At 42.0% G+C, this 144,179-nt stretch overlaps 3 protein-coding genes across 10 annotated transcripts; 1 reads left to right on the top strand and 2 right to left on the bottom strand.

The window, feature by feature from the left end:
* Positions 1–51,744: 51,744 nt before the first annotated feature.
* On the top strand, positions 51,745–84,458 carry fndc5a (fibronectin type III domain containing 5a). Of its 5 annotated transcripts, XR_003987155.1 has the most exons (7): positions 51,936–52,824; positions 69,190–69,305; positions 71,202–71,400; positions 79,147–79,236; positions 79,392–79,525; positions 79,955–80,466; positions 80,653–84,458. XR_003987155.1 is itself a non-coding variant. In XM_030444039.1 (6 exons), the coding sequence occupies exons 1-6, from the start codon at positions 51,802–51,804 to the stop codon at positions 80,012–80,014; spliced, it is 639 nt and encodes a 212-aa protein (XP_030299899.1). In that variant the 5' UTR covers positions 51,745–51,801; the 3' UTR covers positions 80,015–84,458. The 5 variants fall into 5 exon arrangements, 2 of the variants coding, with proteins under 2 accessions (XP_030299899.1, XP_030299898.1); XM_030444039.1 differs by lacking the exon at positions 51,936–52,824 and adding an exon at positions 51,745–51,841 and having other exon boundaries at positions 79,955–84,458; XM_030444038.1 differs by having other exon boundaries at positions 79,955–84,458.
* A 50-nt stretch (positions 84,459–84,508) lies between these two features.
* kop (askopos) lies at positions 84,509–94,453 on the bottom strand. Its single transcript, XM_030444037.1, has 7 exons — positions 94,296–94,453; positions 93,334–93,390; positions 91,283–92,172; positions 91,019–91,158; positions 90,645–90,745; positions 86,843–86,942; positions 84,509–86,722 (listed from the first exon to the last, which is right to left on the bottom strand). The coding sequence occupies exons 2-7, from the start codon at positions 93,350–93,352 to the stop codon at positions 86,593–86,595; spliced, it is 1,380 nt and encodes a 459-aa protein (XP_030299897.1). The 5' UTR covers positions 93,353–93,390; positions 94,296–94,453; the 3' UTR covers positions 84,509–86,592.
* A 14,021-nt stretch (positions 94,454–108,474) lies between these two features.
* On the bottom strand, positions 108,475–142,768 carry ldlrap1b (low density lipoprotein receptor adaptor protein 1b). Of its 4 annotated transcripts, none has more exons than XM_030391685.1 (10): positions 142,379–142,768; positions 126,216–126,358; positions 125,198–125,310; positions 122,193–122,307; positions 120,904–120,976; positions 116,888–116,983; positions 114,356–114,450; positions 113,896–113,930; positions 111,416–111,447; positions 109,892–110,163 (listed from the first exon to the last, which is right to left on the bottom strand). In XM_030391685.1, exons 1-10 carry the CDS (start codon positions 142,461–142,463, stop codon positions 110,117–110,119), a joined length of 834 nt encoding a protein of 277 aa, XP_030247545.1. In that variant the 5' UTR covers positions 142,464–142,768; the 3' UTR covers positions 109,892–110,116. The 4 variants fall into 4 exon arrangements, with proteins under 4 accessions (XP_030247543.1, XP_030247542.1, XP_030247545.1 ...); XM_030391684.1 differs by having other exon boundaries at positions 114,317–114,450; positions 142,379–142,767; XM_030391683.1 differs by lacking the exon at positions 111,416–111,447 and having other exon boundaries at positions 108,475–110,163; positions 142,379–142,764.
* Positions 142,769–144,179: the final 1,411 nt, after the last annotated feature.

The raw sequence follows: 144,179 nt of genomic DNA, 5'->3' as shown, positions 1-144,179 counted from the left end.
TTGTTTTCTCCAAAAAAGTGTCATAAAAAACTCTCCTTAATTGGTGCTCCATAAAATTAGCATCTCTAAGCTGATTAGATTTCCTCTCTCCTCAGCGACTATTGTGTCTCTCAGTGACCCCATCCCTGCCATTCACTTTCAGCCCTTTCACAACTTTATTGGGCATCAGAGAAAGAGGAAACCCATGTAAGATTGTGCCCTTTGCCCTCCGCTTCTCCTCCTCCAATTCAAGTTAACAAAGTTGGTCCCTTTGGAACAATCTCCTTCTTCTCCCCCTGAAAAGTCAACTCATGATAATACATTGAATGCTGTTATGTTAAACTGGCCGGAGGTGATGCCTTCACTTTCTGGCATAGAATGTGTGCAACACACTAAGTGAAAGCTATTGTGGGTTTGTTTTATTTATGGTGTAAGACACATGCCTTTTTGTATTCCGCTCAGCCTGACTACAGCAGGACTATCAGGAGCATGTAGGCCAGAGTGAGCAATTGGAAATGTGTCTGAAACAGATCAGCCACACTTCCTGAGCGTGGAGCCATCGCTTGCAAAAAAAAATCTAGATTCCGGAAAAAAGTTTTTTTTTCACTCAGCAAATAGACATGTCAGAGCAGCATAGACTGAAATATAATCCCATTAACTCTGAATGGCAAGTCTATCACTGTGTTGCATAATGTGTCTCACACTGCATGGATAATTGCCATCTCAGTGGAAATGGTGGTGAGATAAAGGGATTTGTGATGCCCTGACATCTTTATGGATGGAGTGATACGGTTGGTGGGACCGTACGTTCCCCTAGAAAAGAGTTTGTGACATCGACTCTCAAGGATGGATCGAATTTTACATTTTGTTTAATATGAAAATAAGGTATAAATTCAAAAGAACATTATTGACTGATTTTTTTTATGAATAGGCAAACTAAATAAACAAGCTGTCTTTGTGCTCGTGACTGAAGAAACAACCTGTCCTTCAAGGACAACACAATTTAATTTTGTTTTACTTTGTTCATAATTTGGCAGACCCTGCCACCTTTCTAGCTTCAAACAGTGTTCTGGGGACCTTATTTTATTAAAAAAATATTTCCAAGATTGTATCATTACCTCTTTTCAATTCACAGTGCAGCTTCAAGGCAGGAAATTTGATGATCAGCAGTCAGTTCATATCTTATTGAAGGATTGCTTAAAAACGCAGTATTTGGTCAATGTTAAGGATGAGTTATATTACTGGTGGTTTCATTTCTGACATCACAATAACCCAGAAAAAGTATTTTGATTTTAAGGAGATTTCAGATTTGTTGCGAACTCTGAAACATAGTCAATAATTAAATTATATATTTTTTATTTTATATGAATAGTTTCTTTTCTGGATTTCATCAATCATAGGAAACACCCGTGGGTTTATCAAGGTCAGATTTCATTGCCAAAATGAATTCTATTACAAGAGTCAGGTAGCTCAGAGTGTGAGCAGTGGGAAACACACATGGGGCTATTAGAGAGGGAGGCGGGGCGTCATTGATATGTGCATATCGCGGGGAAAGTGAGGGCTAAAGAGTGGGAACGTACCCCAACATTGTGATGCAAAGGGCACGGGAGGGTTAAACCAGGTTCTGCTCGGCCCCCTGACCCGCCATCCCTTTGATGCCACAGCCTCCAGGACATGGGCCTCCAAGGGGGCTCAGTGTGGCGCAGCCCTAGGACCGGACCAAAGCCCCGGAGCCAGCGGGATTCGGGGACTGGCCTTTGTCCCCAGAGAAAATGTACGTGGCTTTGGGTGGGGCTGGGGGAAAGGTCACATACAGGGAGCATGGGGAGAGAGGGGTGAGATAAAAACAAACAGACTGGGGGAGACACATAAGATCACTTTGTCAGACACACCGCTTGGTTACATGACGCATGAACATTTACTTGCCCTAAGGCAGGGGTTCTTAACCTTTTCGACCTTAAGGCCCAATTTTTTCAGTGCAGAGTGGCCCGGGGCCCATTAAATATTAACACTGTATATGCAGTGGGGAAGCTAGTTTGCAAGCGTAGCATGTAAAACTACATGTAGTTCAGCCTGGCTGTAGTTTTAACAAAGTGCATTTCTACTCCTGGAGAAATGTGGTTTGTAAAACTACTGCTAAAAAAAGTAGCTTTAGCAACTACTTATACTCATTATACTAATTTAAATCAGCGTTAAATAAATCAACATATGATGTATATGAAACAAAATATGATAGCCTACAAAAAATTCACATACAAATATGCCTCTCAACTCAAGTTTTATTTTTTAAAGAACAAAAGCTGACATTTTTGGTCACACAGGAACTTCAGAGGCACTAACACTGAGGCACTAGAACTAGATGTCACATGAGCAGTCTCTCAAAGTTTTTATCAGACAGCCAGATCCATTTGGCACACAAAATTACCCAAAAAGTAGTTGAATTACTTGACGCAGCACAAAATATGAATGTAGTTTAACTACCAGCAAGTTACAGCAAATTGTAGTTAAGCTGTGTAGTTCAACTACATGTAGTTTAAGTCTCCCCAACACTGCATATAGGTTTAATTGATCTCACTCTTGGTTTGATTTGTATTCAATAATAAGTCAAATCCACTTACAGTTTAACATGGTAATACGTTAATAAAGGTGAATAAATAATACAGTTACGTGATTATACGTGATAACCACAAAGATTTTTTATGAACTTCTGTCAACATATTGTGGGCATGGGCAGAAGAAAGTTTCACAGAACAGTTTCTTAATTTTAAAAAGGGTCCTGAATCGTCAACGCAGTAACATACAGTGACCACAGTTTAACTCACCAGTTTACCAGTTTAAGGCTGGTATGTAACACTGTTACTGTGATGATAAATGACTTAAATATTGAATCTGTGTCTATAATAACCACACCCTGACATGTAAATGTGACATCTGTCTTGATTCATTTAATTTAACTTAAAATATGGACAACTGACTGCATAATATATGAATCAGAAACAGAAATGATTTACAGCAGCTCCCATTCAAAGTCAAGAATATGCAGAAAAATAGTAGTAGTAGTCATAATAATAATAATAATAAACTATATATGCTGCATATTTATAATAGAAGCCTACTGCAACTGTACTTTTTTTCACCGTTTAACATTATTTTATACATTATCATTTTTTATAATGTTCTGTCATGGAGTACATCACTTCACTGCTAACATGTCAGGATGTGGTTATTATAGACATATTCAATATTTAACTGTCATGTATCATCACAGTAACAGCGTTACATACATTAGCAGCTGTAAACACATAAAAACATTATAAAACACATCATGTGGTCCCCTTTAAACGCTGGGTGGAGGTGTATATTTGGGTAAATAACCGCCAATGCAGAGCCTAATTTATTTTGAAAAAACATCAAGGAAGAAGACGTGACCACTGACACTGCACGTTTTTCGTCTTCGCCTTTTTCACGTGTTGTGCCCAGAAGGATGCCAGAGAATTCACAGAGAAGCTGGCCAAGTTTGTGACATTTTCATCCCGGAGTTTTGTGAGGAGGGAATTAAACGCCTGTCCCAAATAAACGCCTGGTCTGTTAAGTGGTTGAAACAAATAAACGGGCTATTAATTGGTATTTTACGTTTGTTCCCGCATCATCAGCACGAGCTGAACAATAAATCTAACCCAGCAAGAAAGGCGGGACTTAAGGCAGAACAGCCAATCATCAGCCAGTCAGTCCCAAAGCCGGTGTCATGTTTGAAGCAGCAACAGGAGAGGGAGGAGAGAGGAGGCAGCTGCAGCGAGCGCAGATACAGAGCGGCCAGAGAAACTGAGCGACTGTAGTGAGGCGTTTGTGCAAAACTGCGGATAAACGGCAGAAAAAGTGAGGGTGTTGAACCCTCTCACCGGGAAAAGTGTGGGTGTTGAAACACCGACACCTCCCACGGGTGCGAGTCGCACCGTGCGACGCCCCTGGCTACAGGTGAGCAGCAAGCTGAATGTCTTCTGTTCTTCTGTGAGCTTCTTAAACAACTTACTGACGCATTACCGCCACCGTGTGGTCGGAAGCTGCATTGTAACTGAGCGTCTCGTGGATAACAGCTTTTCTCTGGTGTTTTCAGTTGATAACCTATGCAGTCCCGCGGCCCTCGCGGCCCACAGGTGCAAAACTGAAAGTTTTTGGCGGCCCTCTAGGTGGCGCTTGCGGCCCAAGCTTGGGCCGCGGCCCTATGGTTAAGAATCACTGCCCTAAGGGATTTCTTATTGATCATCTAACATGGCAGTTGGTAGGCTGCAGCAGCATCGTAACATCGCATAGGGACACACTCTGAAGAACAGCGTCTTGTTTTACAAGAATGTATCTGCAGAAGATTAAAAAAAAATGAAGGATGCTCGCTCAGGATGGATAAACTGTTTCAAGCGTTCTGCTGCTGATCCACTCCCGTACATCTGCAGCCACAGACGGATGGTAACCACATCGGGTCAAAACCCAAGAGACACATGATGGATCAAAACTCAAGATCAGTACTGGCAGATGTGTTGGAGTTGGTACTCAAGCTCACACGCTGAGGCTTCACAGCAGCGAAGAGAAGGTGCATTTTTACTGAGATTAACTGGTTCAGACTAGAGACTGCACATTTGCACTTTCTCTTACCGACAACTTGTCTTTATTTGGAATTCTGTTAAGTCTTAACCATTCACTTATGAGGCATACATTTCCTTGAATGTAGACTGCTGCCGCTCATTTTCATCTGGGTCTGCCTGCAAACAAAATATATAATTTTATTTTAGCTTTTTAGAAAATAATGTTGATCATCTAGAAACGCGAAATGTTGAAACTGGGATATTTCACAGCAGGTAACACAACAACTGATAGATTGCATGGGTCTCAGCCCAGAATAGACCCCGTTAACGTTTGGTTTCTCAGGGGATATTAGTGATCATTAACTCCTCAGGAGGTTGTGCACGTTTGCAGGAGTTAATGTGCCCTCTAGCGGTTACACCCAAACACGTCACAGAGCAGGACCCTCCCCATACATACCCCCACAGCACGTTACAGTATCTGAGTCTTTAGTGCACCAACAGTGAGACAACATAGAGTCAGATGAAGAGGCTGAAAATATGGTTCATCTCGTTTTGATTTGCTATTCTTGATGAGCATCTTCTTGAAGACTTCATGCTGCACACGTCAGTCATTTTCTCTTGCATAATAATAACAACACAAAATCCACTGAACTTTCATGCCTTGATCAACTTTTGTGAATTAAATGCATTTTCCCAATTTGACCAAACACACACACACGTGCTCACACACACTCCCAGCCCAGACCTCTCTGCGCTCTTCCAAAGGCTCACTCCATCTATCTTAAATGAACATCTTATCATTTAAGATAGATGGAGTGTATTCGAGGCGCTCATTTCCACTCTCCACATGAATAATGCAGTGACGAGGCACATTTGGTTGTCATGTTGAGAGGCAGGCGCACAGTTACATAAGAGTGCCGTGGCGGAAGATGTCTGACAAGCCAGCCTTTGAAGACAGTACCTCCACATCACCTCCGCCTCCTGCTGGGATCCATCGCTGTCCTCGGAAGGTCTGAGCTCAACACCTTTGGCTGGCTCTGTCGCTGTGGAGGATGCACAGTAATGATGAAAGAAAGCAGCAATTTAAACATCATTCAGAGGCTAAATTATCCCAGGAGGCTTCTTTTGATTGAATATTAATATGGTTGAAACAGAGGTCTGCGTTTGACTTGATTGTCTTTGCTTTCATCTTAAGTCACCGCAGCTGTTTAAGCTGCAGCTTTTGATTCAGCGATAGGATCAGATGGTTATTTATAGGTTGATAAAGGCAGACATTCTAAGACATTCTTTTTTTTCCCCCTGAGAACTCTCACACTTGACATTTACATCGTGTTCATCCAAACGTTACCCACTTCCTCTCATATCCATACAGTGTGTATGGGCCTTTCTTTAATATTTGATAGCATCAGTGTGTTTCGAAAAGAAGCTCAGACCGAGGTCAACACGTGCCTCTTCAATCATTTATGAGAGTTAATGCCAGGAGCAAGGACGGGCAGCAGAAACCCGCCGCCCCAGGAGACCTTCAGGCTCAGGCAAATTAGAAGTCAGCTGCACCGTAAAGCTCGCAGCCAGCAGGGAAGAGCTGTAGGCCTCTGTGGCGTTCAACCTAAGAGGCTGTTTCCTTTGTGCATTATTAAGAGAAATGCTGATAAACCCTGAAAGACTGAACCGTCTGTGCGTGCGCTAACAGCCCCGCAGCAAGCTTTTCAGGTGCGCGTTACGTAATGTCAAACTTTCAGTCGCTTTTATTTATGCAGGAAACAGATGTCACGTGTCAAAACAGCAAGCAAACCTGTAGTGTTCACAAAGTCGTGAAGGACATGAAGATCATCCACTCAACTTCAGCTAATTCCTCCCCACATTTGAATAGCACATCCCTGAAAAATCGCCCCATTCTTCCTGGTTGAGGCCCGCGGTGGATTATGGCATCCCACTCATATTTGGCAGATAAATTGTCATATTATCGCCTCCCATTTCTCTCTAAATCTAACACACTAAAGCTCCTCTACTTCGGGAGGAAGAGACAGCGATGATATCCTGAGGCAGAGGGAACCTCTTTTTCTCCTCTTCTCACTCCATGAAAAGTAATTTAATTCCGCTGCCAGTTTATCCTGCGCATAAAAGAGATGAAGAGGAGGAGAGGAAGGGCTTGAGGGGCGCACGGTTGTGTTAACTTCGTCCTTCCTTTTACCGCCTTTCATGCTGAATTACAAAAGCCGTGAGATGACAAGGATGTCGTGATCACAGCCGCTGGATAGTGGTTGTGAAACATACGAATCCCATGTAGCACTGACGTTGTAGCTCAGGGGCATCCAAATGTCACCTCAGGTACACAGGGCCAGAGAACGGAAATGTATCGCAAAGTTTTTTAGATTTACACCTGAGCGTGACAAAATAAAAAAAAGGAGGGCATACGGTTTCGACAAGGGCAAGGAGGGTAAAACAGAGACTTTTTCACATTCTAGTATCAGCCATCACACCCTGACCTTAGCCAGCATCTGTCTGGGGCGGCCCCAACCGCAGCCTGAGAGAAAAGCTAAGCTCCTGATTAATGATGTTTCTCAGCGGTGGAATATTCATTTGTGTACAATCTAGTGTCACCATCAGCACTGTCGGCCCCGCCTCGGCAATGTCACTGCGACTTTGCAGAAACTGTCCCATATTTTATGGTGTCTATTTGACGGTGCGTTTACAGGCGGACAACCATTACGCACCGTTTCAGTGACCTCAGGGGAGACAGAGAGAGCTGGAGTCCAGAGAGGAGGGAGGTGAGCTGAGTTTATTGGACTCCACAAGAGCAACCTGTGTGTGTGTGTGTATGTGATTTTGTTTTGCTTAACATACTGGCTTTTTCAAGGAGTGAACGCGGTAAAGCGCACCACAACACAGTAGGACAGCTCTCGTGCCGCTTTCAAATCTCAATCTTGTCATACTCTCAGATGCTGACAGGGGGAGCTGTGGATCTCCTTTTCTCATCCAGTTTCGCCATAACATATGAGAGGAGATGGAGCTGTCAGCACACCCACAACAACTAAAGACGTGGCACAATATGTGGAAATCATTTATTAGCAAATATCAGAAATAACAAGGAAAGAAAAAAAAATGTCTTTAGTAACAACACAAATAGAGCATTTACTGGATAATCTGATATCTAAAAATATTCAAATAAATTACAGATAACAGATTGGACCATGGATATAGATTTAGGTGAGAAGATCAGTACCACACTCATGTTTGTACATTATGCAGTGTCAGGCTGTTCATGATTAATGAACAGTTTTGACCATGTCAATAAATGGAGGTCAGGCTTTTAGAGTTGTGTCACACCAACCCAGAGGAAGCCTCTACATTCTTGGATTCAAAGATTCCCAGGACATGGACTGCTGACCGTCCCCCCCCCCCCTTACCCCAACATCTCAGCTGCTGAAGCTTTTAAACTCCTCTTCACAGTAGTCATAGGTGTCTTGGTGGCCTCCCTCACTAGTCTCCATCTTGCAGGGTCACTCAGTCTGTGAGGACGGCCTGCTCTAGGCTGATTTACACATGTGCCATATTTCTTCCATTTCTTGAATGTTGTTTTAACAGAACTAAACAGAATATTCACTGACATGTTTTTGTATCCATTGCCAGTTGTCCTTTTCAGTAACCTCTCCACAGAGTTGCCTTGAGTGTTCTTTTGTCTTACGGCGTAATTGTAGCCAGGAATACTAATTAACCCGTGACTGGACCTTCAGACACAGGTGTCTTTGTACTACAATCACTTGAGACACATTCACTGCACTGCACGGCTAGTCTTTTGTTGAATAGGGTCAGCTGCTTTAAAGGCGGTGAATACTTATGCAGTCACTTACTTTACATTGTGTATTTTTTATTAATTGAAATTATTTTGTATAAATGATAAATGATTCATTGTATAAAAGCAATAAGAGGGGAAAACAATTAAGGGGTGAATACTTTTTATAGGCACTGTAAACATATCAATTCATTTGACACGATGACCCAGAGAGTGTTTAATCATAAATTGAGGGTCGTGAATGAAATAAATGTTGTGAAGTGCAGCAAGTCTTTGGAGCAGCCAAACATCACCAAGAGACTGTCGGGAATCAATTGTCTGTTATATGTGAAGCTGTTCAAATGAGGGATGTCAACCCAAAAAGCTTGTGAGCTTAGGGCAGGACCAGAAAACATGCCCAGGACTCCTGACAGCTGACTTACATGTATCACAGAACCAGACGGGAAAATTCTATTCAGTTTAGTCTTGGAAATGACTGAAGTGTAGTGTTGATGGAGGATGCTTTTATCCTTTCTAGCCTTTTCACACATAACTCATCAGAGATTACTTCATCAGTGTCCTTGATCCACACTTGTTTAATGTGGAGAGAGAGGGTTGCCAGAGAAAACAGGTCAGCAAACAGAGATATCATATGTTTGGAGTTGGGGGCTTTGGTCATGATGTTAGAGGAGACACGTTGTTCTGGTATCATGTCAAAGCGAGGAAAAACTTGCCTAACAAATTTCCTTGTTTTCAAATAACGAAAAAATTGACCCGAAGGAAGATCACATGTCACCTGAAGCTGAGCAAAAGATGCAAAACAATTATCGATGTGATGATCCTTGATAGTAGACAAACCCTATCTGATCAGTGTCATCAGACCTGGCAGAAGAGGCCACCACTGGAAATCTGAGTCTCATTATTAATTTACTGTACAAATAAACAAATAGTCCCTAATGTTAGATATCACAAAGAAGCATATCATGCATGTACAGCCCAGTAGGGAAGAGGGTACACTAGCAAAGGGGGCACGGCATTCATTAGGGGGACCATAGCCCCCCCTTGGGGGCAACAACCTTCTCTCTTACACATTTTCCAGAGACTTCATCTTAACAGGGCCAGCCAGCCTGGTCAGTTTGTTGATCCCGTTGGTGTCTCTCAGCCTGCTGACAAGAAAGCAAAGAAGAAGAAAGTGACCAGTACCGAATCGAGAATATCTGCAGCATGATATTGCACACATTGAATGACCGGAACCTCCTCATCTACTCCTAACTCCTAATTTGCTTTGGGCATTATTAAAGCCAGGCCTCCTACATGTCCCTGAGCAGCATGGGAGCTCAAGCACCATTGTAAAGGTTAAGTTAAGAAGGGTAATATTTCTCAGGGGAGGAGCTCATGAGCTTACAGTAATGTGTCCCAGGAGAATGTCGCTTGAATTGCTATTTGTCACAATGTGCAGTTCATGTGATACGTTGCAGCTGAGTATTGTAGCAGAATGTTATTTTATAAACGTTGTAGTTTGATTGAGGATTACTGAAGATTATTAAGAAATACTTGGATTTGTTGTACATACGGAGCAAAGAAACACCTTTTGGTCTTTGCTAATTTAATTGAAGACGTTTCATTTCAGGGTCATTTCAGCTTTTAGAAGCAGTAAGCTGTTTAGTTCAGATGGGAGGCAGCTCAAAGTGCTTTAAACATGTCTCTGGCATGAAACTCCACCTCTTTAACATACATTACTTTAGGGTATGTAAAGGCACACAAGCATATTAAACTGGGAAAATGTATACTGTTACAGGCAGAGGAGCAGAGGAGTGGGAGGAAGTGAGAAACCCTATGGAGAAATCATACATAGATAAACAACATAATATCCCACAACAGACTGGGTTAATTGAATAACTCAGCCTTGCAGCCAGTGTTGTCTACTAGTGTAACAAAGAAACCTTGAAGTTTTGTTTCTGTAAAAGGAGGTCACATGTCCCAACCAAGCCTCAGAGGAGCAATCCAGAGAAAGATTGTATTACATTTAAATGTATTTTATATTTTTCAGTTATAAAGTGAAACATTTCGATTAGAAATGGAGAAAAGTTGCCAGTGTGGTCTAAAAAATATAACAAAAACAAGTTTCAAAGCTTAAATTATCATCAAATGGCTACATTTACAGAACATTACCAGCTAGAGAGATGATAAAAAAAACGATTGTCCCTTTTCCAAAATAAATTAACAAGCTAAATGACATCATTAATGCAGGTGATAATAATGCAGTGTTATTGGTGGATTCATGCTCAGAACTGATGTCTGCTGGGAGCAAACTGCTCACTGGGTCTCCACGGTGATGAGAGAGAGTGTTGAGGTATCCATGGGAGACAGTGGGCGTGATGGGATCCCAAGGGAGCCTTGTGGAGGAGGTGAAGGAGAGCATAACGTCTCCACTGTGAGAGAGGGGTGGGGGGGACATCATTCTTGTCATAGAATGTTTTGCAGTATTTTGCAGGGTGAAAATACCTGTCAAGATGTCATTAACACCATTGGAAACCATTGGTGAAAACCATTAAATGCTACAATGATCCCTTATTGTCGTGTATGGGAGTTGTCCTGAACCATCCATTTGTGTTAACAGGTTTTTATTCCAGTGCCAATCACAATTTCTGGATTGGGTAGTGTTACAGTGTTGATTATTAAAGCTCTAAATACATTTTTGGTTACTCTGGATTTGTGTTAAAAGCTGTAAACACAACATTGACATGCAATATAGCTAACATGTTGGCAAACAGTTGTGTCATCCAAAACACATGTAACACAGCAGACACAACATTTGCATTTGTTAGGAATTGTCTTTAAGCCCACTTATGTAAGTCAGACACTTACTCTCATTTTAGCTCTGTTTTGCTCCCCTGAGGAAAGTTTCTGGTTCTTTAGCTGTTTGATGTTTGAATATGTTCACAACAGTACAATGGGGGTTTTTTGTTTCTTATTGCATGAATGTCATCCAAGTATGTGTTCTGCTGCTGTTTTCTAGGTTGCAAGTAGTGTAAACATAGGGAATCAGGAAAAATGTTATAGTTTCACCACTTCCCAATGGATGAGCAACTGATTTATATTTCATGGTAATACAACATATTTGATAGCCATTAGCTAATGTTAGCATTCATCCACTTGCTATCATTACTGTGTTACACAATACGACAGAAGAGGCCTGAATTAAGCTAATTCTAAAATACCTACACACATCTTGGACACATTTATTTTAGCCTGGACTGAAACACAATGCATATAATCAAACAATAATGTTATTTAGGAAGGGATTGAATGCTAACATTAGCTGAGTAATCAATTGTCTTGTTGGACCTCGAAATATAGCAACATATGCCTCCAAATATTCACTATGCATCATCTTTTCAGTTGATGATCAATTGGGAAGTGGTAAAATGATAAAGATTTGTCTGATTACTTATGTTTATACGACAACCCATAAGCTAATGTTAGCATTCAACCACTTGACAGTGTTGTATGATGAAATCCAGTGTGTTTCACTTCTAAGCTTAAATAAATCAATGTATGTTGATATCTTAGAATAAACTGATGCCTTGCTGTATTGTGAAACACTCATAAAATAACATTAGCTTTGAAGTGGTTGAATGCTAGCATTAGCAGTTGTCTAATGGAAGCTAATGGTTATCACATGTGTTGTTTTAACTTGAGATAAGCACAATGTCCTACTCTGAGTGTAATGTGGCTGCCAGGTGAATATGGTCTAATGGTCTAGTTTGTAAAAAGAAAAATCTCACACTTGGGATTTAGAACACCCATACGAAGCTCAATTCTGAGGTTTTTCAACCTCCTTTACAGTTACAGATAATCTAGTTGGTTGAAAGGGTTAAAGTGCGATCGCTCACTCTTACTGATAATTCTCAGTAGGTTTGTTACAAGAAGCTTACACATATAGTTGTTCAATCGATAGTAAATGTGAAATTATTGACCAGTGCAGCTTTAAATTAACACTGCCATTTCATATCTTGCCTGCAACTCACACCAACACCATCCCACCTCCTAGCACACGCTCATCGGTGGCTCTGTCAACTGCTCCCTTGGAATCTTGTGTGCCTTGGTTGCGGGTCGGGTCTAATTGGCTGCAGTGTGTGTGGCTGCCTACACTCTCTGGAGCCCAGAGAGGTCAGCGGAGTCGGGGTTCATTAGCAGCTTATCCGCTGCCATATTCCCTCAAGTATCTGTAGGTCCTTCTACATTTCTTCATTTACACCTCACCAGCCACTTACAGATCATGCAGGCAGAGAGCAACACACCAAGACGGAAGACAAATCTCTGGTTGGATTCTGAAAAAAATGTAAGGATTTATAAGAATGTGTGTCAGCATTCTGTTTAGACCCTGAACTTTGACCTACCTCAGTAAACCTCATCTAATCTCTCAGACACACTGTACCTGGCTCCAACAGGAGAGAATCAGTGATCACTATGATACCTTCTGCGATAATGCCCAGCCCTGTCCTATTATTAGTTTTCTCATTTTCGGAGATTGGGATGGAGGGGATCCCAGAGGCCCCTCATTTTTCCCACCGTCTCTCACTGATGAGCTTCTAGTGATGGATGGGGTGAGCCCAGTCCAGAAGCAGGGAGAACAAAGCTTTCATTAGGCAATGTTACCAAGCCCTTATGAGCCATCTACAGAGAGCCACTCTCCCTGCACCCAAACAACCGTGCCTTTAAGGTGGAATCAGTGTGTTGTTCTCTTGCAGCCAGCCCTGCACTTTCACAAACTGAAGCTTTGAGACAATTTCCAGGACTGTCTGACTGCGAGAGGGAAGGACTGTTTAGCTTCAGTAGCTGTTTCTACTGTGATTGAGGCCTTTAAAGGTGCAATATGGAATCTTTGGCCACCTGTCCAATTCATACTTAGCATGAACAGGGTGCAGCATATAACCAGTTAGCTAGTTAGCTCAGTTATACGTGAAGCCAAACTGGGAGCTCAGGGAGCAGGTGTTGCGCAGGAGCTTTGAACCAGGACAAGAACTAGATCCCACGTGACCTTTACGTCAAAATGTCAAAACCTTTTCTTCGCATTGGCATTTCAGGTCAGTTAGTTTACCCAGTCATGAAAACTAAGAGAGTGTGTTTGTTTAGTTTGTTAAGGCGTAAACAAATGACTCAATAAAGATCTTTCTCTTCTGGTTAACATTTTTAGAGTAGAGTGCAGAGGCTGGGGTACATAACTGGCTCTATAATCTATGATTATTGATGTTAGGGACAAGATGTCCTTCGGGAATACAATCAATAGAAATCAGAGAGTAGGCGAGGTGTTTACCTCCAAAGCACTCATGGTCCTCCCTTCCCATCTGTGATCAGTTTGGGGTCATGTTTCATCGCAGCACAAAAATGAATGTAATGCAATTTTTTTTCTCTACAGCCTTGTGGAAAAGTTCCTTGAGTCTCTACGCCAGGCATCTGTAAGTGCAACACGAGTTCAAGGAGAAGGAAGTGTTTGGCAATACTTTCTAAGAAGTGGAAGAAAAAGGCTTGTATCTCAATATCCTGTTTGCCTCTTGCTATGTTTCGGAGAAGAGAAGAGAAGAGAAGAGAAGAGAAGAGAAGAGAAGAGAAGTGAAGAGACTGTAATGTCTCTGGACATGAAAATGATATTATTGTTTAATTGCTACAGCTGTAATAAAATATTCAGCATATTATAAAAAGGTTCAAACCACATTTGGAGAATGCTTTTACTATTCTATCTCTTCCCCCCTCATTCAGACAGCCAATAAGTGCTACTTAAATATTGATGGTAATTTCCTGCGATTTGCTGGGTTTATAAATACCTTTGATCTTCTCTCATTTGCCCTCATACATATTTCTCCTCTTGAGGCAGCTCATGATGCAATATTGTGGCTCTACAGCAGCATCTCACTCATGTATGAAAAGTCAACTAACCCGTAGGTCATGTTGACATTTTGCACATCCACTCTCAAGTGCTTATATGGTATTGCTGTAAACTACAGACTCATGTGTGAGAGTGTACGGGGGGGTTAGGTGGTTGAATTATGGTGGTTGTTGCAGGAGCAATGAGGCAGCGTGGACCTTCTGGCTCTTTACAGGTCAATCCCGTCGCTGGGGACACATTTCAATCAGAAACGTTTGATCGGTGAAACGCTCACAACCGTGGGTGGACTCTGCCTGTCAAACACAGGGTTTCATGTAATGACCTGATCATAGACAAGACACCTCGCACAACCATCGATAACGAACACGGGTGCCAGACATGCGGTCTTTACTCCAGGGCCATAAATAATGACTAATAAACTTTAGAGATACACACACTGCGATGATGAGAGTGTCATAAAACACTCCCTCAATGAAGACTGCATTTAGTAAACATGTAATAAATCTTTGGTAGTGCGTAGAACTACTCGCTTGTATACTATGTGGATGTAATAAAGTGTTTTATTTATGTTATAGAACAAACTATAGGTCACCTCTCCGGACACTAACACATTAATGCATCCATTTTAGTAATTGCTTGAGGAAAAATATAAGAGACACTTGCTGTAATAAAACATATCTACCGATGAATCAATAAATTGCTGCACATGTATTTATAGAACAACCTCTCTGTCCTCATCATTGTCTCTCTTTTGGACCAGGTTGCAACAAAGAGTTAATGTATTGCAAAGTTTGTGTGTAAAGGCCTTCTACAGTGACCGACAACTAGCTAGCTTCACACTCATAATTCCTTCATCGGGTTGCACTGTTAAAAACTTCTGAAATGTCTTCATCTAGTTAAGACTTTAGTTTTGTTTGAATTGATTGCTAGAGAAAAGTCTCAAGGTGTTGTCAAATAAAAGCATAGAGCTTGTTATAGAAGAAGTCACTGTGCACCAATTCCACTTCTGAAGATGAATGTTTTATGTTGCCAAGCAGTTAAAAGTAAACCATATATACTATACATAACAAAATCATATACAATAAAATAAACAACATAACATTAAACATATAAGATGAGAAGCTTACAATAAAAAGGAATCAGATAAAAATGTATTCTTATTTTGATGATGATAATAATTTAACTACAAATGATAATGTGGAAACAGTGTGACAAATGTGAAAGGAGTTACTCCTAGCGATAAACCTACAGTAATTATTATCAGTATCTGCAGCTCCCCTCACTGTTTAGCTGTCCTTTCACAAATGTACAGTTTTTGGGCCACCCTCAACTTTCTCATTGCATCATTTCCAGCCACAGCAGGCAGCTATTTGAGTAGACAAGTTTTAAAAACCCCACCATGCACTGTCTGCCCAGCACCAAACATCAGACAGACACTAGCTGTGGAACATATGGAGCGTTTAGCAGCTAAAGAGATTAATATTTCCCTCAGCAGCTGGTAGAGACCAAAACCAGATCTAAGAGAGAGGGAGCGCTAGATTTAAATTAATCAGTTAGACAGAAACATGACTACAGTAACTGATGATGGCGCTCCATTAATGCTGGATGCTTCTATTAGCAATGTTGTGTTCACAACTTGTTTCAGCTGCCTGCAAGTGGCTAAAAAATCAATTACTCCACTTCATTTTCTTTAGCAACAGCGGAAAATATTTTATGATGCTAGCATAACTAACGGTAAACATTTGATTTGATGTTGTTAATGCTGTATTGGTGACATTTTGTTCGATAGATAGATAAGCTTTATTTTCAGACTCAAGGTCCATACAAAATATTTTAGTAAAATATCATTTTACATCTTACAAGTTTATTTCTTTGTCAAACTGAATGAGTTTCAAGTCCGATGTGTCAGCTGTATTTAATATGACCTCTTTCAGTCTTTAGTTATGTAATACTCAGTATGTGCATGAGTATTACTTTACCACTTACTTAATGTATCCACTGAACAGTTACATCTGGTGGTCCCTGAATTATTTAGCACCAATCTCTACCTAAGAAGTAATCAGTGTGGTTTAAATTTGTGTAATATATGATACATCTAAATTTAGTAAACTGTCACTTTTATTAGGCTAAGATTAAAAAGATGGTGCAGCCTGCTGAATACTTTAATTCTCTGTGTGGGCGTGATTTACGAAAGGTGAGCCATGAACTGTTTGTTAGCAGTTTTCATGGTGCAATATGTTGCCCAGCTCTGTCTTTTCTTTCTAGTGTCTGAACTCTGGTGGTTGTTAGATGCGAGCAGCTGGTGGAGTGTTGGACTGATGAAAGAGGGATGACAGCGGGATGGAGGGATGGAGGGATGGGAGATGAGCGTGGGGGGAGGTGTATCAAACGCTAGCCTAATGAGCCATCTGTAGTGGCAGTCTGACCTGCTCACTTCAGAAACTGTTAGCCACCTTCCTGCCGCCACATGTATGTAATTCTTGGGTTTCAGCGCATAATGTTGGGCTAGTATTATCATTTTAAAACATCAGTCGATGTCAGCATATTTGTCCATGCAGTGAATTTTATTATCTATATTATTATTTGAACTTTTATCTGCAAGTTACAAATCATGGCCTCTGCGCTGTGTGTTTATGGCGCTGTCCATGGCGCTGAGGTAGCAGACGGGTTTGGGTTACATACCTTTCTCCTGCTCTCAGTTCTGTCTTTCGGTCAGTTTCAACTTAGATCTAAAATATTCTCTGCCTGCAGAATTCCTACGATATTCCTGTGAGATTTCTATGATTATTCAGTGGGATGTGTGCTGACCCCCAAAACCAAGAAACCTCTGCAACAAAATATTTAGGGGGAGACATGACTTCAGATAGAGTTTTTATCATAGGTTGACTGTAGATTGAGGCAAACTGCAGATTTTTGCCCTGTGTCGATTCTCCTCCCCTGTCCACTCCCTCATGCAGCCCTACATGCAGTATATCCATCAGCCTAAGTGAAGCAGGTTAACAACCCACTGCCAAAGGATCATTTCTCCATTAAGGTCTTAATAATCCCCCTCTAGGACATTGATCTGACAGAACGTGATATAGAAGGCGAGACAGTTGGTTCTCGATACACATAAGAGGCTCTTGTTCCTCGTCAATCACAGCAGCACGGGCATAACTTCAGGGACTGATGTGCATGTAGGTGACTGAGTTGATGGGTGAGGTCAGTGGGTCAACTTTAGACACGAGTGAGCGTATAAACGTCAGAAGCTGACTACGTTTTAGTAGAAGTTTGTGGTAGTACACAGCCCCGTGGACCAATGATGCATCTCCATAAATATCAACGGTATCTATGGTTATCAGCCATCCCTGCTGTGCATGTGCACAGAGGCAGAACTAAGCATCTTCTCCCAGGAAAGCACAATGAATAGGAGGAAGCTGAGGAAGCAAATGCCGGGCTCTATGCTGATGCGGAGCTGAACGCTTAATGGAATTATTGTGCTTGACACCCTCCAAGAACAGCCAGCAACTACATTATCAATGCTTAGGTTGAACAACCCGGTGCTATATTCCGTCCAACGGCTGAATACCCCAAAGGTATGGAAATGGGGGTGGGGGGGAGAGATTACACACAATGTGGCACAAAAGGATGCTGAGTCTTTTCTACTTTCATCTCGAGCCTGAAATACAGAGAGAGGGAGGAACGGGTGAGCTGGAGGCTAAGGAGTCGATTAGTCAATTGGAGCACTGAATGGACGCCTCATCGATTGAGGAATTGTGATGATTACAGGCTCCGCTGCTGTGTGCTAATGCAATAGGCACAGCCATCGCGGCCTCTACCGTTGCAGGCCGAATGATTTAGATGCCGCCCCGTTAATGACAGCCATCCATTCTGTTCAAATGGCTGGGAATTTATTAACATGACTCACACATGAATAAACAAGAATGCACGCACGCACACACACACACACACACACACACATCCTTAGAGAAGGTATGAGGGGGGATGTATGTTTTGTGAGTGCTGACGCTGCTTCTTGCATCCAAAAAGGCAATCCAAGAAGTCGCCATCGCCCCGCAGTTTTAAATGATAATAGGCACTGAGGGGAATTTACAGCAGGCTCAGGCCGTGGCTGAACATCCACAGTGGAGCGGCTCTGCCTCTGGCACCGTTTTATCAGGGTCAGTAGGAGCTCCGAGTTGGTTTAAGAATACGATGAACGATGATTCCGAGCAGCCCAACCTTTCACACTTTAACATGATTAAACACACACCCATTTGTTAAACAGCCCCCTCACAAATAAATTACCCCGACCGCCAAACAGCGCAAGCACTCCCTAAAGAATGACGAAAGAGAAAGCAGAGTGGAGGGCGTTAAAAAAAAATGACATGTCTGCGGTGCTGCTGTTCACGGTTTACGCCCCGGCCATTAATTATGCTCCAGAGCAGCACTCAAAAAACGAGCCTGTGTGAAGAGCTTCTCTATGTTTGACAAAAAAAATAAAAAATGAGTCCTTTTGCAGGATAAAAGCATCGACTCACCACAGTCCACAAAGTAATTAAGGCTCAGACATTAATAACTGTGGCGAGGGGAAGAAATTAAATGAAACACAGAGAGGATTTATTTCCTCATTCTAGAGTGAATCTTATTTAATCTCTTTCGCACCCGTGTCCATTGGAGAAATTGCTCTCTCTCCTCTCTGTTGCTCACTTCCTCTCTCACTCTGTATTGCCTTTAAGGCACAAACACTCCTGATCAATAACGTGCCAGTGGATAAAAATTATTTATTCTTTCTTTTTCTGTTTTTTGCTTTTACTTGCAGTTTGCTCAGATCGATAGAATTCAATTGCAGAGGCGAGCCATCTCTGTCTGGGGCTGTAACACTCCCACAGTCGGGGCAGAAACACTGGACTACAGTGGTGTTCATCTGGATAAATGACCACGAGGATGATATACAGCTCCATATGTACTGTACTGCCCTGGGTCAGAGTAGAATAAGAGAGTGGTTAATAGTTTTGTCCCGAGGGTTAATTTACTCACCATCAACACAAAACTCCCCTCCCAGCTGAAGCACCTTTATTACTGCTGCTGTAATAAGTGTATAGTGAGAATAATGCCGGTGGCGATGCTCTTCTGTTGCTGCCAGGAAACGTGGGGAGTCGGTTATTATTTTGGGGAGCTGTCAGCTTGGAGTCCTCCCATCGCAGGGCACTGTTAGTATTCCTGATGCTGGCAGTGATTATAGGTGGAGTGAGAGGGTGGCCCGGGAAAATGCAGGGGCAGCCCAGAGAGTTAATAGGTGTTGATTTACAGCCAATGATGAAGGAATTACAACATTAGCTGACAGAGGGTCCGGGACAGATTCCAGCTTGATTGGATCAGGTACACACATTCGGCTTCTTTAAACAACCGGTGCAGATGATGACTGAGGAAGGTTTGTTTACAATTCTGCATCTCACAAATTAAGTCCAAAGCCATCGTTCAGTTACGATGCAGGTAGTGACATGGCCTGTAGTGGGACAGAAAGTACAGGTGAGAATAAGTGTAGCACTTCAGATTTTCAGGCAGGAGACTGGAGTTAATCAAAGACTTGTTATTAGAGTTTCCTTTTATATCCACTCAAGTAACTAAGAACAGTCTAGAGGTACTTGTGCTTTACTTGAGCATTTTCATTTTCGGGACTGACATTCATCAGATGACAAAAACAAGATTCTAGTTGTCTGCTGGATAATAGGACCCCATTTGTTATATCAGATAAAAACGTTATAATATGTCAATGCTACTCTTTTTAACGCAGTTAATGCAGACTTTAAATCTGTTTTCTATCCAGAAGAAAGTGACTGGGAAATCATTTTAAAGCCCGTTTGCACCTCAGACTTTGATTCTGGCGTCTCATGTGTTCAGCCTGAGGGTAAATGTGTGAGTGGGATAACACAGTGTTGCTAATAATCTCTATCATTCCTCTCCAAGAATCATGTAGTGTGGATAAACAGCCATGCAAATAAAAACTATTTTTTTAAATCCATCCTTTGAGGGAAGTGAAGTGAGTTAGCTCAGTTAGTTAAGTTCAAGGAAAGACACAATGAAATAGGATCAAAATTCTTGAGCGAACAGATAATGTCATGGTTATGGACTCCATTTATTATTCACTTGGTATTAGTCATATTCTGTGTCATTTTGGCTGAGTGTCTGTGTCTGTTCTGAGTCTCCTGCTGTGGCTGGACGTGGCGTCTTTGATTGGCGGGAGCTCCTGCGGCTCATCTCCTCATCGGCGCCAGCTCAAAAGAGCCGGTCTTCTCTTCCCTGGCTGCCAGAGCGTTAATCTCTCTACGTAGTGGTATTGATGGCTTCACTCTTCAAGTAACCTCTAGCAGCCTTCTTGAGATTTATTTTGTTCTTTCTGAGACTTACCTGTACCTTTCCTCTCAGCTCCTGGAGTTTGTCACCACGAGCTCCAGTGCATCAGTAACCAGCAAAGCCACCACAGGGATCCTCGCCACACGCTCAGCTGAGCCACCACCAGAGCCACCTGCTGAGCCACCACATGGATCCCCAGCTAAGTCAGCAGCCCAGCCACACGCCAGCCTCTGCTCCTACTACTTGATTTGTTTTTTTTTTACAACAAAATCATTTAAACATTTCCCCTGCCTTGGTTTTCGCTTTTAGGATCCAACCATCACCTACTGTAACAGATAACATACCGTAGCACTGTAAAATCCCACCAAGTTAAAAAATACTACAAGATCAAAAAAATGTATGTAGAGTTGTTTTTGATGTGCCTCCTGTAATGCCACCTGGGTGTAATTCTATTTCCATTACGCTGTACTATCCTAAAGATATGTCCCACTTGATATATCTGTTAGTGCACATCATAAAATGAAACTTCTCAACATAAATAGCCATGTGCATGCACATGCAGGCACGTGTTTATGAGTATATCAGTCAAACATGAACTATAGTCGCACTGAAGTGTGCACATAAGCAGATGCTCACCCTGAGAGAGCCGTAATTTACTGAAATAGCATGGCAAAAGGTAAACTCCATCACTGGGTTGCAATACAGAAAATGCAAACACACCTACACATTATATATCAACAACAGACATGGTCAATACCATCATATTTCCCCACTGGTTCATAAAATTGCACCAATGATCACAGCTGCTGCTGTTTAAATCATGTTAAAAATTCTATGAGGTGCCTAGGACACAGAACAGCTTCAAGTCTAACAGAATCCTCTGAAGCACAGTGTTAAACACTCACCTCTCAATGTTTAGCAGTGACGTTACTAGTTACTATTGTGTAAATTACATTTTTGAAATTCATGTTACAACATTCTGGAACATCCTAGATACATCATCATTCACTATTGTACTAATGAGAAGATGTAAACTACCCTATTACTACACAGCGAGAGGCGGTCACCTAACACAAAACGTCAATAAGCTCGTAATGAGCTCCTTTCATTTCCACAGTTCCATTGTTCGTCTGAAATAAAGACAATTCAACAACTTTTAGGTCATTCATTGTCAAGACAAATCTGCCCCTTATTTTAAAACAAAAAGAAATCTAAACAAAAATCCTGCTTGGACACAGAATAATCCAATTTAAGAAGTTCCACCGCCTCCATTTATTTATCGGTTATCACTGTGAACAAATACAGTTGACACGCCGGCACCCTGCCTGTATGATTGCCATCAGCAGCAGCATTTTCTTTCAGGCAGTGCCCACAGCACAACCTTCCTCTGGACTGCAATTACACAAAGCCAGGCAGAGCTGCGGGCCTGATGGAATCATTAAACCTGCTCTCTTCTAATTGCTAATACGCCATTAGGCTTTTGCCAGCTAAATGCACAGCTGGCTTTGACACAGCTGGCACATGAGTATGTGGAAAAGGAAAAATGTGCACGTAACTCATTCAGATATGTATGCACGTCGTGTGGGTACAGGTGGGTGCCACTTGTTTGTAGTCAAAGCCATGGCAAATTCACAGCTGAACTCCTTTTCCTCTCAATCGATCCTTTCCCCTGGTGTGTGGAGTCCATCAATAAGAAACCACCCGTCAGGTCTCCATCTGGCCTAGTGGCCTTTTGAGTGGCAAGGAAGAGGCTCCTCCATCACTGACAACCGCCTCACTGTCAGCTGCCGCTCCTCGGCTGAAACCAGCAGGTGGACTGCTGTGGAGGCATGTCCATGGATAAATGAATTTATGATTCGACTGTCCAGGCAGATATCTGTCCACTAATAGGGCCACTTCGCTCCTAGCTAACAGCAGCGATGATAGCTACAGCAAAAAGGTGAGCAGTGGTAAGAAGTTATTCTGCCCCCTGTGTTTTTAAATCTACCTCAGAATTCTGTTGTCAAAGGGCAGAAGTGACTGTTTTAAGTATTTTATATCCTTGTTTTTATTTGTATCAGTTTGTTTTATTGCTACTAATTGGTTTGTCTGCACTTGTCACTACTTGATGTCTGCGCTCCCCCTAGCTTCACTTGATTGCTTGATAACCTGCACCTGGAGACCTGCTTGATCTTGTTAGAGGCACTGGCAACCACATAAAGTCCCATCTTTGGACTGTGGTCCTAAAGGGATAGTTCAGGGTTTTTTGAAGTGGGGTCATATAAAGTACATATCTATAGTACGTTCTATGGAGAAAATTCACACCGCTTTACATCGCCGTCAGACCGCCCTTTCTGTTGGCACTACATTTTCTCAACCGTAGAACCTCCATATAACGTACACTTGAACTGATATAGATTTCTTTAGGTGAGCTTTGTTTTAGGTGGTTAAAATTCACTTTGCATCTGGATTCCGTTCACTGCAGTACAAAGCTCAGCGGCTCTCTGCTTCTCCAAATTGAGGCTGCGCGGATTGGCAATTACAGTAAGGAACAGACCGACTATAGATATGTACTTTGTATGACACCACTTCAAAAAACCCGAACTATCCCTTTAAACAACTTAAACAAATTATCCACAGGCTTGTACAGGCAACCGAGAGACAGGGAAGGTTTCAATGTTGGCATCACGTTACAGTCTGTTTACATATGGCCAATAAACATTTATTAATAGGCAACAAATTATTACATAGAGTCATTTTAACAATGCAACTTTTAGCATCATGGCATGCTAATATTAGCATTTAGCAAGAGGCAGTGGAGATTTAGACACATCCCATGTGAGACAAACCTATAGGAAGCTGGACTGCAATGGTGGTCAGTGACCATCAACAAGTATGGAAATACTAATGCAAATATAACAGTTCTCTTTATATGTTATTTCAGATATTATGATATAAATGACTTTTCAATGTGTGATTACCGTACACAGTAATGCTTATTGTACCTTCTGGACTCCACACACGCTTCACACAACTGTCACTCAAGCCAACCTCATTTTCAACTTCCTTCTCATTCCCAAGACACTCTGCCACGTGCCTTCTCCGCTGACTCTCCCTATTCCAGGCTTTTCCCTCCCATAAATCATTTTAAGCGTGAGAGAAAAGTCTCATCTGCCTCGCAGACAGATATAGTCTATGCCGCCCCCTCCATGTAATCCCCTCAGTGAACAGAAAGACACTAATCCTGCTATTGTGTCACATGAACTGCATAGGGAATAGTCCATACCATCACATGTTCAGCCCTGTTTCCTGTCTTATACGGTTGATTTGGGTGAAACTGTGTCAAGGCAGTTATATAAATGTATTTGCATTAAGTGCCTGTTGCTTCAGGGGAATTCAGCTCAAAAAAGTTCTTTGTTGATCTTTATCAGGCACATTTGAGGATGTCTTCTAGTAAGTGTTGGAGGAAAAAAAATTGCCTTTGTCATTCATGTGGATCATCACATTCTTCTGAAAATACCACAGCTTACAGATGTTACACATGTCAAATCTCCCTTCTAGCATTACAGACATGTTAATACCCTCCTGCGATACATACGTTAAAAAGTTAAGAGGCTAGAGAGGGGGAAGAATGACAGTCAGGCCAAAATGGTTTGTTTTGTTTGAGAAACAATTTCACTGAGTTGTATTCCTCCCCTCATGGCTGATTTATACTGCAACTTCAGGATGAAAACAGCAAAAAAAAAAAACTGGCAGTGCTTCTGAATATGGCCTTCAGATTGCAGTGGCTTTGCTTTGTATATGGTATGGGCTGAGACATCATATTCGACGAGCACAAAAATGCCTAATTTGCAAGTGAAAAAACACAGAAGGAGGCAAGTTTTCGTCCTGCAGAGTGTGTCATTAACACTGCCAGGGTTAGTGGCTCGCCTCTTACTGGGAGCAATCACACTAAAAATGCATGAGTTATGGGTTCTCTAATGTCGTAGCGTAAGCCACATTATAATGACACTAAAACATTCCCAGTTGCTGTTCCCTTGGTTTAAAAACAGCAACCCAGAAAATGGATGTTGCTCCCTCTGCACTTGCACTGATGCAACTTCTGACAAAGACTGTCAAAGTGAGGCATCATGCATTAAAAAGTAAGATTGTGGTTTTCATTCCGTTACAGTTGCCGTCTTCCTACCTCATTGGACAAATGTTGTTGTTTTTTGACAGGCAGGGGTGCCCCTGGCTTAAAAAAATTGCTTTTGTTGCGTTTAATCATAATTTTCCAGTTAAGTTGGACCTACTTTTACATAATAGTTAGAAGAAAAGTTGAGTTTGATGCCTAATAAAGAACAAAAGCTGAAAAAGACTTAACAGCACAACACATTGATTATCGTGGATTGGACATCGTGCCATGCATTAAAATAATCTAGACACATAGCCGTGTGGATTCCAGGCTGTTTGTCTAATATGTTACGTGTTCAAAACACTGTGTGCATGTCGAGCTGCATGTGCTCCACTGTACTAGTAGTTAGTATGAGCTCTGTGTTGTACTGAGCACAGTACAGTTTGTGCTGCTTGGGGCTACCAGATGGAGAAGGCAGCACAGCAGTCTCCCCGCTCATGAGTGCAAAGTAGCCAGGAGACACCAGCAGATGCTAGATTCCGAAAAGCATTTTTTTAAGGATGCTCTGGGTTACCCCCTCTCACAGCCAGACAACGCTGTCAAGCCTCGTTTCACAGAGCTCTGCTTACGTATGTAAGTCAACCAGAACCGCTGTGATCTCGAAAGTTTTTGCAAAACTTTTTTCTTCCCGGTTCGGAGTATGCCTCAAGAAAAACATGTATTATTGTTGCAGATTTTGTACAGAGCGTATGCAGTGCTGTGCAAGATCACATTTCACAAGCGCTTGCTCCAAGTTCAGTTTACACAGATTAAGAGGAACTAGATGCAGTGCGCGGTTGCCTTGCAGCAAGAAGGTCCTGAGTTTGAGGAGCTAGCTGTGAGTTTGGATGTTCTTCTCTACGGGTACACAATCCAAAGACATGCAAATGAGGTTTACCGGTCCCTCTAAATTGTTCATAGGTGAGAAGATGAGTCTGAGCGGTTGTTTGTCCCCTGTGATAAACTGGTGACTTGCTATAAAAACAGAAAATGAGCTTCTCCCTTAATTTGACAGTGGTGTTTTTATTCATCTGTTACTAATTAAATAATCAATTAATCAATCACTTTTTTGGAACACTAACGGTGTGCGTATTTAATGACACACATGAAACAAACTACCATAGCACTCAGTAGAGTGCATACCTCTACAAAGGACCAACAGTCCTCTTTAATTCAGTCGAGCCTGACCCAATATCAAACTTGATGGCCCTGTATCACTCTAAAATTGAAATCAACCATAACTGCTTCACCATAATTTAAGCCCACACTATAAATCAATGTTGAAGAAAGAGAGAAAAGATTCCTGGATCCATCCCTTTATCCAGATACATCCACGTTTTCTGGAAATCTGCTCGGTAGTTTTTGTACAATCCTGCTGACAACGGTCGAAAAGATAACCTCTTAGGCAGATGTAATGTCAGATTGATATGAAAAATATTGATTAGAGGTTGTACAACTGTAACAGAATCAGATATTCAGCATCACAAAAATTCACCAGACGCCCCTGCAAAGGAGGAAGCGGTCACAGATGATGAATGAATGAATGGCTACACACCCAGCAGGCCGTCCTCCTCAGTTATCACCTCTGTAGATTTCAATCTGTGATGCATCCCACTGCCATGTTAAAGTGTTCATACTCAACACACAAAACCTTTTTACATCACATACTGTTCTCATCTCCTTTCACTATCTGCAATTTGCCAAACTGCCCTCTTACCTCCTTCAGACTGAAGTCAGCGGGTTCCCCCTCCCTCTGCGAGATTAGATTTAGCCTGGCATGTCACTCCCGCTCATAAATCATTCGCTTTATCATTTCTACCGCCTCAATAAAACTCCTTTAAATGGAAATGCACCGCCATCGTCGCCTGGGCTTACTTTACGAGAATAACCATATAAATCAAGTTTATTTAAAAACCCAGCTTCATAACTTGGCATAAGGTTCTGCGGTCTGGAGATGATCAGAAACGCTCACAAGTGCTCACATGGACACACACATGCACACACACATGTACATATGTCGGAGGGGACAGCTAGTTATCTGACGTCTCTCTGGCATCTGTCCATACACAAGTGAGTTATCTACTGGGAGCTCAATCAGAGAGACAACATATGGCTGCAGGGAAGGACTGACAACTCTGACAACATTAATGTGTGTGTGTGTGTGTGTGTGTGTGTGGAAGAGGGAGAACATGAGGGACTATATTTAGAGCCACAATCTGGCATGAGTTGGGGTAAGGTGTGCTGCGGATGGGGGTTGTATAAATGATTAATAAGCTCGATTATAACATTGAAACTGCTGTAAGTAATATTCTCCAAGGCCACTTCTCCAAAAGTTTTCCCCTCATTTAAAAGGAGACACATCTCAGTTAATCACCGTGTGGGTAACTCGTCAGTTCAATTTATTAATTGTATGGTTCTTTTTGTACCTTTATAAAAGAAATGAAAATAATATTCTATACTGCACCTGCATTAGTGACACAGTCCATCCTTTGTTATTAAATTAATGTGACTTCCCCAGGTGACACGGAGCAAAAAAAACAGATGCCTGTGCAAAGACATATACATTTTGCATACATAGGTGGTGCACGGGCCTCGAAGCACAAAGGAACCAATCAGTTAAAATGAGAGCTTCATACAGAGCTGGCACACGAGATGAAAGACCTTCCGGAAGGGAGAAATAATTCACTGCTTGACCATTTATAACAGAGCTGAATGTCAATTCTTCAGAATGCCTAGACCGACATGTCCTTTGAGCGCGCCCGAAGTGGAACAAAAGAGCCACTTTCATCAGGGAAAGAGTCTCTTTATTAGTACAAAGGGCCCACGCTCATCCACGTACTCCCCTCCTTCTCCTCTCGCTGCCCTCAGTCCTTTAGTTCATTAGGTGCCGGGTGTTGATGAAATGACCAATCTGGACTGAGATTTGGCCTGCGAGTGCCACCAGAGGGGCCAAAGCTTTTTCTGAGGCTGATTAGGCCAGTGTGGAGGTGGTGTCTCCGAGGACCTCAGAGAAAGACAGGCTTCATTAGGAGTACTGAAGCAGATGGCTGGGCAGGCAGGGTCAAGGACTTTGAGGTGGCCAATCATAAGCAAAGCTCAAATTGGAGAAGGTCTTATATCCCAAAATGAAGTGCAATCTTTTTTCTTTTCTTTTTTTATCACAGACAAACTATATCAGGATCACAGTTGAGCTTTGGATTTTCCGAATGATCCTTGATGGATAGATTTCATAAAAAATGTTTTAAAAAAAGATGAATCACTGTAGATCAAATAAGAAAAAAACAAACTTCAGAGTCACCACCAAACTAATGCAGCTTTGATAAAGCTGTCAGGAGACAGGACCACCAGACATCAAAATAAAATCCTTTTGTTTTGACAGACACCCTCATTAAACCCAGTGAGTCACTCAGCCACAAGACACCGCCGTCCTATTGAAGTTTTCTGCTGCTCCCCTGCGCTTTAAAGAACACAAAGAATAAGACGCCCAGAGTACCTAAACTGACAAGACAACACTGTGATGCCATGAAGAAGATCATTTTCTTGTTCTGTGATCAGCAATCCTCTTTTCCAGCCCCAGCGAAGCCCTTCTTGGACGCGGCCTTCACTCGGTTCAATTACAGTAGCGGCCCTCTCGGTGGCCGGCAGCGCTCTCTTTCAGCTGAAGAGCTGGGAAAAAAGAGGTCATGCAGGGTTAACTTCGTTCGACTGCCAAATTCCACTTTGCAATTGTGTTCCTCATCATTCACGCAGCAGTCAGAGTGCACTACGGTATATTTTAGCAGCGACGACGACAGGTTGACAGTCTTGCACACTATTTCAGCAACGTGCCTTTTAGTCCTCCTCAGAGGGCTCAAATGAATGACAAATTGATCGCCTGCCAGCCTGATGGATGTCATATGCGTACTGTACATTGTTTATGACTCATATTAGACTGAGATGTGCCGTGATGGTTAAGAACAGCCTTTGTTATCCATCACCTGCTAATGAACACTTTATTGAGCTTGGACACGTTGAATAAGAAGCGCTTCATCTTTGCTCTGATCGATCTGATCAAACTGAGTTACTTCACTTTCTTAGTTGCTTCAGCACGTCTATGTATTTGCATATTTCTGAAGTGCATTCCTTCTCCTAATGGAGTGAAGTGTGTTTACAGCACTAACAGGGTTCAAATATATTGATGCTACGGGTATTTAGATTAAAGGCCCACTGCCAAAGTGAAACGCCGATCAGTAAATCAAATTTTGGGCAGAATTCTGTCACACTGGTTTATAGTTATATTGGCGTTTCGTGCAGGGGAAGACATTTTTTTTTTTCCCAGTACATTTAGGTTATTAATACAACTTCAGAAATATGTATTATTTTTCCCATAACTGAATAAACAAGCTGTTCTTGGAGGGAAATAAGGTCCCCAGAACACTATTTGAAGCCAGAAAGGTGGCAGGGTCCGCTTTATAAATGCAAAGTAAAAGCATTATGAAATTGTGTCGTTCTTTAAGGTCAGTTTGTTTATTCAGTTTATTCAGTCATGAAAACGTAGAGTTTACTTCATTTGTCTAGTTATAAAAAAAGATTTCTCTTTAGATAAGAATTTCTTCCCCCAAACTACATAGTGGGCTTTTAGTATAATCTTGACTTCACTACAGTACTTAAGTTTTTTGCCACTTTTCACAATTTTGATGGCAAATTATTGTAGCTGTTGCTCCACTACATTTATTTGATAGCTTTGGTTACTCGTCAAATTCAGATTATTACGGTGGCTCTGAAGCACATAAAAAACCACAAACAGAAAATGGCGTCTGTTCTTCAGTTCAAAGACGGACAGAGCATCCATCCACTCAGCAACAAGGGCTTCCATCCAATTTGCAAAAATCCTTGGTGATCAGATGTGTTTTGATTTCGAACCAAAATGCAGAGAACGGAGGCGGAGTGTTTACTGAACCATGGAGAAACAATGAGGTGAAAGAGGAGGGCAGGCACGTAAGACGGTGTGGTCAGGAGACAGCGAAGAGTGTGCTTGCTTTGTTTTTAACAACAGCATTGCAAACCTTTCTCTTTTAAGCTATTCCAAATTACTTCACAATGTTATTAATTCACAAAGTGTCTACCAGCATCTCTTAAATGCGAATGAGAATATATAAGTATATATATATATATATATATATATAGATATATATACATACACATATATATATATACATACATATATATATATACTTATATATAAGATGCCAGCCTTTGTTCAAAACATGCCATACAACTTAGTAGTTTAGCAATTCATGACTAATATATTTTAACATTCAACAGGGTTATGCAAACTGTACGACCACTCCAGCAGGATAACTGTGTGCATGTTACTCAACGCATTACTTGACGTCATGAATCAATTAGTATGACATCTTTGACCATTCTGTTGTTTTGGGGCTTTTTTTCGCTCTCTTGCACTTAAGTGATGATTGGATTGGTCAAGTGCTTGACAAGAGGTGGTGGAGAGGCACCCTGCAGCACTACACCCATGGTGGCAAGCAACACTGGCACACCCCAGAGAAATGTTTTCGTTTCGTTTTCTTCCGCTTTCTCCATACGGGTCGCGGGTGATGTTACCGCTTATACCACCTTTTTCAAGGTGGAGCGGGGGTTACTGGGGCCAAGTCCAGTGACTCTATGGGCGAAGGCCAGGGTACTCCCTGGACGAGTCGCCAGCTCATCGCAGGGCCCTTACTGATGGCAGTGGCTGCCACGAAGGTGCCAACTGCACATCAGGAGCAATTTGGGGTTCAGTATCTTGCTCAAGGATACTTCGGCATGTAGCTCAGTCCCGTCCCGGGGAGCCAGGAATTTGAACCAGTGACCTGCCGGTCACTAGTCCTCAGTTCTACCCACTGAGCTACAGCCGCCCTCCCAGAGAAATGTACTGTCACCATTTTTTTTCACGTCTACACCTCTGACTTCTGCTTCAACTCAGGGACGTGCCACCCGCAGGAGTTATCGAATGACCTGACCAACTTTATTGTTGGCTGCATCACAGATGACAAGGAGGAGGCCAGAGACCTATTCAAGGACTTTGTGCAACGGTGTGACAGGAGCCACCTTCAGCTCGACATAGAGAAAACTAAAGCTGGTGTTGGACTTCTGATGCAGAGGGAGCCCCCTCACCCCTGTTGCACAACTTGCTGTTTCGCTGCATGTGTAAGTCCTTTCAGTGCTGATCAAGCTGTGCACGTTGTGTGTTCACATATGTCGGACACTCGTACTGCACAGGCACTAACTTCCACTGACCCGACAGCTCAGGTTCATCCACACCCTCTCCATCCCGCTGTTTTGGTCATCCCTCACTTCCCAGTTGCCATCATCTGTATATGTCACTTCAAGAACAATTGCCATCCTCTCATTTTTCATCGTCGCCCACTGTCTGTGTTCATCTATCACTGTCTGCTGCCCTTCGTCCGTCTGCACATGTACTGCTATCCTTTTGGCCTTTCAAATCTGTGTATTTGTTCCTTTGCCCACTGAAGCTCTTTCATCCCTTTGTTCTCTGGCCAAGCAAAGGAAATTATTTGATTGTTAATGCTGTCAATGCTTCCATTCTTTCAGCCTTTCCCAGTCTCGGCACACATCATCCTGCTCTAAATATAAGGATCGTTTATTGTGTGATGTCTATGTGCGTGTGCATGGCGTTACATCAGAGAGAAGGGGCTGGAGTGGTGCTCTGTGGCTGTATCTGCGTGCAGCAGGCAGGTCTCTGTCAGCCCCATGCCGAATGATGTTTTGTATGAATAACCTTGGAGACACAAGGACAATGAGGGACAAAGTAGAGGATAGAGTGAGACTGACAGAGGGTAGAGACAGATACAGAAAGTGTTTATTTGGCCACGTAGTCAACTTTCTACAACATTGGATTTATTCTCTACATAAAAAGCAGGTGTTTATTTTGAGTAGATTTTGATGCACATGTAGGGAAAAACATAAAGTAAAGGAGGAGAATTGGGACAGATTGTAACAGAAAAGAAAGAAGAAAAGCTGACAATGAATGAATAAAATATAATTGTGTTTTTGTCGTGTAACTGCTTAGCCCTGGATGTACTTCCTGTTTAATTAACAATAAACGTGTGACATCCATCTTTATGCTGACCAAAGCAGTTCACTCACAAACTTCTCCCTCACATTTAATCTTCTGCAATTTTCAAAACCAACAGGGAAACTATTCATACATACAGTGGTACCTTTTGCAAACCTCGCACAAAGCACATATAAGTTTATCAGGAAATGGGAAATTTGACTGAGGTTCATCTGGGTATAAAGCACAGAGCGGAAATATATGGTACTTAGGAAGGGTCAATCAAAATGTTTCATCTTGCCAAAACACTTCCATATGAATAGCTTGTATCACTACTCGTCGTACTACTGTGCGATTGTTATCATCGTTAGTTCAATGAACAAGAGGGCGTTGAAGAGTGTAGGTGTGTGAAAGTGACCTGTTACATCAGTGACTGGACTGTGGGGGCGTTCAGCTTTTCGATTAGAGGACCAACGTTCAACTCACATTTTGAAGTGAGGATTAGTGCTTCGCCCGCCGCAGCTCCCCAGTGGGCTGGCATCCCTGAATACGCAAATGCTCCTCCCTCTCTACTATACACAAGCAGAGACAAAAGCGCACACACTGGTTTATGCACCTGAAAGCCACAGAAAGACGGAGAACAATGAGGGGAGGAAAGGAGGATGAAAGAGAGGAGGTAATATCAAGAGACAAATCATGTTCAATCAGTCTGAGGAAGCCATCCAAGACAAGTCATCTACTACGCATTTCATTTTGAATTCGAACAGTGTGCCTCAGCTCAGCTGTCGGCTGATTTCACGCTGGCTTGAAACCCTGATGTTCAACTCACTGGCACAAATCTGATTAACTCTTCGTGTCTGCCTAAACAAATACACAGGGAGTGATTATCAAATGAGACACAGTTGTACACCGAAAAAGGCAGGAAAACAGACAAAAAGAGGAAGTGGAAATTAAAACATGACACGCGAGGAAATACTTTCAACTTGAAATCACAAAACTAAAACCACAGTTCAACTTAATAAGACTTGCTTTATTATATGCTGTCACTTCTCAGCATCTAGATAGTGTTTCCAATTCAGAATTGTGAAGAACTGAATAGAAGAACACACGCACCTATGGGAAGGGTCCTTTTTCTGAGATAGCAACACACATCTTGGACACATTTATTTAAGCATGAAAGTAAAAATGTACAGGATGTAAAGCTTGCAATGTGATGCCTACATGTTCTAAGTAAACAAGAGACATGCATCCCCAAGACGTCATGTAGAGTCTAGTCAACATGTAAATCCCAGATGTCGTGTAAAGAGACTTAATGCACCCCCTAGACTTCCCATAAAGCCTAGACGTCATCAGAGTTGTAGATCTCATAAAGACACTGTGTGCAATATGGACCCAGAAGTTGTCTACGCCATAAACTTGCGCAGACCTTTTGATAGAAGTCAACCTCATTACAGGATGCACTGTTTCACGATAAAGAATGGATGTAAGTTCTAAATAAAAGGTCAGGACGAGTGTTACACGTCTTAGGGATGAAGACAATCATTGATTAAACTACTTGAGGATTCAAGCAGTGAATATGTGTCCAAGCGGAAAGGGATGCCAGAGTTGCTTATCTCGGATTCCTTTCTGTGTGTGTCAAGAGTATTTGATCGTCATCAGTGATGTTTGCTTCAAATGAAGATCTGATCAAATATGGTGCAGTTGGGCCTGTTTCATTGTACCAACCGTCAACACGCAAGATTAGGAATTAGCAACGAAGGAAAAAACATTATGCATGCGATCCTTTCCCTACTTTTCAATCATTTTCCCCCTTTCAAATTTCTGCCCTGAGCAAACTTAGGCTTCTGAAGTTACTGCAGTAAAAGTGAAGCATCAGAAAAAAACGTGTCCATGGTTCTTGTTTTATTTCTGCGTCCTCAGCTAAGAAGATTGTTGTGACCACTACAGAGGAACACTTGATGCATCTATCTGTACTAATGTCATAACATCAGTACGAAGCACAAACCATGACAATATGAACCTGTTAAGACACAATGCAAGCTGAAACTATTACTGACTTGACGAATGAGTGTTGAATGGTTTTCTTTGTAATGCAGATTCCCATTCCTTCCAAAATACGTTGTTCAGGCCATGTTTTCATAAAATTGCAGTTGTGGTTGTGGCCTCTGACTTAACGCAAAATGTCAAGTTTTGAAAAAAAAATTTACCCAAGCAAGACACTCACACAGAGGCAGGAAGGTTTTGGATACAAAGTGGGCTAATTGCAAGCAATAAAAAGGAAACGAAAAAGAGCTACAATGACTGAAGACAAACCAGGAGGTCAAGGGGAAACAAACCAGGAACACGGGGAACACATGGGAACAGATGCTGGAGACAACAGACAAATCAGAAACGAGTGAGGTGAAGACACAGGCTTAGTCAGGGTGAGCCCACACAGGATCGTATTTTCCCATGGTTAGACAGCCGTGAAAAGATCAGCGTCACCTTGTAAGTCAGGTTGGCCGTTCCTGTGTGACCACAGCTGCCAAATGCAAAAACACACGATCCAACAAGGCAGACAAACATACACAGCATCCCTCCACCCTTTGGCTCAGCTCTGCTAACCCCTCGCCTTGGAGGGAAATCACTCCACACAGATGAGCACCGGTGCTTAGTGGTCCATTTAATTGAGAGAGGCACTGAGTGACAGGCGAGAAGGATGATGGGGAGGCGGCTGCATGAGTAAGGGCGGATATGTGGGGATCCTGCTCTGTCTGGATGCCCTCAATTTGCTGACCCGCCACAGCCACATGGCAGAGGGAAATGGCAAACACAGAGGCTGCTCCTACAGCTCTTCTGTGAGGAGGAGAATTTTATTTGCGCCGCGCACAACTCTCATGCACGTAAAATTGCTTTTCAGTGTCTTTTATCCTCAAAATGCATATGGTAAATTGATGCAGATTGATGTTAAATCCATGTGTTGCGTGTGGAGGCTTCACAATGCTACCGCTCAGTGTATCCATGTCTGAGATGGACACACACACACAGTTAAAGCGCAGTGTTGCTTTGAGTTTGTTGGGCAGCGCATCATATCGGCAGGGAGACAAAGCATGATTTTGAGAGAGGTACTTTCAAGAGGCAAATGAGCGTTGTGGTTAGTCGGTGACTGTGCTATTCGAGCCAGTGAGTCCGCCCACGCAAGCTCAGTGTGACTGCTTACAGTGCAACACGAAGGGGGCATTTCTATTCTCTTGTTGCTATAATTTGTGCTGATGCCCTCTGTGTGAGCCCCCAGTCCCCGCCTCTAATCCTCAGCTGCTAGTGTGTGTGGATGTCAGTATTGGCCATGCTGGGAGGAGCCTTAAAGGAAATTCCAGTTTTGTCACATTCAAAGGTCTTCTCAATAATTAATTTCAGTCCTATCAGTGGTAATTGTACTTTACTTGGTGACAAATGCTGCAACACAAGTGTCTGTCATCGGTTTAGATTACCCAAACCGCGTGGGAGGTGGAGCTTGTGAAATTGTGAAAAACAGTTGACAGAACCACCGTGAGGTCATCCATTAGTTTCTGAAGAGCCTCTGTGAAGAAGTGGGTGGCTCCGGCCATCTTGGCAGGTGAGTTTGGCTGCACGTTCATTGGCCCAGACAACCAGAACGCCTGACTCTACATTTGCCGTAAGCTAAATTGAAATTGAACCGTGTAGATTTGCTATTCCATCACCTTTTACTGCACTGAGTTGAGCCAGGTCGCACCAGCGATGGACCTGCCAAGAAGGTGCTTTGTTAGCTGTGATTTAAGACGAATGGTCATGAGTTAAAGACACACCTTCAAAAGTAGCCCACATGTGGTGCACATGCAAATCCCTGCTACACTGGGCTGCAGTGCAGAGTCAAACCAGGAAGATGTACTTGAAAAAACGTCATATTTAGTTTTGGGGAATACATGGGAGAAAGATCTTCAATGACTGATTTTGTTATGCTTAAACTAAACTCTTTGCTTTCATGGCTAAATAAACTAAATGTGGCGAGGAGCAGGGGAGGGGGGATTCAGGGGGAAGCCGAACAACACCACCTGGGGACTTTTTGAACTTCTGCGTTTGGTTGGGAAACAGAAAAGGACATACAGGGTGTTGTGGTTTTATTTCAAACAATAATCAATAACTAACTGCTGAGAGGGAAAATACTGGGTTAATGAGTAAATTAAACTCTTTAAAAACCAGTGGGATGAATATAAATAATTGTTTTACTATTCTTTTAAAAAGGCCTCGAAATGAAATATTAAAAAGATCAGTATAGCTGTATTAAAAGTCGGTCCAACCAGGATTATGAAAAAGGAAAACTAAGCCGAGGCCATATGTCTTAACAAATTCAACCTTAAATATAACTAAGGAAAATTGACCTAAACAAAGGACAACAGACAATAGTTCAAACAAACACTGATGAAACACAAAACCGAAGGCAAAAGGGCAAAGCAGCAGTGTTGTTGTGCAGTTGAACCACTCATGCACTACACATAAATACTGAAAGCACTCTGGTAAGGGGCAAACAGGGATTCCTCACATGGACAGCCGCTGGGACACCGAACACTGCCAGCCACCGCAGAAAAAGAGGGCAGGAAGCAGAGGCAGAACAATGGCACACAGGTGTCTTACAGCTTGGCCCTGATTAGGGAATTTGCTAGGGGAAGAGTTCTTTCAACGCTTCATTCACCAACACTACACCTTGCTCTGTACTGGGAGTATACCCCACCACATGAACAAACTCACCTTAAAGGACAACACGATTTCATACTTTTCAGTTTGGTCATATTTGGCGGATGCTGCCACCTTTCTAGCTTCAGATGGATCTTATTTCCTCTGAGAACAGCTTGTTTATAAGTTGCATTATTAATACTGTAAATTTTAAGATATTAAGTTCCGTTGTTTTAATTTATTGTCAAAAAAAAAATGGTGCCCTTTTAACATAAATTATGTCCACATGTACATATGTGTCTTTTCCTTAAGAAAGACAACGTACCTTGTGGTCTGATTGGCCAAAGTGCAAGTATGTGTGCGTGTCGGACGAAGATTCAGTTTCCTCAGTTCCAATGAGGGTTTAGTGGCACCTCTTCTGTCACAAACTTCTGAGACATTTGTCAAATGTGCACTTTCATCATGTCTTCAACTTTTTTTACCATCTCATGGAGACACTCACTACCAAATTACACCTCACCTTCCACACCACTCCTTCTACTTTATGAATATTCATCAAACAGCCAAAGGTGATGTCAGCCCTTTCTTTTTTTTTACCCCAGCAGCCGCAGTAGTTTTCCTGAGTGCTTTCTTGGAGCGCTGGAACTTCAATGACATTGCAGATCAAGAGTCGGAGTTGCAGAAACCAGATGCAGAAGCAGCTTAGGGGATTTTTCTCAATCAATCGCCTCTGTTTCATCTCAGATGATCTGTACACTTTGAGCTTTTAGAAGTGGTGGATTTCTTTGGGCTTTGATTAACACTAGGGGGGAATTTGCAAATGCCGATTTTAGTTTGGATGTTTGATCATCTTGCAGAGCTGCATGTAAGCAGAACATCGTAGCCCAGAAAGTAAGAGGTTTTCTTATTGGGCTATGAATCAGAGTGATCGGTGCTTGCACGCCCACAGAGAGTTACCCAATCTGTTCTGTATTTTGTGTTTCTTCCCCTGCTTCTCTAATGATGATTTTGGAACATCTCTGTAGGAGACAACAAAGTCCTACTCACAAAAAACTATTTAAAAAAAAGAACAGTGAATAAAATAATCATGGCTTATGGTGCAGTTAAAATCAATAATAAGTTCAGAGCATGTCTACCTTTCCAGACAGCACATTACGAATAATGGTTTACTATTTTTTCTTTCAGCTACACAGCAGGCAGGTCATTTCCCTCACTTCGCAAAGTAAACATTAACTCTTCCCCAGTAACGTAAAGATTACAGTCTTGATGAATAGGTGCTGCAGCAAGAGTCAGAGAGCTTTATTCCAATGAGGCCTGCAACCGCCTCTCATGAAGCAGCTATGCAATTGTGCTCTATGATGCAAAATGTGGCCAATTAAATTGACTTCTCTGCCAAGTAAAAGAAATGCTCCCCCTCCGCTGTAACTACTCCACCAAATCAAATCATTCAGCTCGGGCTAACCTGAGAGCCGGCGCCTGTGACACTCATTTCAACACAAACAGCCTCCACTGTAGTTTTATCTTCCACTCGTTGCGTTAGTTAAAGGCAGAAGTGCTGACTGTAGTGCTGAATCCAGTGGTTGTCTCATTCATGGGTTGATTTATGGCAGATGTTATTTGGGTGTACAGCCTGAACAACCCCGACTTAGACCTTCCCTAAATCTCACATTCTCATATGGGAAAATTATAAAAGACTAGCATCAAAAAGCCAGTTAAAAAAAGATTAAGAAACCAAAAGGTGAAGACAGACTGGCAATGAATAGATGAAGCAAGAGGGAAGACTACATTAAACAAAGACTAAACCCAAATAATAGTTGGAGAGATCTTGTGGTCAAGGGGGAGAGAGACTGAATGTCATTAACGAGCCTGTAATTCCTAGCCTTCACCCTCGTTCAGTTGTTAACACAGCACCTGCAGGAGAGCTAACACAAGCGCACAGCTACACGGACAATGTTCTTTCTTTATATTGGCAATAAAATGTATTTTGACAGGCAAAAGTTAAATGCAACATTACAACACATTTGTATTTTTTAAGCTCTTACTTGAAAAAGTTGAAATTTAAAAAGAGGGGAGGATCACAGTGTTAATACATGTTCACTTAAAGGTCCCATATCATAAAAAACACGTTTTCTCTGGTCTCTACATACACTACTCACAATAAGTTAGGGATATTGTGAGAGTAGGGCGGGCCATACTCAAAAAAAAATTTTAATCAATTAAGAGGGGTCTTCAAATCATGTATTTTAGTGTGTAGAAGACAAATCTGAATTTAATTTTTAATTCTGATAACCCTAACCTACATCAATTTGCAGTTGATTATTTTTAAATTTCGGGTTATTTTGCTATTCTTCTGGAATGATTTGAATTGTAATTGTGATACCATCTAGCTCAGAAATGGTACTATTTTGAGGAGGTTTATCAAGTGAAACATTAAATTTTATATGATTAAAAGGAAATTCTGGAGGGAAAAAGTCTTCTACCTCATAAGAGCCACCTGATAGTTAAGGCTCCCACATAGTCGGGCGGACTGTGCGAGTACTGTGAGCCACGCGGACTCCACAAGCACTCTCTGCGGAAGTTTGAGGTTTCATAGTCGAGCGTACGGTGTCACCGAGCAGTCTATTGCGTGACACTGAGTACGCGGAGTCCGCACAGTTGTAAAAATTGAGCTTTGCGCATACGGGCCCGGGTTTAAATTCATATTGTGTTGAGTTATGCAGTAGTAAAATGGCTCATGTTAAGACAGGGACAAAATCAAGCTCTCATTTGAGTATTTTTGTCGGCAACGGCCAGGAGCTGTTGGTGTCTGAACTGCCAACTGTGAGGGATATCCTGAGGTATGGCATCTACTTGAGGGAACAATGTGAAGATGACCAGAGGAACTACCCAGTGGATCAGCTGGTGGGTGACATCTACCCTGCTCTGATTGGTCAGTGGAGAAAAGCTAATGCTCTTTTCAAGCCACCTGTTATTAATGAAAAGGTGACCATCATGTCCAAGCTCAAGGACGTCTGGAATCAGGCAGTGAAGTTTTCTCTTGGGAAGGGCAAACCTTATGCAAAAGAGAGGTTCATGCTCAAGTTAGACAAGTTATTTGATATTTTGACTTGCAAGTGTCAGATAACCAATTGTGAGGAAGAAGGCTGTGAGGGCTGTGTGAAACCAAGCCCACGTTAACTGTTCCTGCAGCAGAGAGAAAAAGATTCCTGTTAAGGAGCTTGCCTACATCCAGGGCCAGAAAGAGAAGGTTGGAAGTAAAGGTCCCCACTAAATGGGGGGCCCTGATCGGCCAGAGCACAAGAGACAGGTAAAGAAATTGGAAAGACAGGGGATGGAGAAGAAGGGAGAGGAAAGGAGAAGGAGCAAGGGGGAAAGTTCTGCAGCAGCAGAGAAGGCAGCCAAGAAGGACATCGAGAGATTTTTAGCAGATGGTGATGAGGATCTGGAAGTGGAGAGAAGTGGTGCTGAAGACTAGTTTGTCCCTGAAACTGACCCTGAACCTGCAGCTTCAGTTAAGGTACAGAAAAACTATGATGAGATTCCAAACATAGCCCTTGCTAGTGTAAGGTATGGCATAGGGCTGAGGCCAACTGCAGCCATAGCAACTGCAGCCCTGATTGATGCGGGAATCATCACAGAAGACGACACAAGTAAAGTGATTGATAAGAACAAGGTCAAGAGAGCACAGGAGAAGTTGATGAGAGAGCTGGGAGAAGAGTTTGAGGCAAAGTGCAGGGAGGAAGGTGGGATCTCCTGTATCCTCTTTGATGGGCAGATTCACCTGACCAATGTGATGATGGAGGCTGAGGGCAGTGTCCAGTCTTTTCCTGCAAAGATCAAGGAAGAACACTATAGTGTCGTTAGTGAGCCAGGCAGCAACTATCTGTTCCACTTCACCCCAGAGAAAGCAAGTAAAGAGGAGTCACATGCAGAGAAGATTGCTAAGGTCCTGTTTGCCTGGCTGAAAGAACGGGGTTTCGATAAGACCTTGTGGGCCATTGGAGGAGACTCAACGCATGTCAACACTGGTGTGAAAGCTGGAGTCATGCGCAAGCTGGAGCTGCACATTGGGAGAAAGCTGGTCTGGTTGGTGTGCAACCTGCACACTGGTGAACTTCCTCTACGCCATCTCATTGTTGCCCTTGATGGCCCTACTCTGTCAGACAACAAATTATCTGGGACAATAGGAAAACTCCTTGATTCTGTTACAGAATTGGATATCAATCCAAACTTCCCCCGGATCTCTGTTGGCCCACCACTGATCAAGCTGTCTGACAAGGTCATTCAAGATCTCTCAACTGATCAACACTATGGGTATAAAATTGTCTGTGCAGTCAGGGATGGAGTGCTTCCTGCAAGGATAGCTCTGTTGGAGATAGGACCAGTGAACCACAGCCGTCGGCTCACCACAGCAAACAGACTTCTCAGGCTCTGGGTGTCAAAGCACTGACTTAAAGGAAAGAACCTGAAGAATATGCGATTCATTGTGGAATTTATCATTGGAGTGTACTATCCATGTTTGTTCAAAGTGAAGGTCAATCACTCCTGGATTGAAGGGCCTAGGCACATCCTGTTTCAGCTGGACTGCCTCAAATCCCAGAGGAAGGAGGTGCTGGACATTGTGATGCCAACTGTGAAAAGATCTGCTTGGTATGCCCATAGTGAAGCCCTTATCCAGACACTGTTGTGCTCTGAGGATCAGAAGGAGAGGATTGAGGGGGTGGAGAGAATCCTGGCTATCAGGGGAGATGGGGACCCAGACACTCAGTTGGGGGACTCCTCTGTCAGGACCAGAAGGACACATCAACTGTGATGCTTCCACCATTGGTGACTTGATCAGCTGGTCAGAGGGTGTATCAGAACCACCACTCACCAGCTCTCTAAGCACTTCAGAGGTGAAGAACTTCATCAACACCCACATGAAGGTGCCCAACTGGCCTTGCCACACACAGAGCATTGAGAGGGTTGTGAAAATGGTGACTGAGGCTTCTGCCAAATACTTCTCACAGGAAAAGAGAGATGGAGGGATCAGGGCTCAAGAGACCAGCAGGAGACTGATGTCCAAAAATGAATCAAAGCAGGACTTGTGCAACCTGACAATGTTCATGCATTAACCTGTTAATAAATATGGAAATTTGAATTGGATTTGTCCATTAATTTCCCTAACATCTTCTTATATCTTACAAAGGGTTTCGAAAGGGTAGAATTAGTTATTTAAATACAAAATTGATCTAGGTTAGAGCTATCCAATTAAAAAAATAAACTCATATTTGAATTCCTCATTAAAAAATACATAATTTAGACACTCCTCATGTTAGGATTTCCTTTATATTCAAGTTTTCACATTGTGAGAGACTCAGTGGATTTCATACATACGGTGTTTGTTTCACTTCAGAGAGTTTTGGGATAGGGAGGCAATTGCATTGGGGTGATAGACACACCTCATTTTGTGTTTTCCACGTAATGGTCTCACTGTGTACAGTGTGCCTTACATATTGGGGCCAATACCAAAAAACTAAAAGATAACCCTTTTCAATGTGGCATCAATTTCAACATTCTGTGGGTATAAAAAGCTGGTATTGTCAGTAAGTCATTCCAAGTTCATCATTCAAACTGCCATGAACACACAACGTCACTTAACGGACGAGCAGCACCACCTGGCCATAGCGCACCTTCGGGTCGGTGGCAGGCAGTCAGATGTTGCTCGTGAACTTGGTGTGTCTCAAAGTGTCATCAGCAGACTTGCATCAAGACACAGAACTACTAGCAGAGTTCGTGACAGACCCAGGAGTGGAGCCCCACGAGTGACAGACCGCAACGATGACCAGTACCTAAGGACCTATGCACCAAGACATTGTTATGCAACTGCCACACAGCTGCAGGCCCAGTTACGAGATGTGAGGGGTACTAGGGTTTCCAGACAAAACCATTCGAAACCGACTCCACCGGTTTGGCTTGAATGCCAGACGACCGTTGCAGGTGACTCCACTGACACCAAGACACCGCCGTGAACGTTTGCAGTGGGCACAAGACCATGTGACCTGGACAATGCAGCAGTGGTCTACCGTCCTGTTCACTGATGAGTGTCGGGTCACCTTGCACAGAAATGATGGTCGTCAGCGTTGCTGGAGAAGGCGAGGTGAGCGATACGCCGAGGTCAACATGGTCCCCAGGGTTCCCTTTGGTGGAGGAGGTGCAACAGTCTGGGCAGGCATCACCAGTCAGCGCAAGACAGATTTGGTTATTGTACATGGCTCAGTCACTGCACGTTCTTACCTCAGAGACATCATAGAACCCATCATCATCCCCCAATTCCGCCAGCACACCCCCAACTTTCTGTTCATGGATGATAATGCTCCACCACATTGTGCCAGAATTGTCACAGCTCGACTTCAGGAAGTCGGAGTGCCTCGTCTCGGAGCACGTCTGGGACCAGCTGAAGCAGAGACTGGATGATTGTACCCCACCCCCACATGACCTGGCAGAACTGCGTGTAGCACTTGTGGAGGAGTGGAACGCATTGCCTCAGAACAACATCATGAGGCTAGTGAGGAGCATGAGATTCTGCTCCTTTCGTTACGTAACGAAAGGAGTCATTATCATAGGCCAGCCTCCTCTGTGCAGTGATAGGAGATATCAGAGAGGGGGGCGTTCATCCCCAAGGTGAAGTTCGGTATGTCCAACGGAGAGACAGCAGTGTTTCGCAACGTTGTCGCTCAGAGCTAGACACGCAATTGCTCTGTTGTTGTTGTATAAATCAACATAAGTGACTATATTCTGTCCCAGCTACAGAACAACAGAAGAGACAGTGGTTGTGTTTCATTTTATGACAATGTGCCGGCTGTGGTTCGTGTTAGCTTGTATGTGTGTGCTAACCACTTACAGTGGACTGCTTCAGTAACGAGTGTCAGTAACTACAAAGCTGGCTTTGCCTCGACACTGACCCTCGTAAAAAGATCAGTCCTAACCATACTGGACCCAGCTACTGCACCCGAGCCACCGATAAGTGTCGCCGCGGTTTGATAGTATTTACAGTTGCCGACAAGTATGGTAGAGTCAGTTGGAAACTGGCTAACTAGTTAGCTCCACTTCGGTCCGCTATGTAATGGTGTTTGAAGCGAGTTTGATGTTAAAAATATTACGATGGAGCTTGGTTGTCACAGTAAAAAGTCTGGAAACATGTGCAGACTTGAGACAGAGACGATGCGAACAGTGTATAACAGTTTGGAGACTGTGTTGGAGACAAACACAGCTTTTGCTAGCTGTTAGCCATTAGCTACACGGTAGTAACTGTAACAACACATACATACATACCAAACACATACCTCTGTGCATTCTGGGAAAGGATGTGGAGGCGGTGGAGGCGGTGGAGGATTACAAGTACCTGGGTGTTACCATCAACCACAGACTGGACTGGAGATCTAACACTGAAGCTGTTTACAAGAAGGGGATGAGCAGACTTTACTTCCTGAGGAAGCTGAGATCCTTCAACGTGTGCAGCAAGATGTTGGAGATCTTTTATCAGTCTGTGGTGGCCAGTGTACTTTTCTTTGCTGTGGTTTGTTGGGGGAGCAGCATCGGAGCCAGCGACACCAACAGACTCAACAAACTGATCAGGAAGGCTGGCTCTGTGATTGGCTGCAAACAGGACACTCTGGAGGCTGTGGTGGAAAGGAGGACACTGAAAAAACTGTTATCCATCATGGATAATCCTCTCCACCCTCTCCAACTCACACTGGTCAGACAGCGGAGCACCTTCTCCGGAAGGCTGCTTCAGCTTCGCTGTCGAAGCAACAGATACAGGAAATCTTTCCTGCCACAATCCATCACTTTATATAATAACTCTCTCACCTCTGCCTGACTGAGAACTGTGGTCTCTCTACTGTTTTGTTGTATATATTATTACTGTTATAGTATATTTTGCATATTTTGTTTTGTTGTATATATTATTATTGTTTATTGTTTATAGCACACTGTGCACTGTATATATACACTATGTATATATTGGATTCTATTTATGTGTTTTAAGTGTTTTATTTGCTGACCCACTACTGCTGTAACAAAATAATTTCCCAGTCTGGGATCATTAAAGTAATTCTATTCTATTCTATTCTATAACCATTCTGAAACATCCTGCTGCAGCCGCAGAGTCTGTACTTCTTCCGGAGCCTCTCCTTCTGGGTCCGATTCTGGGTCAAACTGGTTCGGTTGAATGAAAAAATCTCCGCGAGCCATAGTGTTACATCCACCGTAAACATTAGCGCATGCTACCGTTAGCATAAGGGGCTTCCTCTCCCTGAGAGTGACGTAGCAGGCAAGGCTCCCCAATTAGGTTGACAGACAGAGCTCATTAGCATTTAAAGGTGCAGGCACAGAAACAGAGTGCTCTGAATAGAGCTCAGCAGAGCGACTTTTAGACAGCTGGAATGCAGGACCACGGATGTGTTTGGGGCAATACATATCGAATTCAGAGTTGTTGGACCTCTGACAGCTGTGTGAAATTGATGAAAAACTGTATAATATAGGACCTTCAAAGATGAAAGTTTTCATGAAATAACATTGTCAGGACGTAATGAGTTCTGTTTGTAGTTAGCGCCTACATTATGTCTAACAAACTGTTACATACCTGGGATTTGTGTTTATAACAGTCTGTTGCCCAAAATGCTGATTTCTTTAAATGATTGATTTTTCTTTAAATCTGAGTGACTTAATGACATTGAATTTCAACCAGTTTTGGTTTGTATAACACTTAAAATAGTTTTCACCATGAATGCATCACAAATTTCACCGCATGCAGCTGATACCATTTTTGTTTTTTACTACTGCCCCACAGACAACCTGAGTCAGCCACTATTTGTTGGATTGGACAATCACAGTACAGGGGGTGAAGTGTATTTAGAACTGAGCAGTCAAACATGCATGCATGCACACGCAACACTGACTGTATAGAATAGTGTATAGACCCATCTACTGTCTTTAAATTCATGAAGTAAATTAACGTTACTATATGGTATTTTTCCTCCGTTCAGCAGTCAGATTTGTAATTTTAGCACATTTCTTTCGATTTCAGCACCTCTGTGCGAGAGAAAAGATAAATTCAGTCTTTAACCCTGAAAGTTTACAGAACCAACTCTGTACTCTCCTCGTGTTTTCCTCCAGAAGCTCAGAAGTTCTTAATAATTAATTAAGTGTAATCTTCGGTCAGTTGAAAAGCTTCATCTCCATTTTCTGCCATAAGAAGCTTTGAGTCAGTGAGCTGCTGCCAGTTCAGATTTACCCTATTTTCAGACAGGAGTTTGTCTTCACATAAAGCAACAAATGAAGTCTGAATCTGCAGCGCTGTAATGGGATTATGAGCAGGAACTCAATCATCCAACGTGTCAACAGTGAGTGCCAATCAAAAATGTTCAAGCTAAGACTGAGGGGAGGGAGAGAAAGTAAATACGTTTTTTTGAACCTTTTTGTGAACTATAATTCTTCTCTTCCTCTTGAAGTTTTAATCACACCTTCGCCTGCCGTCACAGCACATTTTTGTGTTGTGTTTCTTCTCCCTGGGCTAGAGTCCCAATCCTATCACATTGAAACAGGAACAAAGAATGCGTTCCCTCGCTTCCCACACCCTCCATCCCTGCCTCCACCACACACAAACCTCTTGGTCCTGGTCCTCACCTCTGAGCGACCTGCCAGAGCTCGTAATCCAAACTCATTTGGAAAGACAGAGAAGTAACCAAACCAGAGTCACCACAGGAAATGTTGGTGCGTGTTAAATATTCATGTCACGGTCACGTTTGCTGTTACAATCTGTGTTTAAGAAAGAAAATGCTGCTTCAAGGTTGTTGATTTTTGCAACTGTTTTGGTGTCTTGAGTTTTATAATCCTCTGTGGCTGTAGAGCTTTGTCAGATGGAGTTTATACTTTGTGACTAAAAGTGATAATGACTGAGCTTCATGCCTCAGCAATTTCAAATTAAATGCAAAACAAAATGTCTGAATTGTCTCAAAAAAACAACTTATGCCTCCTGGCTCCAATATACATGGGATTTTTAATTTCCATATTATATCCATATAAAGTAAAAAGTGAACGTATGCACTATTATATAATTTTATGATTGAGACTATTTGTTGACATTTGAACAACCACCTCATAATGTTGCCATGGTAGCATGGAATGATTCCAGACAAGCTGAAAACTTAAAAATGCATTACTTACGTGCTGGTTAGCCCAAAATAACTGCCCGAGGTCGCTACTAAGATGGCTGACGAGTGGCACGACCAGGACTTTGCTTCTAAAAGCTTAGAATAATATTCCACTTGATGCCCACCATCCCATCCCTATTTCCCCTGGCAAAAAATTGATTACAGGGCCTATACAAATCCTTAAAAAGAAACTCCCTACCACACACTCCCTGAGATAAACACCATCTTCCTGCACTGTATTGAAGCTTACAAAATGGGAGATGAAGTAAACATCCATAAAGACATCAGATTAATTGCTGATATTCTGCTTGATCTGAGTTTAATGTCGAAGACTGTTAATTATTAGTGAGGCCAATTTCCAGAAGCAAATTACTCACTTGGGCTGAGTCCTTTATGTGTTTGCTGAGTGCTGAATTTAAAGAAGATTATCATTCTGTCGGCCCAGTAATTTGAGAGATCGCTGAGAGAACTACACTATTGAAAAACTGTTAACAATTCAGCGGGCAGTTTTCGTGCTGCCTGGGCATTGATATTTCATGATAACGACTAATTCTAAGCTATGTGTGCTAAGTTAGATACAGGGCAACAGTTACAAGTTTTTTCAAAAGAAAAGGTAAACAACTGGACGTCAAACTGTTATGTGAGCAAAAACTCCTCACACAGTTAGAAGAGCACAAGCAGTGCTGCACCAACACCAGCATGAAGTCATCAGCTGACACATAAGAGTCTTCACGAGTTGACATTAGTTTATAACAAGGCTGGTGATAGCATTTATTTTACTTACTGCCAAATCCCAGGAATAATATGTTAATAATGAATCAATAAATTGGTGCTACTGCAGTGCGTCACTCTTCTGGCCAAATGCATTCCCATGAGCTGCTCACTGTCAATGTCCTCAGCCATTTTCCATTTCTTCAGTGAAAAAGAAGTTTGTGTGAAGTGGGCACAGGGTCCAGCTTGACCGTGCACTGAGGGTGTAAATGTCTTTTAAAATCAATTTTGGATCTTGGAACTTCTGGAGACTTGGATTATGCCGGACGAGTGTCGTGGAGGAATTGTGTGTGTGTGTGTGTGTGTGTGTGTGTGTGTGTGTATGTGCGTGTGTGTCTGTTGATACACCAACTTGCCTAGCCAATGTTTTTCTTTCTAGTGTTTCCAGTCAGTCGGTGGGCACACATGAATACAGGGGAAAGGCCTGTATACTCTTTGCATACATTGTAAACAGAGCAGTATTATTTACATATGTGTTTAAGCCAAATGCAGCAGTGCATTCTACCCAAGTGAAAAATCCATCGGATCTCTTAAGGTCGTATTGATCCTGCAAAATACTGGTTTTCCTGTTGAGAGCCAAGATCAACAATCTATGTAACTAGGGAATAAGTTGGTGTTGTGTGTCTATTTACTTTAAGAGTTTCCATTTCTTCTTTCTTTTCAAACATTGAACCAGGATATGGCTGTGCCCTGAAGGATACTTCCATGTTCCAGGGATGCCAACAGCTAACTGTTTATTGGTTAAATGCCAAGAAATATTTTTGACATTTCTACATGTTGCTCGAGTGAAACAAAGTGAAGCACACTAAAAGAAGTGCAGTAGTCAAATGTAAGTTAGAATGTGTGAAGGTACTCTTTAGTATAGTAATGCTACCAGCTGGGGGAAGCAGTGTCCGCTGGTTGGAGGAGATGCATGCTGCCAATCAGTACAGCGTCATGGTAGGCAGTGAGGTACTCAAAGGGATAGATCTGTTAATGTTACCTCGAGCACAAAGATCTTATGACATTGAGAGCTACTGGTGCCAGAGCTCACTGAGTCAGTGAAGCACCAGTAACCACAGTCTTCGTATTGAATGATGCCATCCTTCCACCATCCTCAAGACCTAATATCAACAAAGTCATGTGACTGTCCTTAGGAGGCTTGGTTCGCCGTTTATAAGAGAATCTCGGAACTCGGAACTCCTCAACCTGTTCAAAAAGACAAGAGATGATCACGGTCAACGTTCAGTCTCATAGTCATAACTTACAATCCATAACAACCTCACTCCGACCGTCACCACGGTCTTCACATTGGAATTGACTGCACAACATCCTTTCCACTCCCCGCAGCTGAGAGGGCGGCAGGGCCCAATGGTGCCATGGCTGCCACATTGACCCTGTAGAACTGAGAAAATTCACGTGGAGCACTTCTGGATGCTGCTGCACAGATCTCTGCCAGTGGTGCTCCCCTTAAAGCAGCCCAGGCAGTAGCCACACAGTACCCCTAGTGAAGTGTGCTACCAAATTAACATTTTGTCTGCTGTAAGTTTGGGAAATGGTGTCAACAGATGTTGTTTGGATACAGGATGCCACAATTTATTCCAACCACAGCATTCAAAACAGCTGTGAGTGTGTCAGGGACTGAGTGTGTGAGGTGTGCAGTGGACACAGTGTCTGCAGGTCTTCTTCCTCTGGGTTAAATGAGTTGATTTAAATCACTTGGTTCACTGTCTCTTAAATTACGACTTAAGTAACAGGGGACGGTCTCATGTATGGAGCTCACAGTTTCCTGCCTGCCAGAAATGGCCGCTGCAAACACGATAACAGTGCTTGGTGCCACATCTGAGGCCAAAAGTGACCGAAGGAAGCATAGAACCATCTGGATAGGGCATGTGGCTGGATCTTGCTACCTACTGCGACCCCGTTCAGAAAACACCTGGCACTTCTGGTTGTAGCTAGCGCGGGTAAAAGGTGCTCAAGCGTTTTTAATGGTCGGCACTACAACCTTATTGATGCAAAAAAACTGTCTTTTTGCTGGGAGCCAAGATCAACCATTTAACTAATTTGTGACTTCTGTGTGTCTGTATGCTTTTAGAGTTTCCCTTTCTTCTGTCTTTTCACACATACAGCCAGGTTCACCAGTCGGCTTCAGCTGCCCTCACAGGTGTGTCTCAGGCCCAGGTAATCCTCTCACACCTTTCTCATTGAGTGTGTAGAAAGGAACAGTAGAAAGCAACAAATCATATACCTCATCAGCCTAACAATATGATAATGATAATAATAAACTTTAATAATATAACACAACAGTTTACCAATTGCTTTGACAAACAAGCAAATGTATGTAAAAAAGAAAATAATGAACTATCATGAGTTTTTGCCTATGTTAGTTTCTATCAGTTGTATTTTGAGGTCACGAAATGTCATTTTTTTGCCAGGTGCCTGGATATTTCGCCTATTTTGCCTAAAAATATTAAGGGAAGAAAAATAAATAAATAATTCAGCATGTTTATACTCCTATAGATCAACGCTTGGGGGGAAAAAATCAGGTTATAACCTCTCAAAAGAGCCCAAAACCATGTCTGTACTGACAGGGAGCAGCGCCAGAATGGGCATCAGAATCAAAGCCTTGGGGCTACAGAACTGGGCTCAGGAGCCTCTACGTCATGACGGAGGCAAAGAAATCAAAGAGGACATTTGGCGGAGGAAGCAAAAAAGACGAAATATTGGCAAGTGAGTGAGAGGCAGGACAAGAGTTAATCCCAGCATTTTGTCATTGGTGAAATATTCCCAAAATAAAATAAAAAGACCACAACATGGATGAGTAAGTAATATTAGCTGGCTTGCTATGTCTTGTGTATTTCCACTCGCTTGATGTCTAAAGTGTGAGCAAAGCTGTCTCTTGTAAGCACTGATCAAACGTACAATACCCTTGTTACGCTCTCCCATCCCGTCATAGCTACAGTTAATCACCATAACTATGAATAAAAAGGTTTTCTCTTGGTTTGCACATTGTTGGAAACAATTAAGATCATTCACAACCCAACAAAATATATAGCCAATCAAAGATCTTATAATACTTTTATGCGGAAAGGAGCACAATGTAGTTTCGGATGAGAAATTCAAACTCAAATCAAAAATGATTTACAATATTAATGAGGTAATAAAACAAACTGTGAATAAGTGAATAAACAAGCTGTTCTCAGATATAAATAATATCCCCAGGACGCTGTTTGAAGCCATAGTTTGTTTATTTACCCTGTTTAGGCATCAAAAAAATCAGTCAATTTAGATCATTCTTTTTTGACAAAAACTCCTTTCCCAATACTTAATACTGCTCCTTTCATATATCACATATATATCACATATCACATCTTTAAGCCGTAGATTGCCATATTTGAAGTAAGATGGAGTTTAGTGAGTTCATGCAGGACATGGAAGTCATGTGCCCCAGCTGTGACCAGCTGACAGCCGCTAGTCAGATCATCATTACCAATCAGTAACACACCAACTACAGCTATTCTTACCACAAGGCAGTCTGTGTAAAATACGTCTCATTTACATCTCTCCTATGCAAATGCTGCCACACACTGCTGCTGCTGGCCAGCTCACCGCCAGCACCACAGCCTCCACCTTCTCTAGTTCAGAGTTCCATCAGGACTCAAGCATTAAAACATTAAACTTGCATTTATGGTCTTGCTTAGAGCTCACTCTTGTACACCCTGGGGGGTCTTCTGCATTGCACTCCCTGTTTTGGCTTAGCATACTGCTGGGTCAATTTGGGGAGAATCTTAAGAGTGGAGCCATCAGCGCCAAGCATATCTGTATAACTGTAACTTTCCATTTGTTGCAATGGTTAATCTTATGAGGTTAGTGTTCCTGACTAAAATCCTCCTTTCCTGGATATACCTGTATGTAATATGGATATAACTGTATGCAAAAATAGGTGTTTTTACTTTATTACTACATTAACTCAAGTAAAGGGTGTGGATCCTTCCTCCACCTCTGCTGCTAAGGGGTGGTGGTGATAGAGGTGTTTGGTAATGTCTGCACAAACTTTCCTCTCTCTCACTTGCACAAACACACGGAGGAGAGGAGAGTAATCGTACAGGAGGGTGCAGAATGCATACAAAACAGCACAATAACCCCTCCACCACCGCCAACACCACCACCAACACCTCCACCACCAGCAGCACATCTGCAGCACTTCAGAGGCAGCAGGCTGTGAATCGAGGTGCACGGCAGGGCGAGGAAAGCACTTCATGGGGACACAGCTAGGGGACAGTGCCGGGTCTCCTGAACTTCTTCTCCCCGCGACGCACACGGACACACACACATCCCGGAGAGCTTCCAAGTCCAGAGCGCTGCGGGGACACCGTCAGGTACTGTACCCAGACTTTATCCACTTTAGTGGCCGCCTCATCGTGCGCGCTCCGCCTCTGACACAATGTGGCGAGGAGGGGTCAACTCAGAGCTGAAGTCAAGAGGCACGTGTTTGTATTGTTTTTTTGTTGGGTTTTTTTTTGGTTTTTCTTTCCTTTTTTTTTTTTGGGAAGTTGTGAAAAAAGCCGTTCAAAGCTGAGACTTCATCTTTGAACGGGCGACTGTGTGCGTGGGCCAGTGTATGCATATTTAATCGAGGTGTGGGCAGCGAGAATCCAGAGTACTTCTCACCAAGTGGGCTTGCAAGTGGAGCAGGGGGATGAGAGAGGGAGAGAGAAAGAAACGTGCTCGGATTTGTATTTATTTTTTAAAATGTTTGTGGCAAAATTGATCTGCTGAAAGAACTTTGCATGCTAAATTATTTCAGCTCGTATTGTTTTGATTGTGTTTGTCGCGTCGAATATGGGATTGAGATAGTAGAAGAGAGAGAACAGTGGAAATCATTTTTGGAATAATTGCATTCGATATTTATTGACTTGTATTTGACGGGTCATCTCGCCAGGGTTGTCTTGCATGTCTTGCCGCCTTGCTCCCTCACTATAAAGCCTCCAGGAGTCAGTCAGTGTGGCAGGCAAGAACAATCCAGGCGCTCATATACAAAGGCAGCACGTTTCACTCTGCAGCAGCAGCAGCTGACGGGTGCTGTGTCTGAGCACCACCTCCAGCATCACACCAGCAAGCAGCACATCGGGGAGGGTTTCTGAGGCACAGTTGGAAAACGAAACAAGCTCCACACTCGAGCTCCGGCCGATGATCATGCTCTGTGGCTGGCGGCTGCTCGCTGGTCGCCGGCGGCTCCGCTGTTGTGTGAGCGGAGGTGTTGCTGAGGAGCGCTGTCCGAGGTGCTGAGGAGCCGCCGACGGACCGTCGTTCTTCCGTTATTTCCAGTCCAGACGATACGCATGAACTGACGTGAATGCCGAGCGGCTCAACGAGGCTCAACAGCCCGCCGGTCGGAGTGTTAGAACGATGGAGAGATTCGTGCTGCTCGTCCTCGGCGGTCTCTGCGTCTCTCGAGTCACAGCGGGTAAGTTTGTGTTCGTGTGCAGTCAGAGTGGATGTTTGTACGGATCCCGAAGCTGCTCACACGCTGGTATCCTCTCGACTGATTAAACAGACCGTGGAGGGATTGCAGAGGCATGTGTCTGCGTGAAAACCTGCTGTTTTTGGGGTAACATTAATGTTGCATTGTGTTGGGAGACGTTGCGTAGTCTGTGGTTTTTGAGGAGAGGCTGGCTGTGTTTCCATGCTGCTGGAGGCATCTTTGTGTTGTCATCACAGGGTGACAAACGGTGGTTTGGACTGTTCACCTGTGAGACAGTTGCGCAGGGAAAGGGCTGAACTGACCCTTTATTATAACATGTTATTGTCAAGCAAAGCAGTGTGTGTGTGTGTGTGTGTGTGTGTGTGTGTGTGCGTGTGTGCGTGTGCGTGTGCGTGCGTGTGTGTGTGTGTGTGAGAGAGAGAGAGCGAGTAATGGTGTGATGTGAGCCTAGCTGACCTTTGAATCTCAATTTCAGGCAGGTACTATAAACTGCTACACAGACAGTAACATACACACGCACAGCTTGAAGCTTGATGCGGACCTGAGACCTGTCACCTTACTCCAATATTACCTGTCAAAGATGCAGTCCTCAACCTAATAAGCATCACAATATTAAAGTCACGTAACTTGATTACTCTCCCTTACTTTTGGATTACCTTGACACCGAACACATGCATATAAAATCAAGAGAAAAATCATGAGGTCATTTGATCTTAATATTTCTCCCGAGACCAGAGTGATGCAGCGTGAGACTCATGAAGTGTTTTTACTAAATGTAATCTGTAGTCAAATTACATCCTTGTCAACAGCTCCCCTTTTTTTGTATCCTCATCATGTGATCCCATTACATGTATTCAGTTACTCCACAAGACTGTTAGTAACACAGTCTGTCAGTATTGAAAAACAGTTTTGAAAAAAAAAACAAACATGGAAATGTGTTATCTATTCATTACTACCAGCCGTTTTTGTCCGTAAGTGTTTACAATGTGACTGTAATGAACTCCCACTGGCCACTGGAAGCACCTGATTGGACTGCAGAGGAAGGACAGTGGTGGTCCTCTCACATGCATCCATGGAAAGGCCACTGGAAGCACTGTGTACATGTGTGTGTGTGCTGATGTCCAATATATACTGCATGTGTGCATCTATTAAGCATGCCTTTTAGAGTCAATACTACACCCGCACCACACACTCCTGCTATCACAATGCACCGCTGGTTTGCTTGGCATCCTCCCACTCCTCAGCCTTTCCACTGACGAGGGATCGCTGCGCTGCACACTCACACACTCACACACTCACACACTCAGCCGTGTACAGTTTACAGACACGCGCAAATTACTTGCACACACTCTGTGTTGTGTGCTCTCTTTCTTCTACAGTAAACAATTCTGCTCTCACAATGTAAAGAGGCTGTGTTACAAAGCGATGTTCAGACACGGCATTTCAACTGGCAGGTAGTGGGATCCATAGTGAGCACTGGCACTTCATTGTAGAGAGGTGAAAAGAAGAATATCGATCATTTATTCAAATAAAGCAAGCTAGTCTAAATGTTTTAAAGCTATTACATCAGGTCATCATGTGATCACATGTGATTTGCTTGAATGTTGATAAAAATTTTTACGTTACGGTCCATTTGGTAACTATTCTGATGTCAAATTATCTTCATCGTGACCCAGTTGCCCGAATAAATGTTGGCAATGTATGTTTCTGCAAACCACAGATATGTACGGTCAGGGTTGGGAAAAGATCATGTTTTGGACACAAACACGTCTGGAAATTGTCCTGAGGACTCCTTACAAATATCCGGCTGTCTCATGCTTACCATTCTTGAAGTGCAGCCTCAAAAGGTGGTCCCTACTCCCGTGAACATTCCCTCCATCTCCCAACATGAAATCAGTCAGTCAGTAGAAACGTTAACTGCTGATGTTCTATCCTGGTGTCTGGGCTTCTTTGATGACAACATTGCACCTCAACTTTTAAGCCAACATGGAAGAGATGTCTTGATTAAAAGAATTCCTCCGGAAGTCTGTTTAACCAACTGTCCAATGGCAATGGTGCACCTGTTCTAGATTGACGATACATGGGTTCACCATGCTTTTGTTCATTTTGACTTGATTAAAATGAAGTAGTGTCAAAACATTCACGCTACAGATTGACTGATATGGTTCTTCAGGGTCAATACCAATTATTAGTAATCAAGGGGAACGATAACCGCGCGTCAAAATGTATAATAACTAGTTATCGAATGTAACCTATTACAGTTTACTCATACTGCCCTTAAGTAAAAATTTAGAGGTACTTTAAGTTACTTTAAGTAAAACCACGGGGAGAATACTGATTATTAGCCCCAGATGTCTGGCCACCTTTGTTGCATCTCCCTTTTTATCTCTCTTTATCTCTTGATCGATTGTATCTAAATAAGACATTTAAAAAAAAATCCATGACAACCATATGTTTCCCATCATCTGCTGATAAAAGACCATGTTAAATGACCAAAAGCTCCAGAACAGCTACTTGATGGACTTTAAGGTGAGATTGCCAATTGCTGCATTAAAGTTCCAGAAAAGATTAGGAACCAATTGTTTAGAAGATATGATCAGTTAAGAAAGAGTGTGTGTTACTGCATCACTCTTGGATTCACAGTTCGTCTTGATTTAAGTTTTTGTGTTTATTTTAAAACTTAGCCAGACACCTGCGCCAAGAAAACCAGGCCAATTTGGTGTCGAGGCGTAGAGGTGGACTTGTAGAAGTGAGTGGGTGCCCACCGAGGCAACATAAAATTTACACTGGGCTGACGTCTTTACAGCGTCTGTGTTTATAGAGACTCATAAACAGTCGGTTGATCCTGGGAAAGGAAAGGTAATGTTTCCATTTAAAATGTAAATCGACTCTCTCACACATTCAATTAAATGAGGCCATAAATCCCTGCAAGCAATTTTCTCCGGCCCCCAACAGTTCTGAGTTTTAAGAAAGGAAATAAAAGGGAAACATCAATGAATCAATAAGCATATTGAACTTTGATGCAAGTGATTTTTAAGGCTCCAGGCTTTAAACAGTGAGTGTGGTTATTTGTTTCAAGCTGTAAACAAAACAGAAAAAAATCTGCCAGGTAATAAATCCTCTGTGAGGACAGTGTATTATGTGTTGAGTGTTAATAACACCATCCATAGAGAGGGGTTCCAGGCCTCAGTTGTGAGAGCCAAAGTTTGTAAAAGCTACTCATCTTCTCTTCTCTGACATTAAATTGTCATCAAACAAGAAAGTGACTTACAGTCACCAATAAGTCAGAGAGACAAAATCAAAACGAATGTGGTTTCATACCGTGTAATTTACTTATTTCTGCTACAAGAAGAGCTCGGTAGACACGACATACCGCATTATGCATTTTATAAAAACAGCCTTCAGGTCCGTGATGTTATTGTTTCCAGATGGCAGTTTGTAACATGCACAAAATGAGTGAACAGCACTGAACACATTCCATCACTGGGCTCGTTTCCATGGTCCCATCGTGAAACAATCCAGTCATCACCAGCAGTATTTTCAGTCATCTAAATGCAACACTTCTGCCCTGATTTTATTCTAATGTGCGTCCTTTAGACCTGCTGGGTATCTGGGGCAGCCTCCTGATTGGAGGACTGAGTCATTACTCTGTAACAGGGCGCAGAGAGGCTGAGAGGAGGTGTGAGTCATTGGGGATGCATAATTGCATGAGTGCATGATTATCTGTTCATTATTTTCCCTCTAGTCAATTGTGTGAGCACATTTAGCTCTTTGTAATTATTAGTTTGTAATCTTGTTTGCAAGTTTTTTAAAAGAACATGACCGCACTTCTGTTGCAAGAGCCTATTACAGTACAGTTACAATTCAGCACTAATGTGTTGCATAGAATAGACTAGAATTACAGCATATCTTTCTGACATTTACTGCATTTGTTTATTTGACAGCACTATTTTTAACACATTATTCACAAGAAGACATAAATAGTTTTTGGCAAGCCGCCACTACACTTAACTTACATTAGTGTCGAGGCTGCAGTATACACACACTGCGAGGAAGGCTGCGTCCCATAGATTCACCAATGCATCTCTGCCGCTCTTTTTAAGGTGCACTGTGTAATTTTGGGGGAACAATTATAATCATAAGAGAAAGATCTTTGTTGACTGACGCCTAAAGAAACTAAATAAGCAAACTGAACTTCAGTGACAACAGAATTTTGTTGTACTGTGTTTATGCTTGGCAGACCCTGCCACCATTCCCCTGGGGACCTTATTTTCCTCTGCCAACAGCTTGTTGTATTTATTCTCCAAAACTACATTGTGCCCCTTTAATGAGCAAAGCAATTAATTAATCAAGTTTTTCATTATTGTTACATGTCGAGAAACCAGAAAAATCACAAAAGCCAGATCTGAACTTCTGCTGCTTAAAAAGGTTAAACACATAAAGAAACCCACATTTTGATACTTTTCCAAATCTTTCCAAATATTTTCACTGGCAGAATGTGCTCTGTAGCACACTCCCTCTGAGGTTCCTTTCCAGAAAAAGGAAAGGAACAAAACAAATACATCAGAATTGACCCATTTAAAAAAATAAAAAATGTAATCATATGTATTCTCTTGGCCAAAATAATTATGATTCACAATATTATTTGAATAAATGAATTAATCAAATGGCACAAAAACATACTGGAATCCATTTACATAACATTTTGTCAAAAACAAATGTTTTCATTGTTTCATGGATTGAACACATAGTTTTGCCCGAACATTATGTTTTTGTAAAACAGACGGTTACAGATATGCAAACTCCAGGGAGCACTTATTTTGGTAGAACATGCAGCCAAAAGTCTGTTGATTGCAATTAACTATTTTCATTGGTCACACCAGTGCCCCTGATAAAATATGTTTGTTATGTGCTGTAATTTAAATAAAGAAAAATGCCTTTTATCATGATTAGCAATACATACTCTATATTTTGTATGTATATATATATTTATATATATACATGTATATATATATACATAAATCGTATATCTTGTATATTGTACTATCCCTAAATTCTCAAATCATGCAACTCACACACCTGTTTCTCCTTGAATATCCTTTATTCAACCAAACTCAAAAGCCAGAGGAAGAGTATCAGCTCTCAGCTTTTGTTTAATACGAGTTCATAGAGCGATATGTATATTGGTATTCTATTTTTGGTTGTTTTTTGGCTGCTGGTATTTTTGCTGTGTGTGTGTAGATATGTGTATAAAAACAGAACCAGCTTAAAACACAAAGATGAAGCTAAAGCTAATTTATAAGCCTGACTCAACAGAGCTGGTGTATTTCTGGAACACAGCACTGAGGCTCAAAGAAGAAACAAAAAAAGAGTAAAAGATAATGTTTGGGAAGTCAGTCCTCTCTGTGGCTGTGCTGTCACCGTTGTGTCAGTGCTGCCCAGATAATCTCTCTTGATCTTTCTCGCACCCTGTCACGTTTTAATTGTCACCTGTCCTCTTACATGAACGTCGTTGCTGCTCAGCGTTATAAACAACCGTAGCGCCGCTGCTTCTGCTGCTGCTTCTGCTGCTGCTCTTTCCTCTGGCACCTGTCTGCCTCTTCTTCATTTCAAAAAGCCTCTTCGAGTTCCACTTTGAGGGCTCGCCAATGAATAAGAGCGATGGCCTTGTGGTTGATAGCGAGGGCTCATATATGCTTAAGCTTTTAGATCTTGTGTATGGGGGGGGGGGAGCACAAACCAGTTTGCAACAATAAAAGCATGCAATGCAACAAAACAAACTCAGAAGCAGCAAAACGCAGCAAGCAACAATATGAAATGCTTAAAAACCATCACATCTGCCCTCTGACACTTGTGGCAACACAAGCAGAAGGAGATTGAAAGAAAAACATTTCGATTTTTTTTACTAAGAAATTGTTTCCTTTATGTAACTGTTCTCAGAAGCGACAAGTGAATGCAGGCTGGTCTTTTTTTGTAGAAAACAGAATGAAACAGGCTTTAGAGGACAGATTGGTGCAATCATCTGGACACCAGGCATGTGGGAGAAAGAGACAGGATGCCAAAAGACTGAAGTGGCGGCGGTGGTTCGCTGACGCAGCCTGTCATCTGTCCAGTTCCACCTCTGTCTCTGAGCGACCATTTGGAGGGAAACAAAATTGGCATACATGCGAAGGAGTTTGTGGGGTTATTCAGTGTTCAAGACTTGTTTGTCTGTTCTGGGATTTTTCATCTATTAAAAGCATGTTTAAAACAAGTTCTAAAAGTTCAGCTGTTCTTAATCCCTCCATCTAACTCCTTGTGCACATACCAGATCTTTTGCATCATGCAGAATCACTATCAGATGTCATATATTGTACCTTTCAGTCCAAATATTCATATTTTGGTTGAAACGTGCTGGCGCTCTAAACAGATGCCTCTGACCGTTTGACCAGAGTATGTAGTTCATAATTCCTCGCAGTGTAAACTTCTGTAATTAAAACAGATTAAATTGATTTTATTAGCCATAACTGTACCCTTCCTTTAAACATTCAACTCCAGAACTGTTCAGCCTTTTGCCTCTTTATGGCTATTTTGCATTGCAGTGATGGAATGCGTGGAAGAGTTGCCATCACTTTAATTTTATAACCGGTCAAAGGAGTCAAAAATGTTTTGGTTTTTTTTATCAAATGAATCCAAGTTGTGAATATCGTCCTGTGAAGTCCATCGCTCACTGTTTGCCAACTTGGTTCATCAAACAAAAACATATCTATATTCCTCCCGCCCTTGTGTTGGGCATGTTTACTATCTTCATGTTGCTGCCTACAACATAAAAGCCTCCCCACCTCTTTCTGGTCAGTTTTCACCCCAGGACAGTCCATGGAGTCCTGCAAAGGCTCCCAGTGTGGAAGGCCAATTGCCTCTGGTCAGACAGAGTTCAGGTTTTGCAGTCAGTTGTTTTCTCAACGCAACTGAAGGCAAAACAGAAGGAAAATAAACTGAAAACAACACATTCTAAAATGATATTGAACGTTTTTAGAGTCAGCTGACACCAGGTTAATCCAAGGCCTCTTCCAATGTAAAATACCCAGTCGTCCTTCCGCAGTTATTTTGGTGAAAGTAACGCAAAAGTATGATGCATTACTCTGCAAGGACGGTAATATCGTAAAGAAACATACCACTTTCAGGGGCCAGTAGTCAGTCACACAGCATGGGTTTCTCTCAGGGGAATACTTGCCGGAGGGAGAAAGGGAGATTAAGCGAGGGATGGAGGCAGAGAAAGCAAATGAATGTATGCAAAAGGGAGATAGTGCTGGTCGCAAAAGAAGACAGTGAAACATGGAGGAATCAGAGTGAGAGTATTATTCACATCCCGCCCCCCCCCCCCCCCCCCCCCCCACTCACGCTCCCACTCCCCCTTCCACCTGCCTGCATGTGAAACCAATCCTCCCAGGCAGCTACTGTAGGCGTCACATTACCAGCTGTCCCCAAGTCCTCAGCACGACTGCGAGACCTCCACAGAGAGACGCTGCAGTCAGTATGAAGTGAAAGACAGACAACAGAGGGAAGTTCGAATATCACATTCATAACCTTAAATCAAGCTGTGAGCCCCTTTAGCATCGTCAGCCTCATCCTGTATTACTGCTGTTTCCCTGCCTTCGTGTATGTGTGTGTGTGTGTGTGTGTGTGTGTGTGTGTGTGTGTGCTTGGGAAGAGAGGGCTGCAACTGATGTGAGAGTAGATTTCATTAGCAGTGGGCTTGTCAAATAATCAGCCTCATGGCGTTCCTCCCTTGCCTTTTTGAATTAGCTGGCTTGCATCCTGTGCAATTGTGTGCACACAATGCTGCATTGATTTTCATACCGTGCCTTTTGACATTTAATTAGAGAAAATGTGTTGTGTGTGTGCGTGTGTGTGTGCGTGCGTGTGTGTGTGTGTGTATGATGGAAAGAAAGAGAGAAAGATTTCACAGCATTCTCGTTGCCAGTAGGGTTGGAAAATTCATTTCCTTGGAGTAAATAACTCATTTCTCTACAATGGGACGAAAAGACCCTCAGGTGTGATTATTTGACAGTGTTGCACTGCTGTGCATGGAAGCTGAACGGCCCACGGAGAACACACGGGCTCCATTCGGCATGCAAAACATGCAGAAAACACACACGCCTCCCACACACGCAAACAGGCGCTCTGTGGCTGTTAAAGGAAGGCATCTTTAATGAATTTGGAAAATTAAAACCTATAGAACAAAAGGCTCAAAACTGTTTCAGCCTGCTGATCAGCAGCCAGAGTGTGAGTGTGAGTGGCATGAGGCTAATCAATAGCAGAATAGTACATGAGTGAGTCAGAGCTAGGCTCCCGTCTCCCCCTTTCACCCACCGTCTCCTCCCTGCACCCAGATTTTCATTGAAGTGTCAGTTACAGGCAGAGAGCTTTACACACCAGGCTGTGGAGGAGCTGCCAAAAAGCCCCAGTGTGAAGTAGCTACGGAGAAATATACAGCGAGACGCGTCAGTGAGACAGCGGACGAGAAGAAAAGAGAAACAAAAACAGATAGACGGCGGGGGTGTACGTGTGTGAGGGGGAGGTTTAGCACCAAGTGTCCATTACAGTCACAAAGACAGAAAGTGAATGGAAGAAGGAATACAAGAAAACGTACGAGGTGGATTTCCTCTGACAAAGAAGAGGTAGTGGATCCAAAGGCTCCAGGAGCTGTATGAAACAAAGGGTGGGACAAAGATAGAGAAAAGCAGATATCCACAGGGGAGCTCCTGTTTGCGGTTGTGAACAGCAGGCAGCGTTACAGTGCAACTCCCAAGTGAGCACATGCGTTTCGCTGCGTTTTCGAAACGATTCCCCAGATGCTCTGGCCTATAAATGAGGCACATTACTGCCTCGTGTTTGTGTGTGCAGGTATGTGTACATGTGGACCACGTGCAGAGGTCCTGCCTGACACATGTAAGGGCAAACTCCAGATCAGCACAAAGTCCTAATGGCTCTACCATGGCACATTAACTATGTATGAGGGGGGCGCTAACGTCCCTTCCAGCTTGTATGTACGCTAACCTCAGGGAGCCCGTTGTAACCGCAGATTACATGGCTACGAGGCTCTATGACAATAATAATGTTCGAAAAAACAAGTGGCGGGCAGTTGTTATTGCCCCGGCGCTGTCGTTAGCTGCAGCCCGAGAGACCGTCGAGCTAATCAACATGTGCAAATTGTTAGCCGCTAACTCCCACGTGGCCCCTCAGTTTCTAGCTGCTATGGCTTTAGCACAAAGTTTGAACGCACACCACTTTGATAATCACCCCACCTGCTGGTTATTACACCACACCTTCCATACAAAGTGACTGTGAACTTACTATTAGCAGTGTGCTAAAGCTGCTAAACACTAATTAGCAGGAGCAAAGTGGTTGCCAAAGGCATTCAAAGAAAAGGAACAGGAGGTAACAAACTCCTGTTCTGTGCCCACATCTAAAATACCAGAAAATAGAGGAATAAGATTACAGGCGCTTAGTTTTCATATTAGTGCACAGGCCTACAAACTCACTCATAAGCATCCCAGGTAGAAGAACCAGTTGAGGGTTCAACACCAACTTTGATGACGCCTCCTTCATTACAACGGTTTTATAAAAAGCTGGTGGAAACACAGGCTGGTTTGCTAGATGGCACCAGGGTTCCAAGGACCAGAAATAATTTGATTTTTCACATAGTATTATTGTTGCCACCGCTGTTACAAAGCCAATTGCATCAATTCTGTTTTCCTGGATTATTGGTTGGTTGGTTTGTCAACAGGATTACACAAAACCTACTGAACGGATTCCCACGAAACTTGGGGGGATGACTCTCAGCCAAGATTCTATGAGCGCACACAATTTGATACAGATCCCAGATTTGGCATGCTAAAATCATGGTGAAGCAGTTATCGGTGGTTTCAAATTTAGGGTAATGTCGGGCTATTGGGTTTGATATTGGATTAGGCTTGATTGAATTAAGAGGGACTGTTGGGCTTTGGTGGATGTTTGCGCTCTACTGAGGGCCGTTACAGTTTATTCATTGCGTCTATAAAAAGGCATGAGAGCAGATAGAAATGATTGCAGACTGCCAGCCTGACTGGATCAGTCAGCTTTCATCTTCCTGGGAGATTTTGTGCCTGACAACAGAAAAAGTAGCATGTTAGCAAAGTTTATAGGAAATCACTTGCTGATAGCGTCATTATTCTATAGCCATTATATTGTGCAATCAACATTTTCTCTGTAATGATGTGTTAAAGCAAAAAAAAAAACCTTAAATAAATTCCACATTGTTTGCAAACTCTGCACCACTAATGCACAATATGAACTAAACACTGGGGACCTTAAAGTGAGCTCTGCTTATTCATCTCACCTTTAGGCCAATCGTGTAAAAATGGCCCTGTATGAAAAACTGCTTCATTGTTTCAGCTCTAATTTTGCTTACATGGTAAATATGCCTAAAATGATTTATGTTTGTTTGAATTACCACAATCTAGCAGATGCACTCTGGAGTACAAGTGGACATGGACTGCCATGTGTAGCCTTACTGTGTGCCCTTTACCTGATGATCACAGTGCAAAGAGATGGGCACCCGCAGCTCAATCTCTCCCTGGGGCCCTCTGGTGGGTGAATCTGTTACTGCCTCAACCCCATTTACACCTGGCATTAACGTACGATCAGTATCAGGATACATTTGCACTTACACCTCATATTCAACACCTCATGTTACCTGACATATTTCCCTTGTCCATAATTCCACTCAGAAATTCACTACCTTAAAAGCACTGAGCTGCTCTTTACCCAGCTTTGGGGAGTGTGTGTACACGCAGAACAAACTGAAAAGACATGCAGAGGAAAAGTCAGGAAGGAGGGATGACAGCAGGCCTGGGGGAGGTGTGGAGTGATCCTGTCTTTCTGAGGTCGACGGAGAGATGAGGAGGACGTTCATTTAATAATGATCGGCTTTATGGCACAAGACTCCTCATTGCATATGTCTATGTGTGTGTGTGTGTGTGTGTGTGTGTGTTCGCAACCTGTCCGTGTTCTAAAGCAGAGTCTGGGCTTCCTGTCCTTGACCTTATGTAGTTTCTCACATACACACACACACACCTCCCAATGAGTTCCCTAATGAACGTGGATATTAAGGAGCTGTCACCTTTCGCACCTCTCAGCATGGGATAGAAAACTAGCTGTCAGTCTGATCATCACTGGGCCAACAAAGACACACACACACACACACTCGGGACATCCGTCACCGTCTCTTCAAAGTCACCCCTATCTCTCCGGGTGAGGCCAACTGTGTGCCACTGAAATGGGAGAGAGTTTATGAAGACATCTGTCTGGTGTTTCATTAGAGCTGACTCTCATGTCATGTGGATATTTCAGGCCCACGGTCACGGACAGCGTCCGCTCATGTCGTCCCCCGGCGCTCTGCAGTAGTACGGGGGGAGAGGAGATGAACGAAGACAGATAAAAAGCGACTGGAAGCTGCGGGACGTGAGGACACTCAGAGAGAGGGTTCAACTTTTGTTTAGCAGGGGGAGAATTGACAAGGGCGTGCCGTTTCTTTTAAACTCCGATCCCTAGCTCGTCGCAGTCTCCCGCTTATTTGATTTCGCCGTCTCTGAGGAATCAAGTTCTGTTTTCCAGGAGAGATGATGATTCACTTAGACATTCAAACAGGCAGTCAGCAATATAAACAATAAAGGGAGAAGAAAGCGAAAAAAAAAAAAGTGCTACACTCCAACACACTGTACAGAATGATGAAATATCATATTTTAAGATCATCCACTGGGAAAAGCATTTGCAATTTTCAAAGGGCTTTGCAGGAGGCTGCTCCATTTTAAGGCGCAAAGTGAAAGTGCTCTCAGCGAGATCACAAATTTAAAGGCTTCAAAAGCTAAATCAATAGCCAAATTATAGGATTTCTATAGGATTTAGGATTTAAAAGACATGAGGTGTGTGGCACAGAGCTTCACAGATCAGAGACTTACAGATCAGACTGTGGTGTTGAGAAGACTGAGTAGAGTGATGCCAGACTGTTCCTATTACCACCTCTCTATGTTAGAAGTCCAAATCAGCTCCTCTTTTAATTACTACTTTCTTATTCTCTTCTTTTAAAGTCTATTAAAGAGGCAGCTCACCAGTTTTACAAATGAAAATCTAACCAGTCAAAAGGAATTATGCCGCCTTGCACGTAAGGATCTGCAAAGTAAATAAAGCTGTCAAATTAACATGACGATAAAAAGTACAGCCTTTCCCTCTGAGACACAGTGTGAAGAGTGGCACATAATTAACATACAACATAAGTCAAAGTACCTCAGAGATGCACTTAGAGTAAAATGACTTGTCACTATGACTTCATAATTACTCCTCTTGGTTCATTTGCTATAGATCAGTATGAACATGAATGGGACCGAGACTAAGAGGCAAAAAAGTTAGTTTTACTCTCCTTTTGTCTGGACCAGTGGAACCAAACTGCAGGCATGAACGCAACATGAAACTTAGGATATCTCAGCCTCTGTTGCACTGATTTTGACCATTGTTTTTACTTATTTTCAACCAATGTCTCCCGAGCTTATGGAAGTGTAATAGTAAGTCCCTTGAATGAAGACCTTTTTAATGTGCTCGCTATTTATGGTACTTTTACCAGTGCTGAAAAGAGAAGAGAGGCAGTATAGATATTAATATTAATATGAACAACCTATAAACATGTGCAAGCAAAGCAGTGGGCTGATGTCAGAGTCACAGAGTTAACTTCCCGTTACACTCTGTGGAGCATTAGGATCTAAATGTTAACTGTCTCTGTGTGTTTGAGAGCAGCGCCAATGCATGAGAAAATAGCGCTAACCAATAATGAGGTCAATCTGTGACTACTTCAGTCCCATTACCACCCTCCACCCAAGACGCCGTCCCTCAGGCTTCTCAGGAAACGGCATGCAAACAGCAGCCGGTAAAACAAAAGCAACGCCGCTTCAAACACCCGAGTACCCGCTGATGAAGAGATGCAGCAGGTCTCCATCCTGTCATCCCCCGTTAGCCAGGCCATTCATCAAAACATCAGCGGCAGGTGGGTGGAAACGTAACACTGAGGCCCGCTCGGATATGGCGTGCTGGTTTTGAGAGTACAGTATGTCAGTGTGTACACAAGTGCTCCAGAAGCCCATCATCCTGTAATTACCAGCTGTGTGATTTGTACCCATCGAAAGGGCAAGTGAGCGTTGACTTATTCAATAACTAATTTTTTGCATTTGGTGGGCAGAATTAGATTTATATGCCATTAAAGACAGAAGAGTCGCATCACTGAGAGTGACCGATTCTCTTCATCTCTCTCAGTTCTGCTCCAAGTTGCAACTATCAGTCGATCCCAAAAGGCCAGTGTTTGCCACGGTTCAGTGTGATACAGGATACAGGCTTTGATGGTTCAACACACCTACAGTATGTGAACCCAATTTGAATGAAGGCAAACTGTGACAGTATTTGGACTAATCCTCCTGTTTCCTACATGATAAACACCTAAAAGTGTCCCAGTATACTGGTAATACAATAATAACAATAATACTGACGATAATTAAAAATAAAATTTTGATATTGTGCAAGTTATTCATATGAGATATCAATTAAGTGATAAGATCATATGAACAGTGCATCCCTTCTTAAAACATTTCCATTTCTTTCTGTTCTGACTTTGTCATAGTAGGTGGCAGTAATGCACATTAATGCTAGTTACCACAGAAATAAAACAGGATAATTAATTAGGTGTAACTGTTCCTTTTTGCACAGTAACTGTTACTGACTCTCTCCACCTTCCATCACTTGTTTTTTCAAGTTTAATCAATTTGCCAAAAAGAGACAATGGATATTGTGATAATATTGTCATCCTGAAATCTTTTGGCCACACTAATCATGTAGTGAAAATGCGATATTGTGACAGACTTAAAGTTAGTCAGTTGTTTAATATTTTGGCAGATGCACTTAGTTAGTTAGTCAGAGCTCAATGCAGTTAGCCTGGCTTTGTCCAAAGCTAAAAAAATCTGCCAACCGGTGTCTCTTGCCCTTCTTTTCTTTCTTTTATATAATTAGCACGTCAACAATGTCCCTTTCAACAGTTCAGACCTCTGATAACTTACAATGTATAACAGTTTATTAGCCCCTCAGGCATTGATTGCATCTAAAGAAAACAAAAAAGTCCACGTTGGAAGTCATAACAGATAAGCTCCACCTCGAATTCTCATCAATTTTTAGCTTGATGCTGAGTATAGAGTTTCATATTGTTAAGCCTGCACTGCAAGGCTGACAGAGGACACTCAGAACTTTTTTGTCCTTCGTGGCTGACACAGTTTACATTTTGAATGATTTTCCTAAGAAAAGAAAACATACAGAAGATGAGATCATTGGCGTGGAAGAAAAATCCATTTCACTTTTATTTGATTTTAACTGTTGTGTTTTCTCTGCTGCACTTTGATCATCCGACCTGCAAACGCAATGATGTAAAACTGTAGTCATTAGTTGTGTGTGTATGTGAGCGTGTGTGATAATTATACAGTAAAACCAAGTCATTCTCATCCAGAACTTCCCAAAATATTTCAAAACGCTGAAACAGGTCAGAGCGCTTCCAGGAAAGAGCCAGCAGTAGCATTTAATGAGGACTCCCTGTCGTCAGTTTGAAGACTTTCATTTTGTTCAACTATGAATCAGTTTCCAGTAAAGTGAGACAATAATCAACTGATGAAGCCATATTACTTTAGATACCACCAGGGGTCTCACAACATGAAATTAAAACTAAGATTTGAAATGCTGAGTTAAGTTAGAGTCTGTAAGTTATTCAGGGCTATTAGATAAACTCATACAGAAAGACAGACCAAATAACAATGAGAAACTGATGAATCCACAGTACAAAACAATAAAATGTCATTGTTTTCATTGGTGCAAGGTGCCTGAGAGGTGTTTGTTGAATGTCAAAACGATAAGACTTTATTGAATTACAATGTATAATTCAAAAAGCAACTGAAAGCCAAATTCAGAAACTTTTTAAGCTCCATGAGGCTTTAGGCCTAGTACTTAGGCACAGCACTGAGCTAAATGAGATAAATGCTAATGTCATCATCACACAAGAGTAATGTTTAAAGTGTTTAACATCCATGGCCATGAACTTTGGGTCATGACCGAAAGAATAAGATCCCAGATACAAGCGGCCAAAATGAGTCTCCTCTGCAGGGTGGCAGGGCGCTCCCTTAGAGATAGGGTGAAGAGCTCTGTCACCCGGGAGGAGCTCAGAGTAGAGCCGCTGCTCCTCCACATCGAGAGGAGCCAGCTGAGGTGGCTTGGGCATCTGTTTCGGATGCCCCCGGGACGCCTCCCTCGGGAGGTGTTCCTGGCATGTCCCGCCGGGAGGAGACCCCGAGGAAGACCCAGGACACGCTGGTGTGACTATGTCACTCAGCTGGCCTGGGAACGCCTTGGGATCCTCCCGGAAGAGCTGGAGGCAGTGTCCGGGGAGAGGGAAGTCTGGGTGTCCCTGCTCAGGCAGCTACCCCCGCGACCCGGCCCCGGATAAGCGGACGATAATGGATGGATGAATGGATGGGTGTTTAACATCTTAGGTTAGCATGTCAGATGAACTAAATATTTGTTGGTTATCACCACACACTAAGTGCAGCTGAGGCAAAAAAAAATTGTATTTGGTCCCAAACCAATTATTACATTTTGTCAGACAATCTCCAAAATGGTTATACAGTTCACCCTGAGGGGTACAAGAATATCTGCACCGCATTTGACGGCAATCCATCCAATTGTCATCAAGATATTTCCCTCAAAACCACAAATGTAGACATCATGATGGCGCCCTCCTTAAAAGTCAGGAGGTCAACAAAGTTTGTTGGGTTCATCTTCTGGGGAGAATGAATCCATCCAGTAACTGTGAGATATTTCAGTCTGGACCTGGGTGGTGGACTGAAGGACCAACATTCTGATCTATCCACACTATAAGAATTGCAAGAAACATTAAAATCCTACTTTTAGACTTCCAGATACTATTTTTTAAACTATTAAAGATTGAATATCATGGAAGGCGAGACAGATTTTACCTCACAGACAGCCCTGATGCTTCAACTTCGTGCTAAGCCTTGGGCACTACCACTGTAACGCTGAGGAATTGTTTTGTGTCTCTGTACTCTACTGCTTCCACCTTGCATAATGGATTCAGCGGAGCCATTTATTCCCCCTGCTGAACTTGGCTTCCTGCCATTCTGGTGGCAGTATCTGCACTCCGGCAGAAACACAAAGGAGCTGATCTTCTCATTTGGTTCATTCTGCAAAAGATAAAACAAGCTTTTTGTTTCTCTCTCTGTGTGTCTGCAGATAGCTTGTCGCCTCCTGTCAATGTGACCATCAAAGCGGTGAAAGCAAACTCTGCTGTGGTGACATGGGACATCCCCGAGGGAGACCCCGTCATTGGCTTTGCAATCACACAGCAGGTGAGCAATACACACACAATGACACATCTCCCACGGCATATATATGTAAATGCATATGTACCAACAGGGCGAATGTAGCTGAATATGCAAGTATAAACAGGCATCGACATAAACAGTAATTCAGTTAGGTTCACTACTAGTTGTGGGTGCCATGTCCAATTTTCCTTATGTTGTTGTTGTTCCCCTGCTCAGAGTCAGGGAGCATAATGGGAATTATCCAAGGGTGCTGCATCCTGTTAGACCGCCTGTCCTCTCCATGACAACAGCAGACTCTGACAGCTCTGTGAAATGGAGGGGAAAAAAAAAATAAAAAAAGTGATATAACGCGCTGCTGTCAGGCTCAAATAAACATACAAACTCACACGCACGGACATTAATCACATCGCGTTACAAGCATGACTTTTACGGACGCAAACACACCTACACGCTTGTTCACAGGAGAGGGGAGTGAGATGAGTGTGGAGGACAGCTGCAGGGTCAACGTGGGTCACTTTCACACAGCGGTACCAAGGTGTGCGTGCAGAGGAAGTCATTTCTATTCATTCTGCTGTAGAATTGTGACATCGTGAAAGTGCAAATAACACAGGCCATAATTTTTTTAACCAAACTAAAGTAGCACAAGAAACATATATCTTGTTTTTACTGATTTTACTGATTTCCCCTATCTTTCCTTATTATTTCTCCGATCTTTCCTTATTATTTCCCCTAGCTTTCCTTATTATTTCCCCTATCTTTCCTTATTATTTCCCCTAGCTTTCCTTACTGTCTGCTGCAATACTTATTGTCAGTATTTGCACAGTCGTAGATCATATTTTTAAAGAAATAGTTTGACATTTTGGGAAATAAGCGTATTCACTTTCCTCACAAAGGGGTAACGACTAAAAGACTGATGCCAGTTGTGGACATGTATTAATCACTTCTGATGTGTGGGCGGGTTGTCTTGTGATGGGAGCTCCAGAACACACTGCCTCTAGAGCCCCTCTCAAAATGAGGCTAGTTCAACCTCACATAAAGACAAATAGGGAAAATTAGCCTGGTTCTGTGCAAAGGTAAGATAAACAAATAGCTTTCAGCCCTTTGTGCTAAGCTAACAAGATTCTGGCTCCAACTTCTTTGTCAGTCTTTGCATTTATCTCGAGGCAAGAAAGCAATTAAAGGGGCTCTTACGAACTTCTGTGTTGTGCTGGGAGAAGGTCTATGTTCTCTGACTCCATTTTCTAAACTAATGTTAGTTTCCTTTTGCTTTGTGTTAGCGGAGCGGATACAGGCACTGAGATTAAGTACACAAGAATGTTCATAGGCTTGTATAGGCAACCAAAAGAGATTGGGAAGGTGCCATTTTTTATGTTACCCTACAATCCACTCACATATGGCTGATTAATAAATGATTAAAACATGTAAATTGCTACAAATTGTTACATAGAGGTCATAAGCACAGTTTATAACATGTTGAAGTAGTGCTTTGACGGGGAGGCGTTTATGAATAACAGCACGCACAACAATAGCATTAATTTCAGTGGCAAAATATGCCAGTGAAGTGCATTATTTTGTTCAACCAGGACTCCCTTTGCCATAATAGGACCCATCAATACCTAATTTTGCCACAAAGTTGCAACAGACGGCCTCTTGAGCAGCCCAAAAGTCCATTAATGTCCCAGTGAGGTGCCCAGTCGTCCCTGCCGTTAGCCAAATTATCATGTTGATGTGAATATAAGCCAAGAATCCTCTAAATGGTTGTTGGTGCCTTCTTTTTTTTCACCATTGAGTCACCAGTTTTGCAGAGCCTGATAGTTGACCACAAAACATCTGTCCTTCTGCTGCAAAAAATATTTTATATAAAAATATATATAATGTAAATAATTAATACATGACATTTCCCATGTCATACTCTGACAGAAGAAAGACGTGCGCATGCTTCGATTCATCCAGGAAGTCAACACCACCACACGCTCCTGTGCATTATGGGACTTGGAGGAAGAGACAGACTACATAGTGCATGTCCAGTCGATCAGCATGTCTGGTACAAGCCCGCTCAGCGAACCCCTGCGCTTCCGAACGCCGAAGGAGGCCGAGACTCAGGCCTCTAAAAGTAAAGGTAAAGTGCCACAAAGATACTTACACAGAAGACAAACACTTGCTCAGTCATACTACATATCTACACACACTCTGATCCTATCCTTTTCAAGACAGTAAGTGCAAAAGGGACTTGGCCTTTTGACAATAGCTTGACTGATTTTGTCTAAAGACCAATAGAAATCAATTGACACAAAGCGTGAAATGAAATTTCACAACACAGTGCATCTGAAACTCGCCCCTGCTGACCACAACTCGGGAATAAAACGTCCAAGGGGGTTGCATGCTTTATTGTTTATTGACATGCCCTGCCGGGCCTCTCCCTGCAAGTACCCAGTGCAACTGCACAGTAAACCAAAATGAGGAATGGCATTTATCAGTCACAGAGAGAAGGTAGTCAGAGCTGCGAGAGGTGGCAAATCAATGTGCCTCTGGCTCAAGCCCTGCTCCATTCCTCTGTTACACTCATCTCTCATGTGAGCTGCTGTTATACTGGACGTCGATGCTTCCAGGCTGTGGAGCCAGAAGAGTCTGAACTTTTGTTATGGTGGTGAGTAGGCCGGCAGAGGCATGTAGAATATAAACACGATCATTGTAGTGTGCTGAAGACGTGATCTTCTCACTATTGAGGATTAATTACTGTAGCAAAGGGAGTGGTGTCTCTATGTTGTATCTGCAAGGGGAAGAATGTACAGAAATCAATAACTGCACAGGATCGAGATAAACAAGTGATTTTTTTCTCAGGATTCATCCTTACAGTAAATGCACATATTGGTTTCCTTGAGGTTGCAGATACAGTTGAAGCAACCTCGTTTTTCCCCTCCTATCCAAAGGCTTTTCAGTTAACTGCCAGCCACTGGGAGTCCCCCTAACCTTCTGGGGGTTTGCCTGGATTTCACTGTAAACACGCCCATTCATTCAGCTGCAGGGTTCCCTCACAAAAAAACACACAGGATACATACCCTTTAAACCGTAACCTTATTCAGCTACTCTACTACGTATATCTCAGAGGCAAATATTATACTTAAAGCTTTAGTAAGTTTAGTTAGCATTAGACCTGCTGGTTACTTTACTTAGTTTATGTATATTTTATGTCAATAATATAAAGTTGTAGCTAGGTTTTATCATAACAGGTTAAGCCACCCAACAGTATATAAAGTTTTGTTTTCAAAAGCTATGAAGACTGAACAATGGCTCCAACTCGTGCCCAATGCAAAGAAATTTACTGAAGTGGCTCAGAACCACCAACACACGCTCAGGCAAAAAAAAAAAAAAAAAAAAAAACAGATATAGTAGAGAGAGACTGGTAGTCAATTTTTTATGAGGGATAACAGAAAAATCATAGATTTCTTAGAAGTCCAGACAGGACCAACTGAATGTCCCTATTGTGGCCACTAAAAACATAAAATATTACAAACTGCACTTGTAAAGCAAAAGTTTGGCAGTCACATTCTTGCCAAGAGTTATTGTAACCACCCATAACATGGAGCTATAACCAGCAGCTGTTTAACTTTGTTAGCAGTAAGACTGGAAACAGCTAGCCTAATTCTTTCCATAGGTTACAAATCCACCTACAAACAGTGCCGGACTAGCTTTGGAAGTGCTGCGAGGCAGATTTTGGTGCCTGTCTCTCACGTCTGTACCATAAACATGAAATTACAGCCAGCAGCCGGTTAGTTTAGCTTAGCATAACGACTGGACACACAAGGAGACACAGAGTATTGAGAGAAATAAGCTGTATCCTTGTATCTGTACAAAGATGAGAGTGTAAAAACAACAATATGTCTAGTTTTGAGAGTGCCAGACTGGAAACACGGGAGCGTGTCTGGAGGTTACAAAATCTACTGCCTACCAACAACTTTAAAGCTGACTCATTTTTATGACAGAAATAAGTTGTATCTTGTTTGTTAAATCTGAACAAAAACTAGGGTGTAATATAAACTTGCAGGGGTTTTTTTAGCACGCTGGACTTTTTCTGCCAAGACAGATATTGCCTTTGTCCATCCATTGTGTGGATCATAGAACGTTACTGTACTTTGGTTTTTTACAGATTAAACAAAAGTGATAGTTGCTAATTGATGAGCTTTATAGGTGCACTCACATCTGTACAATAAACATGAAGCTACATTTAGCAGCCTGTTAGCTCAGTTTAGCATAAAGACTAGAAACAGGGGGAACCAGCTTGCCTTGGCTCTGTCCTTCTGATGTTAATCAGTTTTGCGACAACTTAACAAACGAGACATAATGCGTTAATTAATCAGCTTTAATCAGCAGATTGTGTTACTCTGGGCCAGAGCCACGTCACCTCTGCTTCCAGGTAGTAGTAGTAGCTTCACGTTTAAGTGTCCAGGCGCGAGAGTGGAATCATTCTTCTCATCTATCTCTTCAAAGAAGAATAACTCCCCAAAAAAGTCCTTTGAAATTACTCGAAGAGTTTGAGCATCCAGCTTTTCAAGACAGGTTGCTGAGTCGTATGAAAGTAAAATGCTTTTATGAATGTCTGTTAGCCTGTTTTTATTTGGAAGGCTGTTAAAGGAAGCAACGCTCTCTCTCTCTCTTAGCTCACTCACACACAAAAATGTAAGATTCTCACAAATTGGCAGGCTCTGCACCCACACAAACACACACACACAAACACAAACACGCACACACACACACAAAGCAAGTGAAAGTCCTTATTCAGTGAAAAGAAGAAATGATTACCCCACTCCTCCACACATTTCCCACCATGTACACACTTCTACAAAGCAAATCTCCACAGAGAGCGGGTCTGTGATTCATCATCCTTCACTCGCACTCGACAACTTCCGCAGTTTAGCACGACACCACACATCTTTCTCTTTCTCATTTGTACCACTTGCTCAATGATGTCTGTTTAATTAGCTTAGCTACGTCGAAACAATGAAACCTTTTGATGGTAGATGAGCAGATAGACTCCAAGTGACAGTCATTTTTTTAATCGTTGATTGTAATATGTTGGGATTTTATACTGAATGGCTTTATTTTGCATGATGTAGTCAAATAATAGGCGATTACTATTTCAGACATTTTTCTGACATTTTAAGAGATGAATACAATGATTCAGAGTGGCATTACTTGCTCATTGTTCCGTGAACCGCATCAGCAGAATTCATATAAAATAAGGAAGAACTTGTTCTGTAGGAAATTCTTTCGCAAATAGAGTTATGATATAAAGAGTCAAGGGAGACTGGCATCAGTGCCCAGTAGAATAACAATAAAAACATTTAAAATTACATTGAGATTAAAAAAGAATAATACTGTCCATGATAAATAATAACAGCAAGGTGATAATATAGTTTGAAGTGATGCAAAATGTGTAAGATTACCTTTCATAAACATTAAACAGGTAAGGTACATACATTAACAGGCAACCCAAACGGTGGGAAATTAGCTGTGTGGTGGTGTAAAGGACTGACACACACAATGACAAAAAAGACAGAAATGGCATTTGTCTTTTACTGCAGATAATTCACCGGGCAGAGAGTGTGGGAGAGAGCCTTTCAGCACGGCTGTTATTCCATTGTCTGGATATGACAGGCGGATGTCTGCAGAAGAAAAGGGAGGCTTTCACCATCTTCGCTTAACTGCTCAGCCCTTCTGTTCTGCCATTTCATGCTGATTTCAGTGGAAAGGATGAGCCTGAAATGCTGGATTATTCCACATTTTCTTATTTCCTCTTGCACAATGGGTTTAAACTTCAGGAGATCAAAGGAAGCGAGAGAGGCGGAGGGGGGGAGCACAACCTATGCACAAAAAAGGAGGGGAAGACAAGGAATCCGAGCGCGGGAGGAAGTGAAAGAGAATGCAGAGGTGCAGGACAATAGGAAAGCCTGTCAGTGAGCAACAGGCAATTAAATTCAACAGTTCGCTTGAAAGCAGACGTACAGAAAAATGTCTAAAATAAACATGTTTCTACTTCCTTTTGTCAAGTAGCAGTTTCATCTCTATGTCAAAACAGGGCTGCAATGAAAAACTGTAAAACAGCATCCTTCAGCTCTGCTACATCCCATAGGATGAACAAGTAGAAGTAGCCACATAATGACAAAGGAATGATCCTCTGTATATGACTTTGGCACCGTAAAGGAATAACTAAACGTTTGGGGAAATACACTTATTACCTTTTTATTTCAAGAATAAGATGAGAAGATGATTTTTGATCTCATCTCAGCTATAAGTCAGTCACTAAACTCAGCACTCACCAGATTCTACAGTTCTCTCCCTTCATTTTCCCTCTTACCGCTGTAACGCTATGCTCATGAAACAAATTACACTGACTCCAGACAGCAGCCAACATTACAGAACATCATTTCCAAACAATGGCGGTCAACTTGGCAGAATGCTGCTGGAGTCGGGTTAAACGCAGGATTGAAGATGAAGCTGAATAGGATGGGAGTCCAGGTGTTTATACCTCCAGGGAGTTTAGTTCTGCACCCAACACTCAATAACATCTTCATGTTTATTTTGATAGACGGACCTGATGTGCAGTATGCATTTTGCAATCTATAGCTCCACATAGCGGGTTTTTAAAAGACATGTGTTTCTGCTGTAGATTTGAAAATTGTTACCACAAGGTAATACATAAACCGTACAATTTATTCCTGGTGGAGTGGAAAACACTTTTACATCATGTGGAGAAACTTTTTTTATGACTAAAGGAATAAATTATAATAATTAATTGAATAAATTAAACATGGGGAAATAACCAAATTAAAGGAAAACCAAAGAACACCAAAGAATTTCCAGGTCAACTGATAATTGATCTGGAGGTGGAGGGACTTGCATGCATCAGAAGCGTTACATCGGACCAGCTGGTCCCAGTGGGGCCGGCCAGCAACAGTGTCAGGCACCCTGGGCCGCTGTGCTTTGATTAGTTAATAGTGGGCAACAGATGCCGATCGATCAGCAGAATTGCTTGTTGCTAAAAGCTACTGGAGCGTTGGGTTCCTGCCACACTGGGCCCTCCAAATGTCACCCACTGCATTTAATAAAAGGAAAGTGTTCTCTACGCTGCAGTGAACTTTAGATCAAGCCTCTGACTTCCACAACCCTCAGCAGACCAAGAAAAAGTTACTACAGGTTGTTGCTCTGCTCAGTAGAAACCTGCAGGCATCCACAGGCAGACTGCTGCATGTGCAAACAACAAGGAAACACTCGCAACTCTCTTTGATATTCCTGATATCTCTTGACAACTTAAAAAGTGATGATGGTGGTTTATTTGACCCGATCCTGACTGCTGTGATTAACTGGTTCTCTCCCTCCATCATGCTCCAGTAAGCACGATCTCATGTGGCCTAGATCATGCAAAACCCAGCTCTATGCCTACTCATGTATGCATGCGTCTGCCTGCGTTTTTACAGTATATAATGCCAGCCTGTGTGAAGGCTGTCCTTTGAAAATCACGCACCAAGGTCTCTATCAGCACCTGTGCTACAGCGCCCTACTTACACTGTACGTGTAATTTACTGTAAGACTGAGATTTGGACGTGGCAGTTCAAGATCTCAAGAGTAAGAATACAGACTTTAAACTGCGAATGTCTGATTTAAAGAGTATGTCAACAACACCTCAAATTGATAAGAAAATGATGTAGCAGTATTATAGTTTGGTCAAGTCTGCTGGTGCTCTACAACAACATGCACTGAAAACATGCAAAGAACGTGGAATCTTATCCTCGCAGGACCAGCAGAAAACACAGATTAATGATAAAAGCATAACTTTATGCCATATTTGTGGAGATAAGTGCAAACAGAAACAAGAGAACGCTGTGCCCTCCCCACACTGTGGGTAATTACAGCAGCAGAAAAGGCAATATCTGAAAATAATAAAATGTTAAAGAGTGTATCCAATTATGCCCCAATATCTCAAAATGTAGCATGCAGTCATTACTAGTCTCTGAAATAAAATTTAATATGGTAACATGTCATGTAGGCCCCATTGTGTTCATGGCAAAAATCATTTCCACAAGAGACACCAGTGCAAACATTAGAAGTGGAATAAGCAACCCTGGTTGTTATAATACAATGTTGAATGTTTCAGCACTGAATGAGAAATATAATATCGGCCAACTTCATATGGCATATAACATTAAATACTTTATCATGTAAAAGTAAAACATAGTGGAAACAACTATTGGTAGAGACATTTAAATCTGATTCACTGATATCAATAAAATTCCATGTCTATCACGTGTTTGGGAAAATCTAACACTGAAACAGACAGGACTGTTGTCCCTCTGCATTTGTTCAAGGTCATTTTTACAGTACATATGACGGAATAAATTGACTTAAGTACTGTACCTATAAGGACAAATTTGGGGTCCTTCTACTTTACTAAATTACATCCACTTCATCAGACTTTATACTTCCACTACACTACATTTGTACACTTGGTACGTTTCAGATGACAATTTTCAAGGGAAATTTGATGTTCTCTAAGAAACTGAAGGATGAAGTTTTCCTTCAGAGGTTGAGAAAATTCCTCTCCTTCTTAAATTGAATAAAAAATGTGTGTGTTTGTGTGTGTGCATAGATATAGATATGGATATATAGTCTATATCTATATCTATATCATATAGAAATAGATATAGATATAGATATAGATATAGATATAGACATACAGGACATTTCAACCCAATCCAAGGCTCAGGATACACATACAATGTGAATACTTCTTCCACCCTGTGTAACCTCGTCTGCACACTAAAGCAACAATATACATTTATTTGTATTTTGGGGAGGGTTAACAGGGTGATAAAAAGTTAAAACAAGCTCCTCTGCTCTCTTAAAAGTCAGATTACTACTGCGGCAAAAAGTAAAACCACATAGTCCCCTTCTTATTTAGACCCCCTACTTCTCGAATCTTTTTTATAACCATAAGCAGAGGGAATGGATATTCTAATTTGTTTACTGTCTGATATCTGGATTGTATATCAGCTGTGTCACACATTTTAAAGTTATCTAAAATACAATCCTCTTCTCTGAAACGACATTCTGATCCCTCAACCGTGTCATGGTGGATGCAAAGTTGTTGATGCACAGGATTGTGCTCATTCTGTGATATATCAACCAGGCAGCTCTTATTACGAGGGCCCTGTATTGCGAAAACACACTGATGCAGACTTATTTGCCTCCGAGCGCGGCACACTTTAAGTGTCAGTCATTAGGGTGGGTGAAAATGCTGATTTTATAGGAAAACATTTTGCTGATATGCTGTATAATTTTGCTTTTTGGCCGCCAGTTAGCCGCTGTTTGTCTTCCAAACAATGATTTGCCTCAAGACTCAGAAACTCTCCTCAATAGAAGCTGCAATGTTGTGGGTAATTATGGGTTCTGATGAAGATCAGCAGCATACTGACCTTGGCTCGCTTACAATTGTGTGATAGGACATATTAAAGTTATTGTAGAGAGTGGGATTTCCATGTATGTATAAAGCAGGTCCAAAGAGACACTAAAACAGTAAATAAAACAGAGGGTGAATAGAGGTGCTGCAGCAATTGACAGTATGAAAAATATAATGTTAAAGCATGTACACATTTTCTAGTAGACACCCAAAATAAAGCAATTTATGTGAAAATTAATAATAAGGGTCGTTTAATGAAAAGGTGAATGTGTTTCATCATCTTATTAAATGATAGATAATGAATAATTGTTTATTTCTCTGCTGTTTTCTCACATATTACACAGACATTTCAGTTCAGTCCTAATCCACTTCCAGTAACAGATACACATGTTGTACTTTGACTCCTTTCAGACGAAGTGACAATGGAGGAAGTGGGCCAGACCACCCAGCTGAGGGCAGGGGAGCTCATTATCATCGTGGTGGTGCTTATCATGTGGGCAGGTGAGCTCCAATCCGTTTACTGAACCAGGACCAGACAGCTTCACACGAAGCTTTTTTTGTCATTATCGGACTCAAAACAACAGAAGCCCCTGCAGTGCCTTGGTTTGTGTTTGGTGGATAACCAGAGTTTGAATATCATCCTCTCCTCCTCCTAGGTGTGATCGCTCTTTTCTGTCGCCAGTACGACATAATCAAAGACAACGAGCCCAACAACAACAAGGACAAAGCCAAAAACTCCTCAGAGTGCAGCACTCCTGAGCATCCGACGGGGGGGCTGTTGCGCAGTAAGGTATAACCCACCCCTCTCCTCCCCCCGGGTGCCTCCCATTCAGCGGTGCCGGGCAGGTGAATGGTCCCGGCCACTTCTAGACTTCCTCCATGCAAAATCACAGTGTCATCTGAACGTCAGCTAAACTCTGCTTCAACATGACACCTGTATGTGCATGAGTCTGCGGCATTCACAGAGCACACACACAAGTCATGGCTTGGCTAATAAGTTATTGTTTGATTAATGCACAGAGCCACATACCATATCCATTTCTTGTGTTGCAGAAAACGAAAGTCAGAACAAATGCATTCTGTTCACCCTCTTACTATAAACATCAGTAAAACATGTGGGTACAGGGGCTTCCTCATGCTCATTGAAGATGCTTATCGTGTGATTCCTGTGAGTCCTCCAGCCTTCTCACACCTGCCATCTTCCTCTTTCCTCCCGCAGTTTCCCAAGAACAACAACAACAACAATAGGATGCCATCTGTCAACATCATTGAGGTGTGACTGCCAGGACGTCTTCTCTTTATCTGAAAGACTTTGCGTTCTCACAAACATGTGAGCTCCTTTTTAAGCCCATCTGCTTGTCAGGATGAGGCCGGGCCTCCGGGTCTCTCGGCTGCAGCCCTCACTCCCTTTTGACACGGGACCTAGCTCTGAGGCAAAGCTGCAGGACTCCGGTGGGGGCGGGGCACTGCATGGCCAGTGCTGGTCAGAGAGCAGAGTTGGCAGTGGAGTGCTTGGCGACTGTGCCATTCTCAATGACTACTGTACCATGGGGCAGCAGAGATAAGGGCCAAATGGCTCCGGCAGTGAGGGGTCTGTAGATAAAACAACCCATGGGACCAAAGGGACTTTTCTTTCTCTCTCACGCCGGCTGTCTTTGAGGGCGTTATCAACGACCACAGACCAGGATCATCCCATTTTTTCTCCACAACCTGTTTTCTTCACTTTTCAAGGTAAACACTGTAGATCATTCAATTCTAGTTTTACTTATCAGACTTTTAACAAGGTGCCACCAGAACAGTCCTGTTGTTCTGTCCCTATTTTTTTTTCCCATTCTCCCCTCGGGCAGAAACTCTTGTTTCTTGTCTGCCGTCCTGCGGGAAATGTTTTCATTCTGACGAGCTTGTTTCCACCCTCAGGGAGTCCAGACTCCACCTGGCTAATGCAGGAGCCATTGCTCAGATGTGCTGCGATGACGCCAGAGCAGCTTAGAGGGATCACTCGGCTCACCACCAGGCGTGAATCATCCAGTCTTATCGGAAAACACACTCACTCATAACGAAAGGAACACATATATTCATTAAGGTCGGCACTTGTGAAACTTATTTCCTGCTTTTATTATACAGCAGATTTCTGAAGTGTTACATTCCACATCCAGGACAAGCCCTTTAGTATTCCTTTGTGTCTTTCTCTTTGTGGGTGATGGATTTCAAAGTTTTCTGAGGAGCAACAAAAGAACTTCCATGATGGAGACCATTCATCTCCTTAATGAACTTTTAGAAAAAAAGGGGGCTGGACTCTGTGCTAGTCTATGGAGAGGTGAACTTGCCTCTGTGGAGAGGTCCCTTGTATCAGCAATAACAGCCTTTGGAGGAGCAAGGACTCAGTCTCTGTAGCCTCTGCGTCTAAAACTCCACCTCCCAGCATGCAATGTTCAGACAGATGAACAAACTGCCCATCCACAATGAGGAGAACCCCGAGCCTCATCTGCAGGTGATCCGTTCTCCGAAACTCTCGGAGAAAAGCCTTTCAGCGCTGTTGTAACAACTTGCATTTCTGACGGAAAGCATGGAGAAAAAAAGCCTTTTTACAAGCCCAACTTTCAACCCCGAGACATCCGTCTGACATCCTGAACAGAAGGGCTTCTACCAGAACTTTTTTTTTCTTCACAAAGTTAACATTTGTGTTGAAGCTCTGCGGCTGAAAACAACGCTAAGGGATCGACATGTGATACTGTGCACTGCATACTGCGAGGATTTTATCAAGCAAACGGTGTATTTGAGGGCTGATTTCAAACTCAGTAGTGCTGCCTTAAATATATATCTGATGAGTTATCTAACAGGACGGAAGGCCCTGTGTCTCATACTGCTGTCATATTCATTAGCTTTCACATGATATTTAAACATGTGTGTGCAAAGTAAAACAAGAAACGTGACAGATTGATGACATGTAGAGTGAGCCGAGGCATTTAACGTGTAAATACATTTTACATTTCATCCAGCCTTTCATGGAACACGAGAAGAGTAATGTGAAAAATGTATAGACGGCCGATGTAAAGGGGGTAAAAGGTGATTCTTAATACACTGCTTCTTTCCATAACACTCTTCTGCTATCATGTATTTATGTCACATCATGCCGATGTATTGTTCACGCACGATAAGAAAAGACAAGATGAGATCTTTGATGAGGAAACTGATAAAAAAATTGATTGATGATTGGCAAATAGTTATTTATAGTCAACTCAAACAGGCACTGAAGACGGTTAAGGTTACAGTCGAGCAAAATGGCCACAATGATGACTAATGCAATGGCAATATCGCTCCCCACCTCCCTCTCAATCTACTCCCACCCTTAATAGCAGTGGAAAAGCTCAAGCTACGCTCCTTCAGTAAGCACTGATTCATGTCAGAGGGAAGGGCGGCTTTAAAGTAAAGTCACAGAGTGGGGACAGGGAGAGTCGCAGGGGCACCTCTCCTCTGACTGATTAACACAGACACTCAAGCTGTTGCCAGGACAAACTTGGTGAGGCATTGAATCATTGTTCTGCTGTGCTACACAGCACTTCGCTGAAAACTTCTGCGGCCAAAAGTTGAAACAATTTCTCCCCAGGAACACTGCACCAGTAGCTGGCTCCTCCGATCAATAGGCTCCTGTCCACACAGTAACAGATCATGATCATTGTCTCCCCAGGTGATTTCTTTGACCTAAGGACCACATCTTCAGTTTGCCACCTATTTATTTCTCAATAGCATTCCCTGTAAGCTGTTTTATTATTTACATCCCTCTTTTTTTTAGCTGCTTAAATGAGTACAACTTCAACTAAGCAACATAGCAGATTAGCTTTTACATCTAAGTGTGTCCAAATTACGGTTCAGTCCTCTGTGCTGCCCCTGTACATGTTGAGTTCCTCATTGCTGATTTAAATGTAAGGCTGTTGTGAACATCTACTTTCCAACTTTACTGTTAAAGGAAAAGTTTGACATTTTGATAAATATGCTTTCTTGCAGAGTTAGATGAGAGGATCGATACCACTCTCACATGAAGTTAGCGTAGCGTGGCATAAAGACGGGAAAAAGGGGTCTTGGTACCTTCGGGCAGAGCCAAATTAGCTGTACGTTAACTAGCCCCACTTCAAGTCCTTATGCTAAGCTACAACTTTGTTACAGGCTTAGGCTTCATCGTGTATGTGTGAGAGTGTTAGTTTCTCTTTTAACTCTTGGCACAAAAGCAAAACGTCAAACTATTCCTTTAACTGCATAGAAGTAACGTGTTTGAGTGAGCTCTCCTACCAAGATGTTTGGTTTTACATGGCAGTGCGTTTGACCATGTTCAGAACTACACAGACATCTTGCATGTTGGGTGAATAATCTACAGCCTACACATTTCGCCACTGGTGGTGGAGCGAGACCCTTTTCAGACCTGAAAATACCACCTGTCCTGAGTGATCTAATCACAGTCGGACAGCTCTAGGCCAGCAGCTCTATATGCAATAAAACATGTACATCACAGGGAGAAACAGACCAAATATTTTTTACACAAAGAAATAAGTAAGCATAACATTTGCCAAATGTATGCTTAAGCCCAAATAATTAGGAATTTGCCGTAGACAGAATCACCAATTTTATAAGTTTCTCCCAACTCAACAACTCACAAAATTGTGCAATTTTTTTAAGGGAGTCTAGGGACTATACTGACTACTGTTTATTTACTGTTATTTATTTGTATAATTTCACACGTTTACCATCAATAAAATGTTGTCTTCTTTCATAAATTTGCCATAAAGCAATGCCACTACAAACTGACACCTTTTACAAGGAAAGAAACAATGTATTGTATTAATTATTATTAATAATTAATTATTGTATTGTATTGTATTGTATTATATTTAATGCAGAATTTACAAGAAGGTACAAATGATTTACAATTGGTTGTATCCATCACAAAGCATTTTTTTAAATTTCTGTTCATGCAAAAACTCAAAACTGTCTGATTTGTTAAAGGAGTCTGGGGATACTTTGGTTACTAGTTGAATGGTTAGAGCTGTAGAAACAGTGTGCCACAAATGTTTGCCGCTAACAGATGAGTAAGCAGTCCTTCAATGTAGCCCAGGACACGTGCGCACACACTGCTAAGAGAATGTGGTCACAATCGTCACAACGATTGGATCTCAAATGCATCCTCAATGCTTGTTGGAGCACATAGAGTTGGCCACTTGTAATCGGATCACTCAGGACAGATGCTAACACCAGGTCGGAACAGGGTCTGCTATACACAGACCTAACTGTTACTGCTGCTAAAGAAACAAACTTATAATTTGGATTCAAGATGTTTCTAGCTGAGGACATCCAGGCACTTTTGGTATCTCTGTTTAGAACAGGTTAAGCTGTCAGTCACATATGAAAACTTTTTCCTTAATTAAACTCGACTAATGGTGACGACTGTATGAACTCAACATTCCACTTCCGCCCTGTGGTAGCAAACCACTTTTAACACACTGCAGACTTTCTTTCAGTGTGACGGGCCCGAGACGTTTTCTCATGATACTGTACGTATGATACAATGCCAGGAAATACTGTTTGCTTGGTAGCAGTGATGGACTATTTTACAATAACACAGCAGGACAGAAAGGATGCCAGATTTTTCAAAACTGACATAATTTGCTTTGTATAGAAATGTGCCTGGAAACCAATAAGCATCATGGTGATATTAAAGAAGTTGGACTTTTTCCATTATGGGTTCTTGAAATATAGGAATGAGATTGACAAAGACGCATGGTTTAGATAAACAAACTGCTTTATTAGTGCTATCATGTTTATAGTCATTGTATGAAGTGTACAGCAGTCATTGCTTAATGAGGGCTAGCATGGTTTAACTATTATGCACAAGGTTACACAACTTCAATTCTGAAGGATTTGGTGTATGCCAACTTGTGTATGCTTAAACAAAATAAAAATATTTTCCACAAAAAGTCTGCTTAAACATAGCTGGGATCAAAAACCTGAAGTGGAAACAGCGAAAACAAAATATTGTCTAAACCATTCTGAAAAAAAAAATAACAGGGTAGTGAAATAGTTTTTTTTAACAGTAAGTTTTACAGACCTCAGGAAGGTGGGTATTCTCTTTAGTGAATAATACATGTGAATCTGAGATTTGCCAGGTTTCAACTGTCAGTTTTTTCCATCAAAATAAGCACACAGACCTACAATTGGTCCTCTTGCCGTTACTGCTGAGGAATGGAGTTTTGCCTGTCCTCCTGAAAAACTCACCCAACAACATGGTTTAAGGCAACTATGTACATTTACTGTCGAGTCAGCACCTTGTTTAAGAAAATGTGCCTGAATTTGTGATGACTTAGAAAATCAATGAGACCTAAAGAGCAAAACACAACAAATCACTTGGATCCTTCTCTAGTCTCACATTAGGTCATGTTTGTTTTGTCCATGCATCAATACAAGAGCAATCGTTTGCTTTGAACGCTTGGCTGAGCAGCAGAAATGAGGTGCGGTGGATTCTGTAGCCGACATGCGTGACTTGTATCTGGCAGTCTTTTGTTTTTGGTAGCACAGATTGTTTTGACAAAATCCAACACAGCCGCTGAAGAACTGTGAGGCATGTCAGATAAACACAAACGCTGTGGCTGATGATCCAGCTCATCGCTCCGGAGGAAAAACATTTTTGCAAGGTGGAGAGAATTGTTCTGGCTGCTCAGCTGCACACGTGCCCTGCAGTCTGCACGGCATGTGTCACGAGGCCATCACTGACACCCACGCACCCCTGCCTTCAGAATGGCTGGCCAGGGACAGGATTACTTTAACAACCTGCATTAATTAAATGGGAGCCATGTTGATAAACCTGTGCATAGTACTCAGACACTGTAAAGCTGAAAAAGGCAGCATTATTTATTTAAGATCAACATCAGCAGTAAGACAAACGGTCCTGCTCTGACTCAAAGTAGATAACCGATCAACTTATCTGGCACTTTTCTTGCATTACACTGCACAGAGGACGTTGTGGTCACTGCTGCTCTACAATCAAAGAGGTCAGTTCGCACAAATCACTAAAAACATTTTTGCCATCCAACCACCTAATAGTTGTGTTGGGTAGTTTAAGTGCTCTGCTTTTGAAATCTCCACTACAGACATCTGCTGAAACCACACAAAGGGAGAAGAGATGAGTTGTCTGTGGCCCTACTTCTGAACTTAGCAGGTTTTTTGAGGACTATTTACAGACCTTGTTGTAAACAGTTTTCCTATTTTTTTCCCCAAAAATGTAAAAATAGAGCAATTATTGCCTATTATAATTTCAAGGTATGGCTTAAATGTTTACATGACGTGGGTGAATCAACGTTTATCACTTTCTGCCAACAGAAAACATGTATATTAGACCACAATATGAATTACATAACATTAGACTGCTACACAATGAACTAGCAACTCAACAATGGGTTTGACCTTAACACTTCAATAAGTCTGCTAAATTTTGGTTACAGGTTGTTTTTTGTTTTTTTTTCCTAATACAACAAGCTGCAACTTGAGTGCTTAACTTCTTCGAAATGTACAACATGTACTTAAATACACAATAAAACGGACAGGTTCAAATAGAGTAAAAAGCAGGGTGCTTGAAACCCAACAGTGCTTGCTCCTCTGCATAATTCACACAACACCAAAACCCCTTAAAACATGCAAATATTCACACACAAAGACATGCATAGTTTAAAGAACTATATAGAAGACTCAAACTGACAAACCCAAACGACACACCAAAGAGAAAAAACAGCACAAACACGGATTGGCCCCCTTGTACACTTATGAGGTGAAGTGCAATTAGTTAACAATGATAGAAGAATTACAACTCCTAGTTTATGGAAAAGGACTCCGTTGGAAAATCGTTGGAACTTTTGCGAAGCGCTTGTGCATCTGGCTGTTTCTGGCCTGCCATTCATTTAGGGTCATTGTGGGCATCATGTTTCCGAATCGTCGTTGGTAGTTTCTGAAAGTAAGCACAAATCGAAGGGACGCACTTTAAATTGTTCGAGACAATTCTGCTTTAAGACTACTTTAAATTCACACATCCTCATAACTAGAGAGAAACCCAATCTGAATGAAGTACCTGCTTGTAAGGTCAGACGGATGTTGCCACTGGGTGCCATTAGAACTTCGTGTCTGGTCAGCAACATGGGTCATCAGGTTTAGCAGCTCCGTCATGACATCTTCAGGACACAAATGTGCTTTTGGTAAATTAACAATGTATATTTACAATCAGCCTACAAAATGTTGTGTCGCCCCAAAACCACAAGAATATGAGAACAAAACTAAACGTGATTCACAAAAAAACAAACATCATCCAGCACCATTCTTACATTATCAGTGCATCGTGTAAAATCCCATTAAAGCTGTAGTCTAACATTTTTTTGTTGTTGTTATATTTGCTAAAATTGTAATCATGATCTCACAGTAGAATGAAAAACAGGTCAGCGGTGTAAAAATCCAGTGTCTGTGGCTCCACCCAGTGGACATAATTTGATTTGCAAGAATCTAAGGCTCCTGATTCAACACAGCCAATCAGAACCAAGGGGAATGTCTGTGTCAATCATTGTCGTGCATGAGCAGCGTGTAATGGGCAGTGCCCAAGAATTGGACTTTCCAGAAAGAAATCTATGATAAATATTGATGCATCATGTCAGAGGTGGAGGGAGCTGTGGGATTTGTAAGGACTCAACGCAAAGCCCAGTTGGCCGCTTTTCTGCTGGACAAGCAAGGACTGCTGCTTGATACATGTTTATTTTTGTCATTCAACCCAAGGCTATGGAAGCGGAAGTTACAGTAAAACTCGTAATAGTACATATCGCCTTATGTTGCAGTCGAGCTACGTAGCTTGTTGGTAAATGTGGCTTGTTAGCTTGTATGCCAACCCCGGTGTTTAGCTTTGTCTTTATGGCTACTGGTTAGTAGGGCTAGGCGATTATGCTAAAATAATAATCACGATTTTTTTGATTGATATTGAAATCACGATTAATAAACACAATTATTCACTGATTTCAAAAAAAGTATTTATTGAGCCACCAAAACTCAACTTTAAAAATAACTTTTAGAAAAACAACCAGATAGATTAGTAACAAGTAAAAAAGTAAATGATAATAATATTTGTATGTTTGCGTGATGGCAACACGTACCGCTTGTCCAAAATCTTGACCCGTGTCTTGAAGCCTGGGTTGCTAACTGTACTGATAGGGCACATGTCCTTAGCTAGCATGAATGTCACAGCCTCCGTTATCTCTCGCTGTCGCCGGGAGCCGGTGGGATATGGAGCGGCATTGTAAAGAGTTTCGTCAATTGAGGATTGTGTTGCGGTGGCTGTAGCTGAAGTTGACGCTCTTGCACTTTTTTGGGTCTTTTGCTCCTTCAATACTTTGTCATAGACCACTTTATGGTTAAATAAATTTGTTGTGTTGCCCTGGGCTGCAGACACGACGGTGTGACAGACTTTGCAAACAATCTCCTTCTGCTCCACGTCCGACGATTTGAAGCCAAAATGTCTCCAAATGACCAAAGTTGTCCTACCTTTCTTTTCAACTAAAGGCTCAGGCTGCTTTTCTCAGGGTTCGTACACATTTTTCAAGGTCAAATTCAAGCACTTTTCAAGCACTTTTAAGGGTAATTTTTAAGATTTTCCAGCACCTTACTGCTGGGGTAAAATACGCATCTAAAGGAATATATATACACTTGTGATTTTTTTCTTCACTTTTTATCACAATTATATACATTGTATTATGCTGTAAACATCTAAAATTATATTCTATAATAGCAAAAACTTCAGAAATTAATTATCCAGTCTGATCCCAATTTTGTAAAAGACACAGAGTTATAATGTCAAGCACTTTCAAGCACTTAAACTAAAATCCAAGCACTTTTCAGACCTTGAAAACACAACATTGAAATTCAAGCACTTTCAAGGATTTCAAGCACCCGTACGAACCCTGTTTTCTGGCATGTTCTCAATCTCTCGTTCCACAATTGATCCACACACTCACTGCTGCAGCTGCAGGCGACACAGGTGCGTTCACTGTGCTTTTACAGCGCAGTAATTTGCATGCACGACGCGCGGCGGCACGTTAATCGTTTTTCTTTGATTACAGTGTGTTCATGATCGTGAGAAGCCAAAATCGAAATCGCGATCAAAATTCGATTAATCGCCCAGCCCTACTGGTTAGCAAAAGTCTATTTCAAGTAACCAGGCAGTTATAACATTAGTTTTTTGTTCAATACGCTCTGAAGTGGTTGACTTGGTTTAGAGCAGTGGTTCTCAATTATTTTGTCATGCCCCCCCTAGAGGACAGAATTCCCCCCAAATCAAAATACTATTGAGAACCTGATATTTATTTATTTATCTGTATAAACTAGGGCTGTTTTCGACTGAGGATTTTCGTAGTTGAATCTGATTCGTCAGATTTTGCCGTATTTGACCGATAGTCGAACCTTTTTTATTTTCGTAAAGTTGCCGACACAACTTGCACTTAACTTTCTTCGGGTCATCTTTAACCTTTTCAAAATATTCCCACACTTTGGATGATTTTTTAGAAGCCATTGTGAGTCAACAAATCCATAAATGCTAACGGTCCTGTGTTGTGCTGCTCACCTCCGCTTATTTGGATTGTGCAACTGCAGTGGGTGATTTATTTAAGGGATATTCCGGTGTAAATTTAATCCATGGTCTGTGAGTCGATTACCGAGTGCAGTAGAGTTCTGCAGCTCAATGATAATCATTACTGCGGGACTCTACTGCACTCGGTAATTGACTCACAGGGCTTCCCCACAACAAGGAAGGCTGCACGGGTGGTGAGTTTTGTGTATATTTTCTGACAAATACGGCAATTATATAAAATGCTTGATGCCTTGATATATGTGCTGGGACATTATTTCCTCGACTACAAGGTTCATAGTTAAATCAAACCTCTCCGAATCGAATCGTCGAATAGTCGACTATTAGAGGTCAGCCCTAGTATAAACCACTTGCAGCATTCTGCATACAATCACCTAATTATAAAAATGGTTTCATGCTGTCCGCTGCCAGAGTTTTTAGGCATAAAACACAAACAGGTCTTTCCTCATTTCCGACCATGTTCACAGTAAACCCAAGGGCTTGTAGGCATCGTCATATTTCCTGCTCCATAGTTCCTGACCGAAGGATTAGCAGAAGAGCTTGTGTTTGTGTGCGATTTGTGTGCTGGTGTCAACACAGAGTGTTTTATTTTGAAAAGTAACTGGATGTTATATTGTTATTTCGGTGCTTGACTTTCTGTCTTCTTGGTGCAAAATTCAGCTGAATTGCTGCGTCGCGCTCCGGCATCCGCCAGATATAGAAGTCCTGCGTATCTGTTCCGGAGTGCCTGAGCTGGACGGAGCAGATACGCAGCGCAGGGGACCTGCTGGAAGTTAACACAGAGACTTAAGTGAAACCTATTAGCTCTGCTGGCGTGGCAGACGTAACGCAGAGGACACGCATCCAGTGGAAATAGACCTTCGCATCCCGCCCTGCCTCTCACGTCCCCCCAACATCTCACCACGCCCCACTATTTGAGAAGTACTGTTTAGAGAAACGTTACTCATGCTTCAGAAAGGCAGCATGGAAAAATGTTGCACCGGGTAATGATTACCTTGCAACTCCGTCTACCGCGATGTGAGGAATATTGTTTGTTACTCGGGTTACTACAGTGACTCACCCTCAGGCACTTGTCATTGTAATTTAGTTGTATTGAACAGAAATACAACAATAAGGGCTTATGTTGTTATTTTGAATGCGACATCTTGGTTATCTGGCATCTTCTGTTACCATGGTTACAAGCCTGCTCATGCATGAGAGGCCCCTCTGTGGGGAGGGGCTTTGGAGGCAGGGCTGCAGATCAGGTTCATACCTTGAGCTCCTCCAGAATTCTCATTCACGTGTTTGGTGACTGAATGGAGATACATCTGTTTATAACGCTCCAAATCCAACTCTCGGTCCAAGTTCACGGGCCTGGGTATCAGACAAAAAAATAAAACACCTCTATATGTGCATTATTGACAAATTGAGCCAGTCACACAGCCTTCCATGAGTGTACTGAAATCAAAACCAGTCATACAAAATTAATATGGGCCTACAGACAATGACAAAAGAGGTGGACTGGTGAAAATATGAGACTTATCAATTACCGTTAGCCTTACAACCACTGCAAGTCACCACCAAAACTTGGACTTTACATGGTCATATTGCTCCCCCTACAGCTGACAGACACCACCACCAAAGTACCTTTGACTCCTGGCACTGTTGACACACTGGTTGGTCCGGCAAACTCTACTCGCCTTTGGGCTTTGCTTGGCTGGCAGAAGAGGAGCTGCAGGTTTACTGCCAGAAGGCTGCCGACTGACAGGCACGACAACTGACTTCACCTTGAAAAAGCAGAGGTTGTGTGTGTGAACATTAAGCATGCACACTACTGTACAAAATGATCTGAACAAGACTAAAACGACTGCCTATGTGGACAAACACAATACATCCGCTGTAACAACTTACCTGTACTTGAAGAGGTAAAGTTGTTTCATAACTCGTGTCCAAAGAGGTCTCCTCTTCACCAAGTGTGGTCTGACACACAGGTAAAGGCTCCACCATGCCTCCTTGCACCTTCTCTGACACCTCTGTAGTCCGCTCACCAGCAGCATTACATTTCACAGTGACATTGTGACACAGAGAAGACTCAAAGATGGGGAGACCAATATTCCAAACTTCAACATCATCTTGTAAATGATCTACAGTTGAGTTCCCTGATGGCAACAGTAGCCCACTTACAATGGGATCCAAGTCATTAATTGTGAAGGAGTTGTCTGATCCAGACAGCGCAGCTTGTTTATGACAACTTGGCAAAGGTGAACTTTCAGAATGGGACTCGTCCAGTTGAGGCAATATTGACAGAGATAAATATCCCTTGTCATCTCCTCTGTCCAGCTCTTGTTTGGGTTCTTCTGTGATTAAGAGGGCCTTTTGAGACATGTTGCTCTTTGGACTTTTGCATTCCCCTGGATTGTCAGACGGTTTCCCAGAAGGACCAGTGCTACAGGGATTGAGGCACAAGATGCTGTCAACGTCACCATCAAAATCAGGCTGTGTGTGGAGGTGCACAGTTTGCTCCGTCTCAGTAGTTTCTCTCTGCAGTGCAGGTTTAGAGATGGAACTTGGAGAGGCAGATTTTTCTCTGTCAGGGGGGCTGCAATAGTCCATGTAGCATCCCATGTCAGGGGACAAAGCCTCTGGAGCAAAGGCCTTTTTGGCCGGTGTCTGGAAACTTTCATCAGCCTTTCTTTTCTTCACAATGTTGTTTATCACCTCCACTTTAATATTAATGAAAGGATTACTCGGATGCACGCCAGCATTTTGATCACACGTGATCGTCCTTGAATACATCGGGTCTGTTAAGGCAAAAAAATATATACCAGATCAGTTAACGACATTCCATGAGGCTACAGCTAAGAATTATTTTGATTGTCAATCGCAATTGTTATCTTGATAAATCGATCAGATCTAGAAAATGTCAGAAAATGGTTCAGAAAATGTTGATTAGTCTTTCCTAAATGTCAAGCTGAAGTCCTTAAATGTCTTCTTTACTTTTACAGAGAAATAAAGAAACCGGAAAATATCAACGTTTATCAACCTGAAATCAGATAATTTTTACATTTCTTTAAATAAAAAATAAAATAAATACTGCAACCAATTATTCAATTATCAAAACAGTTGATTAACACATTAACGCAACTTGGGCCCTTTGTCCATATGGCATTTCTCTCTAGCAGAAAAACACTGGCAGTATGCTTGGGAATGACGGATTAAAGTGCTTATGCAGTCAGAGAGAGAGGGGGAAAAAAAAAAAAAAAACACTGCTGGTTTATTTCGAGTGACACTGACAGTAACATAGTAGCAGGGCAGACTACACAACTTAAACCAAGCTCAAAATGCATCGGGTGATAAAAGCATAGAATTAATCTGCAACAATTAATGCCTGATCAATCTGCTCTCACAAATAAGCTTTTATGTCTCTGTCACCAGACAGAAACAGCCAGAAACCTCAGGTCAATGTTCTGGGTTACCAGGGTGACAGATGACAAGTCACACCCCATGTAATATATGATTGGTTGCCGGAAAAGACCAACAGCAAGACAGTTTTCTGAATAGTTTAGAGATTTCAGACTAGGAGTGCTCAGAGCACTGTCTCTTGGCAGTCGCATTCTGCCACTTACAGTCTTTCCTCATTGGGAACAAGTGAAAAAGATTACAGGGCTCAGAAATAACATCACGCAGACACAGGCCATGATCAAACAGTTGTTACAACCCTTCTAGTGCAATCATCGCTGAACAAATGGCAAAATGAAGTGATTGGAGCCAAAAGTAAATAAAGTTTGATTGTTATAGTAATATTTTAAGCTAAGCCACTGATAATATTTTTAATGGTAAGCTAGCTTAAAACCAACAATTTCAAGAAAAGAAAAAGGATATTTCTGCTCCCTACATCCCACAGGAGCCTCATCAACATTCTCCCCCGATATCTGAACCCATGTATAGCTTTTGCTACTCACCCCGGACTGTTTGTGCCATGTCCTTCACGTCTTCGCCACTCTTTTAAAACTCAGTGCCTGAAACAGAACACGAAACGTCACTCGGTCTCACACAGCATCATCTACTGAACAACTGAACGGGTATTTACTGCTTCCTAAAAAGGGTTTTCTAACGTCATCTTGCTTTTTATCATTCTATTTAATGCATCTTCAGACAGACTAAGCAAAAACACGGCTAGTTTAGGTCAAAATGTTATACATGAACTAGTTCTCCTGCTAATAAGTACATGACTAACCAAAACACTATTCGGACCCATTTCAATGACAACAAAGACTTAACGTTACTATTCTGGTGAGTTTCAAACTTCAGTAATACGTATAATATCTAGCCAGGCTCTGTTAATATCTACCAGAGAATTACATTTGTTTTTAAAGACAAATGTTTTCCAGAGCAATCACATTTGTGGAAGAGACTTAAACATAATCCGACTTTCTGTTCAGCCTCATGTGGTTACACTGACGCAACGGCAGCGTAATGGCGGGCTGGAAAGAAGCGTTAATATTTGATTTGAAAATTGTCAGCAGGAGCTTGCAATCAGTTACATACCACAACATTTTAGGACACAATGAGACAGCAATTTTCTGGAACAAAGCTAAAAGTCAGAAGTGAGCTCGCTTTCCAGGGGAGTTAGCCGGCTGCTTATTTAGCTCAATTAATTCCTTAAATGTAGCGTTAGCTATTAAGAATGATGAAAAACATCGAGTTGCACTTTATCATTACAACATATTACCGCTGTCCAACTCTCAGCTAAGCAAACCAATGGTTGTTCTCAACAGCAAATGCTGGGCGGGCATTTATGCTAACCTTACCTAGCAGCAGTGTTTCCGTCAGAGCTAACGTTAATGTTAGCTAACGTTAGCAAGTTAACTTCATTTAAGTTGGCAATCACTTGCGAAAGGAAAAATGTAAACGTAAAATGTACCTTAAATGAACGCCAGCTAGCTGAAGTTGCCAGTCCTCCGCCAGAATGACACACTGCCGAGGTGGACTGAACTGCTGTCATTAATTGAGTAAGGCCCTGCCGCTCTCTGCTCGAGTTTGGGTCAGTCGGTCACGTGCTCAGGTGCGTGTAGAGCGTACGAGCGGAAGTTAAAAAGCGGGGGCGGGGCACCGTTCAAGTTCAAAACCTAAGGCTGGACTTTATCAACTTTTTATTGCGTTGTTAAATTTTCATTCAGTTAAGCGATTGGCGAGCTCTGAGTCCGATTATGCTCATCGGGAAGAACAGTTTTATAATTGGTTTTATTTTAGGAGGAGAAAGCGGCCAAAACAGATCACACAGTACCATCTTATTCAACTTAACAGCGCCTCCCTGTGTTGACGTTGATTTCATCCGGTCAGCACTGTGTTATAATATTTGTGTTTATTTTACACTTTGCTGAGCATGATACCCATTTTTATGTTGCAAACAGATATTGCTCGTGTAGGCAGCAGTTCTTCAGGTATTTGAGGGTTCAGTCCTGACCAATAAGTGTCCACACTGCCACCATCACAGCAGAGGACATTTCAAACCACATTCAGTTTGTAGAAAGTCAACAGATCAGAACAAACGTCAACGCCAAGAACCCATCATGATCTTCATCAGCTGTATTCTGACTAAGACTCCAAAACACATGAATAATGGTGGTTTACAACTGTTGGGTCGAGGCCTATAAACAATATTAAAGAATAAAATTGAACTTCCATTGAAATGTTTTAATCGTATTAATTCAGATATTTCCGTACAAAAATAAAATGCCAACACTAAAGTGTTTCTCGGACACTAAAGTAGGCCTAGCCATTTAAAGAAAAACACTCAAATTTAATATTCAGTGATAAAGGTAATTAAAAGTATTCACTCCCTTGACATTCATGTTTTATTTCACAGCTATGAATCAGACAAATAAAAAGAGAGAGAGAGAGTAGAGACATTTTGTGAATATGAGGATGTAATTTTTTTTTCTAATATTTTAGAATTGAATGAATGAATTAACTTCAGGCCCATATTTTTCCAAACGCACGATAGAAAACGTGTTGGCCTGTTCCTCACTGTGGTCGGGGCCCTTTCATAGGCCCATCAGTCTGTTGCCAGCAGATGGCAGTGAAGTCTTTCACATGAAAAGATCACACAACATATTAATAGAGCCATTGCTGCTCTCATATTAAAGACAAGGTTCACAGAAATTACTGATTGAACTGATTTGAATTGAAGTGGTTACAGTCAGAGAGGCTGAGTATATTTCAGTGGCTGGTACTCAAACTACTTCTTATGACAACTAACTTAAGCACTGTGTCTAATTTTGAACATGTGGTCTTAAGTTTACGTCAGTGTTACTGAAGTGAAACTAGTACTTCTGCTTGAGGATTATGTGATGACACTGTTTGCATGCCTGCAGGATTATGGTTGAGAGATTTAGATGGTGTTAATATTTTGTGGAAGCACCAATAGTCATCCCAACCATATTTTCACAATAGCTTTATATTCATAGTTTAGGAAGCGCATTTGAGGAGAGTCCTAAATATAGAGATACATTTTGTGTATTGAGATATAGCCTAAAACTATTAGAATACTGCTTTCTGACCATGTTGCCTAGCCCTTCCCTAAACTCAGACTACAAAAGCTCTCACTCACATGATCTACTGTAACCCTGACAGAGACGGATGTGAGTAAGATGGTTATCATGTCTGTAATGGTGTGAGAGGCACACAGTTTCAGATGAAGTTTGCTTTAAAAACTTATATAAATTAAATACTTAAAAACTTATATAATTGATTGAATGATACAGTACATACACATTTATTTTTTAAACTTTCACAAAAGCTTTGTTTATCTTTATAACGGGGGAATGTCCACACTGCCCTGCACGGTTTCCTGAGTGACACAAACACACACACACATACGCACGCACGCACACACACACACACGCACGGACACACATACACACACACACCTCTTGAATTTTTTTCTTTTACTGCAAATGGAAGTCCCCTGAAATCTCAACCCTTTATGTTCTGGTAAATTATATGAGTGTTGCAACTAGTGTTTGTCACATGCAGGATTCATTTTGATGAGCAGCCAACATAGCACACTTCCCTCGCTAAGCTGCGTCATTAACACATGGTCATGTGTACTGTATGCTTCATGAAGAAAAATGGTCAACAACATCCTGTGTGCTGTGACCTGTTTGCTCATGTTTAAGAAACCCCAAATCCAGTTTATTTACAGACACTGATCACAATTACACAGCTTCCCCCTAAGGGTTTATTTCACTGTTTGAAATGAATGAAAGAGATTTCATCTTAAATGTGTTATGATACTAAAATAAGTGTGAAATGAGGGTCAAAATACATACAGTGTGCCAAGCTATTTAAAAACAGCGCAGGGTGGAAAGGGGATAAATTCTTTAATATGATCACTGAACACCGATAATGTGTTTTACGAGCGGAAATTCCCAGTGCACTGCCCAAACTCCTGTTTTGTTGATAAACATTGGTGTTGTCTTAGCAACCGGCGGTACACAGTACGAGTACGTCTACAGTTCACTCTGTGGTGTACCTTGGCTTTATCTCACGCACTTCTCACAAGCTGCTCTTACTTTTTTCTGACCTCTCCCTACCAGGTTCTTTGTGTTAAGGATGGTGATGTCAGCCTATTGGTTGGTCCCATGCGTCATGTCCATTCATTAAGATGAATTTTAATCACTTTTAAATTTGTGAAAAGCTGTGTTCAATGCCAACATCAGACTTGCTATGTTAAACCACTATGATGGTCATGTTAAACATTTTACCTGCTGACCATAATCACGTAAGCATTGCCACTGTCAACATGTTAGCATGCCGCCATTAGCATTTACATAGTGTGTTGTGCCTCCACGCAGCCAAACTGTCATGTGTAGTCTTGCTAACTGATCGTTTGTGATCAGAGCCACATAATTTCAGCAGGTGTAAAGTTTATTGAAAGCTGATCTTTATAAGTACTAAACACATGTCACCTTCTGTTGTTTGAAATCAAAATAACAATGGTATGTTTGTAACATCTGCATATCTGACCGCATTCCTTACTTTGAGTAACAGGTGACAGATTACATCATCATGTTGTTTGTGTTAGTGAGGAGTTCCTGTTCTCAATGACTGAATTGGTCACACCACCACCATGTGAAAGTTTTGCACACCTCATCACCTAGTGGGTGTCACACAACTTGCTCCTAAGCTTCAGGTCATGACCCCAGTGAAACAGAAGGGGAGACGTTTTTCTAGTAGTATCTTCTTGTCTCCTCATTCACTTTCACTGGCTGATGCATATCACCAGATTTTAGGACACAATAAAAAAAACTCTACACCTGCTGTTATATTAAATCTGACAACATTAACAACAGAAGCAACAGTGATTTTCAAATGTTTGCCTTTTATTGTTTGTTTTTTTTTGTGAGGGAAAACAAGTAACATTGAAACAGCTTATACACAGCATTGATTTGATGAATGATTATGATTTGTGAAATAAAAAAGATCATAAAGCAGTTCAAAGAAGGACTCATAATGAATAATTTCAGACTAAAGAACAAACAATGACTGGACATGGCCTCCTTACAATTAATGCAATCAATCCAACTTTATCTTAGCCGTAAAAATATAAATGATATACATACTAGGTATCATTAAATGATTTATAGTTGGTCTTTTACACAACAGTATGAAATATAAAGTATATATAATATATGTATTATAATATAATATATTAAATAAATAAGATATACATCCGATACATTTTAATAATACATTATCTCTGATAATCATCTGCACCTGGCAGATTATATATAATACCATCTATATCTCTCTGTGCAGGGAATGCATGAGGTATGTTAAGGCTTCAGGTTAACATTAAGAGGGGTGCTGTAATGCTGTAGGACACTGAAAGGGCACTCCCTGGTGCTGCATTACAAGTTCCACAGCTTCCACAGCTTCGTTTCAAGTAAAGACCAATGAAGAGTCCTGACGGTTCCTGGGTAGGTTACTGCATTGCTACTTGGCCGCGGTCCTCAAAGTGCACTCGCTGGTGCAGCAAAGAGTCTGAGAGCTTCCACAGCCTCGAGAACAATTCAGCTGTGCACCGATTCAACTACTGGCTGTGCAATTTTTTTTTTTGAAAGGCTGAGACTGTTAAAATACTGTGCTACTGAGTTTTAGTGCTTCTATGTCAAGTATAACAGAATTTTAAGCTCTAATGCTTATGTGCAAAAAATTAGCAAAGGAGAAAACTTTTGGGGCATTAAGTATCTCATATTCAACCATATCTAGGTCAGGCAACTGTAGTGGATCGGGACAGGAAAACTCAAACAGTGAATGAAGCATACAATGCTAAGCTACATGACAAAGTGTCACTTTCACAATCATGTAAGTTTCTGCTTTGCTAAAGTGATAACGCCGTATATATTCCCAAATCACATTACTGCATATGCTTGTCCGGAAGTGATTACATTTATGAACAAGTTGTCAAATATATATGTTGGCTATATAATATAAGCGGTTCCCTTTAACTGTATCCTACTGCTGTAGCTTGTCGACATTATGGTGGTGAGGTAATAAGAAGAAAGACATTCTACACATTCACCACCTCCACACCAGGGTCAGCAGTCTTCACAGCAGCGTAAATGCACCCAAAGGTCTCCTGCTGCAGAATTTTATCTCTGAATTTGTAGAGCAGGACAACAAGGAGCAACACCAACAGGAGAAAGGAGACTACCACGGCGGCAATGGCAGCAATGGAAGCAGCCGGGACAGTGTAGCGGGAAATCTCTGTCAGGAGCAGAGAGAGTTTGACAGTTAATCTACCATCAGACACACTGTTTCAGCTGAAAATGGATTTGTGTAATGTCATTATTACTTAAAATAATTGCAGTCAGTAGGTTTGAGGGGGGACGCCATCCCTCTTGTAAGCAAAAAGACCAAAATACATCCCTCTTGGTAAACAGATTTTACCCCAGTGTGTCCTGTCACAACTTTGGTCCCAACAGCTTTAACCTGTTGTCTTTGCTGTGAAGTTCGATTATAAGAAACTTTTCTACAAAAGTAAGACAAACAGTACCTGATGCCTTCTTAAATCACAACTAATTGCTGTCTACTATTTGTGAATGAAAAGTGCTGCGTCTGTGGTGCTCCTGCATTCACTCACACCTCAAACAGGAAGTGAAGACGCATGATGTAATCTTACATTATGAATGTCTTGTGCTTTGACTGCAGATCGCAAGTCAGACTGAACAAAGGCACGGCTGGCCCTTCTGCTCATTTGAAATCATTCCTTATGTCTGATTCTTATCTCCTTAGCTATTCATGTGTTTTGTAGCACGTAACAACATAACAAACAGAAAGATTAATTACCAGCTAATGTATGACTTGTACTGTATTCCTACCTGTGTTTTTCAAAGAGCGAGCATTTTCAGTGCCGGTGACTGTAAAAAAAAGAAAAAGAAGAAAGAAATCCTCACGTCAATACGTTGGATAGATGGGGAAAACATATTTCAAAAAGGGAGACACTGATAACATCAGAGGTACAGCTGGATAAATGACTGAGACAGAAGGTAAACGTGAGAACAAAAAAAAAAAAAGATAACTCACTGTGACAGTGAGCAATGTAACGGTCGCCCTGCAGAGAGAAAACATAACGGTAAGATTATTATTGTCTGGAGACCGGCGGAAACAATTTTCAACTTCATATCATTAGCTCCATTCTCCATCTGCTGTATCTCTTTTCAGTCTGCTAAACTCATATTATCATTTAGACCAAAAACGAGCTTGAATATCTATGCATGAAAACAGTTTCATTTATGAGTTTTTTAGCGCAAACCGTGCAACAATATTGTTTCAGCCTGTTAAAAGTGTAATACCGTTAAGACAATGAATCCTGTGAAGACGATCCCTTCGATGAATACGGATGTGCGGAGGGTGGTGTTGGTGTTCCTTAACACCAGTCCGTCGATTTGCTGCTTGTTATTCGCAATCACGTGATTCTAAAGTCAGAATAGAGAGGAAAATCAGTGAACTGCACAAACCAAACGAAAACAAACCCTCAGGCACATGAAGGCCCTGGGACTTAAGGGTATGTCTTGTTGTTCATCATCAATAATTGGCTGCACTCACTTCAGGTGTGATAGTGAAGGGCCCTGCTGTGAGATCTCAATGAAAAGTCAGAATACAGAGAGGTAAACCCATCTGGATTGTCTAACTTACGGTTCTGTTGGCCCATGTGTAGTCCAAGATGCCAGCTGAGTCTTGAGGAAAGCCTGAGATGATGTATGTTGCTCGGCCGTTTTCCCCAGTGACACTGCAGTTGAGTGCATCTCCGAGTGTTAAAAGGCAGCCTGGGGACAAGACGACAAACACCAATCACCAGAAGCCAAGATCTGTGCGCTGTAACCGTCTATAACTGCAATAACACGATTAGACAGACACTTGTAAAACATGACAAGTGTTTACAACTCAAGGGAGAATTTCAGTGACATAAATATTGATGAATCAATTAAATTAAAGAGTGAAATAAAAAAAAATGCTATTCTAACTGTTAATGTCTGTCAAAGAATTTTTGAAAGTCGGACAAATTGTTTTTACATGCGTCAGAAACAGGAGATATTAAAACACACACAGTGTCACGTATCACTGTGTGAGTATGGGTATTCCCCCGTTTCCCCTGCCAGGCCCTCTATCACGCCATAAGACTAAACCCCGCCCCCCACAATACAACACACACACAGCGCGGCACCTAACAGCACGTGTGTGTGTGTGTGTGTGTGTGTGCGTGTGTGTGTGTGTGTGTGTTGTCAAACAAGTCGTTGCCTGTCACATTCGACTGATAAGATATTGCGTCACCTGATTTCGACCCGCTCGACATAAACATTATGTTTAGTATAAATACACAATACTTTAAACGCTACACAGTGAATGCTCAGTGCTCCTCGCATAACTTCTTATCACGTCGCTACGGAATACAGAGTGGTTAACATCGGCCCCGTGTAGAAAAGTTTCCTGCTACATTATTAATTTCACGTCGGTCATCGTGCACATCACATAAAACAAGCCGAGTGTGTCATTCAGCTGACTGGCGCAACAAGAACTCGCCACAAAGTTCGGAGTCAGCGGAGAAACCTTCAACGCTGAAGTCTCGAGTCTTACTAAAGGCGTTGGTTTCAATGAATCATGTAAACGACACATCACTGTTACTCACATGAAAGTAAGAACCACAGCATCTCGTCACCTGCTCCTGCCTCCTAGTCATGTGTCGCTCGCGAACGAAATGCCGGCTCTTTCAAGTGAACGATCGGAGCCGGTGATTGGTCAACTGTACGATGTGTGGCGCTGTCCGTGTGTCCGCACTGAGCAGGAGGGGCGGGGCTTATAGACACAGCACACACACACACACACAGAGTAATGTTACGTCATGCCAATAAAGCCAATTGAATTAAATTAAATTGAGAGAGAGACAGAGAGAGAGAGAGAGAACACACTGGAAAGGTGAGAAAATGGCAGGTAGACGCTGAAGTTAGCCTCCGATTCGCCAGCTTCCGAGTTGGCACTTAAGGGGAAAGTTAAGGGGTAATTAACGTAACGTGCAGTGCGACTGTTTGTACACTGACTGTCTGTTTTCTTGTGACACTTCTTGCTGTAAAAACATTTTAGACATTTTAGGTAAGACATTAACTTTGCCTGACACCCGCTATTGTATTTTTGAAGCGCTTATTTTATTTGTGAAAATGCTAAAGGGGAGATTTCACCGTTTTTGTTTGATACCTACAGACCTCATTAGACCAGGTCCAGATCAAAAACCACTGTACCCAGACTTCTCAAATCTGGACTAGATTAACCTACTGGCCCTGAAGATTCATACAGACACAGTTTCTGATCTGTGAAACCTTTATTCTATTTGTGAAAATGCAATAAAGGCAGATATTACCGTTTTCTCATCATACAGACCAACCACTGTACCTAGATTTCTCAAATCTAGCCTAGATTGTCCTACAGAGGCTAAACATTCATTATAACACAGTTACTGATCTGTGAAACCTTTATTCTATTTGTGAAAATGCAATAAAGGCACATTCCACTGTTTTCTCAGCATATAGACCACATTAGACCAGGTCCTGATCAAAAACCACTATGCCTAGACTTCTCAAATCTGGATTATATTATTAGTAAGTGGTGTATGTGATATTAAACTAATACCAGCAGTCACTGCATGAAAAGAGACTTTTTCTACAAATGTGATAGATCAGGTTATCATAGATAGAATATTGAATATATAGAAGAGAAATATTGCCTCGTCTACAAATTAAAACCAAACCTTTCCAAACAAAATGTCCACATTTTTCTTTTTTTTACACTGTGTTCATTATGACATTGTTGACACATTTTACATACATAAAACTTGGACCAAGTTCAAAAATAAAAAAGGTTTGTCCAAGTAATATTATTTTTCAAAGAGGAAAGCAAAAGAAACATGGGTCTATATAGACTGCCCAACAAAGATTTATTCTCCAAAATATTTAGTGCACTGTTAACACAGAGAATACTATTCCTGTAGTAAGTTGGAGGCCTGTGATCTCATGCAGCCAAAACCTGTAATCAGATCTCAAAGGAAAAAACATGAGCAAACATAAAAAAAAAAAAAAAAACTGTTAAACACCAAAAATCCAAAGCTAAACTTATTTTCTACTGCTGGATTCTTTTTAGCTTTACTTACAGTGGCTGTGGCTCAGGAGGTAGAGCAGGTCATCCAACCAGAAGGTTGGTGTTTCGAATCCCAATTCCTCCACTCTGTGTCATCTTGTCATAGTGTCCTTGGGCAAGACACTGAACTCATTGCCTGTCTCAAAGGGTGTGTGAATACAGTCTTGCTAAAGTCTTGTTTTGTGAAAGTTTTGTGAAATTATCCCTTTTTGCATTTTCACAAATAGAATGAGGGTTTCACAGATCAGAAACTGTGTAGTAATTAATGTTTAGCCTCTGTAGGATCTAGGCCAGATTTGAGAAGTCTAGGCATAGTGGTTTTTGACCTGGACCAGGTCTAATGTGGTCTATGTGATGAGAAAACAGTGAAATCTGCCTTTATTGCATTTCCACAAATAGAATGAAGGTTTCACAGATCAGAAACTGTGTTATAATGAATGTTTAGCCTCTGTAGGATAATCTAATCCAGATTTGACAAGTCTAGGCATAGTGGTTTTTGATCAGGACCTGGTCTAATGTGGTCTATAAGCTGAGAAAACGGTGAAATGTGCCTTTATAGCATTTTCACAAATAGAATAAAGGTTTCACAGATCAGAAACTGTGTTATAATGAATGTTTAGCCTCTTTAGGATAACCTAGGCCAGATTTGAGAAATCTAGGTACAGAGGTTTTTGACCTAGACCAGGTCTAATGTGGTCTATATGATGAGAAAACGGTGAAATCTGCCTTTATTGCATTTTCACAAATAGAATAAAGGTTTCACAGATCAGAAACTGTGTCTGAATGAATCTTCAGGGCCTGTAGGTTAATCTAGTCCAGATTTGAGAAGTCTGGGTACAGTGGTTTTTGATCTGGACCTGGTCTAATGAGGTCTGTAGGTATCAAACAAAAACGGTGAAATCTCCCCTTTAGCATTTTCACAAATAAAATAAACGTTTCACAAATACAATAGCGGGTGTCAGGCAAAGTTAATGTCTTACCTAAATGTCTAAAATGTTTTTACAGCAAGAAGTGTCACAAAAAACAGACAATCAGTGTACAAACAGTCGCACTGCACGTTACGTTAATTTCCCCTTAACTTTCCCCTTAAGTGCCATCTCGGAAGCTGGCGAACCGGAGGCTAACTTCAGCGTCGTGCGCAACAGGAACTCTCGTGCAGTCTCAGCGTTGTCGGCTGATGCAAGTGTGAGTAACCCCAGCGATTGGATGACGAAATATTCTTATTGTTACTATGGTAAAGTGAATTCCTTCTCTTCCCTGTGAAGCAACAGATACTTTGCTATATGATACTATCTTCGAATGTCTAGGAATTACTTTACAAATTGTGACGGACCCTGATTGTTAAGATGCATTTGAACACATCTTCAGCAAAAACAGTTCAGTTGAGGCTTCTGGTTTCCTCCCCTACTGCTTTCCTTTCTGTCTTGGATTTATGAACAAAGTCTCTCTCACACAGATATCAGTCACTCATCACTGAGCAGAGGGTCCTGGCTGCAGAGCTGAGATAATCTGATCTCATCCTCTGAGGCCTTAACCATTACTTTTTCTGAGCAGGAGTCTGGAGGCAGTCGGCAATATTCTGAATTTGACCATTTGTTTGAATTTCTGAATTTGTTTCTTTTGTTTTTACATTCATGTGATCAAAGATCCGAGAGAGGGGTGAACACAGGTACTGTACTGAAAACTAAATAAGCTTGATGCTGACTGAAGTTCAATTCAGATGTTGAAATTAGGGAAAAAGAGAATGTAAGTAAACAGATTTTTTTAGTTAACTAAACATCCAAAACACTAAGATGTTGCCCAAATAAATACAGAGCCCTTTTAACTCATAATCTAGGTTGTAGTATATTTCTCTAGTATATAAAGTAAGTAGATAGCATATGATATGGCACCACTGAAATTTTTACTTCACTGCTCCAAATTCAACAAATTGCTGATGCGGCACAGAAGGCTTCAAGATGGCTGTGGCTCATAAGAGGGGAGCCACCGAGTCACAAGTCGCTAGCAGTCCGGAAACAAGGCTGCGTCACCCGGAGGAGGGTGTGTGATGTCGAAACACCCCAAACACCAACATTCCAGGAACATCACTGAAGATGAGTGCAGAGTTATCAGAGGATCTATGTACACAGTCATGTCTCAGTTTGTAAACATTATGCACTGCTCACTCATGCACTTTCATAAATGTCCCTCACCACTGAGGGGACAGCGTAGCATGAAGATGGTGGGAAACCTTACCGATGTCACAAACGTCTGTTGATCTACTGCTGTGTTTTCCCAACTACGTCCTGCCACCGTTTCTCCTCATCATAGCAAAAGTGTCTTCTTGTGCAGTGAATGAAGTGAATTCTGTGTCCTCTTAGTTCCATTCTGCCAGGGGACAGGTACTCACTGTGTTGCAGTCCTGAAGGTTTACCACAGTGTCCAGGACCTTGGGGTTAGTGACGGGAGGAACAATAGAAAAAAAGCTGTTTTACTATTTTATTAAGCTCAGATGAAACCTGGTTAATGCTCAAGGTTGATAATGTGATCGAAATGATTGTGTTCAGGGGCGGTTCTAGGGGGGGGGGGGGGGGCCAGTGCCCCCGTAACTCTGAGTCTGGACCCCCCTGTGGCCCCCCTGACAGGGAGTCTGCATTAATAATACAATGACAGATTTCTTGCAATGATCTTGTTCTGAAGGGAAAGGCAGAAATAAAGTGTCTCAGCAGTTCACTACCCAATCAAAATTGTTGAAATTGTAAACACTGCTTTGTCTGAATGAGGGATTTATCTTTTTTTCCGGGTTGTATGTGCCCCCTAACAAAAAAGCCCGCCCCAACCTGGCCCCCCTATTAAAACTGGTCTAGAACCGCCACTGATTGTGTTTCCTTGTAGAGAAGTGAACAAATAAAAGGTTGGTCAACAAAAGGTTGTCTTTTGTATTATTTAATAGACTGATAAAAAGGAAATAGAGTATAACAGAATAATTCAATTTTAGCTGAAGGGACAGACTTCTGTACAACACAGCAGCTCTGTTTTTATTAAAACATACTGTGATTGAAAAGGCACAATGGTCAGATATGACTAAAAAGGTCAAATTGGTGACTTTTTGAATGTGACATTTCTGTGATAAACAAGAATTAATTCAAATTTTAATCCAAACACCCATTTAACACGTGAACACACTGCTGTGTCTCAACGTGACGTCTCTCATTCAGAAACATGGCAGTATTAAAGAGCAAAGCTGATGGGCACCTGCTTCTTCCAAACAGCTCTGCTTTAGGAGCAATTTTGGGTTTGTTCACACCTGTAATCAACATGTCTCCTGGGTGATCTGCTCACAGGTGGGCCGCTCTCAGGGCAAGATGCTTTGAGGACTCACTGGCAATCCGACCAGTCAGACCACATTAGTGTAGACACATTACTTTAGCAATGTGAAAGCACATGTGTCCTGGGCCACATGGAAGTAATGTGCTGCCTACTCAACTGACTCTGTGAGAAAAAAAAAAAAGAAAACAAGAGGAAGCAGTGACGACAGGAAGAATGGATGACACTCTGATATCCATGTATTCATTGTAATGTTGACTACATGTTTGGGCTCTCTTAACCTGCCAATGTTATTATGCTAAATATACTTATTAACTTCCTGTTACACCATCAATATGACCATCACAATGTTTAATTTAGTTTAACTTAAATTATTAAAACAATTCATTTCAATCATGATGTAAAATTAAACATCAATCGCAAAATGTGACAAAATAGCTCCCTTGTTCACTTTGTTATAAACACATGAAAGTACCATTTTGTTTGGCAGTTCACATATACCTGTAGAGTACATGTATATGTATATTATGGCAGTCTTGAGGTCCAATGATTTCTATAGCTCTCATTTTTCTGTGATGGAAAGAGTGGAACACAAACACTACTTTGTCACAAAAAACATTCATGAAGTTCGGTTCAATAACAAATTGTTATGGGGGCTGTTTTGCTGCTAGCTGATCTGGTGCTCGAAAGGAAATAAACGGAATAATGAAAAAGGAGGATTATCTCCAAATGCCGCAGGAAACCTGAAATCATCAGCCAGGAGATTGGCTCTTGGGTGCAGTTGGGTGTTCCAGCAGGATAATGATCCCAAACACACATTCAAGGGGGTAAAGGAATGGCAGGATTGAGGGAGTGGTTAAAAATTCAACCAGAGGACTAACAGGAGCTTCTGGGTGGCTTTCAAAACCATCTTACTGAGGTAAAAATGGCCAAGGTACATTCGTCCCAAATATTAAAAAAAACGTTTGTATATTTTTGACCCAGCAGGATTTGGTCACATTTTCAGAAGACCCATAATAATTCATTATTGAACCAAACTTTATGAATGTTTTTTTTTTTTTTTGACAAAGTAGTGTTTGTGTTTCACAGATTCCATCACAGAGTTGTAGAAATCATTGGCACTCAAGACTGCCTTGTTTGTTCTTTACAAGTATATGGAAATGTTTGACCACGACTCTACATACTGTATAAACACATGGTTTTTGGCTCAGTGTCACATCTCTCATTCAGTAACATGGTGCTAACACAGTGCAAACATGGAGAGTATGAGGCAGAGAAAAAAAAGCATGACGAGGATGTGAAGACAGTGGAGTGGAGGACTACACAGGGATCTATCAGCAGTGGATTGAAAATTAGGGATTTCGTCTTGACAAGTGTGTTTATGGTAAACTACCTTAAAAGTGAAATAAAAAAAAAAATAAAAAAATCAACTGTCATCCCATATTTTTTCCAAACATGTTGGCTTGTTTCTCACTGTGCTCAGCAGATACTTCACAGGTCCAGCAGATGGCAGTGCAGTCTCTCACACTGCAAGAAAAAGCTGTCCCACATTCAACATATCAACTGATCAATACAGTTTGGTGTAGAAACTCCAGAGTAAACTGAGTGCCAATCAGGATAATAGTTATTGAGATATCATGATCCAAGGAAGAGGCTGATTGATGCTGCCTTCTCTGTATTTTATATTTATATTGTGTTTGCGGTGTTAGACAAAACAAATAATCTCTAGAAATTACCATTGATTTTTAAAAAAAAAAAAGTTTTAGGAAAATTGTTTTTACTATTTCATGACCTCTTACAGAACAAAAAATAATCAAGAATATAATAGGCAGATGATTGAGATGATTCATAACCCAGTGTGTTGCATCAGGCAGGCTTGTTTCCTGCCTCAATAGAAATGTTCCTTTTTTTCTTAAGGGAAATAAACTTTGATTTTGCTGAAGAATTCAAATGTGTTTTCTTGTACATCTTACTTATTTTTACAGTCCTGCTGTTGACAGTAATTATGAAATGTTCTACTCATTTGCCTATGCCACCGTACTGGGGTGTCTGCAGGAGTCTCAACGGCAGATACCTCATGACCTGAAGAAATGAAACCCGAATATTTGCATAGAAAGGTTTATTTGCCTTTGCAATGCGTGTGAACTTAGACCTTAATAGTAGAGCCGTGGCTGAGTTCACTTGTTTGTGCGTACGGTTAAAAAGCCCAAAAAGTAAAGAAGTACATAGAGGTACATCAGAGTTCACAAGAATCAAAATAAACTCACTTTGGAATAAACATCACACATACACACTTTGCCTTTGATTAAAATTTATGGAAATTAATGAATTAAATTAAAATTCATACTTAAACAAATGCCAAAAATAACACCGGAAAAAGAAGTAAACTAGCAAAGTCAATGCAACAATATAATTTAACATACAGCGGTAGAGTGCAGATTAAACACATTTTCCCTCTTGGACTTCATGTTTTGTTCAACTATGAATCACATGACTTGCTGACATGGTCAAAGAAAACACTGTCATGTTAAAGGAAAAAGACAAAAACAACTCTAGACTTCCCTCCCCTTTCCCATCCAAGTCTCACTTAGATATATGTGATGCTATTTGGAGATTCACAGTTCTATACAATGATGACAAAACTCAATTAACCTCAGAGTGATGTGATTATTGTCATTCAAAGTTGTAAAACGATAAAACAGTAACAAGTCCAAAGGGGAAGTTTGAATAGAGACACTGCAGTTTGAATAATGAGTTTAAGTTTACTGACATAAAATTCCCTCAAATAAAAATATGTGCTTTTAAAAATTAATGAATGCTGAGTGCAAAAATAGATTTTGCATTAGAAAAAAAATAAGATTGTCATTTTGTTTCACCTTCTCACACAAACTCTTTGCTCAAGACACACACACACACACACACACACACACACACACACACACACACACACACACACACACACACACACACACACACACACACACACACACACTTTTTTAAAGCTTTTGTTGCCCAACAACAGGCTGAATCCTTGAAGCACATAGGTAGTAACTTTTCTGCTTTGCCCAACACTGGAACTGGTGCATCGGTGCACCGTTGAGTTTTCCCTCTTATCCAGTTACGCTTCTCCATCTCTAAGTAAATCAAGTATGTGAGAGCACCCTTCTTGACCTCTACCTTACTGACACTTAAGTAACTGTTCCAAACTCCTCTCACACCATAGTTCTTATATCTCACATATACTGCACATTCGCACCTGCGTACGCACACACCCAGTTTTGTTTTACGCAGTGTACACGAGCACATACCACAGTAACACATTACAAACAGTAAATGGGTAAACAGACACAAAAAAGGAAGTTATACACTGACTGTAACAAACATTAAATGACTGCATGTCGTTTCATAGAAAAGGGGTAAATTGGTTTGTATTGCTTTGGCCTGTTCTGAGAGCAGCCTGCTTATACTGTCATTCTCTGGTTGTGTTGATGCAGAAGCATCAGAGAGCCTCTGAGAGGACTTGGCAGCAGGGAAATGGTGGGGAACCCTACTGATGTCACAAATGTCTCTTTTGTCAGTCCAGTTTCCATCCATGCTTTGCCACCATCTCACATCATTCCCTGTTTTTCTTGGCAGAGGCTTCACATTAGAATCCAAAAGTGTCTTTTTGTGCAGTGAAGTCTGTGTCCTCTTGGTCCCATTTGCCTGGGGACAGGCACTCTTCAGTGTTTAAGTCCTGAGGGTTTACCCCAATGTCCAGGACCTGGGGGTTAGTGCGAGACTCAGCGAGTCTGAAGGAACAAAGGAAAACAGACATTTTAATAACACTGCTGTAATGAAACCTGGTTAGTGATCAAGATTCCTGTTATAATGTAATGGAAAGAATCATGAGAAAAAGCAAAGTCACATGTAGTAATACAACTGATTCCCTTCATGAACTCAACATGAGACAACATTTGATATTCTAGAGGTCCCATATTATGGTCATTTTCATGCTTTTAGTATGGGTATCTAACAGAAAATGTTTATATACTTAATATTAAAAAACACATTATTCTCATACTGTCCTTTGCTCGCTGATTTTGAAATCATCATTTATCAAAGCAGAATGAGATGAGGGTGTCTTTCGGAAACTGAAAGCTATTTCTAGGCTAAATGTTTCAGGGAAAACTGAAGTGATGCAACATATAAAAGCCAATATCTGTCTTCACTCCGGTCTGAAACTCCAGTCATGTTGTGATGTGCATCCAAATAACTAAGGGGGCGTGTCGGCTGGTAAAAAACTTCCAAGAAGGCTGCTCTCGTGTCCTCGCTCCTCGATCGAAACAACAAATAAGAGAAATGAGAAGCACCCTCTCTATCTGCAGCAGTTCTGCTGGTGTTTTTGCAGCCACAGCTGAGCTGGGAGCTGGGCTGAAGGCGATGACTGCACAGTTGTGACGTCCCAACCTAGCATAAATGGCTTGTTTAAAAGGCACTGCTGCTAAATACGGGCTGTATGCATTTCTGTGTGGATTGAGCTCATTACTTTCAATATATTTATTTTGCACCTAGACCTGCAACATGACAAAAAAAAATGACTTGGAAAGGAAATCTCACTTTCTGAAATATGGGACCTTTAAACACAAACATGTTAGATCTACATGTGAACACACACACCATTTTCATTCACCATGACATCTTTTATCCAGCGCCACAACACTAGCAGAGTGCACAGCTGACGGATGTGAGGCGGACACACATGAAACATTTGTGATGAAGACGTGGACACAGTGGCACACCACATCAGGCTCTGTGGCAGTTGTCTTATGAGGCTCAGGGATGGATCAAACTGTGACAATGACAGCGAGGGAGTTTTGCCCTCTGATGCATCTCTAAGTAACTTGACTTGTTAATGGAATATGGCCATATAAGAATATGTGAAACGACATGAGTTTTAATCAATCTGGTTGAACACTGATATCCAGACAGATGAGCAGGTTTGAATAGTGGGCTGACTTGGGGAGAATGGAAGTCACTAGATCTGGTGAATGACATGGTTACCTGAGTAGGATTCAAAGCTATCCAGACTGCGGCTGGGGGTGCAAAGGAAACATCACAAGTCAGGCAACAATTAAAGTCTGAACTATTCTGAACAGCATTAGAGAAAAGCGAATGGATACATTTGTTGTGGCAACAGTGACTTTAACTCCCAAATTCTTATGCTCAAAGCTACGCAAGTAAGGACGTAACATTAGGGTTATCATAGGTAAACAGGCTTATTTAACCTCAATCTTTACAAGAAACCTAAAAAAAACAAACTGCACATCATACCAAAAAAATGGACACAGCCATAAAAATGTAAGTTCCACAAATGGTCTTTGTTCCTCTTTAAAGGGGCTCCGTGTTGTGCCTGAAGCCAGTTGTTAGTTTATGTTAGACTTCATTTCTAACCTAACATTAGCTACTGTTGCTCTCTGTTAGCTGAGGGAGAGAGGCACTGAGACGAGGCACTCGGACACACGCATAAAGTCACATACAACCAAGAGAGGCGGTTGTGGGCTCATTTTTCACATCACGGTATCATTATTAGGAATTTACATGTAAACTGCTACACATTATTACATACAGGCCCTTTAAACATTTTACAACTCTAATATTCCATCTTGTATTGTTCAGCATTTTGATCTGGTCACATCAGGTCACCCTTAGAAAAACAGTACTGCTGCAAATTACAGCTGTAATGTTTGTATTCTACAACATGCGGGCTGTAGTTAATAAAAACAAAAGCCATATGTACTGTATAAATGCAATCAAGTAATACTTGACATTTTTAACTCCAAATTAGTTTAAAAGTTTTCAAGTGAAATGTGGTTTGAGTACAATCACCTATTTTTGTAATCTAATAATGTCATCCCAGTTACATGTTGTCTGCTTCTACCAAACCCTGTGCACCTCATACTGGTCTTCCTCTGTTATCAACAGACTTTACATCCTCAAGTGTTCCACACTATACCACCAGCAGGTGGCAGTGCGGTCTTTAAAAACCAACATAAACGATCTCAACGTGAATTTATCTGCAGTTCATAGAAAGGTGGCAAAACTGCTCATCTAAGAGAATTTAAATGGCACTTGTCAAGAAATGAAAAGGAATTTAAAGTTAGGAACATCCGCCTTGAATCACAGGATTCGAACTTTGTAGTTGCAGTAAGGCACCAGATTTTTCTGTGATAACAGTCACATGTTGGGAGGCAGAGAGGTGATGTGAAGTTTACAAAAGGAGTACCTTGATCAGATTTAGGAGTGCATAATATGTCACTTGGGAAGCATGAAAATAACAGTAGCAGTTTATGGTTTGTGGCGTTTCTCAAGATGAATAGAAGTTAAACCCTCTGACCTCTCTGCTGTTTACAGTCTTTTTTATTTAATTACACAGAGGGACAGTCAGGACAATACAGGGTTTTGCTGCTGAACTATAAACAATCCATAAATCAAGCGCTTATTTTAATCTTCGGATTAGACTGTATGTGCCACACACCAACTATCAGGTATAGTGAAGATAACACACACACCTTCATTCTGCACTATCCTCATTAACAGAATGTGACCTCAAAGTCAACCTGTGCAATCAGCTTTCCCTGATGGACATCAACCTGTCCCTCGGGCCCCTGACGTTCCTTCAAATATAGAAATCTTCATGTGGGTGCATCTCTGCTCTGGGAACATCCTCATTAATCACAGAGCGGGGGGATTAACGACGTCAGGGTGCAATTACAGCGTGTAGTCAAAAGAATTGCCTGATAACAAGGCTAAAATGGCCTCTTAGCACTTGATTACAGTGACTGTAGCGCCCACTCTCCCATTCACTCAATGAAAGTGAGAGAATAAGAAGCACCACTGTTGAATTAGTAGGGGCAATAAAAAGCAGAGCCAAAGGAAATAAATGCACTCATAAAGTGTTGAAAGACGGTCCCGAACAAACAGCTGTAAGCGGTTGCACTGTGCAACCTGACAGTGGACCACCACAGATCATCTGAGTGTGCCGCCGATACACACTAAATTGAAACATTTATCACAGATGATTCCAGCTCCATGCTGATTAGTTCGTTGATGGCGTAGACAGAGTTTGAGGAATTCCAATCAGCAAAGGCAGCTGGCTTTCCACCTTACCATCAACCTTGAACCCTGAGAACCCAGAGTCCTGATCTTCTTTCAGAGTTTTCCTATGCTTGTTTTTAGTCCACTAACACACTCTAAAGACTATTATTTACCATAAAATGACCTACCCTCAGCAGCACCCTCTTGTAACCACAGGCTTAATGAGCTCATATAAAAATCTGTGTGTGGGCCTGAGATGATGGTAAACTGAGCCTACAAAAGCAGCATGACTCAGGGTGGGTGTTGGCTGCGACCTGGCCTGTAAACCGAGCCCGTCTCCTGCCTGTGGGAGTGTACCAGGCAGACCTAACCACAGGTGGTTATTTTCAGACCAGCAGCCAGTGTGTCTGTCTGTAGGGAAAACTCAAAATCGCAGTGAATCTCACCTTGAGAAAGCCTCGTCCAGACCGTCCTCCAACTCCTGCAGGACAGAACATACGCATGACGGTTAGAGATAAAGTTCATGATAATAAGCAGAAGCGTATTTATACACAAGATGCCGAGACGCAGTCCGCTCTTGCTACTTTTGTTCAGTTTCAAACAGTCCATGGGAGGTTAATCTAAACTGCCTGTAGCCCCACACCCTCTCCTGCTATGTGACCATTAAATGAGGTCAGTTCTGTTCAATGGGTTATTGTCTGACTCTGCATTGCAGCTGCACAACTATAGAATCCACTCCTTGAAATGCAGCAGGTATAGTACATCACCCGGATAACTGATCAGTGTTTCCTGCATGGCATTCTCGTCTTCCCACCTTATCAGTCCTAAGCAACTGAAACTTCCTGACCAGCCTGACTCTCATCTTACCCATACAGTATTGTTGTTCTCTGTTGCGTGATTATGCACCATAAAGGGATCCGATTCAGTCTGCTTTGTTCCTGAGTGGACCAGCGCCACGTTGGCTCCCTCTGCCAAATCCAGAAGTTTTGCTGTGGCTACCTCTGTAACACAAAACAAACAAGCAGCACTTTGAGAAAATCCAACATAAATGTGCAAAACGTGACATGCAACCCTTCGCATTCACCATTGGATTCAGTGTAATAATGAAGATAAATGTATTTGAATGGATCCTCTGATTATCATACAGGGAACATGAGCGTAGGTTCACAAAGTTTATCAAGCCATGGTGTTTGTTAAAGCGCACTTGAAGGCTCGAATGTATCTCATGGATACAGCCATCTGTGAATTGTCACTTTGTGATAAGTGAGCAAGGAGTAACCCTCTGACTCACACGCCTAACCACAGCGACACCACTGATCTGTAATGGGATTGGCTTGTAATGGCCTTGGCTGATGATTAATGTGTGTCAATAACTAGTGAGAACACTAATTTCTGTCTCCTCTTCAGGCTAATGTTGTCCATAGAGACCTGGAAAAACGTAATGACTCTTCTAATGACAGCACAATCCAACTCCGTTACACTCGCTCTCAAACTTAGTACCATTAAATTACCTTTTTCCTTATTTTCTACAGTTCAACGAGAGTCCCTTCAAACTGTCCTCTCAGTCAACACTGGCTTAAAGGCATTTAGAGTATTCTGCTGTTGTGAAGAAGGCAATATTGTGGGACTAGGACCGATATCCGAGAGGAGAGACAGGGGGGGATCAAGGCTCATCTGTTGGTAATGCCTTTCATTTAACAGCTCAGATTTTTGCCAGGGTGGAAGAGGGGCTATGGGAGTAAAGCACAGCTGGCACAATTTAACTAAAGCTGCAATGATTTGCAAATAATGAATGAAAAGAAAAGTAATCTGCATAAGGATGTACTTGTTTGCTTTGTCATTTAGGTAAGTAAATAAATGTCTATCTATTCTAAACTCAAGGTCAGACAAAAGCAACGCAAATATGTCTCTTTCAGCAGTAACGGGTTAATGATTAATTGTGAAAATAACCAGCAGATCAATCAATAAGGGGAACAACAGTTGCACGACTGTGAAGATGAAGGGACTGTGTAAAGGCAGACACTTTCAGGCAGGCAACAATCCTGCAACAATCAGAGACTAACCCTAGAAGGAGTGTAATTTCTGTCTTCCAGTGACTGTAAGAGGCCTGGCGTTGGGGGAGAGCTGAAGGTATCATGTCTCGCACATAAAAGCTGACTCACCTCAGACAACGCCACTGATCCTGAGAGTCCCTCTGACTTAGCGGCGGTGGCATGCAATCTGATCAGCCAAAGTGAAGGGTACATAACCGTGACCTACTGATAGCTCTGAAGTCCTGTTGTCTCCAATCACTGCTTTAGAAAAATGCCCTGCTTGTTTCAAAAAGCATTCAGAAGCTTCCACCATGCTCTGCTGTACAACATTTTATTTATTTTTTTTTACCAGAAATGCAATCCGCTTGCAGTTGAAAGACCCAGCACACACCAATCCTCTCTGTCACCAGAGTCTGTTTCCAAGTCCTACTTAGTTGACTCTTCTCACCACGGATCATCCTTAAAATCTGTGTCGGCACTAAAACGATAAACATTCAGGGCCACGTATAGTGTCAGAATAGATTTAGAGAGATCCCTCTCTGGCTGGAGGCCACCAGCAGAGGGGCATACTCAGTACACAGCTGATGTTTTCAGATGTTTGTCTGCAGAATAAATAAATAAATAAATAAATAAAATAAAATAAAATAAAATAAAATAAAATAAAGAAAAAGGACTACCTCGATCTCAAAACCTCCAGCAGCAAAAGGAGGTTTTTCAGGCCTACAAAGTCTGACAGGAAAAAGGCCAACACAGAGCGGACTAACAAAGAGAGAACATTATGAGGACTAATAAGGGTACAGCTATTGTGCTACAGGCAACAGGACGTTCAGTTCTTATTGTATCTGAGGCTGTGGACAAAATGTGGAGCTAATAATGCCTTAAGGTTGTCTGGCTCACTGGATATCAACAGCATGTTTAGAAGGCCTGACCCGCGCCTCAAGCCCTGGAATCTTGTAAGTCTGATTAACAAGAAGGTCACATGAAATGTGGGTTTCACGATTTAGCACAAACAGAACCATAACTGTCCTTCCAGAGTCAGACTGAATGTGACTGTTTGTCCATGAAGAGCTCTCTATCATCATAAACTGTCATGCGGATCAGTGAAGAGAGATTTGTTTTTAATGGACCTACAACACAGAAGGGGAGCTTAATGTTTTCAAATTAAAGAGAGATATTACCATCACACATAATCCCTTTAAAAATGTCATTGGCTGCTCACTGTAATGCTGCTAGTGAGAAAGAATAACCTCCAAAAAATTCAGGTTGTTGTCAGCTGACCCGCAGCCTCAATATCAGCCAACCTTTGACAAGTGGCTGAATAGCCCTCTTCCCCCTGCCCCGAGGCTACGGCTGCTCGATGGGGAGGGTGAGGGGGGAGAGAAAGATGTGAGGATGGGTGACTCACCTCCTCCCTTCAGGCTACCCAGGCTGGCCGAGCTGTCCGACTGCGAGCTACTGGCTCCTTCCCCGTCTGAACCCGACTTCACTCGTTTCTCCTTCTCTGCACGCGGCCGACGCACAAGTAGAGGAAGACAAAAAAGAAAGGGGGAAAAAAAAAAGAGAGACGTCAGTGAAGACAAGCTGTTACCATGGGGTCAGCGCGCTCACAGTGCATCTATAAAAGGAACTGTTTACTTTTCTAGCTGCTGTAAAAGTGGATATGACATGTACCGCTAACCAAGCATATAACATGTGTAAACAAATTACTCAGGCCATCTGTCAACTGAAACCTACTGTAGAGGGCCAGGCCTTCAAACATCGTAACACATGTTTTACGTCTTACAGCACCAAGTACAGTAAATAGGGGAGGCATGGCATCTGGGTCAGGTGGCTATTAGGCTCTGCTAACTCCAAACACTCTCACCTGCTGGGAAGAAGGTTTTTCTACACAGTGCAACTAAGATTTTCCTATTTGCTGCACAACACTATTCTCTTAAACTCAGTGTGCAACAGGGCAGCTTCAGAGCTCCTCAGTCACCCCTTGGAACAGTGAAAATTAACCAAGGAATAAAAACAGATTTCTACAGTTTTATGAGAAGGTAGAAACTATGATGACATATTGCAATAAAACAAACAGACAGCGGTAAAATTGAATTTGCAGGAAAGACAACTCCATTATCGTTGTATGCGTACAGGTGAATGAATTAGATTCTCTTCAAAGGTTATACTATATTGATGGGGTCCAAAAGCCTGAGACCACTAGAAAGCGTCATGTTATGTCTTTCTTATTTTTCAAATGCCCGCTTATATGTTCAATAGGGTTGAGGTCAGGTGACTGTGGTCTTCAAGTAGCTCTTGCAAATCTTTGAGGTGTGATTGGGTTCATTATCCTGCTGCAGTATCAGTGCTTCTCCAGGATCTTCTGATGGTGTGGTCACATTGGGTCTGCCTGATTGTGTTTTAGATAAAGTTTGATCCAGTTTCATGTACTCCCCCCTTAAAACTTTTGTCTAGCCATGATCTGATGCTCAGAAAGCCCATCATAGCTTAGAATAACAATATAACCTCAAACAATTTCATTTACTTTCTGAATACTTAAACTTGTCTCTTAATTCCAGGTTTGCGTGACAAGATTAGAGATTTTGGTGAGATCCTTCTTTCGAGATACTTTGGTCTAAGACTTTCAGACCCTACCGTAACTGCAAAAAATACAACGAAAAATGTCTTCAAGATATTAAAATATGCCGGTTTGCAGACGTACAAACTCACAAGAAAATCACCCCCATAAAAAGGCACAAATTTCACAGGCACACAATACAAACCCTTGGTGCTCTGTAGAGCACCTCTAGATGTAAAACAACGAATCCTCTCTTCTACTTTCCAATGTACAATAATGTCTATATGGAAAACAGCAAACACACAAAAGATCTTGCCAGAGTGATCATTTTAACTTATTATAAACAAATATTATAGCCAAGCTACTATTTGAAATTGACTTACTGAAAAAATGTAAAGAATATGTAAATATGTAAACAAGTAAATATGTTTGCCCTGATTAAATTAACGTGAGATATCCTTTATCACACGGCTGGGAGACATGATTGTGATCGAAGGTGTTTCAGTCCTCATCACGCACATTGTGAAGCACATAAGTGTCAGTTAAGTTTGATTCATTACTTCCTAAATCCTTGGCTCTGACAGAAGCTGCCTTCCCCTAGCTACAATAAAGTGAAACGCTGTGAATCAGTTTCTGCGTCTCAAATAATATTCCTACACTGGGACTAAGTGGAGTCTATACACAAATGCATGCATACCCATCTCTGCCTCAACTCAAAGATCACCGGAAAGTCGCACAGGGAAACATGAGACTGCTGTGATTAAGTGTGATAATACTAACCCAGTCTCACTCAGACTTTCAACGCTGCAGCTACAGCCTAACTGTCCATTTCTGTCCATGCGAAAGAAACCTGCTTACACCAAGTAGGTGTTTTTATTTCATCACCATCCTTGGGGGTCTAAAAACCTCCCAATTCCCGTGAGCCCAGGTAGCTTAGTGATGGCAGAGTAACAAAAACTTCCCCAGGCACACGTTTTCCCGCATGGCCTTTCCTGTGCGTAGTTTTCCGTCTGACTTGAGGATCAAACTCCTGCTAAACATGGAAGCAACCTAAACATAACCCAGTTCAAAAGCTAGCTGTAGAGTTTACAGAGAATATTCTATGAGCAGAGATAGGAACTGTAATATACAGAGGAATGTGGGCCAGGAATGTGTGGTGGGCTGTGGAGGAACACTGTGGGTGGTGGAGTAGAGTGTATAGGAAACAGAAGCGGCAATACTAGACTAACATAAAGTAGATAGCCCCCCTTCCTGCCCCCTTCCTCTGGGTCTTCTAACTTTCATGAAACAGACTCGAAAAGGATCCCCCCCCCAGCTCTCTCTCGTCCTCTCTGCCACAAGAGAACACCACTACTTCTAGTTTGAAAAGTAATCCTCCTTTCCCCTCCACAGCCCTCCTACCAGTGAGGCACTGGTTCCCCTTCATCAGTGACATCTTACTGAACTAGAAGGAAAACAGCTCGGCAAATAAAAACAGGTCACTAGACTCGGAAGGAAACGAAGACGAGCAGAGGTGAATGGTGAGGGAAGGAGGGAGCAAACAGGGCAGCAGATTTTAATATTCAACTCAAAAGTACAAACAACCCAGTGAAGAGGCATGAGGCAAGGAGGCTGTGGCCTTGATCTTGGGGAAAATAATCCCTCCCCTGAGTGGAAATGTGCCCACATGAAAACATTCCTGAACACCACAGTTGTTAAAGAAGAGGAAGAAGAAGTGGAGTAAAAAAAAAAAAAAATAAGGCTGATAGAATTTTCATACAGTGCATGTGTGTGTCTCCAAAGGACTGAATAAATAAACCCGCCCTCACATCAGACAGGATCAATGGCACCAACACTGAATCTGTCAGGGGGCTGAGCTCCCACTGACACACGCGCACAATCATTTTCCTTTCTCTCTTACACCCCGACACCCCTCTCTGCCCCGCCTTTCATGCTCTCTTGCCCTCTCTTCTCATCCCCATCCCCCTCTTTCACTCGCCTCCTCTTCGCCCGTCTCCTTTTCATAATAAACCGAAGCGAACGCTGGGATGGGGGGGGTGGTGGAGAGGGAAAAGAAAATAACTCGACAGGGAAGGGGGGTGCCAGGTGCAAAACAAGACGGACAGCAACAATGGATAATCATAAAATTCAAAGAGCAGCAACACAGCAACACCCATGTAAATACGGTGAAGAAGAGTGGGAGGTGGTGATGCAGATGCCACTATTATGTGGCAAGAACCGCTCATTTACTCTGGAGTCATACATGCAGTAAATTACATGCATGTTCTGCTGAGCTGTACAAAAGACTGTGTGGCACCGTCCTTACACAGCACTTTGACTGCCTCAACACGCCCCGTCTGCTTATCTCCTCTGTGTGCTCGGACATTTAATGAGGTTGAATGGTTTATAAGTTTGACAAAAACAGTAAAAAAAATAAAATACAAATGATATAAATATAACCCGAGCTACCAGCTTCCCATACTACTACGACTACTCTTCTCACTGTAAAAGAAACAGAAGATTTACTCCATGATGGGGGGGGACTGGTTGAATCAATGGGGACGTTCCTCTAATGAATAGAGTGTGTGTATGCGAGATAAGAACAACGGTGACCGTGTGAAACAGCCGAGTGGCGCTTCAGTATTTCACATGAACCCGTCTTGAGGATGTCAAGGCCAAGGCCAGAAAGAAAATTAATGTTTCTATGCTATGCCAGAAACATCTGGATAAAAGACAGGATCCCTGTTTGGCAACTAAGGAGGAAAGTGGTTGTACACTATAAGTGGAGAGAATAACAACAGTGGGGGAGGAGAGCGAAGAGGAGAAAGACGTTTTCACTCATCCGTCACACTCCTCTGGTCGTTGGAAGAGGCGACCATGCGTACCTTCTTTGGCAGCCTGCCAAAATTCAAACGCCACTCTGAAAGCCTGAGCCACTGTTAGGGTTACCGCCTGGGCCTGTTGGAGAGACAGACAAGAGGGAGATAAAGTGAAGAATTGAAGGAAGATGAGTAATATTCATACGCATCTCATCTGCCCGATGGAAACCGGAGTCAGGAAGTTAACACTGACTTAAAAACAGGAACTGGTGACATTCACAAGGAGGTCCTCAACAGACACTTGAAGAGGAGGAACAGAAAAGACGCGAGCTACATGACAAGTTGTTTATGTAACTGGGAGGATACATGGCCTTTTGGCCAGAACTAAATTGGTGAGGGGAAGGAAGAGGAGGGAGTGGCTCACTCGTTCCCCAAACCTCCAGGGATGGAGTGAATGCCAGAGAGAGATGACAACTTCCCCACCCTTCAAGCCCTCACTCCTCCTCTTTCTCCTGGCTTAATACCTAGACATCTGCATGCATACAAGGAAAGTGTGACTCAAAATGTGCGCAGTACAGTTGTTCTTAGGTCTCTTTGCAACATACTGTAGCTGCATGAAGCACGTTCCACAGATTGCCAGGGGCGAAAGCTGAGTAAAATATCCGAATGCAGAATCCTGCCCCATAAGAATCTGTAGCCTGTATTCATAGAGACAGTCTGTAGCCTTATTTCAATATACTTGTATTCATATGCAAATAATGGTGTTAAAAGAATAGTTCAAATTCTTGCCAAGAGTTTGATGAGAAAACAGAAACCAATCTCATGTCTGGATGCTTAATATGAAGCTACAACCAGCAGCCAAATAGCTTAGCAATGGAAAGAGCTAGTCTTAAAGACGGCAACAAAAAACACCCGTTAGCCCCTTTTAAAGCTCACTTATTATTAACACATATCTGCATCTTGTTTGAGTAATCCAGTTGCTGGGATGTTGTTTGTGTGTGGTTTTGAGTGGCCAAGAAATAGTCCCCCCTACGGATTAATTCAGCTTTAATTGAGCTGTAGAAGTGATGGTAGGCACATTCTGACCTTCAGAAAAAGACATGCTAGCTCTCTCCCCTTGTTTCCATTTTTTATGTTAAGCTCGGCTAACATGCTGGCTGTAGCTTCATATTTACTGTAACAAACAGACAGCATGGTATTGATTTTCTTATCTTACTCTCTATAAGAAAGCAAAAACGTTACTCTCATATGTTCAACTGTTTCTATAATTACAGGGAAACATTATATCTAAAATTTGATCCAGTTGGTTTCAAACTCTTTGTCCGCTTCCAGTAAGTACAGACTCATTTTCTTACCATTTTTCTCTTGGGGCAGAGGAAGGCGTGACACTCCAGGGTCTCATTGTGCTGGCTCTGGACGATGTATGCAAACACTTTGTCGTGCATCTTGTCGGCTGTGCAATATGATATTCTGCACGAAAAAAAAACACACAGATGCACTCGCTTTAATAAAAACTCTAAGACTTCACAGATCAAGTGCAGCCATCATGCAACTTCATCTGCACTAAGCCCTTAAGCTTGTCCAGCAATCTGATCCAAACTGTTCAATCCAGCATTTCTCTTAAATGTTCCCCGGCTGCACTTGTAATCTCACTGCTCGGCGCACGATCAAATACACACCCCAGCTGTGCACAGGTACCGAGCTCAACGATGTCATGAATCTGAACTGAACACGTGCACAGGGGACATCTGCGCTGTTTGATGGATGCCATTTTCTTCCTGCTTTTCAAAACAAGTTACTACACCACACTCCCACTGTGTCCACCCGTTTAAAGCTTTGATCCACTGAGAGTTTTTAAATTAAAGCTATTAAACTGGGCCTGGCTCCTCTGTGGCCTGTGTGAGAGAGGTATCGGTCTTGCTTGTCAGTCTCAGGTGCTGTAAAGGAGTTTAAAATGAAGCCGTAATGATCCACAAATAGATTTTCGGCACCATGTCATCATCGTAATGCCAAAGTGACAGGGACACTGGCCAGTTGGGGAGGGAGACCCAAAACGGTGGAGGAAGGCTATAATGAATGTCTGCCATCTGTCCTCCCTCTCCCTTTGAACATCAGCACTGTGCTCAAACTTCACCGGGGGATAGTTGCACACTTGGTTAACTAAAGAATAGAAGGCGTGGGAATGCTAAATTAATAAATAAAAGCAAGGGAGGAAAAGTTTAGAGAGGTTTGCACAACACGGTGGAAATTTACGGGCCCATGTTGGGGAGGGAGGGCGTCTGGGAAATTGGGTGTCTAGGCAAATCCATTTCTTTTATTGGTCATCCATCTTCCCAGCAGATGTCTGGGGAGGAGAGCTCCAATGGGGTGCGAGATACAACCAGCTGCTTTATGTCTTCACACCATCCTGAGGTCACAGCTGGACTCACCTCACGCTGTCAGCCTTTTTAACTGCTGTCGTATTTTCCCTCATATTCTTCAAATGAGAGAATCCGTTATCAGTGCAGCATTTTACTGGAGTGGCATTTCAAAACAGGGCTTTTTTTTTTTTGCAAACAAACTAATAGAAAGAGCTGCCGTAAGTGAAATTAATATCTGAAACTTGTGAAGACAGCTTCAGTTGAGCTGAGGTGATTAGGCCCCCGTTGGAAGGTTTTGGAATGTTGAAGGCTGAGATACTGTGTGAGGTGAAAGATACAGGGACATGCTGCTGATATAAAAACAACAGGTTTGACCTGCTTATTTGGCTGTTTGCCAAGATAGTATGAAGCAATGCCTGTGACACACAGCTCATGAACACAATTAGGTGTTGTAGAGTTGTAGTTCAGTCAGATCTGAACACACACAAACGATACACATACCAAAGGTTCAAAGCAATTTCACTTTTTCAAGATATTATTTCTGATGTGAATTCCAAATGATCATGATGGATCTGCTAAGAAACCACATAATGACATTTTAACAAAATTATCATCATCATTATTATTATTATTATTATTATTATTATTATTATTATTATTATTATCATTATTATTATTATTATTATTTCTTCAGGTTTAATTATCAATGTGATGATGGTTGTCTGTGCGTGCATGGAGACACTGCAAACAGTAAGTGATAATGACTAATTTTGCATAATTTTAATGATGCAAAATATGGCCCCAGCTAGCCAACTGTAACACAATCGACAGAAAATGAAGCAGCAATATTGGCAACCATCTCATTTCTTTTTTTTTTTATTTTATCAAGCAAAAATGCTAAACTTTCTAATGGATTAGCCGCTGATGGTCAAACAAAACCAATTTGAACAAGGCTTTAAGGAAACTGTGAAGGATGTTTTTCCATATTTAAAGCAAAATGATGAATCAAAACAATTATCACCAGGTTAATTGTTAGCTATATCGCAATATCTCTATCTCATGAACCATGAAACCAGTATATCACTATAACCCTATCTTTAACTGATGCTGACCTTGACCCCCAGTATCTGCATCAATTATATTTGGTCAAAGTGTTCCCTCCTCTCTGTTGTTGGATTTTGGTGTGCAATGCCCTCTCGGGTTGAATCTGAAAAAAACGGCTGTGATGTAGAGATCGGATTTTTAATATAGATAAATGCTGTATGTCCGAGAATTTAAATCTATTCCGATCACTCTTGAACTGCACAGCCGGGTCGTAGTTGTTCAATAACCAACCATGCAAAATTGAATAAAAAACTCTAAGGATCCCAAAGTGACACTGCAAATCCAGAAACGTAGTCAGTGTAGACAACTTGTAAATAAAACTGTTCTAGAATGACTTTCGATAACCGTCAGCAGCTGAGTTTTCGTCCTCAATCTGCCAGATTTTAGAAGAAATAATTTAACGTAATCCTATTCATGCTTGGAGAAATGATGGAAAGTCCCACCTCTCCTCAATAGGTAGACTCATAAATGTGGAATTTTAGAAAAGTGATTCAGGCTTGGCTCATAAGCTCGAGGCCAATGGAGGTTAGGCAGCTTTAAGCTTGCAGGCTGTGGCAAGCAAGTGGGATCTGTAGGCATTTACTGGAGAGAATGTGTATGTGTATGTGTGCATGTGTGTGTGTGTGTGTGTGTCAAGCTCAGACATACAGCTGTTGTAGTGCTCCCAGGAGAGTTGAGAGTTGAGATTGATGACAAATAGTACTCCCGCTCTCTTTATCCCTTGAGTACCACACCTCCTTACAGTGATGGATGTGAGCAACGGGGGGAATAACAACTTTTGTTTTATTGTAGGTGATAAGGACCAGCTTAGGGTGGAAGTATTTCATAACTGGGGCCGCCCAACTGAGTCAGGGTCACTGAATGGGTCAGGAACAGTGGCAGATCGGAGGACTGACCTGTATATGGAGATGTTTTCTATCAGCTGGTTGGAGGCACTGTCATAGAGGATGATTCCTCGCGGGGACACCTTTACTGTGACTTTCTGGAGTTTTTTTCCACTAGCTTTTGCCTGGAAGGACAAAAAGAAGGAGAAAAAAGGGGTGGAGAAAAAAAAGGGTGTGAGAGTGAGATGGAGAGATTGGAAAGAAAAACAATCCAGGAAGTATCAGTGTTTTATTCATGCAAATTACAGCTCAGACTGCTACTTTTTGATCCGGCAAGCTAATCAAAATCGATACCGGGGACACGTCAAAAGATGCCAGTCATAAGATAAGTTAAATCTGCGGATACATGATAAAGCATCAAACCAAACATCACAAAGGCATCATGCTGGCATAACAGTTAACAAACTATTATACAGTGTGACAAGTTAAAAAATATCCCATTCAGCAGCCTAACATCCTTTTCGGAGCAACACCAAGGGAAGCCAACAGATTAAACCCAATCAGAGCCTCCGCCTTGCTCTCCATACATCACCGTGTCCCGAGTCCCACCATTCTGCCGCCGCTAACTTCATTATCCACTGAGCTGCCAGATCCAATAACACTAAGCCTTTTCTACCACGATTAAGCTGGCTGAGCTATATACTGAGCAACAGTGTCCAAACTAATTGCATCCTCCTCTAAATGTCAGCCCGGGCCTCGGGGGGGGGAGCGGAGAAGTAGGAGGGCAAACAGTCACATTTCACCGAGGTGTCAGTCAGGTCATAAATAGGAGAGAAAACTACTGGACGATTACGATTTCCAACTAGCAGTGGTGATTATGTGGGAAGGATATTATATGTGTTTGAGAGAAACTTTCTGGGAATAGCTCTCTGAGTGTGTTTAAGCTATTCCAGTGTGTGTGTGTGTGTGTGTGAGAGTGTGTGTGTGTGTGTGTGAGTGTGTGTGTGTGTGTGTGTGTGTGTGTGTGTGTGTGTGTGTGTGTGTGTGTGTGTGTGTGTGTGTGTGTGTGTGTGTGTGTGTCCTCTCTCACCGTGGCCACTATTCTCTTGACAGCCGCCGCAGACAGCTCCTCTCCTTTGGGCTGCTCAACCATCGTGACTCCCAGGTACTTGAGCTGGAACACCATCCCCTCCAGCAGGGTCTCCCTCGTGTCCGTCCAGTTCTCTGGGAGCTCTGCAGATGAGAGACACACACACACACACACACACACATAAGTGACACTTCCACTCACCAACAACGCTCACTGCTTGTACTGTGAGGTAGGCTAAGAGATACTCTATTAGACATGTGTCAGTACAGCACACTTGGAGGACGGTTGACTCGGCTGCTTTAGATGCGACAGCAGCAGCCAAAACATTTCCTCATATCCTATGGGTGTGTGTGATGAGCACATGCTTTTGCTATTCCTCCTCGCTAGACAGTAAAAGCAAGTAATCTTAACGAAAGTATGTTTCATAGGCTAAAATAAATGAGAAATATGTTCTGCTCTAAGTTAAAAATAAAGAATAAGGCACAGAGTTTTTCTTGTAAATCTAAATAAAAATCCAAACTAAAGCTCTGCTCATCTGGACTGGATTGTACAGTGAGGGGGAAACAGCCGGGAAAGCAGGTGTGTGGACAGACCAGACTGTGAGGGCTTTGTACATAAGAGCATACAGTAGAATGATTCCAGTTTTTGACTACCATGTTTAGCCTTTATATTTGATAATCCTTTTTCTGGTTATCTGGCAAGAGCCCAGAGGGTCGTTTAACAACACATATTGGTGATCTGAAGGTAGCCCAAATCTTAGCTGAAAATAAGTGTGATTTATTCGCCTATCCCTGACACTTATTTTTTTTTTTTTACAGTTTTCATAGGATATAAATCTGGTCCTCTTGACTGTTTGCCAGAACTCATTTGCGATCCTGTCAACTACTGCCGGTGGAGTCATTCATAAGAGATAACCTCCTCCAGCATCTTAGATAATCACACCTATCCAGTACTCAATAATGTACATTTTTCTGGTGAATGAAACACTGAGGCTGTAGTTTTGTGTCATTTCTTTTCTCACAGGAATGCTGGGTGAACTGCTCTGGGCAATGTCCTCCTCATATTATATCAGTATGAAGATAGCCGGAGGTGCCTGGTCACAGGACTACACCATAGAAGGGGAGCAATAACGGAGAAAACTTGTGCGAACTGGTCTGCCTTATTGACCCTAAAAAGCTGCAGCTGCACATGTTTTCTGATACAGCCAAAGCAGAAACAACATTTCAGAGTGAAAGTTTGCACAAGTCCTCAGTCTTCAGCCTTTTCCTCTGAGAGTAAACATGCTAACTTCTCCTTGAAGCTCATAAAATGTTTAATGACTTACTACTATGAGGTGGTAGTGAGTGTGGGCAGAGAGATCCATTTGTTTCATCAGAAGGTCCATTAGGAAACACAAGCAACAAAATCACACCCTCTCTCCTGGGTGGTGTTCACGGAACACTGTATCTGTAAAAGGATCCAATTAGAGGTCTGTGGTCATCGCTATTGTGTTTATTTCTAAGGAGATTTGAGATGTACAGCCAGCTAGAATTCACAAAAAAGCTTCTGATCATGAGCTGAAACACTGGGTTAATGCAAAAAAAAAAAAAAAATGTATAGAGACAATGAGTCTTCACTGAATGAATATTTTAGCCTTTTGTCATACACTTTATCGCTTAAATTAACAGTGGAGTACTGGTGACAATGTTGATAAATCACGTAATTATTCAAGTCAATTCTCTGGTTCCAGCTTCTGATGTTGGTTATTTGCTGGTTCTCTTGGTCTTATATTAGCCTGGGAACAAGACAAATCTGCCAAGCTCATGTGTTATTTGTTCTGGCAGATACATCTGGTCTCCGCCCAGTTTCAGACAAATTTCCATCTGATGTCGTCCCTTTTGGGCAAATCACAACCCTAAATATGGGGTGAGTTTTAAACGAAGACTGACAGACGAGCATCACTGGTCCAGATATGAAAGTCACATGTAATTTCATTTAGAAAAGTGATTCAAGCTTGATTGATCTAATCCGTCCAGCGTAATGCACCAGGCTCTGAAACTCAGATCAGATTATGTTACTGCATGGACTTTTTCTGCCCTCAAATGTTCTCAAAACACATTTTCAGTGTACTGTTGAACTGTAATACGAGACCATTTTTGATTAGGCTGACATTTCTTATCCTGCTTGAAAACAGTCTAGGCACCACACCAGCTTGCTTGTATTGCTCAGTGCTACCTCACTACTTCGTTGCTCTGGTTGGATGGAGGTCTGTCCAATTATGTTCAGAGGCATTTTGGTCTGTGCCCATTGATGCCTGGCTTTAACACAATTTGACATAATGGCCAACCCATGTAATTACAACGTCACACGATGCATATCAGCCCTCACATAATGATAGTTTCACTACCAGAGTTTCATCTATTTGTTCCAATAACATTTAGAAAGTCTGGAAGCCCAGCACAATTAAGTCATTTTATCCCCATTGAAGTTAGCTGGGGACTAAACTGGAATGAAGTCTCTGGTGCACACCTGTTTCAGGTCCCACAATGCGGTAGATCCAAGTAATCTTATAGCATATCACACATTATAGCTTGAGAGCTTTCATTTCTGTTGGACAGAGGTTTTTTTAACACTTGTTTGACTTAAGCAATACCTTCTGTGTCTCAATGGATCTTGTTGCTTGCTCATGTAAACGGTTTAATTCAAGCTTTCATTGAGTGTTTGTTTTAGCCTTGTAATAGCTTTAATGTCAAAATAGTTATTGATTAGCATTTCCATTTGATATGGATCTTCCATTTATTAAATGTACAACAAGAATAAACACATAATAACAGATTTCTATTCTAATTTCAATGTGGTTTTTTTTAACTAATCACCTGTCAAAATGGCCAGATGTCAGCCCAGATGTTGAATGTTACACTTTGTGATCATTGAAACCACTTGGAGGAGGCAGCAGAGGCTAACCTCTAATACTGCTTTCTTTTCTAGTCAAACCAAGCCAACTGTGAGTGGTTATGGAGGAGGGTTTATAACGGTCTAAATGTAGCTCATACCAAGCCCATATTTAAGTGATGGGCGAGTCTGACAGTGAACACCCACTCCAGGGTCAAGGTCTTTGAGCTCCTCAGTGTGGGGAACAGATCAGTCTGTCCTCCTCTGCTGATCTTGTAGCTACATTAGTGCTCAGATAAGTAGCACCCTGGCTGTAATATAATCTGCAGTGAGGAATCATTAGCTCCTATTCATGACTTAGATCACGTTACCAAGTGGACGATAAATGTCCATTACAAGGTGTAGCCACTTAGGACATTTGCAGACGGTTACACAGATATGATAGTGATAATTCAGGCTTATCCTCACCTTGCATGACATCTCTTACCATTCCTATTTGCTCGAGTCGAGAGTCCAGTCCAGAGGTATTTTGTATTATTTACGAAAGGCAACATGGCTGACAGGTCTGCTTCAGTGGATTTCAACAATCTTACAGATGTGCTTTGAAAATGCTCTGAGTGATCCAAGGCTTAGGAGAGATGTCACACACCTAATAAAAACAGCTGCAGCAGCAGGCTTGTGCTGGTTCAGTGGAGATATCAGAAGTGAGTCTCTACACATCAACTGCCCATACAAATGCTCGCAGAAGCCAAGTCTCTGGGGATGACCAGCACTTCACACTGAATGCAGTTTTAGGAATCCCTTCATCCCAAGAGATCCAGAGGAAGCTCCCACAAGACCAGACTACACAGATGATGGAAATCCTTAAAAATATATGAGTAGATTAATATTTCACGTGTTTTACAAAAAATAAAACAAACATATCTGCAAGCAGTAGCAGTTTGCATGAGCAATGAAACAACAGCTTTCTTCAAATCTGGACACAATGACATGTTAAAAGGAGCGGAAATAGCTCTGGTTCAAAGCTATTTTTAGACTGGTGCATATGCACACTGTTTTGAATGGAATAATAATCCAGCTTCATATTGGTCACATTTGCATTTACACAACCAACCCCCCATCCAACACCAGCACCAGCGGCAGCAGCAGCAGCAGCAGCCCCCTCCATGGCAGCTCTCTGCAGCTGCAGTGCTGATTAGAGCAAACTTCAAAGGCTCCGCCAGAGCTCTGGCTGGTCAGTGACACTGCTAGCCTGCTTGGTTGACACTGCCTGTAAATGAGCCAGAGAGAGCAGGCAATGGAGCGCTGATGTTTGCCAAGTAGAAGGAGAAGGGCTTGGGGAGGCAGGTAGAGGGCCGCAGCTGCTGTCAACATCAGTGAGTGTTAAGACATCTGAGGGTTTGTTTAACCAATCATCTTCAAAGACTAATACGGATAATGAAGCAGTGGGGTTCATCTGGTCTTTCATTTGGCACCTTCTCAGGCAAGTCTTCACAGGACCAGGTGCCTGCACCAATATCCTGTGGAAAACTTTACACAGCTGCCCAGCTCGCCACCTCTACAAAACACCCAAACCATGCCATAAAAGAAGAGGGAAATGGGTGTTACTGAAGAAGACTCAGTAAGCAGGAACAAAAACCGCTGAATGAGGGGGGATTGAAAAATAACACTTCCCATCTGTCAGCATTGGATTAACTTCCAGATTCACTCTCAGTGATGGGTCTTCTAAATAAAGAAACACTAAAACCCTCACTCAAAGTAGTGACAATGTCCTTTGCGCTGTTGTCGAGATTTTGAGAGAAGAATAGGAAATCCACTTCAAAACACAATTTGTACAAGTTTTTCAGATATCCTTCGACAAACTGTACAGTACAATCAATGTATGAACATTTATAGTATTCAAGTAAGCTGGAACACGTGTTCTCCTGGCAGTCAAACTGCTCACCATTCAATCCACCTGTTTTATCAAGGACACCTCGAGAGCTGACTTGTGTAATCTTGGTGTCGGCAGGTATCGAGCATGCATTTTGCCAAGAGTTTACTGTAGTCTTTTTTTGCAGTCAATTGGGCGGTTAATATAACGGAATTCCGGCCACGTAGAATGAAATCTTGACATGTATTTTAGACAGCCATGTATAACATACATTTAAACACTAATAAAACACTAAAGCACAAATTATATGATAAGGGATGATTTGTCATAACTGCAGTCTCAAAAATTGGTGTAGAACTTTAAGTCTGTTCTATCAAACTGGCCCAGAGATGTCTACTTTGCCTCCAACATTTTGGACTGGTGATAACTGTAGTCAAGGCAAACTAAAGTGACTTATAGGCCACACATTATTAGGTTGTTTAATATGCTGTCAATCAATTTATTTATCAGACATATTTCCAACTTGATATTTTGGTTGCTGATATTTTTATCTGCCACACAGCTACACGTGACACTGTCAAAAAGGCTATATACGTAAACCTTGGTTGTGGTATCACAAACAAGACCTTGTTATATCAAATGAAATCAAATGAAATCAGTTTTATTTATATAGCCCAATATCACGATGACATTGCCTCAATGGGCTTTTCAATCTCTACAGCGAACGACATCCTCTGTCCTTAGACCCTCAAAAAATTGCAATGTTGATGGAAAAAAAAACCTTTTGACAGGGATTTAAAGAAAAAAAAGAAGAAGATGGAAGAAACCTCAGGAAGAGCCACAGAGGAGGGATTTCTCTACCAGGATGTACAGACATGCAATAGTTGCACATAAACCAAGCTGTCTATGACAAAAATTCTCCACCAAACCAGAGCACACGAGAATCATGGAAGAAATTTCAGGAGGCAGTAGCCGTTTTTAGACAGGGCACCAAGCCGCCAATTTGCCCGTCTTTTTGGCAGCTCGGTCTGCGGTTTTAGACAGAGGCCGGCAAATTGGGGGTCTGTTTTGGTCCACCGATTTTCCGCCTCGCCTGCTATCTAAAAACGAGGCGGCAATGTGCCAGCCTCTGCGTGAGGTGGGCGGAGGTGTCGATGACCTGCGCTGTTGTGCGACCCACAGCCGGGGAGTTTTAAAACCAAGAAACAGCTGATCACGGCAGTCAGTCCATCATTTCATCCGCGGACATTAAGATGAACAACTGGACAGCCGCTGAGATCCAGGAGATGCTAGCATCTCCCCGGTCTCTGTAGCTGTTTGGTTGTGTTAGCTTGTTGTTGTGTCGGCAAGCTAAGGACGGTCGCTACTTTCAAATTAAAAGCCCCCTGCTAAGTTCGCAGTTCTAAACTCCAAAGGGGTGCAATGTAAAGCTCTTATTTTGAAGACAAATTTGTTGTCAGTGTTCACAGCCCAACTTCGAGCTTCACGTCACGTCACATGTTTATGCCTACCTCAGAGGCAGCTTTTGGAAAAGGAGGAATATTACACCTCCGTTTTAGAAAGACAGGCCGGCACATTGCCGTCCTTACCTTGGAGCAAATGTGCCGCCTTTTCTATCTAAAAAGGGCTACTGACTGATGTGATATGATGGTAAGTGAGGTTTGGGTACCTCATGTGTGAAAAAAAAAACAAACACTTCAGTCAGTGTAGCAGTGTGCCAGACTCTTAGCCTTCTGACAAAAAACCCATTGGCAGTCACTTATTGAAGCGTAATCAGCCTTTAAATCACACACAGCTAGTGGGAAGTCCACGCTGCCAGTCAGATGGAAACCCACTCTGTCTCCTCCTGCCTCTGACAAGTCTGAGCACTCCACCACCAAGGCTCGTCCCAGAGAAGAGGGGAGGAACAAAGACAGTAAATGCAGCCACTTCCTCGCTCTGCTGTTCACCTCATCTGAACTGTGGTGCAAGTCTACAAACATCTTATATCTAGATATCACTCTGTCAACTGATATGAGTGGAAAAAGTCGGAAGACAGCTTTAATAAAACAAGACTATCAGACTTCGAGGTCAAATGTTCCTGTAAGTAAGTGCGATGAGACGTCTGGTGGCTTTTTAGACCGCATGAGAATGTCTGAATACGTGAGCACACATTTCAAGTTCCTAAAATTTGTGGTATTTTCGATGCAATTACCATTTCAAGAGAAGTAGTCTGCACATAAATGAAAGAAAACTTCTCAAAAACTAAAAGGAATTATTCAAGACTGCACCTACAACACATCAGACAGCCTTTTCCCATTTATTTGATTTGCCAGAATTTCCTCTGATATGGAAACGAATACCAGCATCCAAAATAGCAGCCAACCATGGCAGAAATCAGCCAGGTTACTGGAGCTGTGGGGTTCAGTGAACCTGTGAGAAGAAACCCAGAGAGTCCTTTTGTCAGTGTGTACAACCAGGCTGTGGTCATCCAACTCCTCCGGTGGTTACACAAAAATGTTGTTGAACACACTAGAACATCTTAACTTCTTTAAGGTCAGATCATTTGAGTTAATGCATAAGGACTTTTCATGAAGTTTTAATGACGCTAAAACTACTGAGGCAATTGGGCCGCTTTTGATGCAACAAGAGATTTGGAGAGGCAAGAGAGCACAGAGGTCTCAGGCATTATAATCAAAGGGATTTGAGGACTGAGCCTGTGCAGCAGCAGATCATAAGAAGGGGTGGTGGATGGTGTGGGTATTTCGGTCAAAGACAACACAGAGGAAATGAGGCTGGCGATTTGGACAAGCAAGGGTCAGAAAGAAACAATATAGCTTTCCCCATCAACAACCAGTGGCGGAGACGGTAATGAGGAGAGAATACCTGCACTTCCTGGCCTCGCCTCAGCTTGAAGAAGGGAAGATGACAGACGCTCAGAGGGGGAGAGAGGGAGGAGAGACAGGCAGAGGCAGGGAGACATTCATAGATGAAAAAAGAAGCAGTTAAAAGATAAAGAGGAAGTGAGGTAATCGGGGGGGGGGGGGGGCAAGCTGAGCCTTCATTGTATGGTATCAAGCTAGAAAAAGTTAGTCATGTGAGTATTCACGATTACCCCCAAATGGAAATTCACTCCAACCAACTTCATCCTATCGCGTTCTTCCAGCAATAACATCTGGTATACTCCTATACAGATGAATTGAAGATGCAATTCCAAGGTGAAAAGGCTGAGCAGGTGAGCCACAGTGACTATACAAAGGTTTAATCACATCATATAATAGGAGTCAATGTTGAAGCAGTATGTGGGAAAATCCTTTCGCATCCCTGTTACCAACATCATTCTACAAGTGACACCAGATTATGCCAGTAATGCGTACATAAATAAACCGCAACAGTACCATACTCAACTGAGTCTGTCATCAATGATTATTTTGGGATTCTCAGGAAGGGGAGGGGTCTTTAACTTACAAACACAAATGAAAGATTTTCAGGTCAACAGTCAAAGCCCCACCACCCACTCTACAGCTCCAGCACGCTCCACGAGTCGAGCCTGCTGCATCAACAGTTTCCCCTTTGTTAAGATTTGAAAGGAGCTTCTGAGCACTGAGAGCTCTCCGCGTGGTGTTGCAGTGCTGTTTCTGAATGAGTGAAGGGGAGAGAATCCAAGCGCATTCATCTGACCCCTCTAAAAAACGCAACTGTGAATGACTCATTGTTTACATGCCTGCCCACCTGCATAACTTCGCCTAAACAAGATGGGAAACGATTAAATCTCTAGTGGGGCTTCACAATGGCTGCCAATCAGTGAAACCAGCACACAACACAAATAACAGGGTCTCCGTTGTTGTTTTGTTGGGGATTTGCATCACTCTGGGATATTTGGATAAGGTGTGTACACTGTGCTGTTATTCATGTGGTCCTCTCATAGGTAACACCATCTGCTCAGCAGGGACGCTTTGGGTGTTCATGTGCAAGTCACTGACAAGTCTCAACCCCCAAAAATTGCCACGGTAGGAAACCACCTGCTGTCAAATCATGTTTGGGTGCAAACAACAGACTCTCTTAAAGTGGACATTTGCTTAAAAGTTGGGCACTGTAGTTTTTGAGAAGATGCAAAGTGCATTTGCGCGGACTATTTTCGGTAATGGATTGATTCACATTTTATGAGCTAGTGCTTGCACAGAAGGGCTGTGTATTTGGAATCGACTTGACAAAACAAAACGCTCATCATAGAAGTTTGCAAAGGAGGGGTTCACTGAAGTGTTTTATTATTCATTGGCCATCACGGCAGTCTGTAGCACAGAGAGACAAAGATACACACACAGTGCTCAGTGGGATCGATCTGTTGGTTTAGCTCTTTTCATGGAATCTGATGACAATAAGAAAAATATAGAACAAGAATTTAGTGCTCAACCTCAATGTTCACATTGGAGATATTTGCTACAAAAACTGTTTGGTTACTCAATTATATAATTCAAAACCATTAAGACAACAGTCAAAGTAACACAGTGGATTTGAGACTTTCAAGAGGACATCAACACCGACCTGAGAATACAATATAATTGGATAACAAGAAAGTACGTCTCAGCTGTGAAGTTAAACAAATTTGATCCCAATAACCCTGACCAATACTATAATTGCAACATCCATTAAGGGACTTTACATCACTGCTAATTGGATATGAGGAGATTAAAGGATTTTGAAGTTATGCTATAAATGGTGTATTTTTTACTTATTTTCAAGTGAAATTTCCATATTTATTATCATTGTTTTGTATACTGCCATTTGTTTACATTGAGGGAAAGTTCAGTTCCCTTATGCATGAACATTGTCTCAAATGTATAAGAACAATATATATGCTTCTAAAAAAGAAAAATATAGAATATAGCCCGACTTGTGCTTTACAATAAATCACAAACAACCTTTGAAACAGGGAGGTTTTCAAAGATAAATACTACCCAATTACTGATACAATCAAACTGCAACCAAAGTTAAAGTTTGCTCATGCATCCTTGGGTATTCAGGGCCTCGGCTGACCTGTACAGAGACGACCATCCTCTTATCTCACAACAACAAGACGGGCGCAGAAAAGACCTATTCCAGCATTATTAGATTCCAATCAGGACACTTTAGTCTAATTTAGAAACTGCCGACTCAGATGAGAAGAGATGCCTGGAGGGATACACAGAGACACAGCACAAAGCTTGTTGAGGGAAGAGCCTTAGACAACCTCTAACTATGCCACAAAAAAGTTAAGTCCTACATCTCTATTCTTCTGTGGTTGAGTCTCACAAAACCACACGATGCACCTGTGTCACCTTATATGTTCTGTTGATTTCAATGCAGGTCAAGAAGGGAACCATCATCATTACTTACATCTTGAAAAGACAAAGCATAACAGGAAAAGGCTGAGATGGAGCACTGTTAAGAAGAGAAAGGCTTAGTGTTACTCCAAGGGAAAAAGTGTGTTACTACACATGGGGGTGATAGTCACCATCTGTCTGAGCCTGGTACGGACACTTGTACAGTCCTATTGTTCCCCCTCTTAACTTCAGCTTGTATGGAAAGGATACAGGAAATGTTCTACATATTATAGGAAACCCAGGTCTCTGAGCAACACACAGAAATACACCAACAGTATTAGATACAAATGACCACAGAGACATAAACTAGAGGCCAGTTCCCTAAAGGAGCAATCGATACAAAGTAAGTAAGATGAACAGTCAGTGGGGATCCTTTATGCCCAGCAGCATGTGACCTCTTCTGTCTTTGTCCTTGGACACCAGAGTGCTCCTTTAATTTCACCCTCTGCACATGCAGGCTTATGATACTCTTAAATATCTGAGTTGGACTGTTCCCAATGATACAAAAGAAGTGTTGCATGACTGTGGAGCTATCCGTGTTTAATTTGATGACCACCCAAAACAATTCCAGTTGGGTGAGGGAAAGGATTTACAGAGGATAAGAGTCTTATAGTCGTGGTTTAAGTTGTAACATGAGACAAGCGTCTTTCAGTATTGGTTAAATCCACTCAAAAGAAGGAAAGTGATGAGAGGGAGAGGCATGAGAAATGAGAGGTCAAGCCAGTGAAGGGATTACAGCTGATGACCAGCTGAGGCCAGAATGTACTCTCAACAAGAAGCAGGGTTATGGAACTGATCCTTAAAGCACCATGGACACAGCCACACTAAGCAGGAGGAGCCAGGTTCTATTGCAGTTCAAATGACAATAATCGTTTCGTCTATCGAAAGAAAATTAGTTGCAAACAATCTTGATAATTATTTGTACAGAGGTCACTCCTGGTTCATATGATCAGCTCTTCATCAAGCTCTGCTGAAGCCTGATAAGGATCCATTCATTTGAATCAGTTGTGTTAGGGTATGGACAACATTTTAAGTAAACATGTCAAACATTTGCTGGTTCCATCTTCTTCAATATAAGGATTTGCAATTTGTGATACCAAATGAAGAGTCATTTGGTTTTGGACTTGGACAAGCATTAACACTTTGTTGGCACGGAATACGGTCTGCCCATCAAGTGCAACAGCTCGATCCTGACGGTTGTGGTTGTCACAACTGTGTCCTATCCTTTCTATATTACTGTGATCAGACATTAGCCTGGAGCAATATGCATTAGCACAACTCTCTTCCTCCCTGGGGTGGTGCGACTGGTCAGGCTGGATGGTCAAATGATGCCCTGGGCAGTGGTTGTTCAAGACAAAAAAACACCCACTCTTCATCTGATCAGTGACACATTTCTTGGTGAAAAGAACAAACACTTCAAGGTAAAAAGGTCGCTCCTCTTAAGTCAAACCCAACACTTTCTTCTCCATTGTTGATAAATGTGTTTTTGCCATAGCCATACATGTTTCAGCAACAAAACTGGGAAAAAAACAGAATTTCAAGGTCCTACTAGGTGCTGCATCCAAAATGCAAAACGTTTAGTGAACTGGCAGGACAGTTGCACCGGTTATAACACATAAACTATGAGACCCTACATGGATCCAATTGAAGTCAATAAAATTTGGATCTGGCCTGACTTGGAACCAGGGTCAGGTGTCAGAACTAATAACTGAAAGGACAAATGGGGACCTCTACAAACCAGTACAATACAAAAAGCACACACTAACCATTCAAACAAACCATTCCTTCAGGTGCAATGTTTGATTCTTTGACTAGTCACATATTACCCAAAGAATTGATGAAACTCCTTCTTGTTCAACCTGTCAGTGTTTGACACACAGGACCATTTTGGAGCATGCCAGCTCTTCTGCAAATCTCCTCTCTGCATCCTTGATACATTGATGCACTTCTTAGCAGAGACACGTTTCAACTTGTTATTTTTGCCAAACAGGTGGAGAAAGACAGTTCAGTGAAAGGCAAAGAAATCTGCCATTAAACAATCCCCTCTGCATTCCAATAGTCTTAATACACAAGATGCATTTAGGGTAAAGGGTGTGTCATCTGAGAACCTCATAAGATCTCACTACCAACAAAACAAGAGTTTCTCCAGGCCGCAGCTCACAGGAATGTTAGAACTTTGAAAAGGAAAGAAAAGACAAGTTTTGGAACAAGCACTGGGTAGAGGGTGTAGGGGAGGGGGAGTGGAAGGACAAGTTGATTCATCAACTACCTGAGTTTCACTCTCACCTCGTTCAGTCTTACCCAGAAGACATCCATAGACCGCAACAGCTTGACTAACAGGTTAGAGAGAAGGTTAGAGAGAAGCAAGCTGCCATCTTTCAGGCTGAGATGGATGTCTAAAAATGCTGAACCAGAATTTGTACGCTTTCCCATCGCTGAAAAAGTCTAAGATGGTGTTAATTCAGGCCTATTGACCATGTCCACCTACTGACAATGAAGCACAAAGAACTACAACCCAGACCATATGTCTAGACATATGGCTGAAGGAGATTACATCAATTATTTCTCACCAGGAAGGTGAACTGGTTAGCCACCGTGTATCCTGCCCAGACTTCCCGTCTGCCTTCACAGAATGGTGTACTCTAGTCTTTCAAAGTAGTCTCTACTGTGAGAATTACGGAGAAATAAAAGATGATGCATTTCCTCATTTAAAGAAAACTCATACAAATGTCTTTTAAAGTTTTATGAATCTCCGTTTCCTCATCAGACACTATGAAAACTACAAGAAAATAAAAGACATAAAAAGGTTTAGAACATACTTCTCCCTGTCATTGTTCAAGTCTTTAGGTTAATATTTTTAACAGATTAATTTAATCAATGTTACCTCTTTAAAACTATATTTCTTACATTTAATCATGTCTTAATGGCTTTTTCAACTCAAGTAATCATGAATTTATATCAGAGACATACACAAGAAAACATCTCAACGAAACCTGTTTCTGATAAAGTTGCACTGCATTTTCTGTGAGTCGTATGGTTGGTTGATGTCTTTTGGAGCCAATTTAGCAGTTTCACCAAAAAATGAAATCATTTTTACTGTGAATTCATAAAAAATTGGAACCGACATTTTCTATTCTCCATCAACCGAATGTGATATAGCTTAGTGAAAAACAGATGCAAGTGGATGGTCTCTCACTTTACAAATTAGTCATCCTGCAATTTCCAGCACAACTTAGCCTGCACCAGTTACTGGTGTAATGACAGCAACGTTGATGGTTAAATAGTTTCCTATTTTCCCTGCTGTGTCAGCTGAAAGAAGAGAAAGTTAATCGCTCATTTCCCTTTAGAGATTAAAAACCGTCCTCCGAGAGGGTATGGTGACAAAGCATGATTGTGCAGTCCTGTCCACAGACACATGCGACTGACTCCATGTGCAGAAGCAGCCTACAGATACAGGAGGATCTAAGAGGACTGTAAATCAGCATGGACTTTACAACTCCATAAAAGAATCCAGCGGGAAGCAATCTCCATTAAGACAACCCACATTGGATGACTTTGTGCAGGGGACACAGCACTGGCCAGCCAGGGCAGGCCAGAGGTGGCAGTGCAGTACACGCGATGAAACATGCACATGTAAACAAGACTGTCATTAAACATTATGCCAGCTAGATTAAACCTACTGATGTATCATTTAACATCAACCCCAACTGACAACTGTCAGTGCACTGACTCTGTTATCTGAATTATGTACTAAATGCAAATGAGTCAATGGCTGCCCCAACTACCATCTCCTCTGGCAGTATCACAAAACTGAGTCACACTTTTTAGGTGTTAACTATGATGCAGCCCAAATGGTTCAAGATCACACACTCCCAATTAGCCATCTGCATGGGTCGCCTGACATCCTGATATGTAGCTGCTTCAATATTGACAACCCCACAGAAGTCAGCTCCTTGACCAGGAACGTGGGAGGGAGCTGTCTCTCTTCAATGCAGACAGGGATTTTCAGCCTCCCACACTTTTCAGCCTGGTTAAGGAAAAAAAAACAGGGGCTTTGTGACCTATAAAGATGGCTGATGTTACATACCAATTTTTCACCCTCAAATTTGGTACTATTTGGATGTAATTGGAGGGGCAGCACATATAACAATTTGGCAACTCCACAGACTGCCAGAAAGCAACTGAGCTGTTTTGAAAACTATGCAGGAAATGACACAGTGTACACAAGCTTGCCCGTGCAGAGGTAGAAGACTGCAAAAGCAGGGGAAATGTCACGTTACTTGACATGCAGCGTTCATTAAAGAGAGACACAGGGCGGTTTCATGAAAACAATACTGGAACCTGTTAAGATCCAACACTGACAGTGGGAGCAAAGGAATGCAGTGCTGATAGTTGCCAAAGAAGTGAATAGGCAGCTTTGACAAGGCCAAGCCTACACGCATGAGGGATAGACAATCTTAGTGGAGACATGAATCAAAACTTTGCCTCAAACTTTGCCTGTCTAGGTGTGTTGTGTTTTAAGGTTATATACTCCAAACCATAAGATACATGATCAAAAGGACTTTCTGTGTCGTAAATCACAGCCTGGTCCCCTTTGCTGCAAAAGCTTACTGACACTACAGGATGAAACAAGTTGCCTTCTTATTCATGTCTCTGCAGTTCGCTGGTGCCCTCTGAAACACAGTTAAGCCTATAATTATAGAAACAGACTGAAAAAAAAAAAGACAGGATGAACAGCTAACTTGATCGCATACAAAACAGGAAGCTCAGAGGCATGAGTAATGTGGGTGAAGAAACGATACGACAGATACAGAATTATTGACAGGACAAGCTTCCCTCTATTGGGCTCGCTCGTCGCAGAAAGCGGATGATACGACTTATTGAACATGAAGTCATCGCCAAGTGTAGCCATCAGTCAGAGCTTCAAGCACTGGGGACCGACTGGTCGTTATTAGCCCTCTCTGTGACCACTGCCTGATCAGATGTGGAGGCATCACATCCCCCCTCCCCAGAGAGGAGGAGGGGACCAAAACAAAGCATCAATTGCACTGTCTGGCACGCGCCACATCTTGCTGCCAATTGCTCTATTGTCTACGGCGTAAAAGAAAAAACGAGGGGGGTGCATGGAAGCAGGGGACATTGCCCCTTTGTGTAAGCAAACATAAAACAAAGATGTGCATGTGAAAGCCACACTAGCATAGTGCGTGCGCTCATGGTCAGCTGTCCACATTGGAGGTTGCTAACCCATCATATGGAAACCCAGAAAAAAAAAAATCCATGCTGGCTTTCATGATAATCAGCCCTCTAATACGAGCTTGGCACCAGGATGAACTATAAGATTTAGGCTTTGCAACCACTCCTTACACAGCCCCCCTCTCTCTCTTTTTTTTTTTTTTTTGTTTCACACAGAGCATCGCCTAGCAACAGTGCGTTGCGAGGATCTTCCTTGCCAGGAAGCGGACCACTCATCTCTCCATGCCTTTTCACTCCCGTGACTCTCCTGCACCCATTTGCAGTCCACATCACAGTATTTTAGCTCCCCGCTGAGCCACTGTTGTACACATTTCAAACCCGTGTCCGTCAGTCGGCTCAGTGACGTGGCAGACAACAACAGCATTTCACAGGAAACTTTTGTCGTGACATGCGGTCGCTTCACGTCCGAGTGGCTAACAGTAACGTTAAGCAACTCGTGAGACTTCGTAAATCTGGGGCGACCAGTTTGGGAGCTGAACTCGCTAGAAAAACCTCAACGGGAGTCAATTTTCAAGCCGCGGAGCGCTGCTGTCAGTTGAAATGTCAAGTTCACACATTTCCCGACTTCAAACACTCCCTCTAATGTTGAAAAATGTTCGCTTTTCCAGTTACGAGGTCTGACAAGCACCCCACACACTGACCCTCAACAACTGTAGCGGACGTCTGTGAGCCGAGTTGTAAAGTGACGCTAATGTAAAGTATACGCCGGTTGTAGTGTTAGCTCCTTGTCAAGGCTAGCTTGTTCAGCTAAGTTAGCCTCGCTTTAGACACATCAGCACCAGCTAACGCCTTCGTGGTGGTGCATTTAACAACAGCATACTCACTTTTATGTCTGCCCGAACCCCACGACTGTTTGGCGACGCTGGGGCTCCGTATAATTGCCCTTCCAGCGGATTTCAAAGCGTCCATATCGTAATCCAAAAGTGGGGCAAAGAGCCCGACAAGCACCTCTTCGTTTCTGACGAAACACTTCGCTCGGTTTAAAACAGCCCTCCTCCGTCCAAACTTTGTTTTCAGCTCTTTTTTCTCCCCTCCGCACGGTTTGCTTTCAGTCGATGGCAGATTATCATGTTCGTCCCCCTGGGCGGCGTTATGTATGTAAATTAACCGGATAATGTGCGTGACGCCCGTTTGTGGGATCACGCGAGTGAGGTTGTTGCAGCGGCGCTCGCATCCCTGGCGGGCGGTGCTGCTGTTTCTGTTGTTCCTGTTAATACACCCCAGTGTTACTCCCACCCAGTGTCTTCTGTGGCAGATGATTTGGCAGTCACATCACGGGCTGTGGTTGGACCTCTCATGTTTAATTCAGCCAAGTTGGCGGCCTCTTTATTGAGCTTCTAAATTCACCGTCGTTTCAGTGGAAATGTCAGTAATGTCACCAAAGGTAGGCATGAGGGTGGAGCTACTTCAATCCGGGGAGCTCATCTACTCAGGTTGATTTAGCTCTTTAAAGCAGCCACATTGATATTAGGCATCACAATCTATAATCTGTAATATCTCACCATTAGATTATTTAAAAACATTTAATGTGTGCTTTCCTTTGGGAAACTGGCTAAATATCATCCTACAATAACTCCAGTCCTACAGATTGTCTCTGTTTTTTTCATCATATACTCACTTGATATTATATTATGTCTGATCAAGTGCATCCTATTCCCCAGCCCCCATATTCTGCCCTAGGGCTCTGATCATACAAGGGAACAGCTGCAGGGCAGGGAGCCTGTAAGATGTCTTTCCTTGAAAAGATGGACTTTGATGTAAATTGTTCAAAATTGAACGCCACAGAGACCCTGTTATACATCTGGAGGAGAGGTGTGTTTCTTATGGGAAAAAATAACAGATAAAGTTAGGGGGACCAAACTGAAGATCACAGACCCGAGGAGGAGTCTGCTGGTCAACCAAGAGCTGACCTCTTTTGTGCTCGACTAAAAATACATGTTTTAATGGAAATTAGGACAAAATGTGGTCAACTGACATGTATGTCATATATATATATGTCATATATATATATATATCATATATATATATATATATATATATATATATATATATATATATATACATATATATATATTTCTGCTATATATATTTATATCACACCAAGCCCATGTTCTGTATTGACATTTATTGAGCTTACATCATCACCGATCAAATGAATCACTCAGAGGAATGGCTTTCAAAAACTCTTGCAGGACCAGATCTCTCAGAGGTGAAGAGCCTGGTTACAACAGTGCAACAGGCTAATACGTCACCAAGGACATATTAGGCAACACCACTGCTGTCTTCAACCTGAAGCCCAGTTTAGCAGTGACATAGTAAAAGGTGTATTCTGTATTAAAAAAAAACTCCAAGGGAGAAATATCCCCACATCTGTGTTGCACTGTATAATAAACCATCCCCCTTTACTCAGGCAGGTGCATTGCTTCTAAAACACTGTTTCTTTGTTGGCAGCTACAATCACGCTTCTCTAAGAGGCTTGAGACAAAGAGCACACTCTCTGCTATTAAATCTGCCACTTACTGAAGCATGCGAGACATATCTTCACTTTTAAAGCACAAACATGGAGGATAGTTAAGGTAAGTGTGAAGTGAAGGAAAATCAATGAGTTTCAGATGGGAAAGAGAA

This window comes from Sparus aurata, chromosome 16 (genome assembly GCF_900880675.1).
Source record: "Sparus aurata chromosome 16, fSpaAur1.1, whole genome shotgun sequence".
NCBI lineage: Eukaryota > Metazoa > Chordata > Actinopteri > Spariformes > Sparidae > Sparus > Sparus aurata.
Note: the sequence above shows the minus strand (reverse complement) of the source record. Positions and strands in the feature narration are given on the sequence as shown.

Bases quoted from the DNA above. Each gene is read 5' to 3' on its own strand.
- fndc5a (XM_030444038.1), top strand. From the start codon at position 52,767: ATGGAGAGATTCGTGCTGCTCGTCCTCGGCGGTCTCTGCGTCTCTCGA. The intron at 71,401-79,146 runs GTAAAGTGCCAC...GACTCCTTTCAG, and splicing joins TCAGGCCTCTAAAAGTAAAG to ACGAAGTGACAATGGAGGAA. The intron at 79,526-79,954 runs GTATAACCCACC...TTCCTCCCGCAG, and splicing joins GGGGGCTGTTGCGCAGTAAG to TTTCCCAAGAACAACAACAA.
- kop (XM_030444037.1), bottom strand. The intron at 90,746-91,018 runs GTACTTTGGTGG...TCTGATACCCAG, and splicing joins AACAGTGCCAGGAGTCAAAG to GCCCGTGAACTTGGACCGAG. The intron at 86,723-86,842 runs GTACTTCATTCA...GCTTACTTTCAG, and splicing joins CCGTCTGACCTTACAAGCAG to AAACTACCAACGACGATTCG.
- ldlrap1b (XM_030391682.1), bottom strand. From the start codon at position 142,463: ATGGACGCTTTGAAATCCGCTGGAAGGGCAATTATACGGAGCCCCAGC. The intron at 116,984-120,903 runs GTACGCATGGTC...GGCCGCGTGCAG, and splicing joins TTGGCAGGCTGCCAAAGAAG to AGAAGGAGAAACGAGTGAAG. The intron at 110,164-113,895 runs GTGAGATTCACT...TTGTTCCTTCAG, and splicing joins CTGGACGAGGCTTTCTCAAG to ACTCGCTGAGTCTCGCACTA.